Source organism: Triticum aestivum, chromosome 4A (assembly GCF_018294505.1).
Source record: "Triticum aestivum cultivar Chinese Spring chromosome 4A, IWGSC CS RefSeq v2.1, whole genome shotgun sequence".
Taxonomy (NCBI): domain Eukaryota; kingdom Viridiplantae; phylum Streptophyta; class Magnoliopsida; order Poales; family Poaceae; genus Triticum; species Triticum aestivum.
The window spans coordinates 592,948,235-593,077,859 of NC_057803.1; the positions used below are offsets into that span (position 1 = coordinate 592,948,235).

Here is a 129,625-nt window from a genome sequence, read left to right on the forward strand (position 1 = left end):
AAAAGTTCTCAAAATGCCCTGAAAATTTAATACGATTTTTTCTGAATATTTCTGAATTTCTGGTGCAAATAATACCAGAGGGAGGTGCACCAGGTGGACACAACCCACCTGGGCGCGCCAGGACCCCCAAGCGCGCCCTGGTGGGTTGTGTTCCCCACGTGGCCCCCCTCACTTATCTCTTTAGCCTACATCATCACTTACCTCTAGAAAAAAATCTCCATTGCTCTCTCTCCCGTGTTCTTGAGCTCAAACCCGCGGATTTCGATCTCTTTGCTCGAATCTCCGTTTCCGAAACTGTTTCGGGGGGATTGTGTCTTGGTATGTAACTCCACCATTTGTCCAATTAGTTTTTGTTTTAGTGGCGTATACTTTGAATAATTAGCTACTCTTGGTGCTGCTGTAGATGTGCGCCTGTTGAATTCTTAGTGTTCTAAGTAGTTTGAATGCTTGATATGGCTTCTATGTATCCCTATGAGTAGTTGCTAACAATTTAATAAAGTTTTGTTGACAAATTTTTGTCACCCCAAGAATTTTTATTTTCAGAAAATTGTACGGGGACATGATGAACCTATTTGGAAGGAGTTCTTCGAGGAGACAATCCTCGGGGGCATCTTCTAGTGACAGTTCTGCTCGCCGATCTTATGTTGAACCAAGTGAAAGTTCCACACGAGATGCCGCTACCAAAACATGCTTATGGCCTTGCGTGGATTATATGGTGCGTGTGGGCATTAAGGAGGAATTTTAGCAATATGTTCACAATGCCGGCCTCGGTCCCTACCTTTCAGATAAGTGTGAACAATGCCAACTTCTCACTGAATCATTTGTTAAAGGATTTAAATATTTTCCACAAGAGTCTAGGGTGTCATTTATGCTTTATGATAATCCATTTACTATCTCACTGGAGAATTTTTCTTACCATTGCAAACTGCCATTTTGGGGTTCGCTTGATGAACCACCGAAGGATGAGTACGAGTCTCTCTTGACTAGTCTCGGTTACGGTGAAAGGAGGGGAGTGACACAAGGTAGAATAAAGAGCATTCATTTTCCCTAAATTCAGTACTTTGCATTATTCAACGGGAAATGTATAGTAGGCAAGCAAGATTGTAGCACACTTTGTGCTCCAGACTTGAGCCTCATTCACACCGCTCTCACTGGTGAAAGGAATTATAACCTTGGACAGATTGTTGCACGCAGACTTCAGCATAACGCTAACCGTGGCTGGTTCTATGGTGGAATTTATGCCAAGCGTTTAGCACGAGGGCTTGGTGTCTCACCTTTGCCCTTTGATCCTATCCTACCCACACGGTACTTAGATTTTGGCACCCTAAAAGATCATAAAATCCTTAAGGGAAAGATTCATGATTTCACTTATAATCTATTGTTTAACCAAACATCTATTGTGGACACATATTTGCCTACGCCTGCTCTTTTTGACTATAACAGCAAGAGAAGATATTTTGTTCTTGAGAGCGAGGCCCGAGCTCACAACGCAGCAGTGGTGGCGGCACGGCAGGCCGAGGCATCCGCACCTAGAACCTCTGTGAGCTACCACGCCGACAACTATCCAGGCTACTGATCGACTACCAACTTAGGCCAAAAGCCTAAGCTTGGGAGAGTACGTGTTTCTCACTGACATTACATTCATGACCACTTATCATTCTATTTGTTGGTGTTCACACTCTTTCCATGTATCATCCATGCTTAGATTTATTTTCTTGCTTTTCTCTTATGAGTTTGAAAAACTTTAGAAAAACCAAAAAAATTAGTTGTAGTCAATTTGCTTTCTATGCATGCTTAGTAGTAAGATTAAAAAGAAAATCCAAAAAGATTTCCTTGTTCTTCTTTTGCTTGTTGGGAGCTTTCCCGTGTAAATAGTTTTTCTCGTTTTTGCTTTCTTTATTTTATTTTGCCTGTTCTAGAAAACTAAAAACTCCAAAAATATTTCAGTGTGTTTTCTGAATTTACTTTCTGTTTATTGAGTTGAACCAAGGAGAAGATCACGATGAAAATGTCGAGTGGCTCTCATATGCATAATTGTTAATCTAACAAGAGCCCATTTTACCTTGTCTTTTCCCGTTGAATAAAAAGTTTGCAGATTCCAGCTTAGTCCACCGCACTCTTGCACCATTATTATTATTTCACATTGTTCGGTCGTGCAAGTGAAAGACAATAATGACGATATTCGATGAACTGGCCATGGCAGAGAGAAACTGGTATGAACTCGACTTGCTCTGTTTTTGTAAATAGGTTTAACCTAGTACCCATGATTCAATCCATTATGATTAAACATGTTTGCAATGACAATTAGAGATTATAATTTCACATGCCATGCATAAGTAGCTAAGAGTTAATAATGATTCATCTTGGATATCAACATTGCATTAAATGATGTCCTCTGAATGTTCAAGTGACTTGACTTGGCACATGTTTATGCATGTAGTTGAATCAAAACCAACATAGCCTCTATGATATTTATGTTCATGGTGTCCATATCCTACTCATGCGGGTGTCCAATGTTTATTATGCATGATGCATGTTCATGGCCGTTGTTGCTCTCTAGCTAGCCGCTTCCCAACCTATTTGCTAGGCTTCATCTGTACTAAGTGGGAATACTGCTTGTGCATCAAATTCTAAAACTCAAAGTTATCCCAGATGAGTCCACCATTGTCGGTGTACTAGAGTAGGGGTACCCTATTACCCCGAACTCGTGCACGGGCAGTTGCAGCGCCCCGCGGCAAGGCTTGCCGGGTGACCGCCAAGACCCTCCGTGGTTCCCTTGAAGACCATTCAAGAACAAAGTACTCAAACCAAGGCCCCGGCAAGAGGAGCTTGCCGGGAAGGCCAACCAAGGCCCCGGCAAGAGGAGCTTGCCGGGAAGAGACAAGACCCCGGCAAGAGGAGCTTGCCGGGAAGGCCACTCAAGGCATACCAAGAAAGCTTGCCACGACGCGCCCTGCGTCCCGGCAAGATCCGGCGAGCGACAAGCTTCCGGACGCGACAAGACGACGGCCGCGGCAAGGAGCTTGCCGCGGGAAACCCCCACTTCGTGCCCGCGCTCCAGCACACCTGCTAACGTGTCGCTCTAGGACTCTCCCAAGTACACGTGGCAGGAGGCCGTGCAGCTAGGGGTACGTGGTGGCAAGTGGAGATGAAGAGAAGCCCATCGTGGCAAACGGTGGCGCTCCTAACGGTCACCTTTTGCACTGTTTAGGAGACTCAGACAGGCATTTAATGCCCTTGTCCCCTGCCGTCAGAGTTAGGTAGGGCGCACTGTATCCACAGTAGCGGTAGCTGCACCTACCGCATCCTTTTCCATTTTTACCCTGCTTGTCTACGTTGCCCCCTGTCGGTGACCCCTTGAGAGTATAAAAGGAGGCCCAGGCGCAACGTAGAAGGGGTTCAGCAGGTTCGGCCAGTTCGGCTCATTCAACACCAGGAACACTCTCACGCTCAGTCTGGCAGCGTCCATCGCTCCTGAGCAAGAATCCAATATACACAAACAAGCAGCAGTAGGGTTTTGCGCATCCGTGCGGCCCGAAGCTGGGTAAAATCGCCCGCGTGCACTGCCTCGATCCGCTCTTTGTGCGCTCTCCGCCTCCCACCGAACCGAAAGGGGCCCTGTCCCCATAGGTGTTGGTGGATCAGCACCCCCCGACACATTGCAACATCATGGTTATTCATAAAAGATAGAGAATCAAACTCTCAAATTTCTCAGACACGAACTAACCACTTGGTCATAAGCCGGCTTCAACACCGTAATTTCCTAATAATCCAATTAAGGAATTTTAAAACTAATGAAATAAACTATCTTAATCTAGCCTCCATGAGCAATGGACAGGTTTTTATGAGTTGAGCCTCCACATGTCAAATAAAATGTCAAACTCCCAATGGCTATCTAGGTTACTCCACACAGTTAGAGAATGTAGTTCTTGATCCGATGTGCACGACAACAAGAAGTGGTTACATGTACTTTGTGACTCTATCGATGACTTGAGTACATATGGATTCTGTCTAATTGATGAGGCAGAACTAAGAGACCTTTGAAAAGTTTGGTAAGAAGATCAAACTTCTATGATTAGATTGTGAAGGCGAGTACCTGAGCTACGAGTTTGATGATCATCTGAAAAGTCGGGAATAGTTCCACAACTCACTCCTCTAGGTCTAGCACAGAGAAACAATGCATCGGAATGGATGAAACGCACCTTGTTGGACATGGTTCGGTCGATGACGAGTCAGTCTGATACTCTGATCTACCGTTGACATTATGTGGTTGTGCTCTAGAGATGGCAAATTTCACAATAATTATGGTGCCACCAATTAATGGAGAAAGGCGAAATAGGTTGGAGTATATACCAAGAATTAGGCTGATATGATTGATATATATGGTTGGCATACTCGTATACAACCCAGCCCACATCCGGATGTAAGCATCAATCTGGCACCCTGCATGCGTTTGCACTATAATAATCTTGCATCTTCATATGCATCTTTTCTCTCGAGAAGATGCACTTGGGCCATCCGTTCCAAACTGGAAACAATACATTTTGAACATCTGATCTGATCTGACCTCGTGTAGAGAAACTTCCAGCTAGTTTATAGCCAATTGTGATGAGCTACGCCATCGTCATTGTTAATCTCATGCAAGGCAGTTTTCATGGGGACTTGGGAATCGCATACTCAATCTGATCTAGTTGGCCTATTGCCGCGAGCATTTCTTGTACATGACGCCTTCGTCAGTATCAATCACGTGCAATTTGGAAGTTGCATACTCTCAAGCTGATCAAGTTTGTCGTGCTCCAGCCTTGGTTGAGTATTTCTCACCTAAGTCACCTTACAAATGCCACGTACAGTTCACGTAAAGATCCAGATATGGTGTACTTTTGGGGACAGGATGCACCCAAAATTTACAATATTATTATCTTTTCATTGTATTACGATGGACACCCAAAACCGGAAACAAGATATTCGTATTCCCTCCTGTCCTTTTTACTCCGCGTATTAGATTTATGACAAGTCAAACTTCGCAAAGTTTAACCAAACTTATATTAAAATATATCAATATGTACAATACCAAATATATATGATACGGTCTACCAGTCCACCACCATCGAACGTCACACCCTGGCCACCACGCCGCCCACGCGGCCATGATCACGAGACAGCGCCCGAGCCGCGTTCTCCACCCCTGAGCACCGTGGCACCCACCACCAATGCCACCGTCCTGGCATCCATGGCACCAACTCCATCCCTGCCCCAGGCTATAACCAAGATGAAAAAGGGGATGGGCGGGAAGGCACCTTCTTCCCCGCCCCTGAACAACACTAGGTCCATGCTCGGCCAGAGCTAGCATACACCACCCCGCCTTGCCCTTCCCTAGCAAAGGGGAGCTCCCCGGTGGCACCCCGCCACTAGACGGGAGGCAAGGATGATGTTGTGGACCCTTGGAATGGATCACCCCTCAACGGTGGACAAAGGTGGGAAAAGTACAGCCCATCGGCACGTCCTGCACAAGCACAACTTGGAATGGATTGGAGACAACCACATGAGCCGCTCGCCAACGGACAGATGCCAGAGCACGCCTAGCCGTCGCTGCGGATCGACCCGAGCTACCACCATGCGCCACATCCACGCAGTCGTAGCCCACATCTACGCAGGAACCCAGAGGGCCACTGCCACCACCCCGCATTGCACCCGACGAACAGGGGTCAAATCCAGACGAATCTGACTAGACAGCGCCCGAGCCGTGGTCACAAGACAGCGCCCGAGCCGCGTTCTCCGCCCCTGAGCACCGTGGCCCCCACCACCAATACTGTCGCCCCGGCATCCATGGCACCAACTCCATCCCTGCCCCAGGCTGTAACCATGATGAAAAAAGGGATGGGTGGGAAGGCACCTGCTTCCCCGCCCTTGAACAGCACCAGGTCCATGCCCGGCCAGAGCTGGCATACACCACCCCACCTTGCCCCCACCCTAGCAAAGGCGAGCTCAAAAAAATCTAAAGAGAGGGCGTTTTGCTAGCTATGGGTTGTGTTCCGCTTCGACCTATACTTGCATGCTGGTCTTAACAAAACATATACACATGTTCGCAGATTCAAAAAAGTTTGTGTTTTTGACAAATGTTTGAGTATTTAAACAAAGTTCGCAATTTCATATATTTATTTGTGGATTAAAAAATTGTTTCAAAAATTGTCCTCAGATGCAAAAAAATGTTCTTATTTTTTAGTAAATTGTTCTAAAAAATATTCAAGTTGTTCATAATTTCGAGAATTTTTTCCGTTTTCAGGGTTCCAAATATAGTCGGAAATTGAACAAATGAATTTTAGAAATTTTATTCATAATTTTTAAAAATATTTGCATTTCAAAAAGTATACATTTTTCGTAAAAAGACACATTCAAAATTTTCAAAAAAAATCAAATCTGTCGCTGCTTATAGTTCTTAAAAACTCCGTGCTGCTCGTTTGGTTACAAAAGTTCAGTGGTTTCAAAGGCTAGGTTTGAGTGCATAACAACAGGAGGTTTGCGGGGCAGCAAGGTTGTGTATGTGTGCATCGTGAGTCTATTTGCCACAAAATGCGGCGGATAGGAGTTCCCGGTGTACGTTTGGTCGACGAGTGTCAACCTACACTGTAAACAGGGGACGTCGTTATTCTAGGCTTGCTAGGCTGCGGGCTATGCTGAAGATAAGTAAGGCCACTGTGTTCAATGGGCTTTACAAGGCCGTCGGCTGAGCTGTGCTTCAACCTATACATACATGCTGGTCTAAAGAAAACATGTACACGTGATTCTTCTCTTTTATTAAGTTGATGACACATAGGTCCCACTACTAACTTATCCATGTTCTCCCTCCGTGCCTAAATACTTGTCTTTCTAGGCATTTCAACAAGTGACTATATACGAAGCAAAATGAGCGAATCTACACTCTAAAATATGTACCGCCGCTGCTGTACCTGCTACTCGCTACCCCATGTCTAGCCCTAAGCATGTTGATTGGGTGTCCTAATTCGCGCGCACGCTTGCATTGGCAGAACACGACGCCGGTGCCGAACGCCGGGGCGACGGGGAAGCAGGCGGTGGCGCTGCGGGTGTCGGCGGACAACGCGGCGTTCGTTGGGTGCCGATTCCTGGGCGCGCAGGACACGCTCTACGACCAGTCGGGGCGCCATTACTACAAGGACTGCTACATGTTGCTGCTAGCCTGCTACATCAGGGTCCTTCGACTTCCTCTACGAGGTACGTGATCGTCCTCCTCTTCTTCCTCAAGCGTCCACGCATCTCTTTTTCTCGCATGCCCGCCCTGGGAGCTCACGAACAACATGTTTGTTTTAACAATTGATCTGATACATCTATTATGAAATGGTGCTTGTCCTATTGCTCGTATATGTGGCTTTAATCATTAGCATGATGAAAAATCTTTGGTGCACACAACATGTTTTAACAGTTGATCTGATACATGAATTATTGTGCGAATATTGATCCATTCCCTCATCACACTTAAAACACAGCATAGACCAATTAATATTAGTAAATCTATCCATTCATTCCATGCACACACTTAAAACACAGCATATAAGTACGTAAGTTCTCAGACATAGTAGAGCTCATACACGGTCTTAATTAACTGGGTTTTTTCAACTTATTGGGCGGAGATCTGCTGCATAGTACTAGTAAGTAGGCAGCAGGGTAGTTTCTTGAAAGTTACTGGTGTTCCTTGTTCAACCATCGATGTAGTTATCGATCAGATTGTCCAGGTCTACGAGGGGCTTGATCCAAGCATTCATTCTGCGCGCGTAGTCCTCATACCTCTTGGCCTTGTCTTCGTTTCCACGCCACCATGCGCAGTGTCCTGTAGACGAGGCCGTAGGCGGCGACGCGGGAGGAGATGGCGATGACCCTAATTTGATTTCCAAGTGACGTATAGTGAAAGTGATAAAAAAAAGGATTGGGGGCATATCCCCCCCCCCCCCCCCCCCCCCCCGCGCGGTTGGATCCATTTGTGACTCCTTGGAACGAGCAAAACCTGACGCATGGTCGACTTTGAGCACAATGAGCGCGGTTGGCGACGAAGTTGCTTCCGTAAGGCGGGTTGGCATTCAAAATGTGACCCCATACGTACTTCGTAATGGTAGCCCTGACTGCTATGCGCATCCCATCGGTGACCGCTCCTCCACATGAATGAATTAGTGATATTGGTATTACCTTCCAAGAAAAAAAAAACAAAATTTAAAGTAAACCAAATAATGACAAAATTTGCACACAATTTACACATAAATTGCATTTTTTTTATAATATGCGAGAAAGATACATGCAGTAGTGAAATTCTACAAAAAAAGAGTTTCTAACAAGGAATGCATTATCCTTTCAGAAGAAAAAAATGAAACAAAAACATCACAGAACTATACACGTGACTTGCACTACTTTTTATGCAAAAAATAATCATATAATAATGCAATTTTCACATATATTGTATATTATTTACGTGTATACATTTACACTCACCCAACATCCAAAAATACCCATAAAACGGAAAAAGGAAAATCAAACATTTCCACCTAAGCCTGTTCGTAAGATACATAGAAGAATTTACCGCTCCGCCGCCACGTACGTACGAGAGTGCGTGGGCGCCATGACCCGCCGCCTTGTGGACGTGATCGACAGGGAAAGCATCCAAAACCAAAGTGGCCGGGAGGGATGACACTAGCCAGCTAGTCCTGGAACCGGAACCCGGCCAACGTACGAGAAAGACTGGAGCCGCATGCGGGGCGAGCCACGCAACGGCAATGCCCCTAGAGATATAGCTAGGGCTGCTGGAGATAGACCATAGATGGATGGATAGATAGATATGGCTTTGCATGACGCCAACTACAGCACCAGCAGTACCTCGAGCTTTGGCTGCTTCCCGAAGTTGACTCCTCCTAAAGCACTACGCCAAAGAAGTACGAGGCTGCAGGCCATACCATAGCGGCATACCCACCGAGACGAGGAGAAAGGGAGGAGAGGCACGAGAAGAATGGGGGAGGGCGCGCCATGCAGCTTCATGCCGCGGCGCCGGGGGGTGCTGTGGCGCGGCCTCGGGCTCGGCCGGCGCCGTAAGCTCCAGGTCGCCCGGCTCGGCGGCGGCAGTGGCAGGGCAGGCGGTGGCCGTGGCCGTTGCCGCGGGCTCCTGCGGCGCCTCCGCCTGCGCTGGCTCCGCCGTGCCGTCCGCAAGCTGGCCGCGGTCTACATGGCGGCGCTGAAAGGCCCGCCGGCGTCGTGCCCGGCGTGGGGCGGCGTGGAGCCGTGCTTCGCCACGCCGTTCGTCTTCGTCCCCAACACGCGGCCTTTCTTGTGAGGCCGCCGGCCGGGCGGAGCTTTTAGGGGAAGCCGGCCGATGGCCGTGATCTTGGCATCATTTGCATGCGCAAAACTCTGCTTCATTTCCGTCCTTGCTGTCGTTAGTTTCGTTTGGACGCGAAATGAGAAAAGGAAGATGTAAAATCAGTATATGTATGGCTACTTCCCTTGTAATTAACCACCAGCCATCTTATAAGTTTCTTCGTTTTTCTTTTGTTCTGGCCGTGCTTGCGTCATATGTTCCTGTTGTATTTCTCAATAATTCCCGTTACCAATCAGGGAAACAAATACTCATTCGAACTTTGCAGGTGAAAAGAACAAATACTCTCTCAGTTCAGAAGTACTACTATAAAGTGTATTGTTATTTTTTTTAAATCAAACTTCTCTACGTTTGACCAAGTTTATATGATAAGATTACATTGTCGACTTCCCAGCGGCTGCTTCTACAAGTTTCTGGGTTTAAACAAGTTTGCTCTGCTCAGACAGAGAGGACTTCAGCACCCCTGAAAATTTGCATGTATTTTACAATTTCTATAAAGGTCTTCTAATGGTTTACGTTAGTTAATATATGTTTTCATCACACAAAAAAGCAATTGTGGGATTTTCAAAAGGAGTCTTTTAGGGACTGGAGGAGAGCAAAGCAAAGGAATGGATAAAAGTATAGGAAGTGAAGGTGGGTGAACAGTGCAAACCATAGGTTTTCAACAGGGCGTTTCCTTTGGTCTGAGTAGATGTTCTCTTTCCCATGAAAAGTACAGATCGAGGGCACTTTCCTGTGAAATGAACAGTGCTGATTCCTGTGGAGCGAATGGGCTTACAGGAAAATATTCCCGTGGAAATCGAACCTGCATAATTCCTGTGCACCAAACGCAGCCTTAATTGGTATTGCACTCCACATTTGAAAATCAAACTGACATTTCAAAGAGTACCGTGCACTAGTCCCGGATCACATCTCAGATCACAACAGTCCCGGATCAATCGACCCTATCCTCGAGAGCAGACCACATAAATAGGTCACAAACACGTTAGCAGAAAGAGTCATTTCCAGAACGGTCAGACAAGCGTCACGGAGAGTCTGAGATTAACTCTAGTTGCATTTGACCCTTCGACTCGCCATACACTAGACATGCAACCGCAGGGTCGTGGTTCTGCACAAAATAACTCTACACAGGTTCCATATGTATGTATGAGCATCTACGTCTATTCTGTGTTCAAAAAAAACTCTACACAGGTTCCACTAGAAAACTACGATCAAACCGCCGATACAGAATCAGAAGGAACGCAACGAGGCATGTGCAGGCAGAGCAATGCCGGCCTAATCTGTGGACTCGATGCTTCCTCCAGCGGCTTGATCCTTTGACATCGCCTCCCAAGCCTCCCTGCGGACAGAAGGGTATCAATCAAACACGCATGAGAAATTGAAACTTCAAATTGAATAATGGAGGGCTGTATGCATCACTCGGTGATGAGAAGCCGAGGGTGTTATCCCTCTTTTGGGGGAAAAAAGGCGAATGAGAAATGGTGATAGATACAAATATACTCCAAAGCTTCTGCAAGATATATATGTTGTCATGGATATATGCTGCACAGATCAGTCAGCGGTGTATGCGTGTGTGATGCGTTGTACGTGTGTAATGGTCATGTGATACCAATCAATGATGTGCTAGCTTTTGGGCAGAACAGGGAGCATCATCGCCAGACAAAATTAGTCGTGATGAGCTCTGTTGCTATGATTTTTTCCTGGAATCCTGAAAGCGACTGATGAGGTTCCCACAGATGTGTAAGACTAGCCTGCTGAATTTCCCCTCACCTCGGAGTACCCACATGGTTCCACCACCCCACAAGGTTGCCGCAATTATTCAGTACTGTCAGTTTCGTGTTTCCGCAGTAGCTAAACTTATGAAGACTTGGTCATTGTATGAAAGCAACAGCCACAGCATGCATTACTGAGATGGCTGCATCCAAATGATTTGTCCTAACCTTGTGTTAGATGAATAAAAGATAGACACATTACCGCAATGCTTTCTTTATGTCATCGTTCCCAGGATCCAGTTCCAGTCCATCTTGGAAAGCTTCGGATGCTTCCTCGTACTCCTGCCGACAACAGAACGTTGGACAGATGAATCGACGCCAAATGTAAAAAAGGGCAACAGATAACTACCAAACTGTCAGAGATTTCTGACCTTGAGCGACATATGAGCAGCTCCTTTCCGGTAGTAACCTTTCACCCACTCGGGTTTTCTTGCAATGCAAAGATCAGCATCCAGCAAAGCCTTCTGTGGCTTGCCTATTTTCAGGTAGCAAAGGCTCCTATTTGAATACAATGTTTCATCTAAATACCTTAGTTCAAGTGCCTGCATTAAATTGAAGACGAAAATACATAATATGAGTCATGCCCCAGAATAAAACTATCGACTAGAGAGGATTTTACTTTGCGGTCATTTTAAACTTTGGTAGTTTCTGTACTCTAGTATGCAGCAATGAAGATTACATCGCAATTTTTTGGGACAAAAGGCAGACAGCGCTACTTTGCAAATTTCACCAGCAGAGCTAGTTTTCCTTCTAATTTATCTCTATTCTTTGTAGGTTACTCATGAAATTATTCTAACACAAAAAACCCGGAAGACATCCTAGAGTTGATCCAACATGTAGTTTACATAGTGGAAATTAATAGAGTAAATATTGGAAAACCCTCATTCTGTGGTCGTACTTGCGGAAAACCTTGAGTATTTTGGCATGTGACATATAACCCCAGGCTATATTATCTTTGATGTAAAGGTCTTCGGTTAATGGCACAAGGGTAATAAGGTGGCCCCAGCGGCACCACCATGTTGTTTGCCTCTCCCTAGCACGGAGGCAATCTGATGTGCCAATATAGTAGGGAGTACGTTATTAGTGCAATTCAGATAGCTACATCCTACATGCATACAGATCAAGAGATTCTCTCCAGCATAACAACTCCTGTGCCTGCCCAAAAGTGAAAACTTGTACTCTCGTAGCGTCACCACTCGGTACTGCACCAACCCAGCCAAAGAGCCAGTCACACTGCCCAAGTTTGATTGCTTGGCACGAACATGGCCCAAAATCAAGGAAAGAAGATATGTCCTAGTCCATTGGTTCGTTCATGTATTAATACCATCAGATAGTATATTGGATAATTAGGCGTGGACTGGTGGAGAGCTCTTCTTAGCAGGCAGTGCGTAACATGAGGCAGATCAGTCGGTTTCTGGAATAATACGCAGCGGCAGTGAATGGAATAGTCCAAAACAGTGACTAATACGCTCTTATGCTGGGATGGAGGAACGAGGCATCGGATGGCCCAGCAGGTGGCAACTGAAGCCATCATGCTTATAAATTTAACCACATATGGTTTGGTGAAACTATAAGTACCATAGCATCTACGGTTATGTGTCACATGTGGTTTTGCATAATTTACTATGTTTATAATCCGGCTAGCTATTTTAGTTCCGAGCCGTATTAGTTACACAGCCATCAATTCTCGGTTAACTAAAAGGTCAGCAAAACACAAACTGTACCACCAACCGTCAGCGTGCTCAACCAGCTGCATCCGAGGCCTAGCCTTTGTAGGCTGCTCGCTTATGGAAAAACAACCTCAGTGCAAGTGCCAATGGGTTCGAAAAAGAAAAGCATGACCAAATAGGTTGCACCAACACTGAATATGAAACATCAGTGTGACTTCATAAGACACCTAAAATAGCATTGAAATGGAATCAATGTTAGTATGCAAGCACGTACCTTAGTGTAGAGCTTTGAAGCGCCAAGGTAGTCCTTTCTCTTAACTGCCTCTTTTCCTTGAGATTTCAGCATGGCTACTTTATCCTCGATCTTGTTATAAGACTCTTCCTAAATCATGAACATAAATTAGGGGAAAATAAGGTTAGACTTCAAAATGACATACGAGGAGCAGCAATTCTGGAAAAATGGCACACCAGCAGATCACTGAAAATAGTAATGATTTCAGCCATTGGAATATTTTCAATGCTTGCAGAGGACTGCAACAGAGTTTCTCACTTATTTAATGCCAGGAGACGTTGTTTCTTGAGACCAGGCAACACCAGTTGTCATGAAAAACTTAATAGCACACATGCAGGTGAAAAATACTCTTTGCCTTCTGAACGTTTTGAATGTCAGGACAGGCAACTAGGACAGGCTGTCATGGCCAACCAGTGGCAGCCTAGGGGCACAAGTGAAGATATCACCGGTTTGTGGCAGGAACAGAGGATGCAACCAGATTTTGGGATAAGGGAGTTATTTGAATCAAGTGCTGCAATGGAGTATTCCCTGGGAGTGTGATTTGTTGAAATTCTTAATGTCATTTTCAAGTCAAGTGTGTAATTTGTGATATTATACCTCTAAATAAACATAACTAGTAAGTTGCCCATGTATTGCTACAGAACAATAAATATGCTACAACAGGTGAATGATATCATATCATGTATTTCGGGGTGATGAAAGAAATATATAAAGGGCACGACAAGTTGTCTTTAGCTATGTGGCTCGAACTACTGGCATCAATTTAAAAGGGTAATAAAGTGGACAAGTGCACACTTTAACAACGTTTGTGCGGTGTGAACAGCATATTATGCCTCCTCTACATCCGGCATCAACTTAGATAAGAATAATAGTATTAGGATATTCACAATATCGACCTTTTCTACATAGAGTGAAGAGATGTACAAAGACATTGGTCAAACGGATGTACTCCATCTGTCCCAAAATAAGTGTCTCAACCTTAGTACAACTTTATACTAAAGTTAGTATAAAGTTGAGACACTTATTTTGGGACGGAGGGAGTATTATTTTTGTTAGGAGTGCGCTGGTTTGGAGAGGTTGAGAAGAGATGTTTCGTAACAATGGACCTACACATGCACCAACTTATGTTCTTATATAACAATTTAGAGTACAGTTGCATAGATAGTTCATAGTTCCAATCATGTCTTTGCTCTCACCTCACCTATTACTCCTCAGTGATCACCCTCCATGCGTTCTTTCAGTTTCCTTCCCATCTGCCCTCCAGATTTATTTTCAGCGCTCATCCCTTCTCCAAACCCCATCCCGCGAGAAATAATAGCCCCCCCCCCCCCCCCCCCCCCACACACACACACACGCCTTTCTCCTCCATTCTCCACTCTTCTCTGGTGCTGCTATGCCAACGCCCGGTTCCAGCATATCTCTCGGCCATATATATTATTTTCATCTTCACTATCTTTGATTAATATCCACAAGGTTCATGGGGGAGACATGCACCAATGGTGACATTCACCCCCACCCCCTCCCCCTATTTTTGTCAATTTGAAGCCTATGCACAGAAGTATGTAATAAAGGTGGAGGGCATCCATGCATATAAACAATCATAGAAATATATAATGATTTGAGAACTTTCAAGTCAAGTCGAACCTTAGAAATTGAGCATCTTGACTTCTCATGAGCAATAATTCCTTCAACAGACCAGTTTGCCACTGCTCTGATGGGAGAAGTGAAAGGAAATAGAATCTCCACATGGCTTCTTCTTCCAGAACTTGCAGCAATTTGTATTGGCATACGGCCCTGCTGTAAAGTAACAAAACAAAGAAGAAACACTCAATGGAAAGAACATATTTCAATATGCCACACCAGCAAACTTAATAGCTTGATTAACAAGAATATGGTGGAAGGGATTTTCCATCGGAATATATTCATTAAGAGAATTTATGAAGTTCTGCTAAGTGCTGATTATAACATACAAAGAAAATAAAAAACATAGCTACAATACATCATCGTGAAAACAAGCAATTCCATGTGAACCCAACAAGTGTGTGCGCAATGTGTAGACAGATATAATCATACACATGCAACTCTATGCCACAAGCACGCACCCGTGCACTGTGCATAAAAATATACCATATGCATTAGATTTCCCACCAAGGTAAAAACAGCAAGAAATTAGGAAGAACAAAAGTTCACCTGTTCATCCGGAATGTTAGGATCCGCGCCAGCCTCCAGCAAGTACTTAATACAGTCAGCCAAACCAACCGTAGTTGCCACCACCAAGGGAGTACTTGGATGAGCAGAATTCACATCAGCGCCAGCCTGTGGACCCATATTATGCAAAGCAAAATGTCTTGCACACAGCAAATCATATAACTAGAGGGATCAACTAACAAAACAACCTATATTACTCTACAATAACTAATCGGGTCCTGCCTAATCATCGAGGCGTGAGGAAACAAAGCAAACAGGATAACAGACCTTCACAAGTAGCTTCACACATTCCAATGAATCAGATTCACTCACTCCATGTTTAGTACAATGAAGAGCCGTAACTAGAGGGGTGCCTGAAACTTCTGAAACCCTGTTTGGCTACAAATTTAAGAGAACAAAATCACTTCCTACACAAAAGTGACATAGTTCAACAGGTCACAGCAATACAACTACAGATACAACAAGAACATAATAATACACAGGTCACACGTTTTGACTATATACAGCAACATAACATGTAACTCATATTCGTGCACTCTGTATTACCTCAGATTACCAAAAACCAAAAAACCCTAAATTTGGTGGCATTGCTTGTATAAACGACTTAAACTTAGTTAGCCTTTAAAATTAAGTATCTCTAACATGGTTTTGAACTGGAGGTGACTAGAAATATATAAACGAATTATTAGGTTTGTCAGCACAAAATATGGTTAAAAAATTGAAGAGCTCGGCAACAACCAGGTAAAAAATTTGTCAACTGAAAAGGTATGGAAGTTACACATTACATCTGCATGGTGATCCAATAAAATCTTCACAGCACCGGTGTTCCCATAGGAAGCAGCAATATGTAGTGGTGTTCCATGAGTAACAGCTATATCAACTCTGGCCCCTCTAGATAACAACAGATCCACGACTTCCCCGTTCCCTGGATAAGATATATGAATCGCGTGATAATGTCATAAAGACCCAGTAATAAACCAATGTTGCAAGCTTCTCGAAGATGCACATTCAAGATGAACTTATAATGGTATATGTTGATCAGACACCATTGTCTGAAAGCATGACAAGAAAGAACCACAAGATTCCAAAGGCTGGTCAAGTAGTGAGGTAGGCTAGACGAGTTATAAAATTAATCCAACCAATATATAGCTCCACGAAGAAGATTGATCAAGAAATGTTTTTTGACAGGTAATATTCGGATACACAGAAGGTTTATAGATTGCATCCTGAGGCCAGACAAAACAAGTGTACAGCATACCAAATATAGGGCAACTTAAGTGGAAGAAATAATAACCATGAAACAAATAGTTACTGATGAAAACTAATAAATGAGGAAAATGCATCGGAACCTCCTAAACTATCACCTTCTCCCTTGATTTCCTAGACTTGCGTTTTCCGTGTCGGGCCGCACTAAACTTATCTATGTTTCTCATTAGCTCCTCTTCACCATTAGCAAAAAAATACCGTTAGGTGAGGCTGACAAGGCAAAACGAGCCAGAGCCACTTCACGCATTTCTGTTAGTCCAGGATTGAAAAGGAGCCATGTGAGTAAGGGGGACAAGTTCAGGGAAGCCCAGCACAGAAAATCAAGCCAAGGGAGACAAGGAGAAAGTTGGTGATAGTTTAGGGAGTTCCTTCCGATACAATTTTCTCAGACCAAATTACTTGCAGTAATTTTTGATACAAAAAAATGTAGTTGGTGGGTTTTATGGTTACAATTTTGAATTCAATTGTTCTTGTTAGCAACACAACAACATTTTTTTGCAGAAAAAAACACAACAACATTTATGAAAACCACTAACAGATCAATTAACATATGCCAACAGAGAGAGAGAGAGACCACTTTTTGCAGCATTATGAAGAGCAACAGAGCCTCTCTCATCTAGCTTATTTGGGTCAGCTCCATTGTCTAGAAGATATCTTGCAACGGCAACTTCTCCAAACAATGCTGCAGAACTCAGAGGTGTTACACCTGGAAACAAACAAGTACCCTGTCAGATCATCAATACCACTCCCAGATCTCCAGTCTAGAAGGTGAAAACACTAACTGTAGAATAGTGCATGGTATACCGTATACCACGCTTATTGCTCACATGCATCTGCAACTACCAGATGAATTCCTAGAGTATAAGTATGCCATACAAATCATATTCCATACAATTACCTATTACTTAATATTGTGTAGGTATATGGAATGATGTGGTGGAAACTACATATTGGATCATCCAAAAGTGACAGAAGCATATCCAGGTAGCATGTATTTTAATCAAAATCATATAAAATGCAACTTGTACTCAAGCTATGGGTACCACAAATGAAAAATATTATATGTAAACTTCTCAAAAGAACCTACATCAGTATCATTCTCAGTTGACCGGTATATTAAATTTAACTCCCAGAAGTGCCGTATATGTCATATATAGAAAAGAAAAACTGAAGCCTGATTAGTTGCAGGCCAATAGCTGGTACTGGTAATCACCAGATAACAGAAGTGCAGAACAGAGACGAACAAGGATCAAAATGTACTAATTTTACAGCACAATATCACTTTTCACATCCAATTTCGCTTTCCTGAATCAATCCGATACAACAATTGTGAAGGACTAGCAAAGAAAAGTCATTATACACGCATGTAACATGTTGCAACAGATAACAGATTGAATGGTACAGACTATGAAAGCAGGCCAAGAAGACAAAAAGGAAAGGGAGTTGATATAGCACACGAGAAGTACGCACCACCAGTGAGGTCACCGGCATTGACGTCGAACCCGAGCTCCTCCACGAAGTACTTGCACACTTCCAATTCAGCAAGGAATGATGCCAATTGTAGTAACCCCGTGCCATCTATATGCATATCAGCAAGCTTTGCCCTGTCCTGTTTGTCCATGCTACTCACCATATCTACATGACCCAAAAATGTACAGATGAATCATAGTAAAACGCAACTGTAAGAAAAAAAATGTAACTGCAGTTTCCACATGATCGCATAAATCTGGTTCGGAATTGCAACTAAGCATGAAGGGTCAGTAGTATCTTAAGCAGAATCACACGGGCAAATCTGACTGAAAACGACTATCGTGTTTGTCCATGCTACTCACCATATCTACAAGACCCAAAAATGTACAGATGAATCGTAGTAAAACGCAACTGTAAGAAAAATATAACTGCAGTTTCGAAATGATGGCATAAATCTGGGTAAGAATTGTCAGTAAGCATGAAGGGTATCTTAAGCAGAATCACGCAACCAAACCTGACTGAAAACGACTGATTAAACATGAATCCATCACAGGGCAATTAGTACCATGGTGTCAATCACGATGCATATATGCCCAATACACATCCCTGAGAAATACAGTCAAAATCGCGCGAACCGAAACAGGAACTGCTGCAAGCAACGAGACCCTCGTAGCGAGCAGGTGCACCACCTCACGGCCGCATCGAAATTCGAAACCACGCCCGTGTTGGGCGAGATTGGCGCCGTGGCGGCGGCGCAGGCAGAGGTAAAGAGGCGTGCGTACTCACCCTTGAGGCCGTCCACATCTCCGTCCTGGATCGCCTCGAGCAGCTCGCTCTCCAGCGAGCCGGGGTCGGCTGGAGGAAGCAGATGGACGTTAGTTAGGGGCAGCCGGACAGGGAAAGCCGCGACGCGGACTAGGGTTTCGGGGGGCGGTGGCGGAGGCGTGCTGCGCATACCGTTGGTGCGGTGCTCCAGCCAGTTGTAGAAGTAGGACTTGTCCACGGGGCGCGGCGGCGGCGGCGGCGACGACGACTCCATTTGTAGGGTTTCGGCGGCGGCGGGCGGCGGCGCCGATGGGCTTGGGCGGTGGCTTCGAGGGGAAGGAAGGTGGAAGTGGGAGGGAAAGGGGCGGGAATGGGGAGAGGCCGGGAGTGGGATTGGCTACGCGGCACCGGGGGCTATCGAGTGGAAATTTGACTTCCACCCCTTTAGCACCCTCGCTCATCACAGAATACTGAAACGAACCGAAAGTGTGCTGCCGTCGTCATGCCTTTCTCGTCGAAACCGGGCAAAACTTGTTGTAGTAGGTGGTTGGGAAGTCGTGGTGCTAAGGCCTCATAGGATCAGCGCACCAGAACAGCGCCCGCCGCCGGTGAAGAGTAGCGTATATCGAAAGGATCCAACCTGAAGACACACGAACGTGAATAAACGAATAACAAATCCGAGCAAATCCACCAGAGACTGATCCGCCGGGAGACACACCTCCACACGCCCACCGCCTATGCTAAATGCACCACCGAAACGGAAATAGGTGGGAAAAATCTTATTCCGAGTCACCGTTGTCTCGCCTTCCTGAGCAAGACTCAAAATTCTAACAAAACTCGCAAACACATCTAAAAATGGAGCTCTCGCGCCGGCAATGGCCGGGGTCCACCGCGCTCTCATTGCCCTAAGGCCACCGTAGACGAGGCGGCCCGATGATGACCCACAAGTACAGAGGGTCGCAACAGTCTTGAAGGGTAGTGTTTCATCCAAATTTATTGATTCGACACAAGTGGAGTCAAACAATATTTATAAGCCTTAGTAGTTGAGTTGTCAATTCAACCACACCTAGAAAGTTATTTCTCTGCAGCAAGTGTTTAGTAGCACGGTAATTTGATAGTTTTGATAGTACTGATAACAGTAGCAGTACTGTCGTGGAATTGTCACGGCAGATGTCCTTAGTGTCAGGACTTAGTCGCGAGGCCAACGCATCTATGTGGTAGCTTGAGAGGGGTTGAGCGAGACGAGAGACGCTATATTTTACCCAGGTTCGGCCCCTCACGGTGGAGGTAAAAGCCTACATCCTGCTTCATTGATATTGATGATGATGATCATGGTTACAAGTGTGCTCTATCTCGAGAGCTATTGTCTAAACCTAACTTGTCCAACTTGCGGAACTTGTCAATCTTTTCTGGGAGCCTTGCCCCTTCTTATATAAGTTGAAGGGGTCGACCTACATGTAGAGTCCTAGTAGGATTAGGACTAGTCTCTTTTCTATTACAAGACGATAGCAATCCAAGTCTTATTCAAATTGTTTAAGTCAGCCTACTGGGCCACCTCCCATGATGGGTCGTGGCCTACCTCCACGAGGATACCCGTGTCCCATATCCACGACAAGTACTAACATCAGCAGTTTTGTAATTATTGGAACAGTAGCATTAATAGTAACTTAGCAAACACAATATGAGAAAAATTGTAAGCGTTGGGCCAGCGATAGATATTTGTTTGGTAATATGATGTGTGTTACCTGATTGTCAAAAAAAGATATGTATTAACTGAGGCGGCATTTGTTCTGGGTTATTTTAGCTCCGTGAGTAGTGTTTTATTTATCTTCAAAAGCTCATTACAACACAAAAGAAGTTGAGGATGTGAGAGAGGGGACACCAAACATAGGTGCGTACAATTGCTGAACAATTGTTATTTTGAAAAATACATTAGATCGAAAGATGTTCATAACCATAAAAAAAGGAATCCTCAACAAACGACACAACATTAAAAAAAAAACGACAGAAACTCTTACTTGTGTATTGGTTATGGTTGTGTTTTTTTATTGTCGTATGATCTTACTTGTGTGGACGGCATGAGATATTTGTGGTGCAGGGAATTGTTGGGCAGCGAATTTCCCCATCGCATGTCAAGGAGGGCTTCAGTATGGTCTATTACTATTCTGCAGTTGTATGACCGTCAGCTTGTTTGCGTTTTTAAGTTTGTGAGGAACAGAGCACACTTGCACTTGTCATGCCTTCATCATACAACCTAGAGTATCGATAAAGAGAAAACCGCTTCGTCCATCACAAGTACTTCCTCCATGAAGAAATATAAGAGTGCTTAAATCACTACTTTAGATATCTATAAACCTACGTGCTACGGGATGTTACACACATTTTAAAAGAACCGAGCATTCACGGCTCAACGCCACTTCTCCATGTGTTTAGAACCAAAAGGCAGGGAGAACGCCACTTCATCACACGTACACAAAAAGGGGAAGCCCAAGAGGAGCACCGCCGAACCGAACCATGCATGAACTTGCCCGGGAAGGCTCTAATCAGACCGGGCCTGCGCTTTGTCGGTCCGAATGTTGCTTCTTCATTGCCTCGATCGCCTCCCTGAAAATGTCAGGCATAACCAACTGTTAAGGCCTCCAATGCAACCAACATGTCTGCTTAACAGCGTTGCAGCAACAAAATAAAGAAGTTGACAACAATTATATGTTAATGATAGGGCGTACAAACAATGGGATCAAACAGACATGATTTACTTGCTTAACTCTGGCCAGTATTATATGCATAATAATAACATGAATGAAAAGGGTACGTTTGGAATCAAATCGCAGTCTATTTAACCAAACCCTTGCTCCCGAAAACAAAGACGGCAGATGGAAGGCCTACCAAAATGCGTCGTGAATCTCCACGCTTGCAGGATTCAGTTTCCCTCCAGCCAGGAATGCATCACACGCTTCTTTACACTCCTGAAGGAAGGATAAAAACAAGAAGCAGATTGTCTACATGGGGCCGGAGCGACGTGTAAAGCAGCAAAAGAATGTCAGACTGCAATTTTTATCTCACCTTCAGCGACATGAGGGCAGCTCCCTTCCGATAGTAACCCTTCGCCCAATCAGGCTGCAGATTTACACATGCAATGGCATCAGCCAAAGCATCATGCGCCTCGCCGCTCTTTAGATGGCAAAGGCTCCTGTTGGAATAAAGCGTTGCATCTTCAGGATCCACTTTGATTGCCTGCATCGAAACAAACCATATGGTTAATTCTCAAAAGGCAAGCACAACTTGGGTATAAGAAAAGGAAGAATCACAATCCATCATCCCAGAATCAAGTAAGCAATCATAATTCATTTTCATTCATGATGAATAGCTAACAATGCACTACATATATGGAAACAGAGCGCTCTGGTAACATACTACCTCACTGTAGAATTTTAATGCAGCAGCGTAGTCCTTACGCTCGACTGCTTTTGCACCGAGTAATTTCAGTTCAGCCTTCTTATCTTTATCACCTCCCTTGTCCTATACCAATAAAAAAAACATGCATATCAGCAGCATGCACCTTGTGCTTAAGTACTATGCATTGTTTTTAAGGCGGTAAGGCAACCTAAGGCGAGCACCACCCGCTCTAGCGCCTAAGGCGGACGCCTAAGTGCCTAAGGCGGGCATATTTGTAAGGCGCTGCCCGGGCGCCTTATCGCCTAAGCGTCGCCTAAGCGTCCAAGGCAGGATGCCTTAAAAACAATGGTACTATGAACCAATCAGCTTTAAAATAGGGAAGATGTGCAATGATATTACCTTGGCACAGGGCTTCTTTGGTGCACCAGAGTCTTCTTTATTGGTTGTTACTTCTGCATTTAATTTCAGCTGAACATTGCTGTCTTTATCACTTTGCTTACCCTTAATCACAATATTGGGCACGCCATGACACATAAAAAATTCAAGTCAACAGACATGAAGAAGCTTAAGTGACAGCTTTAAAAAACTCAAACTAGCAAAATTCAAGCACTTTATTCAGAGCAACAATCATTTTCCACTTGAACTCATGGGCAGTTTAGACATAAACAATTGGAATGCCCTAATTGTGGCACTTCCTCTACAAGCCATAGCTTCGCAAATTTTTGAAATGGCATCACCTCAAAACCAGCCAAAAATGGGTGTGAATATCTGCAGCAAAATTTACTTGGCAGGCTTGCATGAGTAAATATCAGGATGTAATCTCCATGAGCAACCCATTTATGTTCTGGCTTCTTTTAAGCAGATATAGCATTCTGTTTTAATATTGGGTTCCCTATCGAGTATTGGCCACAGTTTCACCCAATTTTGTGTTCACGTCCTGAAGTTTGTTTCTAAATTAGGTAACAATGTAATTAAATGATATTTCCGAACTTATATTTCTACATATATTTTTATTTAGCTGCTAGGAAAATTTAGTGGAAAACATACATGGTCAAGACTAAACAGAACAGATAACAAACAACTTCACGCTTAAATCTCAGGAACAGGAAAATATAAGGTGCCATAAATTGTGGTGTCTAAGTAACTGAGCTTAGGCTTTAGTTCATACCTTGTTAGATTGTCTTAACTTTTCATGGGCAATGATTCCTTCAACACTCCAGTTTGACACAGATTGAATGGGTAAAGTGAAAGGAAACAGAATCTCAACAAGCTTTCTTCTTCCAGAGTTTGCAGCCATTTCTATTGGTATCATACGGCCCTGTTATGTAAAAAAAACAGAACAAGGCAGAGATATTTATATACCATGATTACAATATGTGTCAACATAAAACTTATGGTCCACCTGGTTAGCATGTTAAAAACAAAAGGATAAAGCAAAGCAGCAATAACCAAGATATAGCATTTCCTTGCGCTCCAAGAGTTGGCAACACAACATCATTGGAAACATTTTCTGAATACCAATTCAATGATATATCTTTTATGGAATATAATTAATATTTTATTAGTCAAATTGGCGGTCAAATTAAGTATCAATATGTGTGCAGGCCTTGTGAACCTAGGAGGGGGTACCAATGACCATAAAAATCAATTAACAACAGTAATAGCAAGAATCATGAACTTACTTGATTGCTTGGAATATTGGCATCTGCGCCAACCTCCAGCAAATACTCAACACATTCAGATAAGTCTTTGCTAGTTGCTATCACCAATGGAGTATCAGGATTTGCACAATTCAAATCGGCACCAGCCTGTGGAATAATATAATAAATGAGCATATGGACATTTTCAGATCACATAAAATACAGGAATCCAGTAAATAAATCCCTATTGGGTTCCTGAACCATTTATAAGATAAAAAAAGGAGGGTGAAGTGTCCACCAGACCTTGACAAGGAGCTTCATGCACTTTAAAGCATCAGACTCAGTAATTCTTCCAGAAGCAACACAAAGAACTGCAGCCATGGGTGTGCCTAAATCTGCCGAAACCGTGTTTGGCTACATGTTTTTAGAGAAAGAGGTCAATTGACAGGTAGTGATGCTCCTAAACTACTAAATATTAAATTAAATTATTATTACATCTGCATTGTGCTGCAATAAAATCTGTATGATGCCAGACTTCCCATAAGAGGCAGCGACATGTAGTGGTGTCCCTTCAGAAGACAATACATCAACACTAGCTCCTTTTGACAGCAAGAGTCGTACCAGTCGGTTATTCCCTAGGTAAAAAGCAGTGGCATGAAGAATAATATTTTATTTCAGTCGGTTATTTAAGAACAAATGGACAGAAAAATAGATCAGGACTATATCATTCAAGTATAGTGTGTTTCGTTCAACATATCCACATACCCTAATGCACATGCCAAACTTTATGTAAGAACACGCAAATACACGATTGAATTCAATGTCATGTTGGAGGGTACAAAGAGCCAAAGTGGTAGAATTGAATCCATGAGGAATGTTACACATGTTAGACATAATGTACTATCACTCTTTTAAATACAAACATGTAAATATGCAGTCTAAAAACAAAGTGACAATGGTCATTCAATCAGATCATCAGGACATTAAATATAAAGAGACACTAACATTAACAATTTCCTTTTGTGAGCAAAAAATAGTAAGTATATATTTATGTTGTTAATAGGTGCAGAAAGAGAACCTTCTTTTGTAGCGTAGTGCAGAGGAGTAAATCTTTTGTTATCTTGCTTATTGGGATTAGCACCTTTGTCAAGCAAATACTCCACAGTAACTGATTTATCGCGCAACACCGCACAAGCCAAAGGTGTCATGCCTACCAATGGTAAAAATTAAGCAATGTAATCAGATCTTACATAGATGACTTACCAGACTACCACAGTATAATGTGAAGCATAAAGTTCAGCAAACACATCATAGTGTACAGAACACAATTACAACTTGAAAGTACAACAAGCCAAAGTTCAAGTGTTCAACACATTGTCAGTGTTTGCATGGGAGCGACGTTTACAGTACCCCCAAAAAATAGTATGTGTTTTCAAAAAAATCTGAATTTTTTTTGTAGATGATTGTGTTGGTGTAGCAAGCATGCTTGACAATTTTTATGTGGAATGGAGCAGCGGTATTTCATCAGTGAAAAAAACAAATTTAGGGTGACATTTGGTCTTTGATTTTTCTTTTTTGCACAGGCCAAAATGCTTAACCTTTTTGCCTCAAAATTTACAGGTAGCATTTGTATGTGACAAAGATCACAAAAAAATGTCACAATTTTTTTGACATTTGAAAAAAAAATTGGCCCAGGGAGCATGTGCTCCCGGGAGGCAAATTGAATTTCCGTGTTTGCATGTCATTTATAACGGTAGCATGCCCACACTACGGGATAGTAAACAAACGATACTGTACGAGAACCAGAGGGTCGAGTTTAGGAATTGTATTTTTTTTCTTTCAGAAAGGGAGTTTAGGAATTGTATAAGGGACACATTTACATCATACTCCCTCCGTTCCTAAATATTTGTCTTTCTAGACATTTCAAATGACTACTACATACGGATGTATGTAGACATATTTTAGAGTGTAGATTCACTCATTTTGCTCCGTATGTAGTCACTTGTTGAAATGCCTAGAAAGACAAGTATTTAGGAACGGAGGGAGTAATATATAACAGCTTGCATTACCTCACCAACAAAAACAAATTAATGAACCATTTAATCTAGCAAGAATACACACTGCAGATACCTGAATCATCATTAGCTTCAGTATTGATGTCAAACCCAAGCTGCTCCACCAAGTATTGGCATGTCTCAATTTTCCCCGTGCATGCTGCCTCATGCAGTGGCCCCATGTCCTCCATCTTCACAGAGTCATTCAACTCACTGCGGTCCCCATCCGCACCACCAAATATAGTGGGTGGAGCAACTGTAGGACAGCCATTATTTTGGCAAAATAAAGGGGTTACTATGTAATATCTATAATGTACAAATACACCAAAATAATAATTGGACAAAGACGTGAGCTTGTACCAGGCTCTCAGCCTGCTCCCGAACTACCCTTCCTACATTCTCTCCCTCAAGGTCCCAATGAGCTCCACCTATCCACTCCTAGATAGCCCGAGATTGCAAAATACTCCCTCCGTTCCTAAATATAAGGCTTTGTAGCGATTTCACTATGGACCACATACGGATGTATATAGATGCATTTTAGAGTGTAGATTTATTCATTTTATTCCGTATGTGGTCCATAGTGAAATCTCTCCAAAGACTTATATTTAGGAACGGAGGGAGTAACAAACAACAAGCAGAATGATGCTATACAGCAGCTTCAACATGGGGCGAATCCATTGACACCGCTACGACCAGTGGCAAGACCAGACTTTGGTGATTGAGCAGATAAATCAGGGATGCGGCAGAGAGCGCTAACTTCCTTCGACACCTTGGTGTCCATTCTAAATTCTCCATTATTCAACGCCTTGCTGATTTCTTTGCTATTCGTACAAAAATGGAGAATGCGCTGAGTTGAATGTCTATTTGTATGAAATGTGAAGAAAACCACCTAAAACATGACAAGTAAAATATGTCAATTTGAGAACTTCGTGGGCCACAGAGAATTGCGGAGTGTGATATGATGTCCACTAAATTAGTGTGTTATACTTTCTACAGCATCGCATTTGTCGTGAAATGAAACTTGCTCATGTGGATCTTGATTTTTTTTCCCCATTGAACCATTATTTTAGCTTGGTGGGCCCCATTATTTTAATCCCAAGCTCCTAGCTCCACCATTGTCGATCAACCAACTCTTCAAAACACAATTTAAAGGGCATGTTCCTCCATCTCTAAGTATTAGTTGAAGGACTATCAGCATATATGATGGTTGTCCATATATAGATGCGTTGTTGTTTTCATAAACATGGCAGTGACAGGTCGTCCATAGGCGCAATTTATTTTGACGGTTTGGATGATTTTTTGAGATTCGGATGACCCAGCAATTGATTTTATATGTTAGGCATACTTTTCCAACTTTCAGATTCGAATAATGTTGTGAGCGAAATCCAGTGTGGTTGGTGAATGACTGGACGCAGCATCTCCTACTGTTAGTAAATGCAGATGATAGTCCTCTTAGCTTTGAGACCGAGACCCAAACCCTTGCTAGAAAGGGGGTGAAAAACAAGCCGATTTGGGCGGGGGTGGGAGAGCGGGGGGGGGGGGGGGATTGATTTCTCACAGAAGATTTGGCTGGGGTCGACGCCTCCGACGAGAGCATGCGGTCCAGCCCTTCCCTCTGCTCCGGACCTGCACGCACGCAGTGCGCACACAGAGGAACGAGCAGCGCCGTCAGAGACCTCGGCTCCGACGGATCGAGGAGGAGGAGGGGAAGTTAAACAGGATCGGGGGCGGGGCTCGACGTACTCATGTAGCCCACCCGGTCCTGGGAGGGGAAGTAGGCCATGCCCGACGAGACGTTCTGGAAGCTCCCCGGCGCGAACCCGTCGAAGCGCTCCAGCACACGCCCGCGGCCGCGGCCGCCGCCTCCGCCTCCACTGCCGGCGCCGCGGCCCTTGAGGCGCCTCGCTTTCCCCATGGAGCACCCTAGAGGCCCCGGCGACGGGTGGGTGGGGGTTTGGGTTGCTTGGGTTTTCGAGGCGGATGCTTCGGGGGCGGCGCGCCCGCAGCCGGCCTACTTTATCCCGTGGCCACCCACCCTGCGCGGCGCACGTCGCGGAAACTTTTCGTTTGGGCTTCCTTCCAGGTTCGGGAGAGCAGAGTAATGTCACTAGCTCCCTTCTCGCCGGCCGGCATGGCGTGCATGCAACGACGCGCGTGAACGATGATGATATTGGTAACAATGTTTTGCTAATTCGAAAAGAAAAACAATGTTATGTAACATTGTACTTTGGCTCTGTTTGTTTCGGATTCTGGGAGCAGATTCAGCTTTGCCCGTGAAGCCGAATCTGGAATCTGAAACAAACAGCTATTTGGAATCAGCTTTGCCAGTGAAGCCGAATTTGGATTTGGATCATTTTTAGTGCAATTTCCTGAAGCACCTCAAAGTGTACTTCGGTGGTGAAGCTGATTCTTAGAATCAGATTCGCCAGTGAAGTGAACCCACATGTGATTAAAATCCAAGCAAAGCTGAAACAAACAAGGCCTTTTACCTCTCTTCACGGCCAAAATCGCTGTCTTAGCCCTTCAATGGAAGGTTAATGAGATCTTGCCCCATGTGAAAAAAACAAGATCGAACCCAGTTTGAAAGTATCCTCGTACATGACCGATTTTCTACCGCCAAACCGCCTGGTGGTAGACTCAATGGGCAAACAACATGGTCAACGGTGGTAGTGCCTCGCCATACCACCCGGCATTGCCCATGTGGAAAAGGGATCTACGCCACTAACACCGGAGGTAGCCAGTTGAGTAGTTGACCCAACCGCTAGGGCCGGTGGTGGTAGACCCCTGCAAGGGTAAGTGGCTCCAGGGGCCACGTGCATGCCACCCGGTGCGCCCAGTTTTTCTCTTGTTCGGGACGAACAAAGGAGAAACATTCTCCCCAACCCTCCGCCTCCTCGGATCTCACCTGTTTTTGCTCCATTTTCATGGATCTTTCCTCCCCTACGTAGATCAAGGTATTCTCCTTCGGTTCCTCTAATGGTTTTGGGTTGAATCTTGCTATTTTGGATGTATTTTGTAGCAATGGGTGAATCCTAGTTCCTCAAATATCTTCAAATTTCGGCTACCTATTGATTGGTGTGGTTGGTTTAGATGCAAATCTTAGATGCAAATCTACAACAATGTGTGCTTATACATATATATTTTCACTTGGATTGTAATATGTTTGGATGAATGTGTTGGAGATATTATTTTTAGATGTGCATGGATGAATTAGAGATTAAAAAAATGTTAAAGTAAGGAAATGTGCATATGTATGGAAGTACGGATGTTTCTCTTACATGCATATGTATGGATGAATTGGATATGTGCTAGGTTGTATTGATGAATAGATATGTGCATATGCCATCGTCACCTAACTTGTTTGACAAATTGCAATGCCATTTTGGTGTATGATGATATTTGATAAATTGAAATGCATATGTACGGATGAATGTGTGATGTTGCATTGTCATGTGTGTAGTGTTATGTAGGCTTTGTGCAAATACATGCATTTTAAGAGTCTTTGACATGTGTGTGAAGATGAAATGCATATGTATGGAAGTATGGATGTTCTCTTATGTGTTTTCAAGTATGCCTTATTCATTTTGATTGCAAGTATAGACGTCAAATATTTGTTGTAAATTTTATGACTAAGTGTGGATTATTGTGTTACGTAGGATGACCAATCACAATCAGCTGGCCAATGGTCCTTGGTGTCATGGGCTTGAGGTCAGTTACGACGCCACTCACCAGGCGCAGTACATCGAGACTGGGCATGTAAGAACCAAATATGTTTTCATTTTCAGTCAATTGGTAAGGTATGGACCACAACTTCTATAATTTTGACAATTGTTAGAACCTTTGCGCAAGAGAGGCCACCAAACAGCCTGTGAGATGCCATATGACGAACGGTTCGAGGAGTACTTCGAGAGAGCAGGGCTAACTACCCATCGTCCACCAGTTTAAACGTGCCCCGCCCAAGATCAACCAACCGAAGTGCAGAACATGGTTTAGTCTGTCTTACCTCAACTGGGACACAAGTTTAAGGGGGGCAAATGGCTGCACACAACCAAACACACCCGAAGTTCCCAAGTTAAATGTTGAAATTTGCTTTCGATTAGAGCATCTCAAACAGATACCCAAAAACAGCCGCCATGCCCAACAAACTGACATTTTAGGCACAAAACAGCTTATCTCTACTGTAAAAAAAGATGCCCTGTCTCTATACAGTAGCAAGAAAAAGAAATTGCAACTTCCCTAAAATTTTGCTACAAGTTGACGACCTAAAAATTGACCCACCCAACCGCTCATCGAAATCATTTCTTTTTCTTCCCAACCATGCAGAAAAGGCAAGCCAAAGATGGCTCCAATACGGCTAAGCCCTGTTTGGGTTGTCGTTTCCATTTCAAATACCCCTGTAAAACTTAGACCTCCACCCGTCGTTTTCATTTCTAGCAGGAAATAGCTCTTGGCCAGTAAGTTACACCTGTAAGTAAATTACACCCGTATTCAATTACATCGATGCGAAGCTCGGCCTAAGTGGGAAAAAAGTTCAAAATGGGGCACATCAGGAGCGTTCTAGACGGATTTGGATGAATAAGTGCCAGAACTGATTAAAGCGCTCGCACACGCAAGCACCCATGGCCATGTAGCAACAACACAACGTTTCATGGTTTCTCAGACAAAAACGAGATCACCAGATGTAAAACAAGCCGGAAGGGAACCACTGAGCACGGCCAGAACCAGCCCGCCCATGCAGGCCCTAATCAGATTCAGATGAGCTGCCGCTTTCTCCAGCGTCAAGTTCCGCCCTCATTGCCGCAACAGCATCCCTGAAAATGTCAGACGTAGCACCGGTTATTATGGAGCCACCATGGTGTGTTCGATTCAAGCTATGCAAGTTTAATAATCTATTCCAGACTTCTTTAAAAAAAACTACTACCAAGCATTTCAGCTCAAACGTGATGATGCAGCTAAATATACACCATGGGAATGCACATGATGACACTAACGACACACTACGACAGTGCACCCGCAATATGATAATAAATAATGCTTCACTTGATTATCAATTCTGCCAGAATAATGATATTGCATAACATAACGACAAAGTTACGTATGGAGTCAAAGTTAAAAGCAGTTATATTCAAAGGACCCTTGGAATTAGAAGACATGTTGAAGAAAAAGAAAGGCGAGATGGGAAGAGTTACCAAAATGCTTCATGAATCTCCTGACTTGTAGGATCCAGCTTCATCGCAGCCATATACGTATCACATGCTTCCTTGTGATCCTAAGGATACAAAAACAGGAACCATATTGTTATTGTCTACGTGAGGAGACGGGGTTGACATGTAAAACAGCAAGCAAAAGGCCAGCAATGCGCTGATTTTGTCTGACCTTGAGTGCCGTTAAGGCAGCTCCTTTCCGCCAGTAACCTTTTGGCCAATCAGGCTGCAGCCTTATGCAAGCATTGGCATCCACCAGAGCATCACGTGCTTCACCAATCCTTAGATGGCAAAAGCTCCTGTTTGAATAGAGCGTTGCATCTTCAGGATCCACTTTGATTGCCTGCATCAAACCAAATCATGAGCACGATCCGTCATCCCAGAATCAAAGCGCTCAAACGGATAGAGCAACAATATACCTCACTGTAGAATTTTGATGCACCGGCGTAGTCCTTCTCCTCTACTGCTTTTGCACCAAGTGATTTCAGCTCAGCCTTCTTATCTTGACCTACCTTGTCCTACACCATTAAGAGAACATGTACTTAAGCCCTCTCTACAGAGCAACAATTTTATCACTTCAATTCATAAGCATGTTTAGTTGAAAACAATTGGAATGCCCTAAACATGGTACTTTCATCTCCAAGCAACAGTATTGGCAAAATTGTGCAATGATAACACCTAAAAACCAGTAAATGATGGCAAATGAATATGCGCAGCAAAACATACTTGACTGACTTGCAGTGAGTAATATCATGATGTTCTGTTTCATGCGACCAGTTAATAGGATTATGTTTCTATTTTGTACTTGCTTCCCTCCTAACCAGAGTTTCACTATATGTGTTCAGGACTTCCTGATTTTATTTGCCAGACTAGACTATTAACATCGTCCCAGTGATGGCTCCGCACTACTGTTTCTACATATTTGTTATTGTAGCTGCTACGCAGATGCTGTTGAAAAAGAATATCACACCATAGCGAACAAATGACATGCACCTTATTTCACACATCTCATGAACAGGACAAACATAAGGTTCTATAAATTGTAACATCGAAATAAATGAGCTTTGAATTGAGTTTGTACCTTGTCCTTCAAGTGCTTTGCTTTTACGTGGGTAATGATTCCATCAATACTCCAGATTGGCACACATTGAATGGGTTTGGTGTACGGAAATAGAATCTCCACGAGCTCTCTTCTTCCAGAGTCTGCAACGATTTCTATTGGTGTCGTACCGCACTGTTATGTACAAAAAAGAACAGGAGGAAGATATTTATGGAGGATGATCGCAATGTGACAACAGAAACATAGGATACGTCCAGCTAAAACAACACTGTGATACACTAAAGCAGCAATAATTAAGACATTCCACATGTTCCAACAGTTACCAACACGACATCACCACCACAAGTAATAGTATTATGACCTTTTTTCACAAGTAATATTCTAAAAATGGAATGTCAAATGATAAAAACTGGTTAGCTCCATATCTTCATGGAAAATGCCAACAACAGCAGCAGCAGCAAAGTCTTTCAGTGCCAAACAAGTTGGGGTAGGCTAGAATTGAAACCCATAAAATATCAACTCTATCACGTATATCAACATTCCCCGATCCTTTCTTGTGTGGCCATATATCCACCTCAACATGCGTATCTCTGCTACACCTAGTTGTTGGGTATGTCGCCTTTTAGTTGGCCAACACTCAGCGACATACAACATCGCAGGTCAAATCGCCATCCTATAGAACATGTCTTTTGCCTTTTGTGGCACTCTCTTAACATAGAGAATGTCAGACGCTTGGCGCCACTTCATTCATCCAGCTTTGATTCAATGGCTCACATCTTCATCGATATCATCATCCTTCTACAGTGTAGGCATCTGAAACATCGTCATCTGCACTCTTATCCAGGCGTAGGCGTCTGAAACAGTCTTTGTCTCCTTAATAGCCTTTTGGTTTTAGACATCCTCGTTCCACTACCAGGTATCTTTAGCTTCGATTCTACTACTCCTGGTCACTCCAAACTCCCCTAAAGCTACCTTCCGAATGCAAGCCGTCATCTTCATCCACATATTGTTTGCATCACCTCCTTCCTCCCATCGGCTCTCCGTAATAAGTAATAACCCTCTCCTTGAAAGCTACCTCCCCCTTGAGCTTCCACCAGTTTGTTCTATCTCCCGCTGGGCACGAATCCAAAAGCAAAAATCAGCCACCACAAGCTTATGTTGAGGGACAACACTCTCTCCAGGTATCACCTTACAATCTAGGCAAGCACGCCTGTCTTCTCTTCTCAAGAGGACGAAATCAATTTGGCTCAAGTGTTTTCCACTACCAAGTCACTAGATGGGATTCTCTCTTTCTAAAAAGTACCCACGATCATGTCGTAGGCTAAAGCAAAACTCAAGACATCCTCTCCTTCTTGATCCCTGCTGCCATATCCAAAGTCCCCCCCATGCACCCCTTCAAAATCTGTGTTAGATGTACCCATGTGGCCATTGATGAGGTCTCCTCCTATGAAGAGCTTCTCACCAATAGGTACACTCCTAACCATGTCCTTCGGGCCTTCCCAGAATTCCATCTTGGTGCTCTCACTATGGCCTACTCGCAGAGCATACCCATTGATAACATTAAGAACTAAGTCCCCAATGACCAGCTTGACCAGGATAATCCGGTCCCCTTGCCTTTTGACGTCTACCACCCCCTACTTGAGGCTCTTTAATCAAGATGCCTACTCCATTTCTGTTTGTAGTCGTCCCCGTGTACCACAACTTGAAGTCGGTATCCTCTACCTCCTTCGCCTTTTGTCCCTTCCATTTGGTTTCTGGGACGAATAGGATATCAACACCTCTCTTCACCACTGCATCCACAAACTCCCGTAATTTACCCGTCAAGGACCCTACGTTCCAGCTACCTACGCAGATCCTACTAGGCTCGGCTAGCTTCCTTACCCTTCACACTCGTCGAGTCAAATGCTAAGAACCACGCAACTTTTAAAAAATACTCATTATGTCCCATGGTTCTCCCCTTTTAAGAAAAAACTAACAACCTTTTGACCACAGTGTTTGTTTTTCTGGAAACATGTGATATTCTTACAAGTTACAATAACATTCCACATAAAAAGGACAGACCCAGTGCATATAAGCTCCCACACAAGGTGGGGTCTGGGGAGGGATAATTGGAACCTAGTCTTACCCCTGCAAAGTGCAATGCAGAGAGGCTGGTTCGAACCTAGGACCTCTTGGCACAAGTGGGAAGACTTCACCACTGCGCCAGGCCTGCCCTCTAAAACTTAAATAACATTCCACATAAAACTTAAATAAAAGTCAGCTACCCGCCACTTGTTGCAGTAAAATCAAGACAAAAGGGGTATGTGTCCAGCTCAAGTCGAACGGTTGCATTCAATAGTCCTGCTCCGTTCAAGTTGAATCAACAAGCCCCCCCCCCCCCCCCCCCCCCCCCCCCCCCCCCCCCCCCCCCCCCCCGCATCAATCTCGAAAAGGGAAAAAAAACTTTCCATAAGATTTGTAGGGTTAGACATGACTTATCCACCGTGTCACAAGCATATGACACATTGAGCCAACAAAGGTACCATATGCATCAAGAATAACCAAAAAATAAGAGGAACAAGGATTCACCTGCTCATCTGGAATGTTAGGATTTGCACCAGCCTCTAGCAAGTACTTAATACAATCAGCCAAGCCATACGTAGCTGCCACCACCAAGGGAGTGCACGGATTAGCAGAATTCATGTCAGCACCAGCCTGTGGATGCATGTTATGCAAAGCAAAATGCCATGCATAAAACAGATAACAAAAAAAAATTAGATAACAAAACCCACTAATGAGTTCCCGTCTAGAAATCAAGACATGAAGAAACAAAACAAACAGGATACCAGACCTTGACAAGTAGCTTGACACAGTTCAGTGAGTCAGATTCACTCACTCCATGCTTGGTAGAACTAAGAGCCATAAGTAGAGGGGCACATGAAATTTCTGACACCCTGTTTGGCTACAAATTAAAAAGAAGAAAATCAGTTTCCTAAGAAGTGACATAATTCAACAGTTACAGCAATAAGACTTCAAATACAACGTAAGAACAGAAAACACAGGTTAGACGCATTTGACTCTACACAGTCACATAATATGTCTGAACTCACATCCATACATTAGCATTATTTTGGATTTGTAAAGCTGTAAATTACCAGCGAACTACCCTAAACTTGGCCATTATAGGTATTCCCATTATTTTGAACGTGAGGTGACTAGAAAATTTATGAATGAAGACATGTCAAAACAATACAGTAAAAACTTCAATACTTGTGAAAGTAGATTTGGTAAAATATCAAAGATAAGTCCAACATAACAGATGAAAGCAAGCATATAAACCGTCTAGATTGCATCAAGTTGTCCAAATTGTCAATGAAAAAAGTATGGAATTTACACATTACATCTGCATGGTGGTCCAACAAAATCTTCAAAGCACCAGCATTCCCATAGTAAGAAGCAGTGTGCAGGGGCGTCCCATGAGCGCCATCTATATCCACACTGGCTCCTCTGGATAATAATAGACGCAGTACACATTCATGCCCTAGCAAAACACACGAATAGCATGGGTGTCATAAAGAACAACCATTAAAAAGACACACTATAAGAGCTGGCTAAGACAAATATGCAATAAATTCCTATAAGATGTGCACTGAGCCACTAAAGAGTTCCATAACAACCTTTTCTTCCTGTAATAAACCAAAACATTTGAAGATACAGACATCAGTTCACCATAAAATTCATTTGAGTTCCTCTAAGTTGTTACAAAAAAATCTTTCAGAAATTGCAATGACAATCATGAGAAGATCAAAAGCAGAACCGACAATTGAACATTAATGGCACCTTAACCAGATGGGTCAATATTGTTACCCGGACACCCACGTCTTAAACTTATCAATGATATGTGTGGATCACTGGATCACACATGGCTGTGTGCATTATGATGACGCAGAGGCCGGCTACCCCCTTTCGTTAAAAATGTGTGGATCAAACACCATTGCTTCAAAGCATGGTCTGAAAGAACCACTAGAATTAAATGCTGCCGGGATTGAAGGCTCATATTGACAACGGTAAGTAATGATTGTTAAGGAGTATTAGTATTAGGTCTAGGAGTCCTGTTAGGCTATGTTTCATTTCCTTGTACCCTGAGTCTTGTGTAATATTTATATGCCCCTTGGGCTATGCAATAGAGATAAATTGCATCATAACATGATATTAGAGCCTAGGTTTAGGTCTCCTTCAGACGCCCCAACTCGTCCTCCTCTTCCGATCGATTTTTTTTCGGTCTCCCAATCCAATCTCTCACGCCGCCGGTTTCTTCTGGCTGTCTGTCTCGCCGCCGGCTGCTGCTCTGTCCTGACGCCGCACACGCCTCCGCCTCTGGCCAACCTCCTTCAGCCCGCACACGCTGCCCGCTTGCTCTGGCACCCCGCCCTGCAGTCCACGTCACCCCGCCCTGCAGTCCACGTCACTCCGCCCTGCAGGTCCACACTCCTGCTGCAGGAGCGGCTGCAAGCGCTTGACAAGGCCAGGGGTGGCTGCTACTTCGTCCACCTCCACCATCCGCAGGTCAACCCTGCTGCTCCTCCCGTGATGCCGCCACCTCCCCAAGGTCACGTCGCTGCTGCTGCCACCCCAGGGCGCCGCCAGCTGCCGAATCCTGCTGCCTCTCTCTGGTCAACACCCGCCAATCCAGCCGCATGGATCAGCTCACCGCTCAATCCGCCAGCTCCGCGCCATTCCGTCGCAATTCAGGAGGCTTCCGATTCACTGGCCATCCTTCGTCAACTGCTGCAGCGTCTAAACTGCTCTCCTACAGCCGCGCATGAAGCTGCCTTTCTGGTCAATGGCCGCAACGTGTGCTTGCCCGCCCCCTGCTACGATCTGGCTGTCTCTTCTGCTCCGCTGCCATGGTTCCTGGACGCTGCGTTTTCGTATTTTGATTTGGTTCTTCTGGCTGATTGCCTGTGTTTAAAAAAAAGGCACGATTTTCTCGGGTGCCTGAGGATTCTGTAAAACAATTTCACCAACATACCTTTAAGAAGATCGAGAGAAGAATGTTAAAGATAGGTACATAAAAGATTGTCGGGTGGTTTCTAGATTGCTGATCCTGAGGCCAGAACAGACCAGCCCAGCATAGAAAATATAGGGCAACAAATAAGTCAGTGGAACAAACTAACATGGAACAAAGAGTTACTGCACAGCAGTGAAATTACCGGAAAGTATTTTCAATATTCAAAACCGGAAGGTTTGATGGTTACAGCTTCGCATTCACTTGTTCTTGTTTAGCAACAGATTAATATTCATGAAAATCACCAATGGATCAATGAGCTTATGCAGAGAGAGAGAGAGAGAGAGATACCATTTTTGGCAGCACAATGAAGAGGAGCAAAGCCTGTCCCATCTATCTTATTTGGATCGGCTCCATGGTTGAGAAGATATCTGGCAGCAACAAATTCTCCACACAACGCTGCACAACCCAAAGGTGGTGGACCTGCCAACAAACAAGTATTCTGTCAGGTCACCAATATATTTCGCTCTCTCATCTCGAAGGTGAAAACACTCAAGCTCTACTAATGTACAATACCATAAGGTATCATTAGATAAATTCCTGTAAATGTAGCTGATAAACCACATTCCATGTAAATACTAAAAGATCCTCTCACCACCAGATAACCACATAAAACATGTAGTATGGTATGCGTGCATGAGCAGGCATGCCCAATTGTGTGGTGTGTTCTAGTTTGCATGTTTGGAAAGGGAGGTAGATGCTCCCACGTGCTCTGAACTGCACTAAGAGATGTTATATGTGGAAGCATATTGACAAAATACCACATAAAAATGGTAAACAACTTTAAAGCCAGAATGTGATTAATTATATTAACAGAAAAACTAATCGGTGCAAGTGCCCAGATAGTTTTCCTGTACAGCGGATTCCAATGTAGCTCCTCGCCTATAGAAAAGATGGTGTATGCATGTGGGGAACCTACCACTTCGTGCCGATGCCACCAGTGTTTATTGCTAAATTCAAAATTCAAAACAATTTATGTCCTAAACCACCAACCTGATTAACAACCCATCTTAATTGTTGAGTTCATTTCGGCAGAAGCTTCTAAACAAGATCCCATTTTGTCGCTACCAACTACTAGATTATCATACAACGGCTACCATATTAGTAGTGAAAGATTACCACGCTAATAGTGCATGGGGTTACCAAGTAATAATGTATTTAGGCACTGCAATCTTGTGCGGTCTCAGAGAGTGAGAATTCAATTGTTGCCAATAAGTAGGAGATGATATCTGACCATAGAAGTACCACCATGCAAGTCTTATATGAGTGGGAGAGTGATGTCCCTAATGTGGCAACCAAGCATCTATAACCCAGTAACCAAGTGGCTATCACATGAACCAAGTCACTATAACCTAAAAACTACTGACAGAAAAGAAAAGGTCATCAAAACATACCAACATGGGATCTAGTTTCAAAGATCTCGTCGCAAGAATGTTAGTGGTGAAAACAGATCACCAATCAGGTACATAATTTGAGAGAAAAGATTTTGAAAATTCAAAATCGAGGTAATCTTTGCTGACATAATACTATGGATTGGTTTGCATGCTACATGCAAGTTAGATTACCGAGCTCGTGCCACCTTTATCGGCGGGCACCATATGGGAAGACTACCCGAGGTCCATGCATCAAACAGTTTGTCCTTCTATTTGTAACAAAGTAGAATATGTGTGATGATTAATTAATGTAATGGGAGCTACATATTTGATCATAAGAGCATCTCCAATAGCTTGTATGTATATGTGTTCGTAAATTTGTCCATGTCATCAACCAACAAGCTATCATACAATCATTCCAATAGAGTGTATATAAGAAAATGAGATAATAAATAGCTTTGCTTCCCCTATGCACCTTGGAGCTGGATGCTAAAAATGACATAAAAAGTGAAAGGCTCTCAAAAGGACCTGCATCAGCGTCATTTAGTTAAGCAGAAACATAAAAACATACATGACTTGAATTCAGCTTCCCAACGTGCAAAACAGAGACAAAAACAGTGAAAACGTACAATTTGACAGCACAGCACCACTTGTTTCCACATGCAATTTCTGCTTTTAACATTCAGAATTAGATATAGCAATTGCATGCTAGAGCTAAAAAGAATATGTAAACAAAATAGCTAAGCCATTGTCTGAGTTACATGTTGCATCAGACAGAACAGCTTACATGACAGTATGGCAATCCATAGAAGCAAACCAATAACACAAAAAATGCAGTGACTGGTCTAGAAGAGGAAAAGCACGCACCACCACGGGAGCCACCAGCATTGACGTCAAGACCAAGCTCCTCTACCAAGTATTCGCAGACCTTCATTTTACGCGTGTATGAGGCCAATCCTAGCAGTCCAACGCCCTCTAGTATATCCATGTCAGCAAGGTTTGCTCTATCCTCAACATCCATTGCACGAACCAAATCTACATCACCCCAAAATGTGGCAGATAAGTTGTAATAAAATGCATATGAGAACTATAAGTCTGCAACAAAACAATATGATTGCACAATCTGGGTCAAAATTGTCAGTAAACAATTAAACATGGAAATTCAGTAGCCTAGAGCGCCGTAGTAGAATCACAAAACCAAATCTGGCCGAGAACCTCAGTTCATCACAAGGGTAGGTGCCACCACTTCCTTTTCAGGGGCAATTGGGTAGGTACCAACCACCACCATGGCGTGTCAGACGGCAAAAACAATCGCGATGCAGGCAAATACACCCCTGATTAGCATGTCGGGCGCGCAATCGGGGTCTCCCCACAATCGCCCAGTACGCGCGAAGCAAAACAAGCGCTCCTGCAAGAAGCAGCAGGAGCCTCACGGGCAGGCAGGCGAGCGCGCCGCGGACGAGGCGGCGGGGGACGGCGAGGCGTGCGGTGCGGTGCGGTACGGTACTCACCCTTGAGGCGGGGAACGTCGCCATCCAGGACCGCCGCGAGCAGCGCCCTCTCCGTCGGGCCGGGGCAGGCTGGAGGAAGGAGGGACCGAGTCAGCTCGCCGCCGTCGGAGACAAGGGGACGCGCGAGGCGGGGCTAGGGTTTCGCGCGGTGGCGGAGATGCGCGTACCGTCGAGCATGGAGGCCAGGTCGGGGACGGGCTCGTCCGGGGACGACTGCGCCACCCCCATCGTAGCGGGGCTTCCGCGGCGGCCGGCGGCCTCGGCGAGGTGCGCGGGGTCGGGGCCGGTGGGGGCTCTCGGCGGTGGCTTCGAGGGGAAGGAGGCGGGGAAAATGGGAGGAGAAGAAGCGGAAGCGGGAACGTGAAATGAGCAGCCCGGCTTGTGCCACTTTTTTTTCAATGGAAAATGTGAGAATGGAAAATTTTCATCGTTTCGCAAAAAAGAAAATTTTCATCTGGGTGCATTTGGTTTTCGCGAAAGTCAATTATCACAAACTTCTTTTTTTTTTTGCGAAAATCATCACAAACTTCAATCAAAGGACAAATTTATTGAGCAGACTTATCCATCTCCACGATGCCAAATACATACTCTCTCCGTTCCAAATTAGATGACTCAACTTTATACTAACTTTGGTCATATAAAAATATGTTCCCTCATGAGTATAATGGCATTGATTTGGTATTTTAGGCGAGGACGTTTTCTCTGTAAATTTGGTCAGAATTTTCGAGGGTTGACTTTGACAACATCTTTTCTGGTTTGGATGTACTTTGGAAATATCTAATACACACTGTATTTTTTGGACGGTGGGAGTATTCTATTCGTGCCTTCGGTTCGGAAAAAACTGGGGCAAAGGAAAATTTACTGTGGTCATAGTTTAAAAGGAAAAATGCGGGATTTCGTCGATGGCTTGCGATAAACCCAAACTTGCTTCACTCGAGAACATAAAACAAAAGGCATGTTAGACACTCTCACAACCTTGATTGCAGACGAGGCATTGCAAAGCAAATTATCATATGTCGATCACCCTAGGCGTTCAGTTATTCTTGTTCGGGTACCCAAAAACGGGAACCGGAATTTTTTTTTACCAAAAATATACCCGAACCCAAATTACCCGAAATTTCGGTTTCGGTAATTCGGATACCCAAAAAACCCAAAATATTCGGAGCACACATCAGCTTTTCGTATGAATAATTCGGGTAGTATGGGCATTTTAGTTAGTATGGGTAACATGACAGTGTGATAATAGCATGAATAATTTGGTTAGTATGAATAATTGGGGTAGTATGGGTATTTCGGGATGGCGAGATGCCAAATACCACGCGAGACATCTCTGCTTCGTCGCTCGCTCAGCTCCCGCAAGCCGACGGGCGACCCAGCGCCGCCCCCTTCCTCCTTTGGTTAGTATGAATAATTCGGGTAGTGTGGGTATTTCGGGTTTTCCAGACTGGAACCCGAAAACCGAATAGCCAGGAAATGAGAACCGAACCCTTACCTGATACCCGACGGTTTAGTGTGGGTATAAATTTGGCAGCACAATTCGGGTTTGGGTAGCGGGTTAGGGTACCCAAACGCCCAGGGTGATATGTCGATTCGCAAGAACAGTTTAAGTCCCCATCAGCTGTACCCTTCTCGATTTGTTGCCGTGTTGGTGTTGGTGATTCCACTCAGAGTGGTATGCCGACAAAATTCTTTTGCTGTTCATGTGCTATCAGACACTCTTTCACTCAGTTAATATGGTTTTTTCTAGTTGTTGTGTTCCATGTCGCAAATAAAAGGAAATAAATGATCGGTGCTATCCACTTCTTTACTGACGATCCACTTTGGATTGAAGGCTTTCTTGGATACTACACAAGTATCCAATTCTAGATACATCTTCTTTTATCCATTTTGATGACAAGTATTTTCGAACGGAGGGAGTACTACACAAGCGAGCCCAGGTTGAAGTTAATTTTTTTTTTAGGGAAAGGTTGAAGTTATTAGGACAAGTATGCAAAGCGTCCGGCGATTCCAATACCCACCCAACCCAACCGCTCATCCAAATCATCATCATAAATTCTTGTCAACCATGCAGTGCAGGAGAGCCGAGCCAATGCGGCTAACTGAAAGAAATTCAAAACAGCCTAGGGCAATTGAAGACGGATTTGAACAGACCAAACACAGATGATAAAACAAGTTCAATCCAAAGCACCCATCACCACAATCTAGCAAAATACAGTACCATTCATGCTTCAAACAGATCGTCAAAGCACCGTACTAATTCAAAGCGCTCGCACGAGCAGCCATGGCCATTTAGCAAGGAGCTGAGTACGACTTCGCCTTTCGCTAAGACAACAAAGAGATCAACAGTTTGGCCAGACGTAAACACGGACGCAATGAGAAGCCTGGAAGGGAGCCGATGAGCATGCCCATCCAGGCCGGCCCTAATCAGAGTCCGATGAGCTGCCGCTTTGTCCAGCGCCAAGTTCCGCCTTCATTGCCGCAACCGCCTCCCTGAAAATGGCGCAACAACCGTTATTATGGAGCCTCCATGGTGGCCAGGGTTCAATTCAAACTGTGCAAACTTCAACCTATTCAAAAGTATGTTGCGACCAAAGATACACCATATATATAAGAATGCACAAGATGCATGAAACTAGCGGTACACAACGACAGTGTGCAACCAATACTAAAATGTGACAGAGCTACATGCGGAGTTAAAAACAGGTTCTATTTAAGCAGTCCTTGGAATTAGAAGACGTGTTCAGGAAAAGAAAGGCAAAGATGAAAATACTCCAGATTGCAAGGTTAAGCGGAAAGAGTAATACCAAAATGCTTCATGCAACTCCTGATTTGATGGATCCAGTTTCACCGCAGCCATGTACGCATCGCATGCTTCCTTGTGATCCTGATGATTAAAAAACATGAAGCACATCATTGTAAGCATGGGGAGATGGGGTTGAAATGTAAAACAGCGAGTTAAAGGCTAGCCATGTGTGGAGTGTGGTTTTGTCTGACCTTGAGCACTGTTAAGGCAGCTCCTTTCCGGCAGTAACCCTTTGGCCAATCAGGCCGCAGCCTGATGCAAGCATCAGCATCCACCAGAGCATCATGTGCGTCACCAATCCTTAGATGGCATAGGCTCCTGTTTGAATAGAGCGTTGCATCTTTAGGATCCACTTTGACTGCCTGCGACAAACCAAATCCCAAGCACGATCCGTTATCCCAGAATCAAACCACTCAAACTCAAAAGGAAAGAGTGTATACATCCATGCCCAACAGCCAACTATGTTACCACAAATATGGAACAGCTGCAACAATATACCTCGCTGTAGAATTTTGATGCACCGGCATAGTCCTTTTCCTCTACTGCTTTTGCACCAAGTGATTTCAGCTCAGCCTTCTTATCTTGAATTACCTTCTCCTACACCATTAAGAGAACACATTTATATCCACAGTACTCATTTGATGCAGCTTTTATAGTGTGCTAGATGTGCAAGATATACCTCGGAAGAGGACTTCCGTGCACTGGCATCCTCTTTCCGCTTAACCTTGCTGTCCTTATCACTTTGCTTAACCTTGCTGGCCTTATCACTTTGCTTACCCTGAATCATGATGGTTAAGCATGTTAATAAGTATACAAAACATGGAAGATAACAAACATGGAGAAGGCGAGAAGCTCAATTAAACAACTTCTATAGAAGTAACAACAGAAATACTTTTATAGAGCAACAATTTTATCACTTCAATTCGTAAGCATGTTTAGTTACAAACAATTGGAATGCCCTAAACGTGGTACTTCCATCTCCACGCAATGGCACTGGCAAAATTGTGCAATGAAAACACCTAAAAACCAGTAAATAAGGGCAAATGAATAACCGCACCAAAACATACTTGACTGACTTGCAGTGAGTAATACCATGATGCTATCTCCATGGAACAACCTATTAAAGTTCTGTTTCATGCAACCAGTTAACAGGATTATATTTCTATTTTGTATTTGCTATTTTGTTTCCCTATTGACCAGAGTTTCACAATATATGTGTTCAGGACTTCCTGAATTTACTTCCCAGACTAAACTAGTCAACTTTCTCCAAGTGATGGTTCCGTACTACTGTCTCTACATATTTGTTATTTACTCCCTCCTTCCAAAATACTTATTTCACACATATCTCACAAACAGGAGAAACATAAGGTTCTACAGATTGCGACATCGAAATAAATGTACTTCAAATTGAGTTTGTACCTTGTCCTTCAAGTGCTTTGATTTTGCGTGGGTAATGATTCCATCAACACTCCAGTTTGACACACGTTGAATGGGTTTAGTGTATGGAAATAGAATCTCCACGAGCTCTCTTCTTCCAGAGTCTGCAGCGATTTCTATTGGTGTCGTACCGTTCTGTTGTGTACAGGAGGAAAATATTTAGGATGATCGCAACATGTGTGAACAGAGACATAGGATACATCCAATTAAAAACAAGTGTGATACAGTAAAGCAGCAATAATTAAGACATTCCCACGTGCTCCAACAGTAACCAACACCACATCATCGCCACAAGTCTCAGTTTAGAAGTGCCAAGGATAATATTAATCAAGAAAAGAAAGTCAAAAAAGTCAAAAACTTACATAGTTGCTTGGAATATTGGCATCTGCACCGACCTCCAACAAGTACTGGACACATTCAGTTAAGTCTTTGCTGGTTGCTATCACCAATGGAGTATCAGGAGTCGTACAGTTCAAACCAGCACCAGCCTGTGGATGCAACCAGTGTAATAAATGAATCTGTGTGGTTATTTACACTTCGCATAAAATTCAGAAATCCAGTACAAAAGCCACACTGGATTTCCCGCAGCAGTCAAGATAAAAAGAAGATGAATTGGTTACCATACCTTGACAAGAAGCTTCATGCACTTCAAAGCAGCAGACACAGAAATTTTTCCAGCGACACAAATAACATCAGCACAAAGAACTGCAGCAGTCATGGGTGTACCTAAATCTGAAAAAACCCTGTTTGGCTACAGGTATTTGCGCAACAAAGTCAGTTCCCATGAAAAAGCAAAATAATTCTACAGATACAGAAAACATTAAACTACTTATTACATCTGCATCATGCTGCAATAAAGACTGGACGATGCCATAATTCCCATCCGACACAGCCACGTGTAGTGGCGTCCCTTCACAAGAGGATATATCAGGACTAGCTCCTTTGGATAGCAACAGTCGTACCAGCCCATCGTTTCCTAAGAAAAATGAAAAGTAAAGTATATTAATCACAATGAATACCAAGGTGTTTTAGACAATTCTTATTTTAGGACAATGAATCAAACAGTAACACAGATCATAAGATCGGGACTGCATTATTCAATTGAATAAAGTGATGCATTTTGAGGACAGAGATACACATACACAGTGCACATCAAAAGCTTCACATACAAGCAGGCAAAATAAGCAATTGAATTCCATTTCATACTAGAGAGTATAAACACATAAGAGGTAATAAAATATATCCAAGTGGCACGTTATACATGTCATAGTGCTTAGATGTAACAAACCGTCATGCTTTGAGCACAGAGTACAAACATATAAATATGCAGTCTAAAAATAAACTGGGCATGGCCATCTCATTGGTAACCAGATCAGGCAGGGCCTCTAACACGGAAAATGAGTAATAAGTGGCAAAAACATTTATGCAGCGGCAAAATAGTAAAGATACAAATGTAAATAGGTGCTGAAAGAGAGAGTCACCTTTCTTTGTAGCATAGTGCAGAGGAGAAAAGCCTACGCTGTCTTGCTTATTCAGATTAGCACCTTTGTCAAGCAAATACCTCACAGCAATTGCTTTACCACGCGCCACCGCACAAGCCAAGGGTGTCATGCCTGCCAGAGCATTCAAATAACTCAGATAAGACATCTTTGGCAGACAAACACAACATAATGTGAGTGAGGCATAAAAGTCCTACAAATGCGCCATCGCATACTGGACTGCAACTACAACTTCAACATATAACAATCCACACATCAGCACAATATATTTTCATTGCAAAATGGACCTTTATCCATCAGTAATTTACAAGAAATGCATATCTGAGGCAATATTAGAAGCAGAAACCACCGCAGCTGTATATGGACAAGGCACTACTTTGCTTATTAACAATAAAATTGCCATTCAAAAGCTAGCATATTACTAATTTAACATATGGGCATTCATTTAGCTGTGCAAGATGCAAAGTCGCCTGAGAAAATGCACGCACGAAATTAAGAACATGCAGTGTATGTTACACATGTACAGCAAACAATTCACATATAGAGATGAGCCCACAAAATACAGCATTTAATCTGGCACTTGAGGAAGCAGGGGCATATACCCGAATCATTGTTGGCATCAGCATTGATGTCGAACCCAAGCTCCTCCACCAGGTACTTGCAAGTGTCCATCCTCCCCGTGCCGGCCGCCTCGTGCAGCGGCCCATAGTCCTCCATCTCCTCGTTGTTATCCGACGAATCACTGTCGCTCGCATTCACATTGTCCATCATCCCTACAAAACCCAGGTTTCCCAAAAGAGCAACGTCAAGGCACAAACTTTTTTGAAGATGTAAATCTTGCATTTTTCACGATTTCGCATGACTGAGTCGTGGGCCCCGAAGCAAACATCAAGGGACCCAGGAGACAGGGACCAACAGTTGACCGCACAATGTTGGGCGAGGACCCTGGGAAAACCCAAACCCCTAGCTAGAAGGAGAAGAAAAGGAGGGGCATTTCGCGGGGGCGGGGCGGGGGGTGCTCACTCATGGCGCGGTCGGGGTCGACGACGTCCGAGGACTCGATGACGCGCTTAATCGCCTCCGACTGCTCGCTGTCTGGAAGCAAAGAAAAAAAAAACAAGGGGCCACCGCCGGCCGTTAGAGACCTCTTCTACTCGGACAGATCGGAGGGAGGGAAAGGGCGACGGAACGGAGGTGGCGCGACGGACGTACTCATGCGGCGCATCCCGAGGTGGGCGCCCATGAGGTTGACGCCGGCCGAGATGTAGCCCATGCTCCCCGACGCAGCCGCCGACCCGCCCCCGCGGGGCCGGCCGCCGCCGACGGCGCGGCGCCTCCCCGTCGCCATGGAGCAGAGCCCTAGCGGCGGTGAGGGAGGGAGTGGGAGTGGGGTTGGGGTTGGGGTTGGGTAGGTGGGATTGATTCCGGTGTGTGGAGGCGGAAGCTTCGGGAAGGTGGCCGCTGCCGCTGCCGCTGCGTGCTTTATGGGATGGGATGGGATGGGATGGGAGGGGCGGGAACGTGGGAGAGAGATAGACTCGGGAGCGCGGGATGCGGGGGATCGGGCGCCACGTCTCCGATCCGACGGTCGTGATCGAGCCGGGAGCAGGTGGGGGGAGGCGTATCCGCTATGCGGCACCCGAGTGGTGGCTCCTGCTCGGGGGTTTTGAAATGGAAATGCTAGGCGTACATCCACGGCTTGTCAACTTCCAAGCTTCAACCCGGTTTGGGTGAACCATTCTCCCTCGCCCCCCCCCTCCCGCGGCTTCTACCCGTGGGCGGCAACCATGCCTCCCCACCCTGTCGTTTCTATGCGTGGGTGACACGGCCATCGGTTTGTCGCGTCCGCGAGTTCACCTCCCTCTCTCCTTCTCCTCCATCTGTTTGTCGTAATTTATGGTCGTGTGTTGGGAGGCCATGGATATGGCTTGTAGTGTTCACCGGCCATCATCGCTAAGGGATGAAAACAACATCGCCTCCCTCATGTTTTGTCGTAATTTATGGTCGCGGGTCGGGAGGCCACGACTGTGCCATGTACCGTTCGCCGGCCATCATCGCCGAGGAATGAAAACGACATCGCCTCCCCCTCCCCTGCCCCTCTCATATTTCTCGTGTGTCGTCGTCCATTTTTTATATGGGTCATTGCTAAATGTGTCACCATCTAGTGTGGGGATGCACATCACCGAGAGGACGTGCCCACACACCGACATGAGGATGGATGCAGCAATGAGGCATCGACGTACGGCGGCGGCCGTGTGTAACGTGTTCACATGCCAAGTACTGGAAAAATGTATTGGGACAAGGCCAAATGTCACTATATACTGCGAAGACAAGGTGTTTCACTGGGACATCCTAATAACTTATTCGAAGGTGAGATTTTTTTTTGTTGCGCCATCTGTGACCCAACTCCCCAATATCTGGATTTCATCAAGGATCAGATACCTGTTGGAGATGCTCTAAGGGAGCGATTTGGAATATATTCTTTTGAACACAGTCCAAACGCAAGCGCTCATATACATACATGTATACACTCATCAAATATGCACGTGTACACACACTCTACCCTTATGAGCACATTTGAGAGACTGAGCCGGCAACCTAGATTTGAGAGATACTTCCCCCTTGGACATAGTTGCCTCCCTTGGTCGGAGCGACCCTTGCGTCCACGCGGGCTGGTTTGCACGTCGCTCGGCCCGTGGTCTGGCCTCTGGAGTAGCACCAGCCAAGGTGGTGGTCAGCGGCAAACTTGGGCTGCGGATCCGGAGCGGCAGGCTCAACCATGGGCGCTTGAAACACGGGCAGGGAAAGTGGGGGCCCGACCCTGAGCCTGCCGCAGCGGCAGCGGCCCATGCATGTCCATGGATGCGCCAGGGGCCTACAGCATAGCCTTGGCCGTGAGGTTTTCGGCAAGCCGTCGGGGCGCCATGTGAGGTTTTCCCGGAATACGTCCATCTGTCACCGGCCACAAGTCCAGAAGTGACGGCGCGACAGCTGAACATCCTGCGATTCATTCCTTGGGGATTCGATGAGGGCCTCCTCCTCGACACCCTACTGGGTCCTGGGCTCCTGGCTCTACACCAGATGACAATAGCGCCTGACGGTGATCGGCCCAATGAGGAACAAGTCTTGCAACCCCAGTTCGTGCATTTTGGAATTGATTTTACTGTACGGTGTTACGTGCATGAATTCTTTGGATGAACATAAACTTTGCTCTCAAGTCTCAACCCTCATGATTACCGATTAGAATATCTTCTGCTCATGACCTACTGTAACGAGAGATGGTGAAGGAGTTGCGCACTCTTGTCGACATAATAGCTCATGCATGATTATGGTAGTTGCACATTTTTGTCAGCATAGTTGGCATCCACGGTAGCTGTAGTTGCGCACATAGTAGTTCGCAGTTGGATACGATTATTAAAAAGTTGCACAACACGACAATACAAAGATGGTTAGATGATGTCTCGCGTTTGCATTGCTTATTCAAATATAGCTAGACGAGCGACATTGTAAGCTTGATCAACTATTGATGCACACTGAAATACTGTCGCACCCGGGAGCCTGGGGAGGCGGCGCGAAGACCCGGCCGGAGGACGCTGGAGACGGGGGCTGCGAGGCCGCTTGCCGCCGCGGACCTGCACCCACGGCTCCGGGAGGGCGTCGCACACGCGATGGATCTCGGATCTTGGGGCGGCGCGAGGGACGGACCCCAGCGGGGCAGGAAGCGGGGAACCGGCCTCGGAGGACACGAGGTGGTCGCCGCACACAGCGCGCTGCGGTAGGAGCTGGGCTGGGAGGGCCGGCAGGAAGAGTCCGCGGAGGACGGGCTGTCGTCGAGCCAGCGTCACACGCGGTTGTGGCCGCCGGTGGCTGGGGGTGGACTCCATGCGGTGGACGGCAAGGCCGGGGTGGCCGTCGGCGCTTTTTTCACTAGAGAGAGTTTGTTGGAATGTGAAGCCGCATGCCCAACCGTCTGACCATGAAAGAGTTGCACAATTATACTTTCGGAGTTGCACATCGACTGCCAAATAGTTGGCCGGGGCTATGATTCGATTGTGTAAGCATCGCCCACACACGCATTGATATTTAATTGGCTTGTAATATAATTTAGTTGCACACACATTGATATTTAGTTGGCTTGTAATATAGTTTATACATTGATATTTAGTTGGCAGGAAGACTAGTTGCATACACATATGCTCAGTTGATTTGTAATATAGTCTAGTTACACACACATTGATGTTTAGTTGGCAGAAAGACTAGTCTAGTTGCACACACATTGATATTTAGTTGGCAGGAAGACTAGTTGCACACACATATGCTTAGTTGATTTGTAATATAATCTAGTTGTACACATATTGATATTTAGTTGGCAGGAAGACTAGTTGCACACACATATAGTCAGTTGATTTGTAATATAATCTAGTTGCATACATATTGATATTTAGTTGGCAGGAAGACTAGTCTAGTTGCACACACATTGATATTTAGTTGACAGGAAGACTAGTTGCACACACATATGCTCAGTTGACTTGTAATATAATTTAGTTGCACACACATTAATGTTTAGTTGGCAAAAAGACTAGTTGCACACACATATGCTTAGTTGGTTTGTAATATAGTCTAGTTGCACACACGTTGATGTTTAGTTGGCAGAACACTAGTTGCACACATATATGCTTAATTGACGCGCCAATGTAGTCTCGTTGCACACACATTGATATTTAATTAGCAGGACTAGTTATACACATATATGCTCAGTTGGTGCGGCAATGTAGTCTAATTGTACACACATTGATGTTTAGAGCATCTCCAGCCGCGCCCTCAATAGGCCTCCCCAGGCCACTTTTTCGGCGCCGACGTAAAAAAAACGGCCTAGTCGCGCCCCCAGGACGCCGAAAATCGCCGGTTCGGCCTTTTTTCCGCTCGGCGGTCACAGGCCGCACCCGGCGCACTGGGGAGCAGTTGGGGGCTCCGACGCAAGGGAAAAGCGTGGCTGGCACACACCGTGAGGGGAAAAGTCAAGGTTTTCTTCCCCGACTCGCCTCCCACCCCCCGCGCCCTCGGCCACCAGTAGCTATATCCCGGCGCCGCCCACCGCCCTACACCGCTAGATAGCCATTCCCCGCCGAAAAAATAGCAGCGCTTCACCGTGGCAGCCCCTCCAACAGCAGCTGGGCGTTTTCGGCCGCGGAGGCGCGGTTTAACGGCGGGTACACGCTCATTGAGCGCAAGGTGTTCGGCGATTTGCCTGCCTCGGCAATGGACTCGGATGACGAGGAAGCGCTCGCCGCGCTGCTGGAGGAGGAAGCCGAGGCCGACGTCCAGGAAGAAGAGCATCTCATGGTGCTCGCCGCCCTCGCCCAGCTGCTGGCGAGCAATGAAAAGCCGTGGCGAGGTGGCTCGGCGCCTGGGCGGGTGAAAGCAAAGAACCGGCATCGTCTCGAAGGCTACTGCTTGCTCTACTCTGATTACTTCGCCGATGCTCCACTTCACGGCGAGAAAACATTTCGGCGCCGTTATCGGATGAGCCGAAAGCTCTTCCTCAGGATTGTGAATTCCATCCGGGAGTTTGATAACTACTTCAAGTGCAAGATGGATTGCACCGGCGCTCTTGGATTCATCTCCATCCAGAAGTGCACGACAGCTATAAGGATGCTTGCATATGGAGCTCCCGGTGATTCACTCGACGACTATGGGCGCATGACCGAGTCCACCAGCATAGAGTGTTTCTACAAGTTCTGTCGGGCAATGGTGGCAGTGTTTGGACCACAATACTTGAGAACACCCAATGCGGAATACACTGCTCGAATCCGAGCACAGAATGCAGCAAGAGAATTTCCTGGGATGCTTGAAAGCATCGACTGCATGCATTGGAAATGGAAGAATTGCCCATTTGCTTGGCAGGGGATGTACAAAGGCGCCAAAGGCGGTTGCAGTGTGATGCTTGAGGCGGTGGCCACACAGGACCTCTGGATTTGGCACTCCTTCTTTGATATGCCAGGAACTCACAATGACATCAACGTGCTGCAGTGCTCTCTTGTCTTTTGCCAAGCTTGTTGAAGGTCATTCTCCTCTGGTGAACTTCGAGATCAATGGGCGGCACTACAACAAGGGGTACTATCTAGCTGATGGCATCTATCCGAGATGGTCGACATTTGTGAAGACGATCTCAAACCCTGTGCCAGGAGGCAAGAACGCCTGGTTTGCGAAGGTTCAGGAGGCTTGCAGGAAGGATGTCGAGCGGGCATTTGGTGTGCTCCAATCTCGATTTGCTGTTGTCCGGTACCCCGCTCAGACCTGCACGAAAGATCAAATATGGGAGATTATGACTTGCTGTGTCATCTTGCACAACATGATCATCGAGAGCGAGCAAGAAGACCCAGTGTTTGACACTGAACCATACTATAGGCAGGATCCTCTAGCCGAAGTTGATCACTAGCTACGGGCAACCTGGACTGCCTATCTCAGTACGCGTCAGGAGATCCGAGACCCACATGTGCATCATCAACTGCAGCAAGATCTGATAGAGCATCTATGGAGGGTCAAGGGCGACGCCGGGCGCGACGTGTGATGAAATATTGGCATATACATACGCTCAGTAGGCGCGGCAATGCAGTCTAGTTACACACACATTGATATTTAATTGACAGGAAAACTAGTTCGTCGAAACATCCCCATGCGGGATCTATTTTCGAAGAGCACGTCGCGAGGATTACAACTGTGAAAACGGATCTTAATTCCGACGCGCGATTTAAAAATTATGACTTTTTAAAAATTTGAAAACTCAAATTAAATGTGTTCATATCTGTTCACATGTATGCTTTGTGGTACTTTTTCTAATTAGAATTGTTTTATCAATTAGAAGGGACTAATTATTACCTTTTTGGATTAGGGACCAACATTGTCTATTTTAGACCGCCGCTCGGGACGATTAGCGAGCAGCTAGATCGGTCTATCAAAATTTTGCAGGATCCGCTACAGCTGCTCTGCTCTTCGAAGCCCTGAGAGGAGGACCAATACAGCCTGATCGGGAAACCAATGAAAACATCCAAACGGCATGTCTGCAGCATCAAACAAGCGGTAAAAAGGAAAGCGAGCTGCCAACCAACAGACTTGCCGAGCAGCATTTGGTAAAAGTTTCAGGCATCGATGATAACTGCTTGGTTCCAGCAAAAGAGCATTCTGGATCGTGACATGCAAACCACCACTAACACACAAAGTACACTATTCTACCACCTTTTTACAGGTATATACACACAGAACGAACGAACATTCCGAAAAGAACTACTACCGTGGAAGCAGCACTGGCACTCCTGAAGAGCTAATCCAGTGCGCGGAGACCCGGCTCGGACTGTTCCTTCCTCATCGCCCCAACCGCCCCCCTGAAAATGCCAACCAACAGGGACCGATTAGAAATGCCGGTCATTTAAACGCGATGAAATGGGACTAGAAATGCTCCGTCCGGTTTCGTTTCATAGTCCTCCTTTTGTTTGAACAGAAAGCTATAAACTATGTTTTTGTTGCCGCAATAGGAAGAGACATGAGGGCGGCTCCTTTCCGGTAGTAACCTTTAGGAAACTTAGGGTTCAGACTTATGCAAGCATTGGCATCAACCAAAGCGGCATGTGCTTCACCACACTTCAGATGGCACAGGCTCCTGTTCGAATACAACACCGCGTCAGCCGGATCCAGCTTGATTGCCTGCACCAAACCAAATGTTAAAAGACCACGAAGCACAGCCTGTTTATTCCTGAATGAAACAAGAACCTAGTACGATAAGTGAAGCTAAACTAGCGTGTGATCGGAAACCTAAGTGGCACGGTTACAGTTTTAGAACTGAACCTAGTTCAGAAATCAAACGGAAACAGCTCACTAAACCAGTTAAAAGCGTCAGATAGAATGTGTTGCACAAAAGAAAGAGATTTTATCAGTTATAAATGTTATCCAAATTTATTTGAAGAAATAATGATTTACGCACTTACGAAAAATAAAAATTAAGTCAAAACAGATAAATCAACCATGACTGTTTCCCTTTGGTGGAGTATGAAATCCAATTCGGAGAATTTCAGTTATTTTCTGTTTGCGGGAAAAATCACTCCCAACTTCTGATTCCTAAATCCTAATTAAGCTGTAACCTAGCTGTGTGAAACTAGTAAGTACATGGCGCAGACATGTAAGTTAGGAAGGATGTTTAAAAATCAGTTCCCAGCTAATGTCAACTAGTTAATGATACATTAGCAATACAGAAATAGAAGTGTCTTCCGATGGTTTTTCAGTATAGAATTTTGATGCCGCGGCATAGTCCTTGCCCTCAACTGCTTTTGCACCTTGTGATTTCAGCCGAGCCTTCCTATCTTTGTCACTTGACTTGTCCTACATTATTAAGAGAACTTGTACCAACATTAAATCAAAAAAATAAGGTGCCACAGGCTGTAAAATGTCCGAATAACGGATGTCTTATTCCCCAAACTAGTACAAAAAAACATGGTTTTCTTCAAATAGCAGGATACATGCATAGATATGCTCAAGGTGAAATATTGTAAAAAATTAATAACCTGCTTAAAAAGGGATAGAAATATTAGTCAAAAGACACAAATCAACAGTAGCTTGCGTTTGCTGGTATATTAACTCCTGACCCTACACAGCTATACCTGTCAATTATAGCAGCACAAAACATTCTTACATGTGGGAATAAGTAACCGGTAGAGTGTGAACACATACATTCGTAGGATGCCAAGTGTTATATTCTTAAGACTGCCACTTAGTGATGTCTTAGCAAATATGAAAATAACAGTGCTCTCCAACAGCTTGTTCAGTAAGAGGGCCATCGAAAATGAATGCATGACAATATACCTCGGAATAGAATTTTGATGCAGCGACATAGTTCTTCCCTTCAGCAGCTTTTGCACCGCTTGATTTCAGTGAAGCTTTGCTATCATTGTCACCTTTCTTAACCTAAATAATTAAACAAAACTTATGTTAAGATATGTTAAAAATTACAGATGCTGCAAAACTGTACTAAGGCAGGATAACCTGTCTTATTTCTTCTAGTAATAAGAATAGCTGATGACATATTAACTGTACAGAACTGAAGATGGCATTCTAACACAATGATATGGATTACTTTCATACATCACCCAACTATTAATATGCAGAGTAAGTTTCCCAGTTCTCAATGAAATGATTCCAAATATCCCCCGTTTACTACACTGTATACCTCTGATGGATCCATCAAATCTCCTATCTAGCTCCATCCTATAGTCTTCACCCAAAAATGGATGGATCTAGGGAACTATCTATGTAGCTTTCAGACTATTATTCTTGAAAGCAGATCAAAGTGCTCTATCTATTCATCAAAGAGATGAGTAGAGTTTGATTATTGCATCATCTTCTTGCATGGACTTGCCAGAGGCACCTGATACCAGTTTATACCAACAAAAAGAAACACTGCATAAATGTCCCCATTTGTTTTCCATCACTTCAATATCCATGTGTGTGAGAGAGAGGGTTGCTTGGTTTCCCAAGCAGGCCAGGGTACGGAGGATACAAAAAAGGAAAATACAAGGGCTGTGAGTTAAAAAATGACGGGACAAGATTTTTGCAAAAACACGAAGATACATAATTGATGCAATCTCCTCTATAACATGATGTCATGAAAGGCAACCAGTGGGAGACAAAGCAAACAGTTCTTTGGCTTGTGACATGTCTGGATCCAAAATTTCTCATGGAACTAGTAAAAACGTAACATCATTGGGCGCCTACAAACACTGAGCTAAACATGAACTGCCGATATTGAAAAGTGAAATCATGAATGATACAAGGTCTCAGCAATAGGATCGTTCCGTCCAGATGACCTTTATGGTGGAATTAGTCAGCACCTAGTTTTTGGACAGGACGACTGGAGCTTCTAATCTGATTTTCACTCCATGATTTTGTCTCAACGTCACTGAACCTCACATATTGAATACAGCGAGATGTACTAAAGGAGCAGTAAACAAAAATTATGGTTTGCATGCACTCGAGTTCCAAGAGACATCATATAATATTCATCACCCGGGACAGGTTTATCCAACAAGTGTCAGAGACAACAACAATGATGTTAAGAGCATCAAGTATCAAGGTTTAAGAACTAACATAAATTAGAAAAATAATTCACCTGCTTAGCTGGAACATTGATATTTGCGCCAACCTCCAACAAGTATTTAACGCATGTGGTTAAGCCATTGTTAGTTGCTATCGCCAATGGAGTTTCAGGAGTTGTACAATTGACGTCCGCACCAGCCTGTGGGTGAACAGATATAACATAAAACACATGGAGAATACAAAGGCATCTTCCACCATAAGATTCCCTCAAGCAATCATAATGTGCAGAATGTGAACAGCACACCATACCTTGACAAGAAGTTTCATGCACTCTAAGCAAGTGGATTCATTCATTCTTTCAGGAGTAACATAGAGTGCTGTGGTCAAGGGTGTACCAAGGTCCCATGAGACTTTGTTCGGCTGCAATTTTAGTTTGAAAAACAAAAGGGACCTCCCAGGTTCCACATATGTTGAAGAAATATGATTCTAGGGATTGTATATGCATAAAAACTTGAGCTATGAAGAAAAAATAGCTCAAATGGAAGAACATCAATTTACTAATTACATCTGCATGGTGCTCCAGCAAAATCTTCATAGCACTGAACTTCCCATGAGCTGCAGCGGCAACTAGAGGCGTCCCATGAGGAGAAGGTGCATCAACATTAGCTCCTTTCGATAGCAGCAGTCGTGCAATTTCATCACAGCCTAGCAAGAAAGGAGGCATCCACACAGTTTGAATAGTTATATACTATCAGTATAGACAACACGCTGGCAAAAAGAATTTCAATTGCGGGACAAATTCATTTTGGGATATTTATTTAAAAAAATCATGTGGTGGAACCATCACTTGCGTATTATCACTCAGATGGTCAACCTCATAACCAGATCGGGCAGCAATTCAACAGAGAAATATGAAATCATATGCAACCATTTTTTACAGTGCAGAATGTGAAGAAATAGACACCTGTTGCTACTGCTTCATGCAGAGGAGTCGTGCCGTTGGAGGAATCTTTTATGTTGGGATCAGCACCTTTTTCAAGAAAATACCTTGTGGCATTCACTTCCCCATGCCCCACCGCAAAAGACAAAGGCGTCGCACCTGCCAACAAAGCATTACAATCAAGCAATTTAGTCAAACATTGACACCCTGCCATACCGTAATAACAAACGGTTGGGCCTAAGAAATCTACTGCCGTCTTCTTCACTTGCTCAGCATATGAAGGGATGCATATCACAAGCAATACTGAAGACTGAAATCTCAGAGATACGCACATTTGCAGGTGCACATAAACAAGTGGTGGTATAATTAATACTGCATAACAAAACATCATTCACAAGCATGTTTTTACTTTTTAGAAGGAAATTTTATAATCACCAGGTTTCACTAGCACAAGCTTATATTACGCGACAAAAATATGTTAAAACGAAGTAATAATCGGAATGGTAAGAATTTAATTGACTGGCCCGCATATGTGAGACGAAACAAATGAGGAAAGGAAATTCCTACAGATGGATGCCAATAATTCATGAATTGCGTTGTACCGTATGAAGTAGTATTTGCTTAGCTTGCTTCCCAGTCAGAAACAAGAACTCAACTGAAACACAGAAGCATTTGATTCAGTAGTAGTATTTGGGAGAGGCGCCGGCCGTACCAGAGCCAGGATTAGCAGCCTCGGAGTCGACATCAAATCCAAGCTCCTCCACCAAGTACTTGCAGATCCCCACATCACCCTTGGATGCTGCGGCATGCAATGCCCCAACGTCCCTGAGCCTCACGGAGGCAAGCGACTCCCTGTCATCCTCGCCCATGCCATCTACCACGGCTTCAAGACGATCGACCCAGATTTCAAAAGAACCACGTTAATTACGGCTAAGGTAAACCCTAATCCAGAACAATGCCATCACGGAGGAGGGTCTTACCCTTGAGGCGGTCGAGGTCGCCGTCCTCGCACGCGAAGAGGAACTGCTCCTGCGGCGGCCACTGCCAGCCGGTGCTACCCAGATCGCGCGCGCGACGAGCGGGAGGCCAGGAAGGAACACGTCAGGGGCCATGGTAGACCGAATGAAACTCGCCCGAAATGGTGAGGCGAGACAGAGCGGAGGGGGTCGCGTGCGCGCACGTGCCCACGTCGGTGACGGTGGCCTGGAGGCCGAGGCGGGCGGCGACGTCGGCGAGGGCGCGAGCCGCCGCGGCTCTCTGGACGTCGCTCGCGCTCGCGCATCCTCCTCCGGCGCCGCTAGGGATCCTCCCGTTCTCCATGGCGGGAGAGAGCTCGCGAAGGCCCTGGAAGCGGGCGGGCAGACGGTCGGGGTTAGCGGTGGGGCGGTGGCTTCTATGGGAAGGAAAGGAGGCCTCTGTGTGGGAGAGAGAAGGCTGCGACGGATGGATGGGATGCGACGGGACGGGCGGGGTGCGGAGGCGCCAGTGGGAGGGCCGTTGACTGCGGATGACGACGGAGAATCCGGGGAGGCGTGACGATCTCCATAGTGGCATGTGTTGGTGCTTCCCACTGGGTGAGCCGAGTGATGTCGAGCTGCTTCTGCTGCAGCTATCACTTCAACGCATGCAGTGGGGTTGGGGTGCATCGAGTGTGTGCCCAAAATAAGTGTAGCAGAGACAGCTTGTGTGTGTATAGCCGGAGTTGATAAATCTGAAATTAAAAGCATCTCCAGCCGTTCGGCCCCCAGGACGCTAAAAAATAACGGTCCGGGGGTGAACCGGCGCTAGTTCGGCCCCTGGGGCGACCTAGCTTCCAGTCACGCCCCCAGGACGCGGAAAAATCGAACTTAGTCGTTCGAACGGAAGATGTTCGGAAACATAAGAACAATAATTGCTGCGTGTGTGGTATGCAAGATTCATGGCGTCACAATCTCATCGAGTGCACGATGGCAAGATGTGCGTGGTCTCTGGTCGATCCAGTGCTATTGGAACATATGATAGCCACTTCGGAACCACTCGCATGAAATTGGTTGTTCTCCATGATGAAGCTTCTGCCGCATGAGGAGCTAACTCGTATGACGGTAACGTTGTGGATAATCTGGACGGCAAGAAAACTCATCCATGAGGGTATACATCAAAGCCCCCTTTCCACTCACCTTGTTGTGACGAGTTCTATTTCACAACTTGATCAAGTTATCCCTTTGCTGACGCCAAACATTGGCCCTGCAAATCAGGGGGGGAAGAGATGGATGCCATATCCTGTTGGATGTGTTAAGATGAATGTTGACGCGGGAGTATCTGTGAACCATAATATTGGGGTGGCTGCAGCAATTTGCCGTGACAGAGATGGCACATATTTAGGCCCAGTTCTTTTCCAAAATCTAGAGATTCTTTCATAATCCAACCCCTACACAACTTCTCTCAGAATCTTTAAGTCCCATTTTTTTTTTACAATTCTATCTAGTTAGGGTCTAATTAGATAGGATTGTAGAACAAATAGGGCTCAAAAATTCTGAAAAAAACTGGATAAGGGTCGAATTCTGGGAGAATCCTCAGATTCTGGCAAAAAACTAGGCTTTAGAGTCATCAGTCCTGGTCACTCATGGATCGGTGGATCCTACTTCACTAAGACGATTGCATGCTCTATCGTCGGCTGAAGACTTGGGGGTGCGCCATCTTCATATTGCATGAAATTGCAAGTGGTGAAAAATATCAATTGTGTGGCTAGAGGATCTTATGGTGTCGTCGTCAAGGAGATTAAGGAGATGGAGAAATCTTTTATTTCATGCTCTTTTGTTCATGAATTTCGAGCTTCTAATTTTGAAGCTCATAAGTTGTCTAGGCTAGGTGTTTCCCTTCCACAGAGTAGACATTTGTGGTTAGGTCCTCCTCATGATCCATATGTAATACCTGTAAACATTACCTCGGTTTAATAAAGCCTAGCTGATTTTGCTCCCCCAAAAAATACAATTATAGCAGTACCGAAAGAAAATGTAGCACCAGATTCTACCTTGTTAGCTGTGTTTGCCTTCAACCGTTTTAGCCTCCATAAATATTAACAAATGTCAGTTTTGCTAAAGCACATCTAGATGTGCCATAAGTATTACACATCTAAGTCATATGTCATTGACCTTACATTGAGATTCGTGTGAATATTTTCTTTCTCTTTTTTCCTTCTCTTTATGCTTGATTCACTCACTTAGATGTGCAATAACTAGAGCCCATCTAGATGTGCCCTAGACACACCCAACAAATGTCCTTATGGCAATCGAAATTCTGCAGGATCCGCTAGAGTTGCTCTTACAAGCCCTGAGCGGAGGACCAATGAAAACATCCAAACTGCATCAAACACGCAGAAAAAAGAAGACATGCCGACTGCCGAGCGGCATTTGGTAACAGTTTCATGTGCTGATAAGAGCTCCCAGCATCCAAAGAGCGTTTTGGATCGTAACATGCAAAACCACTACACAAGTACGTTCTACCTTTTTACAGGTACATATACACAGAACGAACATTCAGAAAAGACTACTGTGGAAGCAGAAGCACTCCTGAAGAACTAATCCAGTGCGTAGAGACTCGGCTCAGACTGTTCCTTCCTCATTGCCTCAACTGCCTCCCTGAAATTGCCAACAGGAAACGAGTAGAAATCTCAATCATTTCACACGACACGATGCCAATGGGATTATAAATGCTCCAGGTTGTTCCATCTTCACACAACCATTTCGTAGTCCCTTTGTTTGAAAATCAGACGGGAATGCTATTTTTTGTCGCAAAAGGAATGATATGCCACAGTACAGCATGCACAAACATACGGCCAGCAACGTAACACTAACTTTCATAAAATGTGAAACCATCATACGAGCACCAAGGTTCATAAAACATGGTCCATAATATCACTACTGTTTAAAGGTAATTTAATTAATCAACCGTTGAAGAATAGCTATAGAAGGAATGAACTGGATTGTACCTATGCGCCTCCTGCATCTCCTTGTTGTTAGGCTCCAGTTTCATTCCAGCCGAGAACGCATCAGAGGCCTCTTTGTACTCCTAATAATGAAATCATCGTTCAAAGATTTTCTACAGGGCCGGAGGTGATGTATAAAGCAGCAAAAAAAACATTTATTCTTACCAGAAGAGACATAAGGGCGGCTCCTTTCCGGTAGTAACCTTTATGCCACTTAGGGTCCAGACTTATGCAAGCATTGGCATCAATCAAAGCGTCATGTGCTTCACCACACTTCAGATAGCAAAGGCTCCTGTTCGAATACAACACCGCGTCAGCCGGATCCAGCTTGATTGCCTGCACCAAACCAAATGTTAAAAGACCACGAAGCACAACCTGTTTATTGCGGGGTAAAACAAGAACCATGATCTGCTCCATTTGTGTTAACTAGTTAATGATACAGTATTACATTAGCAATACAGAAATAAAAGTGTTTTCCAATGGGTTTTCAGTAACAGCGTTTTTGAATATAACTGCCTCAAAATATACCTCTGTGTAGAATTTTGATGCGGCGGCATAGTCCTTGCCCTCAACTGCTTTTGCACCTTGTGATTTCAGCCGAGCCTTCCTATCTTTGTCACTTGACTTGCCCTACATTATTAAGAGAACTTGTACCAAGATTAAATAGAAAAGTAAGATGCCACAGGCTGTAAAATGCCGGAATAACGGATGTCTTATTTCCCGAACTAGTTCAAAAAACATGGTTTTCTTCAAACAGCAGGATACATGCCAAGATATACTCGAATCCAAATGAATGGGCAGAGCTTTCACTATAAATGTAAACCTTGGATGGGAATTGTACCGTCCTTTCGTAAGGCCTTGCCTACTTCAGCAAAAAACATGCAAAATAGCCTTTCTATAGCACTGACCCCCCCCCCCCCCCCCCCCCCCCCCCCACACACACACAGACAAAAAAAAAACTCAAATGTCATTTTTTTATCACAAAAAGGTACACAGCTATAACATGTTCTTCACACAAAAATTTAGATTTCCTCGTTTTTTTTCTATTTTTTTCAATTTACTTTCACCTGGGTGCATGTGAGCTAGGGAGCCAACCCAGCTCAATTTTATAACTTCAGAATGATCAAAGTTAATAGCTGAAACCTGGCCGAAAATAGGATAGTAGTCAAGTGAACCAGTTAAAATAAATACATTCCTTTATTAGTAATGAAATATTGTTAAAAATTAATGATATACACTTAAAAAGTGGTTATAAAGATTAGTCAAAACACAAGACACAAATCAACAGTAACTTGGATTTGCTGGTATATTAACTCCCGACCCTATGCAGCTATACAGGTCAATTATTTAGAAGCACAACAAGGCGTTCTTAGATGTGGGAATCAGTAACCAGTAGTGGGAACATGTACATTCATAGGATGCCAAGTGCTATATTCTCATCTAATGTCCATGACTGTGATGTATTAGCAATATAAAATAACAGTTCTCTCCCAACAGCTTGTTCAGTAAGAGGGCCATTGAAAATGATTGCACAACAATATACCTCAGAACACAATCTTGATGCAGCAACATAGTTCTTCCCCCTAACAGCTTTTGCACTGCTTGATTTCAGTGGAGCTTTGCTATCACTGTCACTTTTCTTAACCTAAATCATTAAACAAAACTTATATTAAGATGCTGCAAAACTGTACCAAGGCAGAATAACCTGTCTTATTTCTCCTATTAATAGAAACAGCTGATGACATATTAACTGTACAGAACTAAGATGACATTCTAACACAAGGATACTAATTACTTCTGTACATTACCCACTCTTAATATGCAGAGTAAATTTCCCAGTTCTCGATGAAATGATTCCAAATGTCCCCCATTTATCAGAAAGGTGTGGCTACTTTGATGGATGGATCAAATCTCATATCTAGCTTTCCATCCTATAGTTATGTCCCAAAAATGGAAGGATCTAGGAAACTATCTATCTAGCTTTCTGACTATTATTTTTGAAAGCGGATCAAAGTGCTCTATCTATTCATCAAAGAGATGAGTAGAGTTTGATTATTGCGTCTTCTTGTATAGACTTGTCGCCAACCATCCAAATTCTGGCAACCAGAGACACCTGATAGGCTGATACCAGTTTATACTTTATACCAAAAGAAAAACGAACACATAAATTAATGTCCCCATTTGTCACTCCTACATCGGAAACTCCCAGCTGACAGTTTCTTGTTTGCAATAACCCTTCACTATTGTTTTCCATCACTTCAATGTCCATATGTGTGTGTGAGAGGGGTTTCCCAAGCAGGTCAGTGTATGGAGGATACAAAAAAGGAAAATACAGGGGCTGTGAGTGCAAAAAAATGACACGAGAAGATTTTTGCAAAAATCAAAGATATATAATTTATGCAATCTCCTCTATAACATAATGTCATGACAGACAACTAGTGTGAGCAAAAGCAAACAGTTCTTGGGCTTGTGATATGTCTGGATCCAAAATTTCGCATGGAACTAGTAAAAACGTAACATCATTGGGCGCCTACAATTCTAACACTAAGCTAAACATGAAATTGCAAATATTAAAAAGTGAAGTCATGAATGATACAATGGAACAGCAACAGATCTAAGCAATAGGATCATTACGTCCAGATGACCTCCGTGCTGGAAATCGTGAGCACCTACTTTTTGGATAGGACTACTGGGGCTTCTAAACTGATTTTCTCTCCATGATTTTGTCTCAACGTCACTGAACCTCACATATTGAATACTACGATATGCACTGAAGGAGCAGTAAACAAGAAATATGATTTGAGTGCACTCCAAGATTTCCATGAGACATCACATAATATTCATCACCAGGACAAGTTTATGCAACAAGTGCCAGAGATAACAACAATGGTGTTAGAGCATCAAGTATCAAGGTTTAAGAACAAACATACATTAGAAAAATAATTCACCTGGTTAGCTGGAACATTGATATTGGCGCCAACCTCCAACAAGTATTTAAAGCATGTGGTTAAACCATTGTTAGTTGCTATTGCCAATGGAGTTTCAGGAATTGTACAATTGACATCCGCGCCAGCCTGTGGGTGAACAGATATAACATAAAACACGTGGAGAATATGAAAAAGTATCTTCCGACATGAGATTCCATCAAGCAACCAAAATGTGCAGAATGTGAATTGCACACACACACCTTGACAAGAAGTTTCACGCACTCTAAGCAAGTGGACTCATTCATTCTGTCAGGAGTAGCATAGAGTGCTGTGGTCAGGGGTGTACCAAAGTCCCATGAGACTTTGTTCAGCTGCAATTTTATTTTGAAAAAATACAAGTCACTTCCCAGGTCCCATATATGTTGAACAAATAGGATTCTAGGGATTGTATACGCATCAAAACTTGAGCTATGCAGAAAAAGAAGTAAGCTCAAGTGGAAGAACATCAATTTACTAATTACATCTGCATGGTGCTCCAGCAAAATCTTCATAGCATTGAACTTCCCATGGGCTGCAGCGGCAACTAGAGGTGTCCCATGAGGAGAAGGTGCCTCAACATTAGCTCCTTTCGGTAGCAGCAGTCGTGTAATTTCATCACAGCCTAGCAAGAAAGGAGGCGTCCACACCGTTTAAATAGTTATATCCTATCAGTATTCACAACATGTTGACAAGAAGGTTTTCAATTGCTGGACAAATTCATTTTGGGACTTTTTTTCTAAAGAAGTCATGTAGTGGAACCATCACTTCTGTATTATCACTCCCGGGCTGCATCCCAATCATAAAAGTTGGGACGGTCAACCTCATAACACAATCGGACAGCAACTCAACAGAGAAATATGACATCATATATATGCAACAAACTTTTACAGAGCAGAATGTGAAGAAATAGACACCTGTTGCTACTGCTTCATGCAGAGGAGTCGTGCCGGTGGAGGAACTTTTTGTGTTGGGATTAGCACCTTTTTCAAGAAAATACCTCGCAGCAGTCATTTCCCCATGCGCCACCGCGAAAGACAAGGGTGTCGAACCTGCCAAGAGAATTACAATCAAGCAATTTTAGTCAAATAGCAACCGGTTGGGCCTAAGAAATCTACTGCCATTGTCTGCACTTCCTCAGCATCATATCACAAGCAATACTGAAGACTGAAATCTCAGACACACACATTTGCAGGTGCATATAAACAAAATGGTATAATTAATACTGCATTCACAAGCATGTTTAGAAGGAAATCTTATAGTCATCAGGTCTCGCTATCATAATCTAATATTATGCAACAAAAATATATGAAGCGAAGTAATAAACTGAACAGTAAGATTTTTTTTTTCTTCTGAATTTTGAACAGTAAGAATTTAATTAACTGGCCCTAGCACGAGCAGATGGACGGAGCATGAGAGATGAACAAATAAGGAAATTCCTAATGCCAATAATTCACATTCCATCTACGAATTGCATCGTATGGTATTAAGTAGCAGTAGCTTGGTTCCCAGAAACAAGAACTGGAAAGAAACATTGGAGCATTTGATTTAGTATTTCAGAGAGGCGTGCGTACGTACCAGAGCTAGCATCCGAGTCGACATCAAATCCAAGCTGCTCCACCAGGTACCTGCAGATGGCCATATCACCCGCGCCTGCTGCGGAATGCAACGCCCCACAGCCCTCGACCCTCACAGATGCAAGCGACTCCCTGTCATCCTTGTCCATGCCATTTACCAAGGCTTCAGGGCGACCCAGATTTCAACAGAACCACGTTAACTAAGGCACATCCTCATACATGATCCAATTTCCGACAAGAATGTTGCATGAAACAAGATCAAGACGCTCAGTAAACGGATGGTGAAATGTACAGAAAACAACCCCCACAAGAGGAAAATCAATCAACTAAAGCGAGCAGGCCATCACATAGCACATAGCAGCACCATCAACTTACATATCATATACTGCAACTGTAAGTAGCAACCAACCACGGCTAAAACCCTATCCAGAACAACGCCATCACGGAGGAGGATCGTACCCTTGGCCCGGCGCAGGTCGCCTTGCGAGCACGCGAGGAGGAACTGCATCTGCGGCGACCAGCCGCCGGTACCTGGGCGCGCGACGAGCAGGAAATTAAACCAGGAACGCACGCCGCCGTCAGGGAGATGGAGGATCGCGGAGCGGATCTCGCCCGAAATGGCGGCGCGAAACGGGACAGAGAGAGGGGGGTCGGTCGCGGCGCGCGGCACGTACCGACGTCGGTGACCTCGAACCCGTGGAGGGCGAGCGCCGCCGCGGCTCGCTGGACGTCCCTCGCGCTCGCCGCCGGCGCGGGCCCCCTCGCCCCTCCCCCTGCGCCGCGGCGGCTCTTCCCCTTCCCCATGGCGAGAGGCGGGAGCGAGCTCGAGAAGGGTCTGGAAGCGGGCGGAGGGTCGGGTTTAGGGGTGGGCGGTGGTGGCTTCGGTGGGAAGGAGCGGAAGAAGGGCGAGGGAAATGGGAGAGAGAAGCCCGCGACGCGGTGGATCGGTCGACGCGTGTCTCCACGGACGGTGGGGATGTGATGGGACGGGGTGCGGCACGTTTGGCCGTGCGGAATGAGGGGGTCGTGCGCGCCGTTGACTGCGGCTGACCTTTCTCCATCCATAGGAAAGGTGATGATACGGACCACCAAGCGTGCCATCACTGTACGTTAAGTCAACATCAACGCGCATTTGGGTCCACCACGTACGAAACGTTAAGCGGCGACTGAAGGGCGATCGCGAGGCGATCTCCTAGACGGCGCTAGGGTTAGGGTTTTGGTAACGGGGGTGGTGAGTTTACGGTGGTGCCTGGGGCGGCGACTGCGTCTCCCTCGGCGCGGACTGGTGTAGCCTTCCTCCTTCAAGGTGCGAGCCATGGCGGAGAAGGCGAAGGGGCGCCTTGCGGCGAGCCTGGCGACAAAGGCAAACCCGGCGGCGACAGCGACCCCGGGCAAAGCTACGAGCGGGGGCTCTTCTAGCTCCCCGATCACATGTAAAACGCCGGATCCGACCGCGAGCCTCTCAGCTAGGATGGGAGGGATGGTGTTGTTGGACAAGGAGGCGGAGGGTTTCGTCTTTGAGGAACCAGATCAGATCTTGCCCAAGAACATGAAGTGGTCTGCGGTGGGGAAGGCGTTCTCTCCGCGACCGCTTAACAGGACTGTGCTAGAGAAAATGATGCAGAGGGCTTGGGGTCTTCACCACGAGGCTCGGTTCTGGGACATGGGCGACAACGTCTTCGTCGTGCACTTTGGTAGTGAAGGGGATTGGAGGCATGCAATGAATAATGGCCCTTGGCAATATGATTTCAATGTCCTGGCCTTGAAGGAGTATGAGAGCAATGTCAGGCCATCGGAGATGGTCTTTGATCGGATAGATGTGTGGGTAAAAGTTGCTGATCTACCACCGGGCAAGAGGACGGAGGCGTTCGGCAAGGCTTTGGGCAATTGGCTAGGGGAAGTCGTGAAGGTGGATGTTGACAAGGACGGCATGGCTCGAGGAAACCAGCTGCGTGTCAGAGCACGGATCATGCTTCTGGAGCCTCTCGTGCGTGGCTTCCTCCTCAAAAAGTCTCAAGAGGACAAAGTGGGTACTTGGTACGATTTTCACTATGAAAAAATCCCCCATTTCTGCTTTGAGTGCGGGCGCATGAAAACGGGCGTTGTGTGCCTCTGGTTGACAAAGCAGCGCAATGGGGGGCTGGTTAAGAGCATCACCGGGGAGGAGCACTGGCTCCAAGGTGGAGGCTAAAGGAGGAAAAAACAATAATGCCAGCACTAGCAGTTTTATGAGTTCACAATCTGATGGCAACAATAGGGAGCAGGACAGCCATGCTCGCGCTCGTAATGTTCCAGTGAAGCGCAGTCTGAATGCGCAATTTGATCATCCCGGGGATGCCCGCACTGGTGGGCAGAACCGGCGAGAGAAGGGGGAAGTTATCTCCCCAAATAAGGAGAAGTTTAGGGGCGGCTGGCCAGAAGAGAGGGATCTGAGACATGAGATCGAGAGAAAGAAGGAAAGGGACCTCAGGGAACAGCTCAAGGCACAACAATGGCAAAGGGAGTATGAGCGCAAGCAATATGAGGAGAGGAGCTATCGGGAGAGGGGGTCCTCGAGCAGAGGTGGCGAGAACAGACAGGGATACCATGCTGCGTACCCACACGAAAGGAAGAAGGGGTACTATGTCTGGAAACCTCGTCAAGATTTTGATGACAGAAGGAGGAGGGGGGACAGCCCACAAGGCACACCTAGCTCAAGGAAAAGAAGCCCGCGCCAGATGTGGGTGCCAAAAGCAGATGGGGATAGGCATGAGGGAGATGAATCTTTTGTCAGTGATACTAGACAGAAGACATCCTCGGTGTTTGATCGGATTGAAGAGACAGACAAGGAAATGGCGGACCCTGCCACGGGGCGGGGCCGCTGAGAGCTATGATCATCTTGGCTTGGAACTGCCGAGGCTTGGGGTTGGACTCGGCGGTTGGCAAACTACGGGACCTGATTAGGTCATACAACCCAGAGGTGGTATTTTTATCAGAAACAAAAAAGAGAGCGGGAGCAATGGAGCGACTCAAGTGGAGTTTGGGGTTCACAAAAGGGGTGGCGGTGGACTGCAAAGGCAAAATCGGAGGATTGGCACTATGGTGGAGGGACCATCTTGAGGTCACAGTTAAGCCGTGGTGCCAATACTACATATATGCTACGATCGTGTCTGATGGTGCCTCCTTTAGATTCACTGGAATCTATGGAGAGCCTTGTGTGGATAAAAGAGCAAGGACGTGGGATGCACTACGATTCCTTCGCACCCAGGATAACCTGCCATGGCTTTGCGCAGGTGATTTCAATGAGGCCCGACGGCAAGACGAGCAACTTGGTGGGAACCAGCGAAACATAGGTCAGATGGAACTATTTGATGACTGCCTGACCGACTGCGGTTTGGCCGACCTCGGCTTCTCGGGATACATGTTTACTTGGGATAATAAGAGGGAGGGTGCAGAGAATATACAAGTGCGGCTGGACCGGGCGACGAGTAATGCGGAATTTGCTCAGCTATTTCCGGCAACTGAAGTGCTGCATGTGATGACCGAGGAATCAGACCATCAGGCACTTGTTATAAAAGCATTGAAAGTAAGCGGTGACAAAGGCGTGCGCAGGCTGCGACCTTTTATGTACGAGGCTGCGTGGGCGCGTCACGAGCAGTATGAAACAATGGTGGCGGCTGCATGGGGGGAAGCACATGCAGCCAATCAGAGAGGAGGCCGGCTTGCGACGACATGCAATAGCCTGCGAGCGGCCACGAAATACATGCAGGAGTGGAGCCGAAGGGTTTTTGGGTCTATCAGGAGGCAGATTGGGCATCTCAAAGGGCAATTAATCGACGCAAAAGAGAGGGCGACAAGGACAGGCTACAGACAGGAGATCAAGGAGATCGAGGATCAGTTACATGAGATGTATGAGAGAGAGGAGGTGTTTTACAAACAACGTTCGCGCGTCGACTGGTTGCAGGAAGGCGACCAGAACACAAAATACTTTCAAAATCGTGCCTCACACCGCAAACGGAAGAACACAGTTAAGGCACTTAGGCGAGAGGATGGGTCGAAGTGCACGGATGATGAAGGGATGAGGAGGATGGCGGCGCAGTTCTATGCACACTTATTTGCTTCTGAGGGCTCGAGGGATGGCCACAAAGTCCTGCAACATATAGAGGAATCGGTAACGGAGGCGATGAATGCAAAACTCGATGCTCCTTTCACTGATACGGAGATTGAGGTCGCTCTTTTTCAGATGGGGCCTACGAAGGCGCCGGGACCGGACGGCCTCCCGGCCATGTTCTACCAACGCCACTGGGCGCTTGTTAAGGACGATGTGTGTGCCGCGGTGCGTGAATTCCTAGCTGGCACAGCGGCTCCCGATGGTTTTAACGACACGATACTTGTAATGATCCCGAAAATAAACTCACCTGAGTTAATGGCGCAGTTCCGTCCTATCGGCTTATGTAATGTCCTCTATAAGATTGTGGCGAAGGCACTGGCCAATCGCTTGAAGGCTGTCCTACCTTTCATGATCTCAGAGGAGAAGAGTGCGTTTGTGCCAGGCAGACTTATAACTGACAATGTGCTCGTGGCCTATGAATGTGTCCATGCTATTAGGAAGAGGAAACGGAGGAAACCTATATGCGCGGTCAAGTTGGACATGATGAAGGCGTACGACAGAGTTGAGTGGGACTTTCTTGAACAGATGTTGTTAAAATTTGGCTTCTCCGGTCACTGGACAGAGATGGTCATGAGATGTGTGAAATCTACAAAATTCAGGGTGAAACTTAATGGTGGGTTCTCTGAGAGCTTTGATCCCACCAGAGGCCTTCAACAGGGGGATCCGCTTTCCCCATATCTTTTTTTGTTCTGTGTGGAGGGCTTCTCTGCTTTATTGAAGGAGGCTGGAAATATCAAGGGGGTGTCGTTTGGAGGAGGCGGACCAACGGTCACCCACCTTCTGTTAGCTGACGACGGCGTGGTTTTTGTGGAGGGTTCAAGGGCAAACTTTGAGACTCTTCGCTCTATTTTAAGTGACTATGAAGCTGCATCCGGGCAGAAAGTCAATCTCCATAAATCAGCTATCTTTTTTGGTAGAGACACCCCGGATGACGACAAAAATGAGCTCAAACAAGTGATAGGAGTAACGGAGGAGGCTCTGAGTGAACGTTATTTAGGTCTCCCTACGGTGGTGGGGAGATCTAAGGATAGTACTTTTAAGTACGTCACGAATAGTGCTAAGGGCAAAGTATCGGGGTGGAAGGGTCAAGGCTTATCAAAAATGGCAAGGGAGGTTTTAGTCAAATCCGGATTGCAATCCACACCAACTTTTACCATGAGCTATTTTCAACTCACCAAGAAAATGTGCGGGAACCTGTCATCTATTGCTTCAAACTTCTGGTGGGGTGAAACGGATGGTCATAAGAAGGCGCACTGGATTGGTTGGGATAAAATGTGCACGCGCAAGCATGAAGGAGGGCTGGGATTTCGGGATCCGACAGCCTTTAATCAAGCGATGCTTGCCAAAGCAGCATGGCGATTGCTTCAAGTTCCAAACTCGTTGTGTGGCCGAGTGCTGAAGGCGAGGTACTTTCCTGAAGGGTAGATCCTTAATGCAACTGTAGGGTTTCGTAGTAATTTCAAAAATTTTCCTACGCACACACAGGATCATGTGATGCATAGCAACGAGGGGAGAGTATTGTCTACGTACCCAACGCAGACCGACTGCGGAAGCGATGACACGACGTAGAGGAAGTAGTCGTACGTCTTCACGATCCAACCGATCAAGTACCGAAACTACGGCACCTCCGAGTTCGACCACACGTTCAACTCGATGACGATCCCCGGACTCCGATCCAGCAAAGTGTCGGGGAAGAGTTTCGTCAGCACGACGGCGTGGTGACGATCTTGATGAACTACAGCAGCAGGGCTTCGCCTAAACTCCGCTACAGTATTATCGAGGAATATGGTGGCAGGGGGCACCGCACACGGCTAAGGAATAGATCACGTGGATCAACTTGTGTCAACTTGTGTGTTTAGAGGTGCCCCTGCCTCCGTATATAAAGGAGGAGAGGAGGGGAGGCTGGCCGGCCAAGGGGGGGAGGCGCAGGAGAGTCCTACTCCCACTGGGAGTAGGATTCCCCCTCCAATCCTAGTCCAACTAGGATTCCTCGGAGGGGAAAAGAGGAGGAGGGGGCCGGCCACCTCTCCTAGTCCTAATAGGACTAGGGGAAGGGGGGGGCGCAGCCCATCTAGGGCAGCCCCTTCTCTTTTCCACTAAGGCCCACTATGGCCCAAATAGCTCCCGGGGGGTTCCGGTAACCCTCCCGGTATTCCGGTAAAATCCCGATTTCACCCGGAACACTTCCGATATCCAAATATAGGCTTCCAATATATCAATCTTTACGTCTCGACCATTTCGAGACTCCTCGTCATGTCCGTGATCACATCCGGGACTCCGAACAACCTTCGGTACATCAAAATGCATAAACTCATAATATAACTGTCATCGTAACCTTAAGCGTGCGGACCCTACGGGTTCGAGAACAATGTAGACATGACCGAGACACGTCTCTGGTCAATAACCAATAGCGGGACCTGGATGCCCATATTGGCTCCTACATATTCTACGAAGATCTTTATCGGTCAGACCGCATAACAACATACGTTGTTCCCTTTGTCATCGGTATGTTACTTGCCCGAGATTCGATCGTCGGTATCCAATACCTAGTTCAATCTCGTTACCGGCAAGTCTCTTTACTCGTTCCGTAATACATCATCTCACAACTAACATATTAGTTGTAATGCTTGCAAGGCTTATGTGATGTGTATTACCGAGAGGGCCCAGAGATACCTCTCCGACAATCGGAGTGACAAATCCTAATCTCGAAATACGCCAACCCAACATCGACCATTGGAGACACCTGTAGTACTCCTTTATAATCACCCAGTTACGTTGTGACGTTTGGTAGTACCCAAAGTGTTCCTCCGGTAAACGGGAGTTGCATAATCTCATAGTCATAGGAACATGTATAAGTCATGAAGAAAGCAATAGCAACATACTAAACGATCGGGTGCTAAGCTAATGGAATGGGTCATGTCAATCAGATCATTCTGCTAATGATGTGACCTCGTTAATCAAATAACAACTCATTGTTCATGGTTAGGAAACATAACCATCTTTGATTAACGAGCTAGTCAAGTAGAGGCATACTAGTGACACTTTGTTTGTCTATGTATTCACACATGTATTATGTTTCCGGTAAATACAATTCTAGCATGAATAATAAACATTTATCATGATTATAAGGAAATAAATAATAACTTTATTATTGCCTCTAGGGCATATTTCCTTCAGTCTCCCACTTGCACTAGAGTCAATAATCTAGATTACACTGTAATGATTCTAACACCCATGGAGCCTTGGTGCTGATCATGTTTTGCTCGTGGAAGAGGCTTAGTCAACGGGTCTGCAACATTCAGATCCGTATGTATCTTGCAAATCTCTATGTCTCCCACCTGGACTAGATCCCGGATGGAGTTGAAGCGTCTCTTGATGTGTTTGGTCCTTTTGTGAAATCTGGATTCCTTTGCCAAGGCAATTGCACCAGTATTGTCACAAAAGATTTTCATTGGACCCGATGCACTAGGTATGACACCTAGATCGGATATGAACTCCTTCATCCAGACTCCTTCATTTGCTGCTTCCGAAGCAGCTATGTATTCCGCTTCACATGTAGATCCCGCTACGACGCTTTGTTTAGAACTGCACCAACTGACAGCTCCACCGTTTAATGTAAACACGTATCCGGTTTGCGATTTAGAATCGTCCGGATCAGTGTCAAAGCTTGCATCAACGTAACCTTTTACGATGAGCTCTTTGTCACCTCCATATACGAGAAACATATCCTTAGTCCTTTTCAGGTATTTCAGGATGTTCTTGACCGCTGTCCAGTGATCCACTCCTGGATTACTTTGGTACCTCCCTGCTAAACTTATAGCAAGGCACACATCAGGTCTGGTACACAGCATTGCATACATGATAGAGCCTATGGCTGATGCATAGGGAACATCTTTCATATTCTCTCTATCTTCTGCAGTGGTCGGGCATTGAGTCTTACTCAATTTCACACCTTGTAATACAGGCAAGAATCCTTTCTTTGCTTGATCCATTTTGAATTTCTTCAAAATTTTGTCAAGGTATGTGCTTTGTGAAAGTCCAATTAAGCGTCTTGATCTATCTCTATAGATCTTAATGCCTAATATGTAAGCAGCTTCACCGAGGTCTTTCATTGAAAAACTTTTATTCAAGTATCCCTTTATGCTATCCAGAAATTCTATATCATTTCCAATTAGTAATATGTCATCCACATATAATATCAGAAATGCTACAGAGCTCCCACTCACTTTCTTGTAAATACAGGCTTCTCCGAAAGTCTGTATAAAACCAAATGCTTTGATCACACTATCAAAACGTTTATTCCAACTCCGAGAGGCTTGCACCAGTCCATAAATGGATCGCTGGAGCTTGCACACTTTGTTAGCTCCCTTTGGATCGACAAAACCTTCTGGTTGCATCATATACAACTCTTCTTCCAGAAATCCATTCAGGAATGCAGTTTTGACATCCATCTGCCAAATTTCATAATCATAAAATGCGGCAATTGCTAACATGATTCGGACGGACTTAAGCATCGCTACGGGTGAGAAGGTCTCATCGTAGTCAATCCCTTGAACTTGCCGAAAACCTTTTGCGACAAGTCGAGCTTTGTAGACAGTAACATTACCATCAGCGTCAGTCTTCTTCTTAAAGATCCATTTATTCTCAATTGCTTGCCGATCATCGGGCAAGTCAACCAAAGTCCATACTTTGTTCTCATACATGGATCCCATCTCAGATTTCATGGCTTCAAGCCACTTTGCGGAATCTGGGCTCACCATCGCTTCTTCATAGTTCGTAGGTTCATCATGATCTAGTAGCATGACCTCCAGAACAGGATTACCGTACCACTCTGGTGCGGATCTTACTCTGGTTGATCTACGAGGTTCAGTAGTATCTTGATCTGAAGTTTCATGATCATTATCATTGGCTTCCTCACTAACTGGTGTAGGTGTCACTGAAACAGTTTTCTGTGATGAACTACTTTCCAGTAAGGGAGCAGGTACAGTTACCTCGTCAAGTTCTACTTTCCTCCCACTCACTTCTTTCGAGAGAAACTCCTTCTCTAGAAATGATCCATTCTTAGCAACGAATGTCTTGCCTTCGGATCTGTGATAGAAGGTGTACCCAACAGTTTCCTTTGGGTATCCTATGAAGACACATTTCTCCGATTTGGGTTCGAGCTTATCAGGTTGAAGCTTTTTCACATAAGCATCGCAGCCCCAAACTTTAAGAAACGACAACTTTGGTTTCTTGCCAAACCACAGTTCATAAGGCGTCGTCTCAACGGATTTTGATGGTGCCCTATTTAACGTGAATGCGGCCGTCTCTAAAGCATATCCCCAAAATGATAGCGGTAAATCAGTAAGAGACATCATAGATCGCACCATATCTAGTAAAGTACGATTACGACGTTCGGACACACCATTACGCTGTGGTGTTCCGGGTGGCGTGAGTTGCGAAACTATTCCACAGTTTTTCAAATGTACACCAAACTCGTAACTCAAATATTCTCCTCCACGATCAGATCGTAGAAACTTTATTTTCTTGTTACGATGATTTTCAACTTCACTCTGAAATTCTTTGAACTTTTCAAATGTTTCAGACTTATGTTTCATTAAGTAGATATACCCATATCTGCTTAAATCATCTGTGAAGGTGAGAAAATAACGATATCCGCCACGAGCCTCAATATTCATCGGGCCACATACATCGGTATGTATGATTTCCAACAAATCTGTTGCTCTCTCCATAGTACCGGAGAACGGTGTTTTAGTCATCTTGCCCATGAGGCACGGTTCGCAAGTACCAAGTGATTCATAATCAAGTGGTTCCAAAAGTCCATCAGCATGGAGTTTCTTCATGCGCTTTATACCGATATGACCTAAACGACAGTGCCACAAATAAGTTGCACTTTCATTATCAACTCTGCATCTTTTGGCTTCAACATTATGAATATGTGTATTACTACTATCGAGATTCAATAAGAATAGACCACTCTTCAAGGGTGCATGACCATAAAAGATATTACTCATATAAATAGAACAACCATTATTCTCTGATTTAAATGAATAACCGTCTCGCATTAAACAAGATCCAGATATAATGTTCATGCTCAACGCTGGCACCAAATAACAATTATTTAGGTCTAATATTAATCCCGAAGGTAGATGTAGAGGTAGCGTGCCGACTGCGATCACATCGACTTTGGAACCGTTTCCCACGCGCATCGTCACCTCGTCCTTTGCCAGTGCCCGCTTATTCCGTAGTCCCTGTTTCGAGTTGCAAATATTAGCAACAGAACCAGTATCAAATACCCAGGTGCTACTGCGAGCTCTAGTAAGGTACACATCAATAACATGTATATCACATATACCTTTGTTCACCTTGCCATCCTTCTTATCCGCCAAATACTTGGGGCAGTTCCGCTTCCAGTGACCAGTCTGCTTGCAGTAGAAGCACTCAGTTTCAGGCTTAGGTCCAGACTTGGGTTTCTTCTCTTGAGCAGCAACTTGCTTGCCGTTCTTCTTGAAGTTCCCCTTTTTCTTCCCTTTGCCCTTTTTCTTGAAACTAGTGGTCTTGTTAACCATCAACACTTGATGCTCCTTCTTGATTTCTACCTCCGCAGCTTTCAGCATTGCGAAGAGCTCGGGAATAGTCTTGTTCATCCCTTGCATATTATAGTTCATCACGAAGCTCTTGTAGCTTGGTGGCAGTGATTGGAGAATTCTGTCAATGACGCAATCATCCGGAAGATTAACTCCCAATTGAATCAAGTGATTATTATACCCAGACATTTTGAGTATATGCTCACTGACAGAACTGTTCTCCTCCATCTTGCAGCTATAGAACTTATTGGAGACTTCATATCTCTCAATTCGGGCATTTGCTTGAAATATTAACTTCAACTCCTGGAACATCTCATATGCTCCATGACGTTCAAAACGTCGTTGAAGTCCCGATTCTAAGCCGTAAAGCATGGCACACTGAACTATCGAGTAGTCATCAGCTTTGCTCTGCCAGACGTTCATAACATCTGGTGTTGCTCCAGCAGCAGGCCTGGCACCCAGCGGTGCTTCCAGGACGTAATTTTTCTGTGCAGCAATGAGGATAATCCTCAAGTTACGGACCCAGTCCGTGTAATTGCTACCATCATCTTTCAACTTTGCTTTCTCAAGGAACGCATTAAAATTCAACGGAACAACAGCACGAGCCATCTATCTACAATCAACATAAACAAGCAAGATACTATCAGGTACTAAGTTCATGATAAATTTAAGTTCAATTAATCATATTATTTAAGAACTCCCACTTAGATAGACATCCCTCTAATCCTCTAAGTGATTACGTGATCCAAATCAACTAAACCATGACCGATCATCACGTGAGATGGAGTAGTTTTCAATGGTGAACATCGTTATGTTGATCATATCTACTATATGATTCACGCTCGACCTTTCGGTCTCCGTGTTCCGAGGCCATATCTGCATATGCTAGGCTCGTCAAGTTTAACCTGAGTATTCTGCGTGTGCAAAACTGGCTTGCACCCGTTGTAGATGGACGTAGAGCTTATCACACCCGATCATCACGTGGTGTCTGGGCACGACGAACTTTGGCAACGGTGCATACTCAGGGAGAACACTTCTTGATAATTTAGTGAGAGATCATCTTATAATGCTACCGTCAATCAAAGCAAGATAAGATGCATAAAAAGATAAACATCACATGCAATCAATATAAGTGATATGATATGGTCATCATCATCTTGTGCTTGTGATCTCCATCTCCGAAGCACCGTCATGATCACCATCGTCACCGGCGCGACACCTTGATCTCCATCGTAGCATCGTTGTCGTCTCGCCAATCTTATGCTTCCACGACTATCACTACCGTTTAGTAATAAAGTAAAGCATTACATCGCGATTGCATTGCATACAATAAAGCGACAACCATATGGCTCCTGCCAGTTGCCGATAACTCGGTTACAAAACATGATCATCTCATACAATAAAATTCAGCATCATGCCTTGACCATATCACATCACAACATGCCCTGCAAAAACAAGTTAGACGTCCTCTACTTTGTTGTTGCATGTTTTACGTGGCTGCTACGGGCTTAAGTAAGAACCAATCTCACCTACGCATCAAAACCACAACGATAGTTTGTCAAATAGACTCCGTTTTAACCTTCACAAGGACCGGGCGTAGCCATACTTGGTTCAACTAAAGTTGGAGAGACAGTCGCCCGCAAGCCATCTCTGTGCAAAGCACGTCGAGGGAACCGGTCTCGCGTAAGCGTACGCGTAAGGTTGGTCCGGGTCGTCTCGTCCAACAATACCGCCGAACCAAAGTATGACATGCTGGTAGGCAGTATGACTTGTATCGTCCACAACTCACTTGTGTTCTACTCGTGCATATAACATCAACATAAATAACCTAGGCTCTGATACCACTGTTGGGTTTCGTAGTAATTTCAAAATTTTTCCTACGCACACACAGGATCATGTGATGCATAGCAACGAGGGGAGAGTATTGTCTACGTACCCAACGCAGACCGACTGCGGAAGCGATGACACGACGTAGAGGAAGTAGTCGTACGTCTTCACGATCCAACCGATCAAGTACCGAAACTACGGCACCTCCGAGTTCGAGCACACGTTCAGCTCGATGACGATCCCCGGACTCCGATCCAGCAAAGTGTCGGGGAAGAGTTTCGTCAGCACGACGGCGTGGTGACGATCTTGATGAACTACAGCAGCAGGGCTTCGCCTAAACTCCGCTACAGTATTATCGAGGAATATGGTGGCAGGGGGCACCGCACACGGCTAAGGAATAGATCACGTGGATCAACTTGTGTCAACTTGTGTGTTTAGAGGTGCCCCTGCCTCCGTATATAAAGGAGGAGAGGAGGGGAGGCTGGCCGGCCAAGGGGGGGAGGCGCAGGAGAGTCCTACTCCCTCTGGGAGTAGGATTCCCCCTCCAATCCTAGTCCAACTAGGATTCCTCGGAGGGGAAAAGAGGAGGAGGGGGCCGGCCACCTCTCCTAGTCCTAATAGGACTAGGGGAAGGGGGGGGCGCAGCCCATCTAGGGCAGCCCCTTCTCTTTTCCACTAAGGCCCACTATGGCCCAAATAGCTCCCGGGGGGTTCCGGTAACCCTCCCGGTATTCCGGTAAAATCCCGATTTCACCCGGAACACTTCCGATATCCAAATATAGGCTTCCAATATATCAATCTTTACGTCTCGACCATTTCGAGACTCCTCGTCATGTCCGTGATCACATCCGGGACTCCGAACAACCTTCGGTACATCAAAATGCATAAACTCATAATATAACTGTCATCGTAACCTTAAGCGTGCGGACCCTACGGGTTCGAGAACAATGTAGACATGACCGAGACACGTCTCTGGTCAATAACCAATAGCGGGACCTGGATGCCCATATTGGCTCCTACATATTCTACGAAGATCTTTATCGGTCAGACCGCATAACAACATACGTTGTTCCCTTTGTCATCGGTATGTTACTTGCCCGAGATTCGATCGTCGGTATCCAATACCTAGTTCAATCTCGTTACCGGCAAGTCTCTTTACTCGTTCCGTAATACATCATCTCACAACTAACATATTAGTTGTAATGCTTGCAAGGCTTATGTGATGTGTATTACCGAGAGGGCCCAGAGATACCTCTCCGACAATCGGAGTGACAAATCCTAATCTCGAAATACGCCAACCCAACATCGACCATTGGAGACACCTGTAGTACTCCTTTATAATCACCCAGTTACGTTGTGACGTTTGGTAGTACCCAAAGTGTTCCTCCGGTAAACGGGAGTTGCATAATCTCATAGTCATAGGAACATGTATAAGTCATGAAGAAAGCAATAGCAACATACTAAACGATCGGGTGCTAAGCTAATGGAATGGGTCATGTCAATCAGATCATTCTACTAATGATGTGACCTCGTTAATCAAATAACAACTCATTGTTCATGGTTAGGAAACATAACCATCTTTGATTAACGAGCTAGTCAAGTAGAGGCATACTAGTGACACTTTGTTTGTCTATGTATTCACACATGTATTATGTTTCCGGTAAATACAATTCTAGCATGAATAATAAACATTTATCATGATTATAAGGAAATAATAACTTTATTATTGCCTCTAGGGCATATTTCCTTCAGCAACGTGTCCTACCGGCGGGTCATACACGTTTAGAAGTATCCTGCATGGCCGTGATCTCCTTGCTGAGGGCTTGATATGGCGCATTGGCGACGGCTCCCGAGTACTGATTCACGATGACATTTGGATCCCAAGGAGCGATAGCCTCAAGCCACTGGGCCAAAGCTACATCATGGGTATTACACGTGTTGGGGATCTGCTCGAAGCCGATGGTGTCTCATGGGACAAACGAAAAGTGCGGGACATGTTTGCCCTGGATGAAGCTCAAGAGATTCTTCAAATACCAGTAGGGGGGCCGGAAATACAAGACTACCAAGCATGGAGCTATACCAAGAATGGCCTCTTTACGCTCCGCTCGGCGTACCATCTATGCATGAGCCAGAAGAGGGCAAGATCCGGACGGCCGGAGTCTTCTTCCTCAATGGCGGATCACAAGGCTTGGCTGAGTCTTTGGGACACGATTGCACCGGGCAAAGTTAACATCCATATGTGGAGGTTGATGCGGAATGGGCTTGCTGTGGGCGCGGAACTCTTAAGGAGGAAGATCAAGCAAGGCGTGTTTTGTATTGCATGCGGCCGGGAAGAGTCAAATTACCATCGATTTTGGGGATGCTATCATTCTGCTAAGTTTTGGAAGATAATGCAGTCGGAATTGGGAGTACCGGTGGCGATCCCGCCGGTGTCAGCTAGCTCCCAGAGTGCGTTGTCGAGATGGTTGATGTCGTGGTTCGCGGTGGCTACGGATGACGAGCGAGCGGTCATGGTGCAAGGTGCATATGCACTCTGGCTTGCGAGGAATAATGCACGCGAGGGGCAGCGGATCGAGGAGGCAGAGTCGATAGCAAAAAAGAGTCTTCCATCTAATGAGCGAATGGCAATCGATACATGGCAAGAAAAGCAAGCAAAACACACCGGAGGTGAAGGAGAAATGGAGGACCCCGGAGGAGGAGTGGGTGAAGGTAAATGTTGACGGAGCCACATCGAAAGGTGGAGCCACCGGTGGTGCGGGAATGGTCTTTCGGAACTCTCAGGGTGCTTTTTGGGAGGTTTTTGCCATGTCCTTCCACTGGGAGGTGACCCGGCAAGGACTGAACTTATGGCATGCAGAAGGGTAGCTCAGGTGGCCGAGGAACTTAACATCCCCAAGCTACATATCGAGATGGATTGTAGGGAAATCATATGTAAACTTCAAGGCACGCAAAAGGATCTCTCGCCGCTGGGGCCTGTTGTGGAGGAGGTCAAGCGTATGCTCGCATCGAGGGAGAGCTGGAAAATTTCCTAGGTCAGGCGTGATGCAAATAAGGCAGCCCACTTATTAGCTAGGGAAGCAGTTTTATCTAGATTAAGCAAGGGGTGGCTGCATGTCCCCCCAGATTTTATTCTGCAGACTATTTCAGATGAAATCCCACTGTGGGATGAATAAATAAAGAGATGTTTGAATTTCAAAAAAAACATCAACGCGCATTTTGTCTGGATTTCCTGTTTGGATCGCCAGTAGAGACGGCGTGCATACATTTATGCGCAGTGCGTCCAACCGCCGACCCATCCAGTCTGTCTTTTCAACAAACATGTTTTTCATCACCAAACATAGCAAGTAGAGAGCAAAATAAAGATAGAAATTGCTGCATAGTATGATATGCACAAAACATTGCGTCAAAATAATCGCATCTTGGGATGGCATGCATCTCGGCCGTAGTGATGCAAAACGAACAAGCGCCGAAGAAACGCCCCAGTCGCGCCCCCAGGACGCCGAAATCCGCCAGCTCAGCCCGATTTTGGGTCCGGCGATCGCAGACCGAACCCGACGCACTGGGGGGCGCTCGGGGCTCCGGCGCAAGGGAAAACCACGCCTGGCCCACACCATCACGCGAAAAGTCAAGCCTATCGTCCATATTCGCCTCCCACCCTCCGCGAGCTCGGCCTCGACCCAGCTGATCCCGGCGCCACCCGCCGCCCACCACCGCTAGATAGGCATTTCCAGCCGAAAAAAGAGCAGAGGTTTCGTCGAGACAACCTCTCCACCACCGTTGGGCGATGTTTCCGGCGTTCCGGCCGCGGAGGGGCAGTGTACCGGCGGGTGCGCGCCCACCGCGCCCGCAAGGTGTTCAGCGATTTGTATTGAACTATTTGTTGTTGCACTATTTTGTTGAACTATTTGGTTTTCTGTGATAAACTATGTGATAAAAAAATTATTTATGTTGAGAATTCAACGCCGAACCACGCCGAATATGGGCCGATTCTCGCCGATATCAGGCCATTTTTTGCCGAAAGTGGGCCGAAAAGCGGCCAGGAATGGGCCGATATCGGCGCCTGGGGCGACGGCTGGATGCCCAACCGCTCCCAGCGCCGATTCTACCGCCGGCTCGCCCCCAGGCGGCGATTTTTATGCCTCCTGGGGGGGAGGCAACGGCTGGAGATGCTCTAAGATGATACGCATCTCGCTCGAGCATCGACTTTTGCTTCTTCTCGAACCAAACCTTTGTCTTGGGGACATCTTGCTCAAGTCGGACCTCATGATCTCTAGTTCCTTCGAGACTAGCGCGAGCTCTACCTCCTTGCCTCTTGATCAGGCATTGGCCCATCGATCTCGAGCTTCTTCTTTTGTATGTGAGTATGTCAAAGAAGATCTTCATTGCCTCCTCTTTCTCTTTTTGCTTACTCGCTTTCCTCTCTTCTCTCTACTCAATTGACACCTCCTTTTGGGTCACGAATCCCTTCGAAGTTTCTTGCAAGGCGAGTGTCGAAGCATCATGCTTTGCATCCACCTTGGATTTGGTCTTTTCCCTCGGCCTCTTCTCACTTTCACTTGGGTCGATGAACGATACAAGGAGCTATTAGAGCATATTACAAGCACAACACATACAACATCCTAAAGGAGTCAAAGAGAAGGTACATCTTGCAAATGTCGATGCCCACCACACTCAAGAACCTAAAACGACTAAGTAGAAGAGGTGTCCTTCATCAGCCGACGGCCACGAGAAGGACATTGTCAACACTGCTCCACTAGGATGAGGGAACATTCCTAAGAGGGGCCCTACCCTCTCGTCGTGGCTCAAAGGGGCGCTCACCTGATAGCTAGGCAAGGAGCTGGTTACCCAACCACATGGAGACATCACGACACACTACTCGCTCGAAGCACGAAGCACACCACACAACCTACATAGCCGTCGTACTTGGACACCACAGCGAAGGGGAAAGCTACTAGGGGCAGGCGAAGACGAAATGCAACTCCGAGGACAACGAAACAACTAGTGTGGCGATTGAAGGTGCATCCGAGCAGAGAAAGAACCTAGCACTCCCCGTCATGGCCAATATGTAGCCATCAGGAAGGGAAACCCTATCCCCTTCCTCCCAGGGACGAGGACGTCGAACCATTGGGACTCGACGATGCAGGCTAGACCGGAGAGCACCACCAACAGAGAAGACGACAGACCTACAAGAAAGGGAAGTGCGCGCAATTGCCACACAAGGCTCGGAGCCGCCGAGGGTGTCCTGGACTAAGGGTTCCTCGAGCTGACGATCAATCTCTCGTGGGCCGGACTGGTGGGTCGCTTTGGATCTGTTGCTGGAAGGCCGAACTATAGGCGATTTCCTGTTCGGGTAGGAAACCTCTAAAGCCTTGGTGTATCCTCCAAGCCAAGATAATGGAGATGGCATGTTTATCTCCTGGTGGTAACCGACCATGTGTAACCCTAGGTACCTGTGGTGTCTATATAAACCAGGGATTTAGTCCGTAGAGGCTAGAAGAACCATCATCCCACTCATTTGGGGTTTAGTTCATCCGATCTCGTGGTAGATCAACTTTATAACCATCTTACACACATCAATATAATCAAGCAGGACGTAGGGTTTTACCTCTTCAAGAGGGCCCGAACCTGGGTAAATCCCGTCTGTGTGTTCTCTGTTACCCATTGATCAAAGATCCACAGCTCGAGACCCTCTACCCGAGATCCACCGGTTTTGACACCGACAATTGCCGCTCAACTCCACCCCAAGGCACCACCCTACCAAGACCAATTTCCCCATTCGACGTCTCCAAGGAGAACACGACACGCATGTCACCGTCACCTGCCCAATCCACCATCGATTTTTGATCTTTCACTCGGGAAAGAAGGCGGGGATGGGGAGGCAGTGTCCTCAACAATGCCCCGGGGGAGGAAAGCAACGCCCTTGGGTGTTGTCGCTGCTATGGCCGAATTCGTTGGCCAACGGTTTTCCCGTACCAGAGCCTGCCACCATCACCATGCCAGTGAGAGAACTACGACCAGATGTTGTTGAGAACCCTAGGTCGCAAGGAAGCCTAAGCCAGAGATGGAAAAAAGGGGCCGAACCTACAGATCTGGATTTGAAAACCGAAAGCGCACCGACACCTTGACCACCGGCCGCTGATACGTCTCTGTTGTATCTATAATTCTGATTGTTTTATGCCAATATTTTACATCTTTATATAAGTTTGAAAACATTTTATATTATTTTTGAGACTAACATATTGATCTAGCGCCCCGTGTTAGTTCCTGAGTGTTGCATTTTTTTGTTTCGCAGAATATCCATATTAAGCGAAGTCCAAGCACGATAAAAATGTATGGATATTTATTTTGGAATATATGTGATTGGGGGAAGTAGAATCAACGCAAGACGATGCCCAAGGTGGCCAAAAGCCAAAAGGATGCGGCCAGGGGGTATGGGCACGCTGTGGTGGCTTGTGAGCACCTCGTAAGTCGATTGACCCCCTTCTTTTGCCGCAAGAAAGATAATATCAGGAAAAAAACGTGTTAAAATTTCAGCCCCATCGGAGTTACAGATCTCCAGGAATTTAAGAAACGGTGAAGCGTCAGAAAACGAGAACGCGAAACAGAGAGAGATCCAATCTCGGAGGGCTCCTGCCCTCCGGGAGCCATGGCGGCCATGGACCGGAGGGGAAACTCTCCTCCCATCTAGGAGGGAGACCGGAGAAGAATAAGGAGGAGGGGGGCTCTCTTCCCCTCTCTCCCGGTGGTGCCGGAACGTCGCCGAGGCAATGTCGTGGCGGCGACGCCAGGAACCCTAGTTGCCCTTGGAGGACGACGCGAGGGCATGTTTCTTTTCACTCACTTTGCTCCGTTATACATTTTTTTTCATATCTCAATTGTGTTAATATGTATGTCTATCAAACATGCAAGCTGGTATTTCTTTAGAAGTAAAATTCATTTTCAATAGAAGCAAATTTTGATTGCGGAGTGCTTCCGTTTATTCTAGTATGCCCTAAGACTGCAGCATGGCCAAACATGCTTCATTATTTCTTGCATTTTTATTTCTAATGGTCGTGCTTCCTTTGCTTCATACACATGATTCTTTCGTATAAATGGTTTATTGCACACAACAATATACATGCTTCCTTTACCCGCCATATTTCTATAGTCCTCGTTGTTTATATTGATATATATACTCCATGTGCTATCTGCGCTTCTTTTAGTTTTCTTATGTGTTGCACATAGTCTCTGTGACAAGAGAGTGCCACAAAAGCTAAAAGGCAAGTTCTACAGGACGACGGTTCGACCCGCAATGTTGTATGGCGCTGAGTGTTGGCCGACTAAAAGGCGACATATTCAACAGTTAGGTGTGGCGAAGATGCGTATGTTGAGATGGATGTGTGGCCACACGAGGAAGGATCGAGTTCGGAATGATGATATACGAGATAGAGTTGGGGTAGCACCAATTGAAGAGAAGCTTGTCCAACATCGTCTGAGATGGTTTGGGCATATTCAACGCAGGCCTCCAGAAGCTCCGGTGCATAGTGGACGGCTAAAGCGTGTGGAGAATGTCAAGAGAGGGCGGGGTAGACCGAATTTGACATGGGAGGAGTCCGTTAAGAGAGACCTGAAGGATTGGAGTATCACCAAAGAGCTAGCTATGGACAGGGGTGCGTGGAAGCTTGCTATCCATGTGCCAGAGCCATGAGTTGGTTGCGAGATCTTATGGGTTTCACCTCTAGCCTACCCCAACTTGTTTGGGACTAAAGGCTTTGTTGTTGTTGTTCTTGTTGTTGTTTTTATGTGTTGCACATAGTCTTGCGTTGTCATTATTTCAATATTTTCCACATAATGTCATCATTTCTCACATGTTTCCATGGTTTTCCAGTTGTATTCTGCCTCCGTTCTTGAGTACGAGCTTCCTCCATTTATCATGTATCCAATGTACTGACAATAATATGGAGGATATTGTCCACGTATTCATTATATGCAATTATGCTTCACTGTTTATTTACATGTGTGCCAATGGTGGTGGAATTTTGCATCAAGCACTACCGATGTGTGATTCTTATTGTATACATATTTCCCTAAACCACACATGCCTCAACCACCGTGAGCATAATTTCTTCTAATGAACTTTTATTTTACTAACATTTTGCCAATACATTTCCATTGCAAGTGTGTGCTTCTCTGTTTCCATTTGTTTTGTTTATAGGCATTTTTCTGCACCCGACTTTAGCCATAATCACCCCATTTGGTATCATTGGGCGGAAGAGAAAGTTGCCTCGTTGTAGATATATATTTCCTTAAATAAAAGAGCTGAGAATTGTTGTTCATAGCAAGTGTTTCTTTTTTTTTTGTGATGCATACCAAGTGGATTTGTTCCAATTCTTCGTGGTGATTGTTGCGCTCCCACGCCTGTTTTTTCACAAGTAATATGTTCAATCACACCAGAAATTGATGCTTCTAATGGACTTACAGTTGTTACTATTATGCGAACATTTTGTTTCAGAAAAAAAATGTTTATTATCATGCGAACAGTGTGTTCCAAGACATTAGAAAATTGTGCTTCAAGTACCCTCGGTCTTTTCACTAAGCTTGTAATAACACTTATGGCTCTGTGTTTAGTTAGGCTTGTCACACTGCGGCAAGCTAGCCAAATTATGCGAAAAAGGAAAGGTATCACCAGTCTTTGTTCAGGCATGTTTGGTTTGTGTGGTTTGACACGAGTTGCGCCATACTTCTATTAGCCCCATGGCCCATAAGTAAAATACACATCTTCCTCTTACAAAACAAAAATACTTTGGAGTTATGCAGCTATAAAATATTTTGGGCCAAGCATGAAGTTCTAAAATATGTTCCTGAATTCACATTTGAAGTTTGTCAAGGGGAAAACATTAATATACAAAGCAACACAAGGTAGATAATTTGGTGAAGCAACATTGCATTGTTCCACGCATCCAAAATAAATAGGAAGGGCACATATCAATATAGATTAAACAAGTACAAGTTAACAGAGACCAGCTTTTCTACTCTCGGGTGTAGGTACACCCGAGTTTGAAAATAAATAAAAAAACATGATCAAACAATGTCAAAAAAATCTGAAATTTGGGGACATGAAACTTCATCAAATGTTCAAGCTTTCTGCAAAAATTCACAGAAAAATAACATCAGAGGAGCTCTTGGCAAAAAAAAAAAAAAAAATCAATGCTCTATGCTTGTGCACTGTTTGAGCATTAATTTTTTTTTGTAAGAGCTCCTCGGATGTTGTTTTTAGCTGAAATTTTGCAAAAAGTTCAAACACGTGATGAAGCTTGTTGTCTCGAAATTTCAGAATTTTTGGACCTTGTTTTATCACATTTTTCAAAGTTTTGCAAACTCGGGTGTACCTGCACCCGAGAGTAGCCACAACTTTCCCAAGTTGACACCTGAACTTGTGAAGAATCCCTTTGTATGGAACTTCAAAGGTGAAAAACAACAGTGAAAACTAGAGCTGCGTATCAGAAAAAAAATGTGCATAGCGCAGCCCTGTAGGAATTCAAGACCAACACCCTACCAGCACAATCACATCGGAGGGCAGACCCGAAATCCACTATCAACTCAGAAAGACCCCAGCCACCAGCACCACCTTTGTGACGTGTTTTACCCACAATTCTCTCAACAATTGGCGTCAGTCATGGTATTTTGGTTGGGTCATGTAATTCACAGCCAAGAAGTGGAGTGGCAAGCAATAAATCGACTAAGAAATATGTGTCTCACACATCAGAAGGTAAAACTAAAATCATGTTCTTAGCCAATACAATGGCATCCAAGGATAAATATATGGGCCCTTATGGTTGATAATAGATACATCACAAACTTATGCGTGCTATTCACCATGCTTGCACAGCTGACAGGTGTGCGCCGATTTGGCATATTTCTCCAGTATGCCTAACTGCGGTCGTGAACTAAGCAGCAGATCAAACAAGTATGAAATGCCTTAACTTTTGGGAGGAGACTTGTTGTCATAAACTATGCAGGCCCAGCAGTCCAGCACTAAAGTGCTGCCAAGTTTTACAATGTAGATACACAGTTATGCATGCATGAATGTTTAAAGTTTATGATGTATTTGAAAATGTTTGACAATCACAATGGGAACAACCAAAGGAATAGTTCACGATAAGCAGTATCTCAGTCACTCTACAAAATAATTCTTAGTAGACACATTTCACATAATCAAGTCGGAAAGAGTTCTGCCGTTGATTTTGTTCTCAACTGACAAGTGGCATGTACATAACCATTCCAATCTGTCAGTCTAGTTGCATCTTTTATACTTCTACTATAGAAATATGTACATGAATAGGTGTAAAAAGTAAATTACACAGGACATTGTCAATGCTTTCCAAGATGTAATGGGATTCCTCAAAAAAAAGTTGTGATGGGTAAATTTTATGTGTTCCATGATGACTAAATTTGATGTGTTCCATGATAACACTATGCCTGTAAATATCCTCTCCTCTTGGAGAAATGCCAATAAGTATGCTGGTTAAAGAAATCGTGTACATTACCATGTTGCGTCAGAGTAGGAAACATGCATATCCAGCAGGTGCGCTCCACACATTCAGGAAAACTTGGTCCCTCGATTTCCAGAATGTCGAGGGTTGAGTGTATCCTGGGAAACATGAAAATAGAAATGCACACTCCCTTCGCAGGCATTATCCTGTTCAGGTTCAAAGGGACTTTCTCAGCCCATATCGCAACAATCCAGGCCAAGGGGCCTTAAGATCGTTGGGAATACAAGCACCCCTGGTGCAACTTTCATCACTAGCAATCCCATAATGATATGCAAAGACAATTATAACATAAGTAACACAACATAGAGTTCACTTTTATTACAACCCATAATCCATAATGACATTAAGAACTGACGCTAAGCAGCAGTAGCTTTATTGAGGCATATATCCTGCTTACCACCTCCTAACAGAAGATGGTAGAAGTGCTGCTGACAAACGACCTAGCCACCAAATCTGCATCACTTGGATCAGACGGCTGCCAAGGACATCTGCACAAAGTTTGTATTTCTGAATTCAGAGATTACATTAGAGAGGTACAAAACATTGTCTATTTCACACTGGTACATTATACAAGTCAACGATAATCATGGTTTGTTAACTGCCTTAAACTTATAATTGGAAAAGGTCACTTCAATAAAAGTTCATTATGATGTCAATGTAATTGGTTCGAATTTAATGAATGGATCATTCAACCACATTATCGTGCTACTAAATGTTTGCTTAATTCGACCATTCTAAAACACAGTTTGTTTAATTCGACACTGACTTTTTAAAAGAAGATAAAGTTTGCTCAGTGCTGGAAAAGTTTCACACTCTTTATGCAAATGGAACTAATCCATTGCATGACATCACAATGTAGAACTATGATCAAGCAGATCATGCAATGCAATTACGATATGTTCTAACTGATGGGATCATCGTTGGTTAGAATTATTACCTAGAGGATAAAAAACATATGTGGCTCCAAATTTAAATTGTGCTTTATTTTCTGAAATATTTCAGATGTAGGGGGAATAACAGTATTATTATCATGTATAGTCTCCCCAAAGGGGAAAAGTTTTATGAGCGTCCTCTCCCTACTTGCAAGAAAGTCGTTAAAAAATACACAACAAACTGACCTTATTTCTGAACTACGTAGCTTTCTGGCACATAGATTTCCCCTCCAGCTTCACCATGTTGTTCGCCACTAATTGTTTTTCTTGCTGCCAAAAATTCAGCACTCATCTCACTCATTCCTTGCCTCACAGCTTCCTCTACTGTCCCGTAACCATGTTCATCGGCATATTTCCTAATATCCTCCGTGATTTTCATCGAACAAAACTTGGGACCACACATAGAGCAGAAATGTGCTACTTTAGCACCATCAGATGGTAATGTTTCATCATGGAAAGACATTGCAGTAACTGGATCCAGGGATAAAGCAAATTGGTCCAACCATCTAAACTCAAACCTTGCCTTGCTTAGTGCATCATCCCATGCTTGTGCATAGGGGTGACGCTTTGCCAAATCAGCAGCATGAGCAGCGATTTTGTAGGATATCACACCTGTCTTAACATCATCCCTGTTAGGCAACCCAAGGTGCTCCTTTGGTGTTACATAACAAAGAAGTGCGGTGCCAAGAGCCCCAATGTTGGCAGCACCAATGGCTGAGGTGATGTGATCATAACCAGGTGCAATATCAGTTGTCAATGGACCCAGCGTATAGAAAGGTGCTTCGTTGCACCACTCGAGCTGTTTCTCCATATTTTCAGGAATTTTATGCATCGGAATATGCCCAGGACCTTCATTCATCACCTAGAAGTTAAGAAGTGTAAATATCAGAAAGACAGCTCCCAAGTTTTACTATTGAATGACATAGCAGGTAGAAACAATTCATCATGCAGAGCATAGTACAGTTCTAAGTTCAACTGTCAGTCACTAGAGCATAAAAAAATGATTCATCACTTAAAGCACTTTACAATCAAGAATTCGAATATTATGTCTTCAATATTTTCTCACGAGTTGGTTTCTGACGACTAATCTCTATACAAGCTTAGCCTATTCATTAAAGTAAGCTACGCCGCACTATAAATGAATATGGTTGTATATACAATGTTTCAAAAATAGTTGACCCATTAGGTACCGGTGCAGAAATCCTGTTTTAACTGAAAATGCAGAAATGTTGGATGATAAACAGCAAACATATATCCTAATAGAAGTGCTCTTTTACATTTAATATATAATCTGTCGATCTGGCAATCATATTCAACTGTACTGGAAAAAATATCTTGTTTATACTATTTACCTGTTACTCGAAATATCTACTTCAATCTTATGCACAAACCAAGCTACAGTTTTGAATGGATAACATAGTTAGCAATCCTGTGAGCAGAATTTATATCGAAGGTTGATTACTCAAAGCCTATTTAGAACGTCCTGTTATTGATTATTGCAATGAAAAACAAACATAAACCATGACTATACATATTAGAATATTGATATTGTAAAGGAAACAGCTCTGTAAGTTCAACTTCACTCCTACTTATTATTCTGACCTGCACATCCTTCTCCCATGCTCGGCGAGTTAGTTCCCCTTGAGTCAGCAGCTCTGCAAACTGAGCGCTATCATTAGCATCATAAATGGAACCCGGCCTCAGGCCATCACCAATAGATAATGCCACATCATACTGGTTACAAATGTCAAGAATGTCATCCCAGTGCTCATAAGCAAAGTTCTCCTTGTGATACGTCAAGCACCATTTTGCATGGATTGATCCGCCACGTGAAACTATGCCGGTCATCCTCTTTGCTGTGAGAGGAATATAACGAAGCAGCACACCAGCATGGATGGTGAAATAGTCAACACCCTGCTCGGCTTGTTCAATTAAAGTGTCCCTGAAGACTTCCCAGCTCAGATCTTCAGCAATACCATTAACTTTCTCAAGTGCTTGGTAAATCGGAACAGTTCCAATAGGAACGGAGGAGTTACGAATAATCCATTCCCGGGTCTCATGGATATGGCGCCCTGTTGAAAGGTCCATGACAGTATCTGCTCCCCACATTGTGGCCCACTGGAGCTTGTGGACTTCCTCCTCAATGGAGCTCACAACAGCTGAGTTCCCAATGTTTGCATTCACCTTTACAAGGAAGTTTCTTCCAACAATCATGGGTTCCAATTCCAGGTGTCTCTTGTTGGAAGGGATAATGGCTCGCCCACGGGCGACTTCTGACCGGACAAATTCAGGAGCAAGGTTCTCACGTTTGGCGCAGTACAACATCTCCTCTGTTATGACTCCCTGCTTAGCATAGTACATTTGGGTGTATCGAGGACTACCCAACTTCTCCCTCCTGTCAATCCATTCCTTTCTTATCTTTGGGAGTCCTGTAAAAGTTCAACGCATGCTTATTATAAACAAACTTATATGTCTTGAATTTTAAACTTGACACAATCTATTCAAGAGTTTAAAACTTATTCAAAAAGCTTGACACAGAAAAACTATATCTATTCAATTGAATGGATAAAATAATTATATTGCTATTTTTATGCTATCTAACTTTCCGAGGGACCTAATACATTTCCCTGGATACTTCATCAGTTTTCTTCTACAACACTTTAACTGAGAATATACAGGAGGAAACTACTTTTTCCTGAAGGAGCAAGGGTAATCTCTCCGCAAAGCACAACCAATGTGCTTACTAGGGTAAACTTAAGAATGAAACAGTCTGAAATACTACAACTAAGAAAACATTAGAAGAATATCTGTAGAGATATCCGGTATATGATCATAAAAACTAATACGTCTACTTTGCCTTTTCAACTATTTTCCAAGTCCAAAACCAGGCATCTGATCAATACCATCCGACTGTTGAAACAATGAAACTGTCCATTATTTGACTATAAGATGAACTTATTAACACACAAAAAGGGAAACATCAGAGCAATTCAAGGCACCAAAACAAATACTCCCTCCGTTCCAAATTACTTGTCGCAGGTATGGATGTATCTAGATGTATTTTAGTTCTAGATACATCCATTTCTGCGACGAGTGATTTGGAACGGAGGGAGTACGTGGTTGCATGAGAGCGATAATACAAACACGCCGTCTAATTTCATACTGAACAGCTGATCTAGATGTTATGGCTTATTAGTACAAACAGTCTACATAGTTCAGAACAGAGAATATGGCAAAAGAGATAAGGCTAGTGAGTTACCAAGCCTTGGGCTTATGTTTTGTGGGCCACTGGTGTCATATGTGTCGAAATGCCCGCTATCTCCGGTCAAATGGACTCTCCGGAATGGAACCTTCAGGGCATGGCCTGTTTCCTCATGAACGACTTCACTGCAGAGCATAACCATGGCAAATATAAGATAAAACTGATACATTAGAACACAACAATATTGGCACACTCCCAGTACAGTTGCTAGGCGAAGCAAAAGCAGGAAGCATGCCTGCATTCTTTGGTGCTCCGTGGGAAGCAATCTTCAAATGCCGGGAGCGGCAGAAATTCTGGAGCAGCAGGATCAACTGTGTGTTTGGTTTGCCTGGGTTTTGCTGGCTCTGCTACTGACTGGTCAGTCACTGAAACTGCCTTAGGCCTTGAACAGGTGAGGCTAGCACTCCTGTCCTGCACATCTTGAGGACGCGAAATGCCACCGAAACCAGGCAAAAGTGCAGTCTTGGGGAACTTCATGGTGTTGCAGCTATTGTTCATAGACATTAGTGACGAGAACGACGGTTGCAGCGCGGCCATTTCCTGTACAAGCTACAGATTAGTAGATGCAGGCAGGCAATATGTTGCCTGCCTCCGTTCCGAATTACTTGTCTTGGATTTGTCTAGATACGAGACTCATTTTAGTGCTAGATACATCCGTATCTAGACAAATCTAAGACAAGTAATTCGGAACGGAGGGAGTAGATATTATGAACTAAATTAATACTAGTGACCACCGGGGAATCGATCAAAAAAGTTAATCCAGCAGACGGCGACGGGCAGTTGATCAGATATAGTAGCAGTCCAGCAGAAGATGGACGAGACGCAAGATTGAGACTTGCCTGCGAAATGGAGATGGACGGAGACAGGGAGACTTACGGCGAGACGCTGCGTCGCTGCCGGCGGCGCGGAGAGATCGGCGAGAGTTGTAAGTGAGGGTTTTTATGAGACGATGTAAGTGAGGGTTTGTTTTCGCGATCAGACGTTGATATAAGGCAGCCCGCTGATGGGCTTTGGATCAAGTGGTAACAGCCCATTACTATTTATTTCCTTTTTTAATTAAGAAAACAAGCATTGTCTAAAAAAAAAGGATACATCAGAGGATACGCGTATCCCTGGCGTATCGGGGCGTATCCCCGTTCTGGCCGCGTATCTTGCACCGATTCAGCAAAGAGGTGCCGTTCGATGCAAAAAAAAAGAAGCAAAGAGGTGCCGTATCCCCTGCAGCAAATGCCAAAGATTGCAGTCGTGCTCTCTCTGTTCAACTTCTTTTTTAGACAAATATCTACTCCCTCTGTTCCAAATTAGTCGTCGCAGAAATGGATGTATCTAGAACTAAAATACATCTAGATACATCCATACCTGCGACAAGTAATTCGGAACGGAGGGAGTATTCAACTTTGATGACACGTTTCCATAATTCGTGTGAAAAGATGAATGTTGCCCCTCCTTACATTTTTAACGAAAAAAATATCGAAGGTAACTTCGTTATTACTGGAGGTGCTGTATCTGATACTATATCAAAAAAAAAAGGTTAGCTGTATCTGAACCACACGTTCCTACTGTCGACTTTGGGTCGTTTCTGCGACAACAGTCAGTACTAATCTCCACGTTTGGAGTTTGGTCAGGATGACATCATACGTCGTTTGGGCATGGATCAATCGAACCGATACGGAAAAGTACTCACAATTGGCTTAGAACAGTTGTGATCCCAACCCACAAATTCATTCAGACCCAATCAACCGGGGCAGGGAGGGGTCTCACCTGAGAAACGGCGGATCCGGCGAGAGGCGGGCGGAGGAGTTGCTAACAGGGAGAGAGGGGGGGAGCGGATGCGATGGGATGGGAGTGCGCACCTGGCCAGTGGTGCGGAGAGTGAGATTTCTTATAGCGGATCCGGGGCGGCCGAAGAGGTGAGGAGAGGACGGGGCACGGGTGGCCACAGCTCGCCGCGGAGAGCGACAAGCCGCAACCGGACGTGGCGGGTGCCCAAAATGATGGGAAAACGACGCCAGCAGTGGCGCCAGATATTTCCGCCCGCCGGAGATATTTTCTCCTCGCGCGCGCGACAAGCGCGTCCACCTCCACGGAAAAGCGAGCCATGACGCCTCAACGGACGCAGGATCGCGGGCGGATCGACGCAACAGCCTCGCTGACGGCGACTCGGCGAGGGGGTCGCCGGGTTGACGCAGCGTCACTGCTTCACAGCTGGAATGCCGGTAAGTCGGGCGATTGTGTGAAACGGGGGCGGCGACGGTCGAATGCGGGCGGCCTGGGATCCATGCCGGTGTGCCACGGCGCGGCAGCGGCGGTGGCGTGGTCGCGGGAGACGGCGAGGGTGGCAAGGCTTGTCTGGGCCTCTTGCGAGGCTGCTTTAGAGCGGGTGGGCTCGCAAAGTTTGTGTAGCCTACTGGGGGCTGGCTGGTGGAGCTAGTGAAGCTATTGGGCTGCCCAATATGCACGGGCTTGCATAAAAAACAAGGACGAGTATGTGTGTGTGTGTTTCTCAAAAAAAAAAGAGTATGTGTGTGTGTGTGTGTGTGTGTGTGTGTGTGTGTGTGTTTCTGATTCTAAAAAAAAAAGGTGTGTTTCTAAAAAAGGGCATGTGTGTGTGTGTGTGCGCGCTTCACCTAGCGTTCTAACCAAAGGAAGCTCTGTTTACTCGCGTGTGTTTCCGGCAGTTCCTATGGCCTATTCGGCACCGCGGAGGTAGGGGAACCACGTATCATCGTTCAAGTGAGTGTAAATTGTTTTCTCAATGTTAGTTTCCCATGTTCATGGTTTGCGCAAAAAAAAAAGTTTCCCATGTTCATGGAGGCGACGTCTTGGTACTGTAACCGTGGCAGACACGGCACAAATTAGGAGGTCTATGGTGTTTTTGTGCCACGGATCTGATGGGTTATCGCCGTACGCACTTCGGCATGTCAAGGCGATGCAACGACAAGTTTGAGGCCGGTTTTGGTATGGTCGGTGCTTCTTCCGTTTTGCCCTTTTTCTAATCTAGCAAGGAATAAATGGTTCAACAACCTTACTAGCAAGAGGTTTGTCCCCATTGACAATCTTAAGTTCACGTTTATTGGGGTGGACGACAAATCCAACTATGTACCTAGGCGGGAGGGGCGATCACCTAGGGCACAGGCTTGGGGGGGCACCCCTATTTCTCGCTTTAAGAGAGCACAAGGGGCAGCCTCACGTCTCGATGAGCCCAGATGGGCTGGCCCACGCGCGAGCGAGGCCAAGCTTGTTTTTCTGGTTTATTTTTACGCTTTCTAGTTTATTTTTTATTTTATTTTGTAATTCTGTTTATACTTTAATATATATATATATATATATACAAAAAAACTCTAAAAAACATTTGAGAAAGTACTGGAAAAAAGGTTGAACAAGTATTTGAAAAATGTTGATCAAGCATTCGAAAAATGTTGAACAAGTATTTGAAAAATGTTAATCAAGAATTTTGAAAAATGTTGAACAAGTATTTTAAAAATATTAAGCAAGCATTCGAAAAATGTTGAACATGTATTTGAAAAATGTTGACCAAGGATTTAAAAATAATGTTAATCAAGCATTCAAAAAAGTTGAACAAGCATATGAAAATTGATAATGTATATAAAAATGTTGATAAGTGTTTGAAAAATGTTGAAAAAGTATTTGGAAAATTATTTTTAGGGAGTATTTGAAAAAATGTTGATCATGTATATAAGAATGTAGAATGAAAAACAAAAAACTAACAAATAAAAATCCAAAAAATAAAAACCAAAACTGGAGAAGAAAAAATAAAATAAAAAACAAAGTAACAAAATGAAAAAAATAAAAAAGAACATGAAAAAAAACATTGCAAAACAAGAAAGAAAAAATCAGAGAGAAAAAGGAAAAATGTGTAAAAGCTGACTCTTTCCCTTCTAATTGGCCATGCAATGCCGCCGGGCAACCAGGAGGTCGCGGGATCGATTCCTCGTAATTATTTTACTGAAAAGTTGATGTGACGAGCTGAAGGATTTTGGAAAGGTGTTCGGTTTCTTATTTATTTCAGAAAAATTGAAGTCCTTGTATGATAGCAATGTAAGGAAATTTCTCATACTAACTCGTCTAATGTTGATCTAGATGATTTTTTTCTCTAAAATAAAAGTATTGCAAGTAACTTTCCGGTCGATGAGGGAGGGTAATGACGGTGGCGCGCCTACAGCACGCTCCAGTGCTTGTAGTCGTCGCTAGGTGCAATGGCAGAGCTGCAACAAGGCCGGATGGGCCATGGCCCATCCAATATTTTAAAATTTGTACACAACTTTTTGTACTGTTGGGCCTTAGAACACCATCACAGGCTATTTCTTTCATTTTGGCCCATGCAGCCTGCCCATAGTTAAGCTTCAAGCTCCGCCAATGGCTAGGTCATCTACGAACCTTGATGTAATTCTTACTTCTAATGTTCTTTATAGTATCTCGACGGTTGATGAATAGATTGAAAGTTTTCTCGCAAAAAAACATTCCAGTTGATTTGAGACAACCCTTGAGATTCTTCAGTTCGCGACTGATGTACTTTCTCCGTTCCTTTTTTTTTTTGAGGGAAGTACTTTCTCCGTTCCTAAATATAAGCTTTTTTAGATATTTTAATACGGACTACATACGAAGCAAAATGAGTGAATCTACACTGTAAAATATGTCTATATACATCTCTACGTAATACATATTAAAATCTTTAAGAGGGTTATAATTAAAAACGGAGGGAGCAGATTGCTATCCAAATGTTTGGCACGTATGACCATCTCTGTACTATCCATATATACTCTTGGTCGATGGTCATGCGTGACTTAGAGCTGGTACATAGATGGTGTTCGTCCAAGTCTAGCAAATGGAAAAAGACGAGGAGAAATTGGTAAGTGGAGTTGACACTGTAATTGGAAAAGGTGGCGCTACGAAGCTACCAAAAGTAAAAAGTGCAGGCCGAATGTCACCCGACACGGCCCGCTCGTCGTAGGATTCTTACCAACACTACACTATTTTGTATTACGCGTAGCGACCAACAATCAGGTGAGTGGGCAAGTTGCATACAGATACAGTATCCGGATCAGCTTGAGCAACCTTTTTTTAGATAGTTTGATGAAGGGGGAAAATATCAGTCATCCACTATAGAGAAACACCAACGCTAATCTAATTAGCACCGAAGAAACAAACCAACTCAGTTATGCAATTTTCTAACTAGTCTTTGACCTTGCACGGATCATTGGGTCTCGGGTGCCAATGCAACCAAAATTTTAAAATAGGAATCGCAAATAACATAAAAAGATCTGAAACATTTTGAAAAAAATAGTTGAAGATTTTTTTGTGTGTATGAACATCAACAGAATAACATCCTGGAAAATTTTCCCTGAAAAGACATCCGTAGAGGTGTGTGCAAAAAAAGGAGTGTTAATGCGTCTTTTTCAGTCCTGATTTTTTTTTGTATAGACCTCCACGGTTGTCTTTTCAAAGTGCCATTTTGCAGGATGTTAGAGCTTTTGTTGATGTTCATACAAAAAAGAATCAGAATTTCATTTTTTTAGCTACTTTTTAAAGAAATTTGTGTTCATGTCGGTGCATTTATGCTTGGATTAGATACTCCATGTCCCGACCGAAGTCATTTCTTCGCGAAACTTTTTAATTTTTATACAAGTATAACATTAGATCATGTTTATTCCCAAACAAAAAAAACTTTTGCCTTTCTTTTTTGGTAATTTCTATATGTTTTTTAATTTCTATATGTTTTTTTATCTTTGTGTGATTTTGATCACAGTCGTCCAACTGTTTCGGAGTTTCGAGTACCACTCTACTTTGCTTGTTAATTAAGAGAAGAGAAAGTAATTAACTAGTCCATTTCTGTGAATTGTTTGCCTAAACACTATGTACACTTGCAGCTTGCACGACCACTCTACTAATTAAAGTTGACAACACCAATCAACAAAAGAAGGAGCTGAGCTGATAATCTAGCATCTCCCAATTAAACCAAACCGATCAAAAAAGAGATCGAGTGGCACGCGCTCGATCGATCGAACGCGACCATCAGTCATCACAAGACGGCGTCGATCCCGGTGTTGATACTTAAAAACAAAACGATGATCACGAGACTTAGCTGTATATCACAAATTTGTTACTAATATTTGGTACTGCGGTTATCCATGTTAATATTGCAGTATTAATTTTAGTATTGAAAAAACAGCTCGACGAACGCATGACTCAATTTTATATCATTAATTTCGGTACTAAAATATAGCATAGAGATTAACCACGTTAATATTTCAATACTGAAAAGCAGCACCACGATGACCCGACTAAGTTGTATATTACTAATTTCGCTACTAAAATTCAGTATTGTGATTATCCACCTTAATATTTCAATACTGATTTCAGTACTGAAATACAGCACCAAGATGACCCGACTCTGTTCTATATCACTCATTTCGGTATTAAAATTCAGTATTGCGATTATCCACATTAATACTTCAATACTGATTTCAGTACTGAAAAACAAAACGACGATGACCCGACTCACTTCTATATAACTAATTTCGCTATAAAATTTGCTATTGTGATTATACATGTTAGTATTTCAGTATTAATTTGAGTACTCAAAAATAGCACGACTAACAGCTGACTCGGTTCTATATCACTAATTTCAGTACTAAAACTCAGTATTGTGATTATCCACGTTAATATTTAACACTAAAAAACAACACCATGATGACCCGACTCTGTTGTGTATCACTAATTTCGGTACTAAAATTTAGTGTTGTGATTATCCACGTTAATATTTCAATACTAATTTCAGTACTGAACTACAGCACCAAGATGACACAACTATGTTGTATATCACTCATTTCGGTATAGAAATTCAGTATTGCGACTATCCACCTTAATATTTCAATACTGATTTCAGTACTGAAATACAAAAGGACGATCACCCGACTCACTTGTATATCACCAATTTTGGTACTAAATTCAGTGTTGTGATTATTCACGTTAATTTTTCAATACTGATTCCAATACTGAAAATAGCACCAGGATGACCTGACTCAGTTGTGTATCACTAATTTTGGTGCTAAAGTTCAGTATTGCGATTATCCACTTAATATTTCAGTACTGATTTCTGTACTGAAAAAAACAAAGATCGTGAGACTTAGCTGTATATCACAAATTTCGGTATTCTTCACGTTAATATTTCAATACTGTTTTCAGTACTACAAAACATCACCAGGATGATCAGCCTCAGTTGTATAACACTAATTTTGATACTAAAATTCAGTATTGCGGATATCCACATCATATTTCAATACTGATTTCAGTACTTAAAAACAAAACGATGATCACGAGACTTAGCTGTATATCACAAATTTGTTACTAATATTTGGTACTGCGGTTATCCATGTTAATATTGCAGTATTGATTTCAATACTGAAAAAACAGCTCGACGAACGCATGACTCAATTTTATATCACTAATTTCGTTACTAAAATATAGCATTGAGATTAACCATGTTAATATTTCAATACTGAAAAGCAGCACCACGATGACCCAATTGAGTTGTATATTACTAATTTCGCTACTAAAATTCAGTATTGTGATTATCCACCTTAATATTTCAATACTGATTTCAGTACTGAAATACATCACCAAGATGACCCGACTCTGTTCTATATCACTCATTTCGGTACTAAAATTCAGTATTGCGAAAATTCAGTATTGCGATTATCCACATTAATACTTCAATACTGATTTTAGTACTAAAGAACAAAACGACGATGACCCGGCTCACTTCTGCATCACTAATTTCGGTATAAAATTTACTATTGCGATTATTGATGTTAATATTTCAGTATTAATTTGAGTACTCAAAAATAGCACGACTAACAGCTCATTCGGTTCTATATCACTAATTTCAGTACTAAAACTCAGTATTGTGGTTATCCACGTTAATAATTAATACTGAAAAACAACATCATGATGAACCGACTCTGTTGTGTATCACTAATTTCGGAACTAAAATTCAGTGTTGTGATTAACCACGTTAATATTTCAATACTGATTTCAGTACTGAACTACAGCACCAAAATGACCCAACTATCTTGTATATCACTCATTTCGGTACATAAATTCAGTATTGCGATTATCCACCTTAATATTTCAATACTGATTTCGGTACTGAAATACAAAACGACGATCACCCGACCCACTTGTATATCACTAATTTTGGTACAAAATTCAGTATTGTGATTCTTCACGTTAATTTTTCAATACTGATTCGATTACTAAAAATAGCACCAGGATGACCTGACTCAGTTGTATATCACTAATTTTCGTACTAAAGTTCAGTATTGCGATTATCCACCTAATATTTCAGTACTGATTTCTGTACTGAAAAAACAAAGATCACGAGACTTAGCTGTATATCACAAATTTCGGTACTCTTCACGTTAATATTTCAATAATGTTTTCAGTACTAAAAAACAGCACCAAGATGACCAGCCTCAGTTGTATAACATTAATTTTGATACTAAAATTCGGTATTGCGATTATCCACATAATATTTCAATACTGCTTTCAGTACTTAAAAACAAAACGATGATCAAGAGACTTAGCTGTATATCACAAATTTGTTACTAATATTTGGTACTGTGGTTATCCATGTTAATATTACAGTATTGATTTCAGTACTGAAAAAAATAGCTCGACGAACGCATGACTCAATTTTATATCACTAATTTCGGTACTAAAATATAGCATTGAGATTAACCACGTTAATATTTCAATACTGAAAAGCAGCACCACAATGATCCGACCGAGTTATATTTTACTAATTTCGCTACTAAAATTCAGTATTGTGATTATCCACCTTAATATTTCAATACTGATTTTAGTACTGAAATACAGCACCAAGATGACCCGACTCTATTCTATATCACTCATTTCGGTACTAAAATTCAGTATTGTGATTATCCATATTAATACTTCAATACTGATTTTAGTACTGAAGATCAAAACGATGATGACCCGACTCACTTCTATATCACTAATTTCGGTATAAAATTTACTATTGCGATTATCCATGTTTATATTTCAGTATTAATTTGAGTACTCAAAAATAGCATGACTAACAGCTGACTTGGTTCTATATCACTAATTTCAGTACTAAAACTCAGTATTGTGGTTATCCATGTTAATAATTAATACTGAAAAACTGCACCATGATGACCCGACTCTGTTGTGTATCACTAATTTCGGAACTAAAATTCAGTGTTGTGATTATCCACGTTAATATTTCAATACTGATTTCAGTACTGAACTACAGCACCAATATGACCCGAATATCTTGTATATCACTCAATTCGGTACAGAAGTATTGCGATTATCCACCTTAATATTTCAATACTGATTTCGGTACTGAAATACAAAACAACGATCACCCGACTCACTTGTATATCACTAATTTCGGTACTAAATTCAGTATTGTGATTCTTCACGTTAATTTTTCAATACTGATTCCATTACTAAAAATAGCACCAGGATGACCTGACTCAGTTGTATATCACTAATTTTGGTACTAAAGTTCATCATTGCGATTATCCACTTAATATTTCAGTACCGATTTCTGTACTGAAAAAAACAAAGATCACGAGACTTAGCTGTATATCACAAATTTCTGTATTCTTCACATTAATATTTCAATACTGTTTTCAGTACTAAAAAACAGCACCAGGATGACCAGCCTCAGTTGTATAACACTAATTTTGACACTAAAATTCGGTATTGCGATTATCCACATAATATTTCAATACTGATTTCAGTACTTAAAAACAAAACGATGATCACGAGACTTAGTTGTATATCACAAATTTGTTACTGCGGTTATCCATGTTAATATTGCAGTATTGATTTCAGTACTGAAAAAACAGCTCGACGAACGCATGACTCAATTTTATATCACTAATTTTTATACTAAAATATAGCATTGAGATTAACCACGTTGATATTTCAATACTGAAAAAGCAGCACCACGATGACCCGACTGAGTTGTATATTACTAATTTCGGTACTAAAATTCAGTATTGTGATTATCCACCTTAATATTTCAATACTGATTTCAGTACTGAAATACAGCACCAAGATGACCCGACTCTGTTCTATATCACTCATTTCGGTACTAAAATTCAGTATTGCGATTATCCACCTTAATACTTCAATACTGATTTTAGTACTCAAGAACAAAACGACGATGACCCGACTCACTTCTATATAACTAATTTCGCTATAAAATTTACTATTGTGATTATACATGTTAGTATTTCAGTATTAATCTGAGTACTCAAAAATAGCACGACTAACAGCTGACTCGGTTCTATATCACTAATTTCAGTACTAAAACTCAGTATTGTGATTATCCACGTTAATATTTAACACTAAAAAACAACACCATGATGACCCGACTCTGTTGTGTATCACTAATTTCGGAACTAAAATTCAATGTTGTGATTATCCACGTTAATATTTCAATACTGATTTCAGTACTGAACTACAGCACCAAGATGACCCGACTATCTTGTATATCACTCATTTCGGTATAGAAATTCAGTATTGCAATTATCCACCTTAATATTTCAATTCTGATTTCGGTACTGAAATACAAAACGACGATCACCCGACTCACTTGTATATCACTAATTTCGGTACTAAATTCAGTATTGTGATTCTTCACGTAAATTTTTCAATACTGATTCCATTACTAAAAATAGCACCAGGATGACCTGACTCAGTTGTATATCACTAATTTTGGTACTAAAGTTCAGTATCGCGATTATCCACTTAATATTTCAGTACTGATTTCTGTACTGAAAAAAACAAAGATCACGAGACTTAGCTGTATATCACAAATTTCTGTATTCTTCACGTTAATATTTCAATACTGTTTTTAGTACTAAAAAACAGCACCAGGATGACCAGCCTCAGTTGTATAACACTAATTTGGATACTAAAATTCGGTATTGCGATTATCCACATAATATTTCAATACTGATTTCAGTGCTTAAAAACAAAACGATGATCACGAGACTTAGCTGTATATCACAAATTTGTTACTAATATTTGGTACTGCTGTTATCCATGTTAATATTAAAGTATTGATTTCAGTATTGAAAAAACAGCTCGACGAACGCATGACTCAGTTTTATATCACTAATTTCGATACTAAAATATAGCATTGAGATTAACCACGTTAATATTTCAATACTGAAAAGCAGCACCACGACGACCCGACTGAGTTGTATATTACTAATTTCGCTACTATAATTCAGTATTGTGATTATCCACCTTAATATTTCAATACTGATTTCAGTACTGAAATACAGCACCAAGATGACCCGACTCTGTTCTATATCACTCATTTCGGTACTAAAATTCAGTATTGCGATTATCCACATTAATACTTCAATACTGATTTTAGTATTGAAGAACAAAACGACGATGAGCCGACTCACTTCTATATCACTAATTTCGGTATAAAATTTACTATTGCGATTATCCATGTTAATATTTCAGTATTAATTTGAGTACTCAAAAATAGCACGACTAACAGCTGACTCTGTTCTATATCACTAATTTCGGTACTAAAACTCAGTATTGTGGTTATCCACGTTAATAATTAATACTGAAAAACAACACCATGATGACCCGACTCTGTTGTGTATCACTAATTTCGGTACTAAAATTCAGAGTTGTGATTATCCACGTTAATATTTCAATACTGATTTCAGTACTGAACTACAACACCAAGATGACCCGACTATGTTGTATATCACTCATTTCGGTATAGAAATTCAGTATTGCGATTATCCACCTTAATATTTCAATATTGATTTCGTTACTGAAATACGAAACGACGATCACCCGACTCACTTGTATATCACTAATTTCGGTACTAAATTCAGTGTTGTGATTCTTCACGTTAATTTTTCAATACTAATTCGATTACTAAAAATAGCACCAGGATGACCTGACTCAGTTGTATATCACTAATTTTGGTACTAAAGTTCAGTATTGCGATTATCCACTTAATATTTAAGTACAGATTTCTATACTGAAAAAAACAAAGATCACGAGACTTAGCTGTATATCACAAATTTCTGTATTCGTTACGTTAATATTTCAATACTGTTTTCAACACTAAAAAACAGCACCAAGATGACGAGCCTCAGTTGTATAACACTAATTTTGATACTAAAATTCAGTATTGCGATTATCCACATAATATTTCAATACTGATTTCAGTACTTAAAAACAAAACGATGGTCACGAGACTTATCTGTATATCACAAATTTGTTACTAATATTTGGTACTGCGGTTATCCATGTTAATATTGCAGTATTGATTTCAGTACTGAAAAACAGCTCGACGAACGCATGACTCAATTCTATATCACTAATTTCGGTCCTAAAATATAGCATTGAGATTAACCACGTTAATATTTCAATACTGAAAAGCAGCACCACGATGACCCGACTGAGTTGTATATTACTAATTTTGCTAATAAAATTCAGTTTTGTGATTATCCACCTCAATATTTCAATACTGATTTCAGTACTGAAATATAGCACCAAGATGACCCGACTCTATTCTATATCACTTGTTTCGGTACTAAAACTCAGTATTGCGATTATCCACCTTAATACTGCAATACTGATTTCAGTACTGAAAAACAAAACGACGATGACCCGACTCACTTCTATATCATTAATTTTGGTATAAACTTGAATATTGCGATTATCCATGTTAGTATTTCAGTATTAATTTGAGTACTCAAAAATAGCACGATTAACTGCTGACTCAGTTCTATATCACTAATTTCAGTCCCAAAACTCAGTATTGGGATTATCCATGTTAATATTTAATACTGAAAAACAGCACCATGATGACCCGACTCTGTTGTGTATCACTAATTTCGGTACTAAAATTTTGTGGTGTGATTATCCATGTTAATATTTTAATATTGATTTCAGTACTGAACTACAGCACCAAGATGTCCCGATTATGTTATATATCACTCATTTCGGTACAGAAATTCCGTATTGTTTCTATCCACCTTAATATTTCAATACTGATTTTAGTACTGAAATACAAAAGGATGATCACCCGACTCACTTGTATATCACTAATTTTGGTACTAAATTCAGTGTTGTGATTCTGCACGTTAATTTTTCAATACTGATTTGATTACTAAAAATAGCACCAGGATGACCTGACTCAGTTGTATATCACTAATTTTGGTACTAAAGTTCAGTATTGCGATTATCCACTTAATATTTAAGTACTGATTTCTGTACTGAAAAAAACAAAGATCACGAGACTTAGGTGTATATCACAAATTTCTGTATTCTTTATGTTAATATTTCAATACGGTTTTCAGTACTAAAAAACAACACCAGGATGACCAGCCTCAGTTGTATAACACTAATTTTGATACTAAAATTCAGTATTGCGATTATCCACATAATATTTCAATACTGATTTCAGTACCTAAAAACAAAATGATGATCACGAGACTTAGCTGTATATCACAAATTTGATACTAATATTTGGTACTGCGGTTATCCATGTTAATATTGCAGTATTGATTTCAGTACTGAAAAAACAGCTCGACGAACGCATGACTCAATTTTATATCACTAATTTCGGTACTAAAATATAGCATTGAGATTAACCACGTTAATATTTCAATACTGAAAAGCAGCACCATGATGACCCGACTGAGTTGTATATTACTAATTTCGCTACTAAAATTCAGTATTGTGATTATCCACCTTAATATTTCAATACTGATTTCAGTACTGAAATACAATGCCAAGATGACCCGACTCTATTCTATATCACTCATTTCGGTACTAAAATTCAGTATTGCGATTATCCACATTAATACTTCAATACTGATTTTAGTACTGAAGAACAAAACGATGATGACCCGGCTCACTTCTATATCACTAATTTCGGTATAGAATTTACTATTGCGATTATCCATGTTAATATTTTAGTATTAATTTGTGTACTAAAAAATAGCACGACTAACAGCTGACTCGGTTCTATATCACTAAATTCAGTACTAAAACTCAGTATTGTGGTTATTCATGTTAATAATTAATACTGAAAAACAGCACCATGATGACCCGACTCTGTTGTGTATCACTAATTTCGGAACTAAAATTCAGTGTTGTGATTATCCACGTTAATATTTCAATACTGATTTCAGTACTAAACTACAGCACCAAGATGACCCGACTATCTTGTATATCACTCATTTCGGTATAGAAATTTAGTATTGCAATTATCCACCTTAATATTTCAATTCTGATTTCGGTACTGAAATACAAAACGACGATCACCCGACTCACTTGTATATCACTAATTTCGGTACTAAATTCAGTATTGTGATTCTTCACGTTAATTTTTCAATACTGATTCCATTACTAAAAATAGCACCAGGATGACCTGACTCAGTTGTATATCACTAATTTTGGTACTAAAGTTCAGTATTGCGATTATCCACTTAATATTTCAGTACTGATTTCCGTACTGAAAAAAACAAAGATCACGAGACTTAGGTGTATATCACAAATTTCTGTATTCTTCACGTTAATATTTCAATACTGTTTTCAGTACTAAAAAACAACACCAAGATGACCAGCCTCAGTTGTATAACACTAATTTTGATACTAAAATTCGGTATTGCGAGTATCCACATAATATTCCAATACTGATTTCAGTACTTAAAAACAAAACGATGATCACGAGACTTAGCTGTATATCACAATTTTGTTACTAATATTTGGTACTGCGGTTATCCATGTTAATATTGCGTATTGATTTCAGTACTGAAAAACAGCTCGACGAACGCATGACTCAATTTTATATCACTAATTTCGGTACTAAAATATAGCATTGAGATTAACCACGTTAATATTACAATACTGAAAAGCAGCACCACGATGACCCGACTGAGTTGTATATTACTAATTTCGCTACTAAAATTCAGTATTGTGATTATCCACCTTAATATTTCAATACTGATTTTAGTACTGAAATACAGCAGCAAGATGAGCCGACTCTGTTCTATATCACTCATTTCGGTACTAAAATTCAGTATTGCGATTATCCACATTAATACTTCAATACTGATTTTAGTACTCAAGACCAAAACGACGATGACTCGACTCACTTCTATATCACTAATTTCGGTATAAAATTTACTATTGCGATCATCCATGTTAATATTTCAGTATTAATTTGAGTACTAAAAAATAGCATGACAAACAGCTCACTCTGTTCTATATCACTAATTTCAGTACTAAAACTCAGTATTGTGGTTATCCACGTTAATAATTAATACTGAAAAACAGCACCATGATGACCCGACTCTATTGTGTATCACTAATTTCGGTACTAAAATTCAGTGTTGTGTTTATCCACGTTAATATTTCAATACTGAATTCAGTACTGAACTACAACACCAAGATGACCCGACTATGTTGTATATCACTCATTTCGGTACAGAAATTCAGTATTGCAATTATCCACCTTAATATTTCAATACTGATTTCGGTACTGAAATACAAAACGACGATCACCCGACTCACTTGTATATCACTAATTTCGGTACTAAATTCAGTGTTGTGATTCTTCACGTTAATTTTTCAATACTGATTCGATTACTAAAAATAGCACCAGGATGACCTGACTTAGTTGTATATCACTAATTTTGGTACTAAAGTTCAGTATTGCGATTATCCACTTAATATTTTAGTACCGATTTCTGTACTGAAAAAAACAAAGATCACGAGACTTAGTTGTATATCACAAATTTCTGTATTCGTTACGTAAATATTTCAATACTGTTTTCAGTACTAAAAAACAGCACCAGGATGACCAGCCTCGGTTGTATAACACTAATTTTGATACTAATATTCAGTATTGCGATTATCCACATAATATTTCAATACTGATTTCAGTACTTAAAAACATAACGATGATCACAAGACTTAGCTGTATATCACAAATTTGTTACTAATATTTGGTACTGCGATTATCCATGTTAATATTGCAGTATTGATTTTAGTACTGAAAAAACAGCTCGACGAACGCATGACTCAATTCTATATCACTAATTTCGGTACTAAAATATATCATTGAGATTAAGCACGTTAATATTTCAATACTGAAAAGTAGCACCACGATGACCTGACTGAGCTGTTTATTACTAATTTTGCTACTAAAATTCAGTTTTGTTATTATCCACTTCAATATTTCAATACTGATTTCAGTAGTGAAATATAGCACCAAGATGACCCGACTCTATTCTATATCACTTATTTCGGTACAAAAACTCAGTATTGCGATTATCCTCCTTAATACTGCAATACTGATTTACGTTCTGAAAAACAAAACGACGATGACCCGACTCACTTCTATATCATTAATTTCGGTATAAAATTTAATATTGCGATTATCCATGTTAGTATTTCAGTATTAATTTTAGTACTCAAAAATATCACGATTAACTGCTGACTCGGTTCTATATCACTAATTTCAGTCCCAAAACTCAGTATTGGGATTATCCACGTTAATATTTAATACTAAAAAACAACACCATGATGACCCAACTCTGTTGTGTATCACTAATTTCGGTACTAAAATTTTGTGTTGTGATTATCCACGTTAATATTTTAATATTGATTTCAGTACTGAACTACAGCACCAAGATGTCCCAATTATGTTGTATATCACTCATTTGGGTACAGAAATTCAGTATTGCGACTATCCACCTTAATATTTCAATACTGATTTTAGTACTAAAATACAAAAGGACGATCACCTGACTCACTTGTCTATCACTAATTTCGGTACTAAATTCAGTGTTGTGATTCTTCACGTTAATTTTTCAATACTGATTCGATTACTAAAAATAGCACCAGGATGACCTGACTTAGTTGTATATCACTAATTTTGGTACTAAAGTTCAGTACTGCGATTATCCACTTAATATTTCAGTACTAATTTCTGTACTAAAAAAAACGATCACGAGACTTAGTTGTATATCACAAATTTCTGTATTCTTTACGTTAATATTTCAATACTGTTTTCAGAACTAAAAACAGCACCAGGATGACCAGCCTCAGTTGTATAACACTAATTTTGATACTAAAATTCGGTATTGCGATTATCCACATAATATTTCAATACTGATTTCAGTACTTAAAAACAAAATGATGATCACGAGACTTAGCTGTATATCACAAATTTGTTACTAATATTTGGTACTGCGGTTATCCATGTTAATATTGCAGTATTGATTTCAGTACTGAAAAAACAGCTCGACGAACGCATGACTCAATTTTATATCACTAATTTCGGTACTAAAATATAGCATTGAGATTAACCACGTTAATATTTCAATACTGAAAAGCAGCACCACGATGATCCGACTGAGTTGTATATTACTAATTTCGCTACTAAAATTCAGTATTGTGATTATCCACCTTAATATTTCAATACTGATTTCAGTACTGAAATACAGCACCAAGATGACCCGACTCTATTCTATATCACTCATTTCGGTACTAAAATTCAGTATTGCGATTATCCACATTAATACTTCAATACTGATTTTAGTACTGAAGAACAAAACGACGATGACCCGGCTCACTTCTATATCACTAATTTCGGTATACAATTAATATTGCGATTATCCATGTTAATATTTTAGTATTAATTTGAGTACTCAAAAATAGCACGACTAACAGCTGACTCGGTTCTATATCACTAATTTCAGTACTAAAACTCAGTATTGTGGTTATCCACATTAATAATTAATACTGAAAAACAACACCATGATGACCCGACTCTGTTGTGTATCACTAATTTCAGAACTAAAATTCAGTGTTGTGATTATCCACATTAATATTTCAATACTGATTTCAGTACTGAACTACAATACCAAGATGACCCGATATCTTGTATATCACTCATTTCGGTACAGAAATTCATTATTGCGATTATCCACCTTAATATTTCAATACTGATTTCAGTACTTAAATACAAAACGACGATCACCCGACTCACTTGTATATCACTAATTTTGGTACTAAATTCAGTGTTGTGATTCTTCACGTTAATTTTTCAATACCGATTCGATTACTAAAAGTAGCACCAGGATGACCTGACTCAGTTGTATATCACTAATTTTGGTACTAAAGTTTAGTATTCGATTATCCACTTAATATTTCAGTACTGAAAAAAACAAAGATCACGAGACTTAGCTGTATATCACAAATTTCTGTATTCGTTACGTTAATATTTTAGTACTAAAAAACAGCACCAGGATGACCAGCCTCAGTTGTATAACACTAATTTTGATACTAAAATTCAGTATTGCGATTATCCACATAATATTTCAATACTGATTTTAGTACCTAAAAACAAAATGATGATCACGAGACTTAGCTGTATATCACAAATTTGATACTAATATTTGGTACTGCGGTTATCCATGTTAATATTGCAGTATTGATTTCAGTACTGAAAAAACAGCTCGACGAACGCATGACTCAATTTTATATCACTAATTTCGGTACTAAAATATAGCATTGAGATTAACCACGTTAATATTTCAATACTGAAAAGCAGCACCATGATGACCCGACTGAGTCGTATATTACTAATTTCGCTACTAAAATTCAGTATTGTGATTATCCACCTTAATATTTCAATACTGATTTCAGTACTGAAATACAACACCAAGATGACCCGACTCTATTCTATATCACTCATTTCGGTACTAAAATTCAGTATTGCGATTATCCACATTAATACTTCAATACTGATTTTAGTACTGAAGAACAAAACGATGATGACCCGGCTCACTTCTATATCACTAATTTCGGTATAGAATTTACTATTGCGATTATCCATGTTAATATTTTAGTATTAATTTGAGTACTAAAAAATAGCACGACTAACAGCTGACTCGGTTCTATATCACTAAATTCAGTACTAAAACTCAATATTGTGGTTATTCATGTTAATAATTAATACTGAAAAACAGCACCATGATGACCTGACTCTGTTGTGTATCACTAATTTCGGAACTAAAATTCAGTGTTGTGATTATCCACGTTAATATTTCAATACTGATTTTAGTACTGAACTACAGCACCAAGATGACCCGACTATCTTGTATATCACTCATTTCGGTATAGAAATTCAGTATTGCAATTATCCACCTTAATATTTCAATTCTGATTTCGGTACTGAAATACAAAACGACGATCACCCGACTCACTTGTATATCACTAATTTCGGTACTAAATTCAGTATTATGATTCTTCACGTTAATTTTTCAATACTGATTCCATTACTAAAAATAGCACCAGGATGACCTGACTCAGTTGTATATCACTAATTTTGGTACTAAAGTTCAGTATTGCGATTATCCACTTAATATTTCAGTACTGATTTCCGTATTGAAAAAAACAAAGATCACGAGACTTAGGTGTATATCACAAATTTCTGTATTCTTCACGTTAATATTTCAATACTGTTTTCAGTACTAAAAATCAACACCAAGATGACCAGCCTCAGTTGTATAACACTAATTTTGATACTAAAATTCGGTATTGCGAGTATCCACATAATATTCCAATACTGATTTCAGTACTTAAAAACAAAATGATGATCCCGAGACTTAGCTGTATATCACAAATTTGTTATGATATTTGGTACTGCGGTTATCCATGTTAATATTGCAGTATTGATTTTAGTACTGAAAAAACAGCTCGACGAACGCATGACTCAATTCTATATCACTAATTTCGGTACTAAAATATAACATTGATATTAACCACGTTAATATTTCAATACTGAAAAGCAGCACCACGATGACCCGACTGATTTGTATATTACTAATTTTGCTACTAAAATTCAGTTTTGTGATTATCCACTTCAATATTTCAATACTGATTTCAGTACTGAAATATAGCACCAAGATGACCCGACTCTGTTCTATATCACTTATTTCGGTACTAAAACTCAGTATTGCGATTATCCACCTTAATACTTCAATACAAATTTTAGTACTGAAGAACAAAACGATGATGACCCGGCTCACTTCTATATCACTAATTTCAGTATAAAATTTACTATTGCGATTATCCATGTTTATATTTCAGTATTAATTTGAGTACTCAAAAATAGCACGACTAACAGCTGACTTGGTTCTATATCACTAATTTCAGTACTAAAACTCAGTATTGTGCTTATCCACGTTAATAATTAATACTGAAAAACAGCACCATGATGACACGACTCTGTTGTGTATCACTAATTTCGGAACTAAAATTCAATGTTGTGATTATCCACGTTAATATTTCAATACTGATTTCAGTACTGAACTACAGCACCAAGATGACCCGACTATCTTGTATATCACTCATTTCGGTACAGAAGTATTGCGATTATCCACCTTAATATTTCAATACTAGTTTCGGTACTGAAATACAAAACGACGATCACCCGACTCACTTGTATATCACTAATTTCGGTACTAAATTCAGTATTGTGATTCTTCACGTTAATTTTTCAATACTGATTCCATTACTAAAAATAGCACCAGGATGACCTGACTCAGTTGTATATCACTAATTTTGGTACTAAAGTTCAGTATTGCGATTATCCACTTAATATTTCAATACTGATTTCTGTACTAAAAAAACAAAGATCACGAGACTTAGCTGTATATCACAAATTTCTGTATTCGTTATGTTAATATTTCAACACTGTTTTCAGTACTAAAAAACAGCACCAGGATGACCAGCCTCAGTTGTATAACACTAATATTGATATTAAAATTCAGTATTGCGATTATCCACATAATATTTCAATACTGATTTCAGTACTGAAATATAGCACGAAGATGACCCGACTCTGTTCTATATCACTTATTTCGGTTCCAAAACTCAGTATTGCGATTATCCACCTTAATACTGCAATACTTATTTCAGTACTGAAAAACAAAACGACGATGACCCGACTCACTTCTATATCATTAACTTTGGTACAAAATTTAATATTGCGATTATCCATGTTAGTATTTCGGTATTAATTTGAGTACTCAAAAATAGCACGATTAACTGCTGACTCGGTTCTATATCACTAATTTCACTCCTAAAACTTAGTATTGGGATTATCCACATTAATATTTAATACTGAAAAACAGCACCATGATGACCCGACACTGTTGTCTATCACTAATTTCGGTACTAAAATTTTGTGTTGTGATTATCCACATTAATATTTTAATATTGATTTCAGTACTGAACTACAACACCAAGATGTCACGATTATGTTGTATATCAGTCATTTCGGTACAGAAATTCAGTATTGCGACTATCCACCTTAATATTTCAATACTGATTTCAGTACTGAAATACAAAAGGACGATCACCCGACTCACTTGTATATCACTAATTTCGATACTAAATTCAGTGTTGTGATTCTTCATGTTAATTTTTCAATACTGATTCGATTACTAAAAATAGCACCAGGATGACCTGACTCAGTTGTATATCACTAATTTTGGTACTAAAGTTCAGTATTGCGATTATCCACTTAATATTTCAGTACTGATTTCTGTACTGAAAAAAATAAAGATCACGAGACTTAGCTGTATATCACAAATTTTTGTATTCTTTACGTTAATAGTTCAATACTGTTTTCAGTACTAAAAAACAGCACCAGGATGACCAGCCTCAGTTGTATAACACTAATTTTGATACTAAAATTCAGTATTGCGATTATCCACATAATATTTCAATACTGATTTTAGTACTTAAAAACAAAACGATGATCACGAGACTTAGCTGTATATCACAAATTTGTTACTAATATTTGGTACTGCGGTTATCCATGTTAATATTGCAGTATTGATTTCAGTACTGAAAAAACAGCTCGACGAACGCATGACTCAATTCTATATCACTAATTTCGGTACTAAAATATAGCATTGAGATTAACCACGTTAATATTTCAATACTGAAAAGCAGCACCACGATGACCCGACTGAGTTGTATATTACTAATTTTGCTACTAAAATTCAGTTTTGTGATTATCCACTTCAATATTTCAATACTGATTTCAGTACTGAAATATAGCACGAAGATGACCCGACTCTGTTCTATATCACTTATTTCGGTACTAAAACTCAGTATTGCGATTATCCACCTTAATACTGCAATACTGACTTCAGTACTGAAAAACAAAACGACGATGACCCGACACACTTCTATATCATTAATTTCGGTGTAAAATTTAATATTGCAATTATCCATGTTAGTATTTCAGTATTAATTTGAGTACTCAAAAATAGCACGATTAACGGCTGACTCGGTTCTATATCACTAATTTCAGTCCTAAAACTCAGTATTGGGATTATCCACATTAATATTTAATACTGAAAAACAGCACCATGATGACCCAACTCTTTTGTGTATCACTAATTTCGCTCCTAAAATTTTGTGTTGTGATTATCCACGTTAATATTTTAATATTGATTTCAGTACTGAACTACAGCACCAAGATGTCCTGATTATGTTGTATATCACTCATTTCGGTACAGAAATTCTGTATTGCGACTATCCACCTTAATATTTCAATACTGATTTCAGTACTGAAATACAAAAGGACGATCACCCGACTCACTTGTATATCACTAATTTCGGTACTAAATTCAGTATTGTGATTATTCATGTTAATTTTTCAATACTGATTCCAATACTAAAAATAGCACCAGGATGACCTGACTCGGTTGTATATCGGTAATTTTGGTACTAAAGTTCAGTATTGCGATTATCCATTTAATATTTCAGTATTGATTTTAGTACTGAAAAAAACAAAGTTCACGAGACTTAGCTGTATATCACAGATTTCGGTATTGTTCACGTTAATATTTCAATACTGTTTTCAGTACTAAAAACAACAACAGGATGACCAGTCTCAATTGTATAACACTAATTTTGATAATAAAATTCAGCGTTGCTATTATCCACATAATATTTCAATATTGATTCAACATGCAAGCTCATCTACATCACTCGATTAGCTTGCCACGTTTGCTCGCAAATCACTCGATTTGCTAGTTGTGTGCATGGCAGGGACCAAGATGACCATCCCTTTCTGCTGCTCCTCATTGCCCTAATCAGCATCACATCCAGCGTGGTCGCGGCCCGTGAGTTGGCCGGCGGCGAGGATGCAGCGATGCTGGCGAGGCGCGAGCTAGGAGTGGATGACCAAGCATTAACGACGGTCGTGTGGTGGTTCGATCAGTTTCCGTACATAGTCCGGCGAACGCCGCATCCGGAGCTCGGACCGACCTGTGAATTCAGGCTTTGCCACGCCTTTACTACATCACGCCGACGCCCTGCATCGACATTGACTTTGGCGCCAGGCTATATTTCTTCTATTCCTCACTTTGCATAAATTATTTATTATGCAACATTTTTTTAATTATCATTATTACTATTATCTCCTATTTGCACTCTTTTTGTGCACAGAAAAATGATCCGGGGACTTCGGCGTCACTCTGCCGGTCTGCATTAACCGTGCTATGTCACCACTTCGGTGTGTCGAGCTCTCCGCTCCGCCACCTCGGGACCAGCTTGGGGGATGGAACCTTGCCCCGCATCAAGCTCGGACCGCGTCATCAATACCGAACACATTAACCAGCTAAGTCGCTTTCATACTCAAAGCTTTAATTCTTAACTTGTGTTCGGTTCGACCAAGCATTATACTTTTTTGGAAAAAAGTTGCTTGTAAAAAATTTCCTTGTCCTAACTTTGTTTGTGACGCATAAATTCAAATACCCAATTCATTTGGGGGCTTCCTTCATGAAGCTTTTCCACTTGCATATGATTATACTTGTACGGCTTCGTTCCTTGTTCGTGTATTACGCCACAATATGCACCATATTGACTTAAGCGATTTGCAAGCTGGGTTGCCTCGCTCCTGTGTTTACCCCTACGTTCCCGATTGTTCGGCTAGGGAGTAAAGGGAGCACCTCTGCGATTGTCACGATCGGGTCGCCCGAGCCGGACCTCAGACTGGGTGAAGCCGAAAGCTAGCGCTCTTATAGTTTTCAATGATGGTCGGCACACAACGGAACTCATGAGTACAAAAAATCTATTGCACAAGTCTCATAATAACAATGAGCACCGAAGAAAGGTATCGGTGGGGGCACTATTTTTTTCGAAGATGCTTCTTACACTTCACGGTAATATAGCATAAGTTCCCTGAGTGCGCTTTGTCTGTTACAGCCTTATGGCTTGATTGCCTGGTTATTGGAAACACCGTCGATATTCTCGACCGATGGAGTACATAACACTTTTCGGTCCTTGACCAAAGAGGGAGAAGCTGACGGTCGGTTAAGACGCGTTTAAAGTTCGGTTGAAGATAGATATGATATAAGTACTTCGGTACATGCAATCATTCTTCTACCCAAGTCACTTGGGGGCTCTTAAGTTTATTTGAGCCGTTTTACAATAAGTGTTCTTCTTCTTAGTCGTTGCAAAGTCTTATTATTTATCACTCCTTTTTTTGACACGAGTGTGCTGTCACTAGACGGGGAGCCTAATTTCTCTCTCAAAGCCGCTAGAGTTTAGTTTGCTAAACTGGCCTGATGAGAAGTACTCTGACCTCAGGATAGGAGGTTGAAGCCATAGGCTGACCCGCTCGAAGTCTTGAGATAGGATGTATCATGTTAAAGCACGACAGAAGCACTTCCTTTTTCTAAGACCAACTTTCGGATTGGCACCAAACACTTGATATTGTTCGGACGTCATGTCTTTACTGACGTTTCTTGGTTTTCCAAGCTTTTTGGCACGTTTAAACTATTTGTGCTTTTCCAGCATTAGTCTCGCAGTGCAACGCCGGACACCTTTAGGGATTCGGCAAAAATATTCTCAGATATTGCTATATATGCATCGGTTTCGAATTGTGTCTTCCATCAATAGTTGGGTTGCCCGGCTCCTACACTTGCTTCCTACGTTCCGTTTTGTTCGGCTAGGCGTGCAAAGGGAGAACCACTGCGATTGTGCTTTCAGCTCACATGGTTAAGCACCTCAGTGGAGAAAGCCGAAAACTGACTTTCACAATAAGCGTAAACTGGTCAGCGATCTGATGACTATGTTAAATGATGGGCCGTTCATAACATTGGCTGAAGTGTTTACGGCTTGACCCCGACTGTCGCCGAACACTATCGGGGGCTATTAACTGGCCTCCCAAACTAAATCCTCAATATTTTGCTCTTACATTAGAGCTGAGGTTTAATGATTATGCTTAGCATGACAACCCAAAGAAAGGAACCGATAGCAGGACTATTTTCTTTGGAAGACATTTCTTCTGTTAAACAGTAATATAACTCTCTGCGTGCCTTTGTTTATAAAACCGTATGGCCAGATTGCCTTGTTTGTTGTAAATCTTTGCCCTCATAAAGGCTTTATAAAGTAGGACAAACACTCCTCGGCTACTGGCCAAGGAGGTGGAAGCCGATGGTCGGTCAACAAAATTTTCTACAATGCGGATCTAAGCATTAATGACGTAAAGTACTTGGATACATAGAGTCATTACACATAATTTGTGATTTTACTATGGATATTGATCCTTAATTCGGCCACCCGTGCCCGCATTAAGGCTCGGGGGCTACTGGGCTTCGGGCTTATTATTTACAAATATTAAAGGGGCACATTGATCCCCTGATCTGGTGTTACCACCCGACCAGTGTCTCGGGGGCAACTGCATTGCTTGTCCAATGCAGAAAATTTTATGTGCAATATAGTTTCCGAGGAGATTTTGATCCTCAGGTTGGTCGGCCGCACCCAACCTGAGTCTCGAGGACTGCGCACGCCGCTTTTAGTGTCCCGAAGTATTCTGCCGAGCTTGGACTTGATCCTCAGGCCGATTTTGCAAATCAACCTGAGTCTCAGCGGCTACTAGGATCAGCGGTCTTACGTCATCCTTCAAGTGCATCTCGGGTTTTAGACCGATACACACCTTGAGGGCTACTGGCTATATATCTCGGCAGAGAATAAATTGCACCAATAAAAAATATTCACAAAAATCGGCCCACATTCGGGGTGGTGCACCACCTCGGAAGCAGCCCGGCATAAAGCTCGGGCGCTAGTGGCTGGCTCCATAGAGAGCATTTCCGGCATTAAGCTCGGCTAAACTCCTTCAAACTTCTTTGAACCAAGGTGATTTACGACACCTCGGATATAGTCCGGCGTTGGAGCTCGGATACAGTCCGGCGTTGGAGCTCGGATATACAGTCCGACGTTGGAACTCGGATACATAGTCCGACATTGGAGCTCGGATACATTCCGGCGTTAGAGCTGGGAAGCGGTCCGACGTTGGTGCTCGGTTACAAAAGATACCTCGAATACAGTCTGGCGTTGGAGCTCGAACGCAAGAGGACGCTGTCGCCCGGGAACAACTTCAAACCCGAGGTGCGGCATAAAAATAACAAGGCATTGGTAAAGGCCGGAAACTTAAAGGGGCTCCTCGGATACCCGACGTGTAAACTCGTCGAATTCATTTCGGCGATCCTCAAGATCGAAGATAAAGAAGATTTGTTGAACCAGTTTTCAAGACCGACGACCGAAGATGAAGAACAGTTCGGAAGAATCGAGGAGCGTCCCTAACTTGAAGACCGGTTCAGGGGGCTACTGACGGTGTCCTGGACTAGGGGGTATGTAACGCCCCGAGACCGTTGCGCCAGATGTCTTCCGGTTATTCGTTGTTGTTGCCATGTCATTGCTTGCATGTCATGCATAGCATATCATGTCATCATGTGCATTTCTTTTACATACATGTTCATCTCATGCATCTGAGCTTTTTCCCCGTTGTCCGTTTTGCATTCCGGCGCTCCGTTCTCCTCCGGTGGTCCTTTCTACCTTTCTTTCGTGTGTGGGGGTTAAACATTTCCGGATTGGACCGAAACTTGCCAAGCGGCCTTGGTTTACTACCGGTAGACCGCCTGTCAAGTTTCGTACCATTTGGACTTCGTTTGATACTCCAACGGTTAACCGAGGGACCGAAAAGGCCTCGTGTGTGTTGCAGCCCAACACCCTTCCAAAGTGGCCCAAAACCCACCTAAACCTCCTCCATCATCTGGGTCGTTCGATCACGATTGCGTGGCCGAAAATTGCACCTCATTTGGACTCTCCTAGCTCCCTCTACCTATAAATATGTGATCCCCTCCAAAATTCACGGTTCTTCTCCCCCCTAAACCCTAGATCTATCTTCCCCGTCACCGCCGGACAAAAACCCGCAGCCCGGACATGTACGTTTCAACCTCCGCCGCCGTCCGCGCCAATGGCCTCGCGCCACCTGTCCTTCCCGCGCCGTCCACCGCGCAGGGGCCCGCCGGAGCCCATCGCGAGCCCGCCGTGGGCCGCATCGGGCCCAGGTCGAGCCGCCCGCGCGCCGCCGCCCAGCGCCTGGCTCCCGCTCGTCCGCCTCCTTCCTCTGAAGCCCCGCGCCACCTTGGACTCCGGCCGCCGGCGAGGAGCTTCGCCGGAGAGCCCTCTCCGTCGGCCCGCACCTCCGTCGGGACCAGGTCCCTCGCCGCCCTCTCCTTCGCTTCTCCCCTCGCCCCTCACCATCTCCCTCTCACCCGCAGGTGCTGCAAGCCCGAGGAGCTCGAGCCCCGCAGCCATGGACGCCGCCACCCACTCCGGCCGGCGAGCGCGCCGCCGCACCTACTATGGCCCCGCCGACCTCCTTCGCCCGCGCCATGACCGGATCTGAGGTCCTCGCGGCTGGATCTGCCCGTTCCACGCCTCCCCGCACCTCCCCGGTGGCTCCCTCACCCTCCGGAAGCCTTCTCCCTCTTCTCCGGCGAGGATTCCGGTGATCCTCGATCCCCGAAATTCCCAGATTCATATGCTCATGTCCATAGCATCGTATCTCCGCATCCGTAGCTCCGTTTTTGACATATGGCATATCAAATTGTTCGTCTCAGAGAGTACATCATTCCATTCCATTGCATCATTTTCATTTGAGTTCATCTTGATGCCCGAAATACTGTTAGAAGAGGGCTACTTGAGTTAATTGTCAGATCCGCTACTCCATGTGCATATTTGTCATTTTTGCCATGATTATTGTGTGCATGATATGCCCATGAGTTCTACATATGTTTTGTTAAGGGTTTTGCCATCTTTCCAGAGGTGCAACCCATGTATTTTTGTGATGTGTGTGGTGACTAGCACAAGCTTGCGAAGTGAGGCACTTGGTAGTGCTGATTTCAGGGACTTAGCAATTCCACTAAGTCCTTGATCTGTTTATTTCATATGGCCATATGTTCATGTTGTTTCCTAATGATCAGTGCCTCTTTTGAGGATGGTCAGTAAGGATGTTTTGTTAATCTTGTAGTGCTCTATCCATCCATGTCTTTGTTTGCAATTATGGAGCATCCTAGCTTGATTCAATCGAGCTCTACTTTTGCTACTTCATGAATCTGGGCATATTGTCAACTTGTTTGCAATTTTGTTGATGATGTTGTGGTTGATTCGTGCATGCTATGCTATTGTTCTTGCCATGTCTAGCTTGCATTTTGTGTGTTCTTGATGGATGTATGCTTAGATTGTCATGTCTTGCTCCGTAGTGAGTGCATCGAGCTCGTAAACATGCCTACTTGATATCTGTTTTCAGCATGCTCCAGTTTTCACTAAGTCTGTGATCTGATTATGTTTTTTGCCATGTTCACATGCTTGCAATTGTATTTTCTGATCCCTTTTGGCTCAAGGTCACTAAGGGACTTTTGTTAATCTTTTTGAGTAGCTCCATGCCATATTTTACTTTGCCATGTTTAGGTCCTGTAGCATGTAATTTTGTTGTTCCGAAGAGTGCTACTTGGTCTGAAATTCCAGACAAGTGTTAATTTCACTAAGTCTGAAATCTGTTTACCAAATGCATTTTTGCCATGCTTGTTTGGACCTGTTAATGGATGAATTGGCCGTAGCTCAGTGCTAGTCTTTTGTTAAGCATCATGAGTGGGTCCCTGCCATGTATTGTGTTGCCATGTTTGGGTGCTGTAGCATGTTCATCTCGTTGCATTTAGTTGACTACTTGCTGTAAATCGCAGACCGGTGCCATATTTGAATTGCTCGCCATTTCCAAATCGTGACTCCGATTCCGGCGTTCTTTATATCGTTTTCAAGCAATTTCATCTCATATTTCCAGTGGCACACTTGGATTTCCAAGTTGAGGCCAGGTTCATTCATTCCCTTGTCAAATCATGCATATGCATCGCATACTGCATCTCACATATCATACCATGTTCATGTGTGGTTTGTTTACTATGTTGTGTGCTTCCTTTCCGGTGTTTGCTTCTTCGGGTTGGTTCCGGTAACGTCGCGTTTGTGAGGAACCATTCGTCTACGTCCGTTTGTCTTCTTCATGGACTCGTTCTTCTTCCTTGCGGGATTTCAAGCAAGATGATCATACCCTCGAAATCACTTCTATCTTTGCTTGCTTAGTTGCTCGCTCTTTTGCTATGCCTATGTTGTGATACCTACCACTTGCTTATCATGCCTCCCATATTGTTGAACCAAGCCTCTAACCCACCTTGTCCTAGCAAACCGTTGTTTGGCTATGTTCCCGCTTTGCTCAGCCCCTCTTATAGTGTTGTTAGTTGCAGGTGAAGATTGAAGTTTGTTCCATGTTGGAACATGGAGATGTTGTTCCTTGTTGGAACATGTTTACTTGTTGGGATATCACAATATATCTTATTTATTTAATGCATCTATATACTTGGTAAAGGATGGAAGGCTCGGCCTTATGCCTGGTGTTTTGTTCCACTCTTGCCGCCCTAGTTTCCGTCATATCGGTGTTATGTTCCCGGATTTTGCGTTCCTTACGCGGTTGGGTTATAATGGGAACCCCTTGACAGCTTGCTTTGAATAAAACTCCTCCAGCAAGGCCCAACCTTGGTTTTACAATTTGCCACCTAGGCTCTTTTTCCCTTGGGTTAGGCCAGCCCAAGGGTCATCTTATTTAAACCCCCCCCCCCAAGCCAGTGCTTGTCTAAGTGTTGGTCCGAAATGGGCAGCCTGCAGGGCCACCTTGGGGAAACTTGAGGGCTGGTTTTACTCGTAGCTTGACCTATCCGGTGTTGCCCTGAGAACGAGATATGTGCAGCTCCCATCAGGATGTCGGCACATCGAGCGGCTTTGCTGGACTTGTTTTACCATTGTCGAGGATGTCTTATAGAACCGGGATACCGAGTCTGATCGAAATGTCTCGGGAGGAGGTCTATTCCTTCGTTGACCGTGAGAGCTTGTCATGGGCTAAGTTGGGACTCTCCTGCAGGGATTTGAACTTTCGAAAGCCGTGCCCGCGGTTATGGGCAGATGGGAATTTGTTAATGTCCGGTTGTAGAAAACCTGAAGTTGACCTTATTTAAAATGCATCAACCGCGTGTGTAACCGTGATGGTCTCTTTCCGGCGGAGTCCGAGAAGTGAACACGGTGTTGGAGTTATGACCGACGTAGGTTGTTCTAGGATCACTTCTTGATCATAGTTTGTCGATCGTGCTTTGCCTTCTCTTCTCGCTCTCATTTGCGTATGTTTAGCCACCATATATGCTAGTTGCTTGCTGCAGCTCCACCTCATACCTTTACCTTTCCCATAAGCTTAAATAGTCTTGATCGCGAGGGTGCGAGATTGCTGAGTCCCCGTGGCTCACAGATACTTCCAGAACTAGCTTGCAGGTGCCGTTGAACCGTGCAGATGACGCAACCAAGTTCAAGGAGGAGCTCGATGAAGATCTTGCCCTTTGTGTTGTTTCGTTCTAGTTGATCGGTAGTGGAGCCCAGTTGGGGTCGATCGGGGACCTTTGTCGCTTTTGGGGTTCTTCTTTATTTTGGTTCCGTAGTCGGACCTTGATTGTATTTGGATGTTGTAATGCTTTATTCATGTAATTGTGTGAAGTGGCGATTGTAAGCCAACTATGTATCTTTTTCCCTTATGTATTACATGGGTTGTGTGAAGATTACCTCACTTGCGACATTGCTTTCAATGCGGTTATGCCTCTAAGTCGTGCTTCAACACGTGTGAGATATAGCCGCATCGAGGGCGTTACAGGGTACTCACCACGTCGTCTCCCGATCTATTAGATTGGGCCGAGGCCCCCCATGGTCGTATACTCATGGGCCAGTTCGGACAGCTGCCGCATACGAGGAAGATTCCACAAAGGCTTGGCGATCAAGACAAGGACTTCTCCCCATCGGCGTATTCGGCTAGGACTCTTGTTAACCTAGGCCTCTGGTGCATTATATAAACCAGGGCCAGACTAGTCGATACAAGATACAGAACAACAATCATACCATAGGCTAGCTTCTAGGGTTTAGCCTCTCCGATCTCGTGGTAGATCTACTCTTGTACTACCCATATCATCAATATTAATCAAGCAGGACGTAGGGTTTTACCTCCATCAAGAGGGCCCGAACCTGGGTAAAACTTCGTGTCCCTTGCCTTCTGTTACCATCCGGCCTAGACGCACAGTTCGGGACCCCCTACCCGAGATCCGCCGGTTTTGACACCGACAACGGGCGCAAGTACAAGGACGGCGTAGAGAAGGCGCTGCGCTTCCAGGTGTTCAATGCCAACTCCGAGCTTGTCTCCAGGTCCAACGCCGACGGCACCAAGAAGTACCACCTGGCCATCAACAAGTTCGCCGATCTGACCAGCAAGGAGTTCGCCACCAGGTAGACGGGGTTCAACGAGTTCGCCGCCGTCGCTAACCAGCCTGTGTCCGTCGGCATTGATGGAAAGCAGCCGAGCTTCCAGATGTACAATGGCGGCATCATGACCGGCGACGCCTGCGGCACAGAAATTAACCACGCGGTCACCCTGGTGGGCTAGGGTGTCCAGCATGATGGGACAAGCTACTGGCTCATCAAGAACTCATGGGGCCAAAACCGGGGAGAAGAAGGCTACATGAAGCTCCAGAGAGGCGCGGGCGCCTGCGGCGTTGACATGCTGGCATCTTACCCCGTCGCATGAACCTACAGAAGCAAAAGATCCATTAATTAATTATTAAAAAATATATCACTAGTAGTAGTCAATGCTACTCCTATATATAGAATAAACACAACCTGACCAACCGCATGTTCTTTGAAGACAGGAGATTATCAAGGGTCACTCCTAGCTATAACATGAGATTGTTTTACTATCAAATATGTATGAATCAGCGATTATTTCTACCATCTATTCTACCCACCTTCCATACTGTACTATATGTTTCAAGAAATATAACAGTGCTTTGTACATGTGAGTTAACTACAAAAAAAAACGTCTCAATATATTATAGACGATCTTTCGCCAGAACATCATGGCCTTCGAACATCACTTCGCCGTCGTCGTTGCCGGGTATCCGTCAACCTTGGTACACCGCTGCACCAACCTCTTCTGCAGAATGAGCTGCCTTTGCTCAGGACGCCGCGAGTGACGGCCGTGGAATCTTGCATGGGTGAAACGGTAGCTGCATGTGTACGTACTGATACTTGTATGGATGCTTCAGCCAACAAGAACTCACCCGTGGGGTTGCATGGCTCTGTGCAACCGACGCTACAGGAGGCCGCTGTCGCTGAGCTAGGCTCGTCAACAACTATCGGCGATGGACGTTCAGTACAGCCCATGACTGCTCAGGCAAAGGTTCTGCAATCACCTGCGTCGTCACCCTCGCTACACAGCGTGCCGAGCTGTCATCTGGCTGCTGCGGTGACACTTGGTCCAGCCATGGGGCGTAGCATGGAGCTATCCTCGTCACCCGTCGTTGACGTTCTAATGGAGCCAGGAGCTGCTGCACCATTGGGATCGCCTCCGTCTTCTCCAACGCCGCAGCCGGCGCTCCATTCTTCTCCAACCAAGCTGACGGATACTCCGTTACGGTGCAGTGGTCGTCACTTCACCTCTGCTGACGGGTCCTCGGCCACTGATGAGTGCTCCCTCTCCGAGGCGATGCGGCGTCAGGCGGAGCGCACCCTCGACCCTCCTAAAGGTACACCTTGCAATAAATCATTTCTTTCCTTTTCTGATTCTCGTATTTCCTCTAGTTTAAATAACGTTGGAATTAAAATTGGAAAAAATGATAATGATGTGTGGATTTCGGTGGGGGTGCTTAAACACATGGAGATAGACCGATTAAAGGTTTCTCCAAAGTGTTTGAGCCCCTTACCATACCCCGAAACCGAGGAGGAGGAACCGGCGGCTGCTTATGACGGTCCGCTTCTCTCCCACTTGGTTGGTGCGGTAACTGAGGTCGGATTAGATGACGCACGACTTGGGTCCATGTTTTGTGACTTCACCGCGTCCTCGCGTAAATCAAAATCGCACTCCTCAAAAAAGAAACAAAAACCGCCCAAGAAGGCGAAGGTATCCACCCTGGCCCGAGTTTCCACATGAGAGGCATGTTTTGGAATAGCAGAGGTCTTTCAGACTTGGCTAAATATAAACACGTCGGTGACTGTGTGTGTGGCCATGGGTTAGATTTTGTGGCAATTTTCGAGGCTGGTAAATGTGACTTTCGTGCACATGTCTTTGATCACCTATCAGGTGGTTTGGAATATACATGGCATTGCTTACCACCACGTGGAAGGTCCGGAGGAATCTTACTTGGGATACAGACCACAACCAAGGACTTGTTAGCTTTTTCGGTTGGTGAATTTCACATCAAATTCCACCTACGAAATAGAGCTGGCAATTATACATGGAGCCTGGTCGCAGTCTATGGGGCTGCCCAAGATGAGAATAAATCCGCTTTCCTTCGGGAATTGGTGAACTTGGCTAAGGATAACCCCCATCCAATGCTTATTGGAGGCGACTGCTATATCCTTAGATACCAGGAAGAGAAAAATAATGATTGTTTTGACACACACTGGCCTTTCTTATTCAACGCTGTAATTGACAGTTTGAATCTTCGAGAAGCTAGTATGTCGGGGCGATAGTTCACTTGGGCCAACAACCATCCGGTGCCGACATACGAGAAGCTCGATCGGGTACTCATGGATACCGAATGGGAATTAAAATTCCCTATGGTAACAGTGCGTGCCCTAGAGCGTATTGAGTCACTTTCGGACCATGCACCCCTCATTATTGATTCTAACTCTACTAGCTCTCCCACTGTTCGCCGTCCATTCAAATTTGAATTGGAATGGTTACATCGAGGTGGTTTTGCGGATATAGTTAAGAATTTATGGGAGAGGCCAGCCGTTTGTCGCACACCGATTCAAAGATGGAACTTCAAAATTCGAGCCATGAGGCGGTTCCTAACTGGATGGGCCAAACACACAAGTGGTATATATAAAAGAAAAGCAACGCCTTTCCACTATTATAGATGACCCGACAAAATAGCAGAGACTCGCATTTTGCCTCAATAGGAGATTGATACGAAAAATCAATCCAATGAGCAGATTGCACGTCTATTGCGAGAAGAGGAAATCAAGTGGTATCGAAGATCAGGTGCCCAATTCATTTTGGAGGGAGACAACAATACATGATATTTCCAAATGGTCGCCAATGGGCGGCATAGGAACAAGTGTATTTTTAGCCTCCAACGGGATGAAGGACGGACCGAGGGTCAGGCAGAGCTCAAGCGTTATATAACCAAATACTACAAGTGTCTGTTTGGGGCTCCAGAGGAAGGGGACTTCACTCTAGATGAGACCCGAACTGATGGCATTCCACAAATCATAGAAGAAGAGAATGATATCCCGACGGCACCTTTCTCTGAAGAGGAGGTGCGAGCTGCGGTGTTCCAGAACATAACAAAGCTCCTGGCCCTGATGGTTTCCCCATGGAGTTCTATCAGAACTTCTGGGATGTCATCAAGACTGACCTAATGGAGTTGTTCAATTTTTTCATGCCGGCCAACTAGACCTATCTAGGCTTAATTTTGGCGAGATTGTTTTGTTGCCAAAGACTAAGGAGGCTGAACAGATTCAATAGTTCAGACCGATCTGCCTCCTTAATGTCAGCTTCAAAATCTTCACCAAAGTTGCGACTAATAGGCTCAACCCGGTCGCTGATCATGTTGTTCAGCCATCCCAAACGGGTTTCATGCAAGGACGAAATATACTCGATGGAGTAGTAATCCTTCACGAGACCGTCCATGAGATGCACCGGAAGAACATGAGTGGAGTAGTATTTAAAATTGACTTTGAAAAGGCATATGACAAAGTCAAATGGTCATTTCTCCAACAGACCCTAAGAATGAAAGGTTTCTCGGATAAATGGCGCGACTAGGTCCAAAATTTCGTTACTGGAGGTAGTGTGGCTATAAAAGTCAATGATGATGTAGGTCATTACTTCCAAACGAAAAAGGGATTACGACAGGGTGACCTAGTGTCTCCAATGTTATTTAACATTGTCGCTGACATGTGGCTACTTTGATCAAACGCGCCAAACAAGACGGTCAAATTGCAGGAGTAGTGCCACATCTTGTGGATGGCGTACTCTCTATCTTGCAATATGCCGATGATACAATTTTTTTATGGAACATGACCTAGATAAGGCTAAAAATATGAAACTATTGCTTTCAGCTTTTGAGCAAATGTCAGGTCTGAAAATTAACTTCCATAAAAGTGAATTGTTCTGTTTCGGAGAAGCCAAGGAGGCGGTTGCACAATATGCTGACTTGTTCGGTTGTGCACAAGGCCAATTCCCGATTAAATATTTGGGAATTTCGATTCATTATCGGCGTCTCACTAATGCGGAGTGGAAACATGTTGAAGAGCGATTGGAGAAACGGTTGAGCAGTTGGAAAGGCAAGTTGCTCTCCATTGGAAGGCGACTAGTTTTGATCAATTCTGTTCTCACAAACATGGTTCTCTACATGCTCTCATTTTTCCAAATTCCCAAAGGGGTTATGCAAAGACTGGATTACTTTAGATCCAGATTCTTTTGGCAAGGAGATAGTGAAAATAAAAAGTATAGGCTAACCAAATGGAGTGTGGTTTGTCGACCAAAAGACCAGGGAGGTTTAGGTGTTCAGGATCTCCAGGTTAAGAATGATGCCTTGCTCAGTAAATGGATGTTCAAGCTACTTACCGAGGATGGTGTTTGGCAAACCCTGTTGCGCAATAAGTATCTAGGCCAAAAAGCGTTGTCCCGGGCATATTGGAAACCTGGTGACTCACATTTTTGGTCTGGTCTGATGGCGGTAAAGAAATATCTATTCCGCTTTGGATCATTCGCGATAAAGGACGGCTCTGAGATACGTTTTGGGGAGGACAGGTGGCTAGGAAACAGCACTCTTTAGGAACAATATCCGGCCTTGTACCGAGTTGTATGCGATAAGAATGATACTCTTGCGCACGTGCTCAGCTCCTCCCCGCTGAATGTATCATTTAGGAGGGATTTGATTGGCCTCCGCTTTGCGTCATGGCAACATCTTCTATCCCCTTTGGATTCGGTTAACTTGACAGAAGGGAGGGATGTGTTTCGCTGGAATCTCACTACATCTGGGTCCTACACCGTTGACTCTATGTACCGTGCACTCTCGCACTCAGAGGTTCCATTGAATAATAATAAACTAATATGGAAATCAAAGATGCCACTAAAAAAATAAGATTTTCATGTGGTATCTTCGGAGAGGAGTTGTGCTAACAAAAGACACCCTCGCTCGACGCAACTGGCAAGGAAGTAAGAAATGTAGCTTTTGTACTCATGACGAGACAATTAAACACCTCTTCTTTCAGTGCAAGTTCGCGCGTTCTATATGGCCAGTCATCCAAATAGCGTCCAATTTGTATCCACCAACAAGTGCTGCCAATATATATGGTCACTGGCTTGATGGAATACCAAATACTTTTAGTACGCTAATACGGGTGGGAGCGTCTGCCTTATTATGGTCGCTTTG

The 129,625-nt window shown here is 43.4% G+C and overlaps 8 protein-coding genes across 19 annotated transcripts; 1 reads left to right on the forward strand and 7 right to left on the reverse strand.

Moving 5' to 3' along the window:
• Positions 1-8,928: 8,928 nt before the first annotated feature.
• On the forward strand, positions 8,929-9,544 carry LOC123087293 (uncharacterized). The gene has a single exon (XM_044509274.1). It carries the CDS (start codon positions 9,008-9,010, stop codon positions 9,326-9,328), a length of 321 nt encoding a protein of 106 aa, XP_044365209.1. The 5' UTR covers positions 8,929-9,007; the 3' UTR covers positions 9,329-9,544.
• Positions 9,545-10,340: 796 nt separating this feature from the next.
• LOC123087291 (ankyrin repeat domain-containing protein 50) lies at positions 10,341-19,280 on the reverse strand. 3 transcript variants are annotated; one of them, XM_044509269.1, is made up of 12 exons: positions 19,006-19,280; positions 18,835-18,903; positions 18,049-18,213; positions 17,153-17,284; positions 16,098-16,237; positions 15,580-15,690; positions 15,295-15,420; positions 14,749-14,898; positions 13,087-13,194; positions 11,514-11,684; positions 11,345-11,424; positions 10,341-10,709 (listed from the first exon to the last, which is right to left on the reverse strand). In XM_044509269.1, the coding sequence occupies exons 1-12, from the start codon at positions 19,085-19,087 to the stop codon at positions 10,646-10,648; spliced, it is 1,398 nt and encodes a 465-aa protein (XP_044365204.1). In that variant the 5' UTR covers positions 19,088-19,280; the 3' UTR covers positions 10,341-10,645. The 3 variants fall into 3 exon arrangements, with proteins under 3 accessions (XP_044365204.1, XP_044365202.1, XP_044365205.1); XM_044509267.1 differs by having other exon boundaries at positions 14,749-14,901; positions 19,006-19,278; XM_044509270.1 differs by lacking the exon at positions 10,341-10,709 and having other exon boundaries at positions 11,341-11,424; positions 14,749-14,901.
• A 1,778-nt stretch (positions 19,281-21,058) lies between these two features.
• Positions 21,059-27,999, reverse strand: LOC123087294 (ankyrin-3). 3 transcript variants are annotated; one of them, XM_044509276.1, is made up of 13 exons: positions 27,647-27,779; positions 27,462-27,529; positions 25,980-26,159; positions 24,928-25,059; positions 24,345-24,484; positions 24,153-24,263; positions 23,892-24,017; positions 23,378-23,527; positions 22,609-22,710; positions 22,231-22,332; positions 21,877-22,047; positions 21,700-21,779; positions 21,059-21,417 (listed from the first exon to the last, which is right to left on the reverse strand). In XM_044509276.1, the coding sequence occupies exons 3-13, from the start codon at positions 26,092-26,094 to the stop codon at positions 21,357-21,359; spliced, it is 1,290 nt and encodes a 429-aa protein (XP_044365211.1). In that variant the 5' UTR covers positions 26,095-26,159; positions 27,462-27,529; positions 27,647-27,779; the 3' UTR covers positions 21,059-21,356. The 3 variants fall into 3 exon arrangements, with proteins under 3 accessions (XP_044365211.1, XP_044365210.1, XP_044365212.1); XM_044509275.1 differs by lacking the exon at positions 27,462-27,529 and having other exon boundaries at positions 27,647-27,999; XM_044509277.1 differs by lacking the exons at positions 27,462-27,529; positions 27,647-27,779 and adding an exon at positions 26,264-26,431.
• A 2,307-nt stretch (positions 28,000-30,306) lies between these two features.
• On the reverse strand, positions 30,307-40,470 carry LOC123087296 (poly [ADP-ribose] polymerase tankyrase-2). Of its 4 annotated transcripts, XM_044509282.1 has the most exons (13): positions 40,266-40,467; positions 40,099-40,167; positions 39,455-39,622; positions 39,217-39,256; positions 37,506-37,637; positions 35,548-35,687; positions 34,998-35,108; positions 34,736-34,861; positions 32,189-32,341; positions 31,527-31,625; positions 31,280-31,450; positions 31,093-31,172; positions 30,307-30,714 (listed from the first exon to the last, which is right to left on the reverse strand). In XM_044509282.1, exons 3-13 carry the CDS (start codon positions 39,473-39,475, stop codon positions 30,645-30,647), a joined length of 1,143 nt encoding a protein of 380 aa, XP_044365217.1. In that variant the 5' UTR covers positions 39,476-39,622; positions 40,099-40,167; positions 40,266-40,467; the 3' UTR covers positions 30,307-30,644. The 4 variants fall into 4 exon arrangements, with proteins under 4 accessions (XP_044365217.1, XP_044365215.1, XP_044365218.1 ...); XM_044509280.1 differs by lacking the exon at positions 39,217-39,256 and having other exon boundaries at positions 40,266-40,470; XM_044509283.1 differs by lacking the exon at positions 40,099-40,167 and having other exon boundaries at positions 40,266-40,427.
• Positions 40,471-42,198: 1,728 nt separating this feature from the next.
• LOC123087295 (ankyrin-1) lies at positions 42,199-47,305 on the reverse strand. Its single transcript, XM_044509279.1, has 13 exons — positions 47,050-47,305; positions 46,861-46,932; positions 46,440-46,610; positions 45,820-45,951; positions 45,175-45,314; positions 44,964-45,089; positions 44,701-44,826; positions 44,321-44,473; positions 43,581-43,679; positions 43,400-43,498; positions 43,093-43,263; positions 42,903-42,982; positions 42,199-42,588 (listed from the first exon to the last, which is right to left on the reverse strand). The coding sequence occupies exons 1-13, from the start codon at positions 47,183-47,185 to the stop codon at positions 42,519-42,521; spliced, it is 1,575 nt and encodes a 524-aa protein (XP_044365214.1). The 5' UTR covers positions 47,186-47,305; the 3' UTR covers positions 42,199-42,518.
• A 6,070-nt stretch (positions 47,306-53,375) lies between these two features.
• On the reverse strand, positions 53,376-57,738 carry LOC123087298 (26S proteasome non-ATPase regulatory subunit 10). Its single transcript, XM_044509286.1, has 7 exons — positions 57,573-57,738; positions 56,885-57,019; positions 56,486-56,625; positions 56,230-56,340; positions 55,994-56,119; positions 54,691-54,792; positions 53,376-54,210 (listed from the first exon to the last, which is right to left on the reverse strand). Exons 1-7 carry the CDS (start codon positions 57,727-57,729, stop codon positions 54,061-54,063), a joined length of 921 nt encoding a protein of 306 aa, XP_044365221.1. The 5' UTR covers positions 57,730-57,738; the 3' UTR covers positions 53,376-54,060.
• Positions 57,739-60,219: 2,481 nt separating this feature from the next.
• On the reverse strand, positions 60,220-66,258 carry LOC123087297 (ankyrin repeat domain-containing protein 17). 2 transcript variants are annotated; one of them, XM_044509284.1, is made up of 12 exons: positions 66,039-66,258; positions 65,740-65,895; positions 65,366-65,527; positions 64,705-64,839; positions 64,273-64,412; positions 64,012-64,122; positions 63,773-63,898; positions 62,368-62,469; positions 61,353-61,454; positions 60,990-61,160; positions 60,828-60,907; positions 60,220-60,477 (listed from the first exon to the last, which is right to left on the reverse strand). In XM_044509284.1, exons 1-12 carry the CDS (start codon positions 66,166-66,168, stop codon positions 60,417-60,419), a joined length of 1,476 nt encoding a protein of 491 aa, XP_044365219.1. In that variant the 5' UTR covers positions 66,169-66,258; the 3' UTR covers positions 60,220-60,416. The 2 variants fall into 2 exon arrangements, with proteins under 2 accessions (XP_044365219.1, XP_044365220.1); XM_044509285.1 differs by having other exon boundaries at positions 65,824-65,895; positions 66,039-66,257.
• A 21,839-nt stretch (positions 66,259-88,097) lies between these two features.
• LOC123087299 (phosphomethylpyrimidine synthase, chloroplastic) lies at positions 88,098-94,654 on the reverse strand. 4 transcript variants are annotated; one of them, XR_006441300.1, is made up of 7 exons: positions 94,416-94,654; positions 92,890-93,194; positions 92,652-92,779; positions 90,995-91,821; positions 89,579-90,254; positions 88,858-88,948; positions 88,098-88,692 (listed from the first exon to the last, which is right to left on the reverse strand). XR_006441300.1 is itself a non-coding variant. In XM_044509287.1 (6 exons), the coding sequence occupies exons 2-5, from the start codon at positions 93,189-93,191 to the stop codon at positions 89,580-89,582; spliced, it is 1,932 nt and encodes a 643-aa protein (XP_044365222.1). In that variant the 5' UTR covers positions 93,192-93,194; positions 94,416-94,654; the 3' UTR covers positions 88,726-88,948; position 89,579. The 4 variants fall into 4 exon arrangements, 2 of the variants coding, with proteins under 2 accessions (XP_044365222.1, XP_044365223.1); XR_006441301.1 differs by having other exon boundaries at positions 88,858-88,967; XM_044509287.1 differs by lacking the exon at positions 88,098-88,692 and having other exon boundaries at positions 88,726-88,948.
• Positions 94,655-129,625: the final 34,971 nt, after the last annotated feature.

What these genes read in the sequence shown, in the direction of transcription:
- LOC123087299 (XM_044509287.1), bottom strand. Translation starts at nt 93,191, where the DNA reads ATGGCCGCGCTGCAACCGTCGTTCTCGTCACTAATGTCTATGAACAAT. An exon ending in CGGAGCACCAAAGAATGCAG is followed by an intron (nt 92,780 to 92,889) that starts GCATGCTTCCTG and finishes TATGCTCTGCAG; the next exon opens with TGAAGTCGTTCATGAGGAAA. An exon ending in CATGGGAGAAGGATGTGCAG is followed by an intron (nt 90,255 to 90,994) that starts GTCAGAATAATA and finishes CTTAACTTCTAG; the next exon opens with GTGATGAATGAAGGTCCTGG.
- LOC123087294 (XM_044509275.1), bottom strand. Translation starts at nt 27,818, where the DNA reads ATGGGGAAAGCGAGGCGCCTCAAGGGCCGCGGCGCCGGCAGTGGAGGC. An exon ending in CCAATATTCCAAGCAATCAA is followed by an intron (nt 23,528 to 23,891) that starts GTAAGTTCATGA and finishes TTTACATAACAG; the next exon opens with GGCCGTATGATACCAATAGA. An exon ending in GAGATTCACGACGCATTTTG is followed by an intron (nt 21,418 to 21,699) that starts GTAGGCCTTCCA and finishes TGACATTTTCAG; the next exon opens with GGAGGCGATCGAGGCAATGA.
- LOC123087293 (XM_044509274.1), top strand. Translation starts at nt 9,008, where the DNA reads ATGGGGGAGGGCGCGCCATGCAGCTTCATGCCGCGGCGCCGGGGGGTG.
- LOC123087291 (XM_044509267.1), bottom strand. Translation starts at nt 19,087, where the DNA reads ATGGAGTCGTCGTCGCCGCCGCCGCCGCCGCGCCCCGTGGACAAGTCC. An exon ending in CTAACATTCCGGATGAACAG is followed by an intron (nt 14,902 to 15,294) that starts GTGAACTTTTGT and finishes GTTACTTTACAG; the next exon opens with CAGGGCCGTATGCCAATACA. An exon ending in GACATAAAGAAAGCATTGCG is followed by an intron (nt 10,710 to 11,344) that starts GTAATGTGTCTA and finishes TTCTGTCCGCAG; the next exon opens with GGAGGCTTGGGAGGCGATGT.
- LOC123087295 (XM_044509279.1), bottom strand. Translation starts at nt 47,185, where the DNA reads ATGGCGACGGGGAGGCGCCGCGCCGTCGGCGGCGGCCGGCCCCGCGGG. An exon ending in TGATGCCAACAATGATTCGG is followed by an intron (nt 45,952 to 46,439) that starts GTATATGCCCCT and finishes ATGCTCTGGCAG; the next exon opens with GCATGACACCCTTGGCTTGT. An exon ending in CCAATATTCCAAGCAACTAT is followed by an intron (nt 44,474 to 44,700) that starts GTAAGTTTTTGA and finishes TGTACACAACAG; the next exon opens with AACGGTACGACACCAATAGA.
- LOC123087296 (XM_044509280.1), bottom strand. Translation starts at nt 40,326, where the DNA reads ATGGGGGTGGCGCAGTCGTCCCCGGACGAGCCCGTCCCCGACCTGGCC. An exon ending in CAAAGCACTTGAAGGACAAG is followed by an intron (nt 31,626 to 32,188) that starts GTACAAACTCAA and finishes TTAATGGTGTAG; the next exon opens with GACAAGGTAGGTCAAGATAA. An exon ending in CTGCCTTAACGGCACTCAAG is followed by an intron (nt 31,173 to 31,279) that starts GTCAGACAAAAT and finishes TTGTATCCTTAG; the next exon opens with GATCACAAGGAAGCATGTGA.
- LOC123087298 (XM_044509286.1), bottom strand. Translation starts at nt 57,729, where the DNA reads ATGGGCGAGGATGACAGGGAGTCGCTTGCCTCCGTGAGGCTCAGGGAC. An exon ending in GGCTGCTAATCCTGGCTCTG is followed by an intron (nt 57,020 to 57,572) that starts GTACGGCCGGCG and finishes CTTTGTTGGCAG; the next exon opens with GTGCGACGCCTTTGTCTTTT. An exon ending in GCATGAAACTTCTTGTCAAG is followed by an intron (nt 56,120 to 56,229) that starts GTATGGTGTGCT and finishes GTTCACCCACAG; the next exon opens with GCTGGTGCGGACGTCAATTG.
- LOC123087297 (XM_044509284.1), bottom strand. Translation starts at nt 66,168, where the DNA reads ATGGGGAAGGGGAAGAGCCGCCGCGGCGCAGGGGGAGGGGCGAGGGGG. An exon ending in GCATGAAGCAGTAGCAACAG is followed by an intron (nt 64,413 to 64,704) that starts GTGTCTATTTCT and finishes CTTTCTTGCTAG; the next exon opens with GCTGTGATGAAATTACACGA. An exon ending in CCGCCCTTATGTCTCTTCTG is followed by an intron (nt 60,908 to 60,989) that starts GTAAGAATAAAT and finishes TTTCATTATTAG; the next exon opens with GAGTACAAAGAGGCCTCTGA.